General features: G+C 31.7%; 13 protein-coding genes, 1 long non-coding RNA gene and 2 other non-coding genes across 23 annotated transcripts; 12 read left to right on the forward strand and 4 right to left on the reverse strand.

The window, feature by feature from the left end:
* Window positions 1-351: 351 nt before the first annotated feature.
* LOC116402002 lies at window positions 352-3,488 on the reverse strand. Its single transcript, XR_004214352.1, has 2 exons — window positions 813-3,488; window positions 352-614 (listed from the first exon to the last, which is right to left on the reverse strand). It is a non-coding gene; the product is annotated as an uncharacterized LOC116402002 (long non-coding RNA).
* Window positions 3,489-5,879: 2,391 nt separating this feature from the next.
* Window positions 5,880-9,477, forward strand: LOC101206559 (chaperone protein dnaJ 10). 2 transcript variants are annotated; one of them, XM_004150021.3, is made up of 10 exons: window positions 5,880-6,301; window positions 6,494-6,605; window positions 6,959-7,018; window positions 7,147-7,229; window positions 7,640-7,805; window positions 7,891-8,020; window positions 8,170-8,328; window positions 8,400-8,572; window positions 9,025-9,105; window positions 9,197-9,477. In XM_004150021.3, the coding sequence occupies exons 2-10, from the start codon at window positions 6,519-6,521 to the stop codon at window positions 9,275-9,277; spliced, it is 1,020 nt and encodes a 339-aa protein (XP_004150069.1). In that variant the 5' UTR covers window positions 5,880-6,301; window positions 6,494-6,518; the 3' UTR covers window positions 9,278-9,477. The 2 variants fall into 2 exon arrangements, with proteins under 2 accessions (XP_004150069.1, XP_031737359.1); XM_031881499.1 differs by having other exon boundaries at window positions 5,934-6,301; window positions 6,429-6,605.
* Window positions 9,478-18,943: 9,466 nt separating this feature from the next.
* LOC105434604 (protein CASPARIAN STRIP INTEGRITY FACTOR 2) lies at window positions 18,944-20,785 on the forward strand. Its single transcript, XM_011650940.2, has 3 exons — window positions 18,944-19,199; window positions 19,923-19,978; window positions 20,368-20,785. The coding sequence occupies exons 1-3, from the start codon at window positions 19,121-19,123 to the stop codon at window positions 20,503-20,505; spliced, it is 273 nt and encodes a 90-aa protein (XP_011649242.1). The 5' UTR covers window positions 18,944-19,120; the 3' UTR covers window positions 20,506-20,785.
* A 1,017-nt stretch (window positions 20,786-21,802) lies between these two features.
* Window positions 21,803-21,964, forward strand: LOC116402282. The gene has a single exon (XR_004214796.1). It is a non-coding gene; the product is annotated as a U1 spliceosomal RNA (small nuclear RNA).
* A 672-nt stretch (window positions 21,965-22,636) lies between these two features.
* Window positions 22,637-22,799, forward strand: LOC116402283. Its single transcript, XR_004214797.1, has one exon. It is a non-coding gene; the product is annotated as a U1 spliceosomal RNA (small nuclear RNA).
* Window positions 22,800-28,801: 6,002 nt separating this feature from the next.
* Window positions 28,802-33,448, forward strand: LOC101206081. 3 transcript variants are annotated; one of them, XM_011650941.2, is made up of 4 exons: window positions 28,802-29,009; window positions 29,832-30,274; window positions 31,882-31,928; window positions 32,025-33,448. In XM_011650941.2, the coding sequence occupies exons 2-4, from the start codon at window positions 29,959-29,961 to the stop codon at window positions 32,982-32,984; spliced, it is 1,323 nt and encodes a 440-aa protein (XP_011649243.1). In that variant the 5' UTR covers window positions 28,802-29,009; window positions 29,832-29,958; the 3' UTR covers window positions 32,985-33,448. The 3 variants fall into 3 exon arrangements, with proteins under 3 accessions (XP_011649243.1, XP_031736885.1, XP_004150068.1); XM_031881025.1 differs by having other exon boundaries at window positions 29,836-30,274; XM_004150020.3 differs by having other exon boundaries at window positions 28,807-29,009; window positions 32,028-33,448.
* A 1,107-nt stretch (window positions 33,449-34,555) lies between these two features.
* LOC101205849 lies at window positions 34,556-38,722 on the forward strand. The gene is made up of 3 exons (XM_004150019.3): window positions 34,556-34,709; window positions 35,002-35,198; window positions 38,303-38,722. Exons 2-3 carry the CDS (start codon window positions 35,022-35,024, stop codon window positions 38,375-38,377), a joined length of 252 nt encoding a protein of 83 aa, XP_004150067.1. The 5' UTR covers window positions 34,556-34,709; window positions 35,002-35,021; the 3' UTR covers window positions 38,378-38,722.
* A 2,466-nt stretch (window positions 38,723-41,188) lies between these two features.
* LOC101208021 (embryogenic cell protein 40) lies at window positions 41,189-43,230 on the forward strand. Its single transcript, XM_004150027.3, has 2 exons — window positions 41,189-41,573; window positions 42,699-43,230. Exons 1-2 carry the CDS (start codon window positions 41,307-41,309, stop codon window positions 42,918-42,920), a joined length of 489 nt encoding a protein of 162 aa, XP_004150075.1. The 5' UTR covers window positions 41,189-41,306; the 3' UTR covers window positions 42,921-43,230.
* Window positions 43,231-44,527: 1,297 nt separating this feature from the next.
* Window positions 44,528-49,511, forward strand: LOC101205614 (bifunctional phosphatase IMPL2, chloroplastic). Its single transcript, XM_004150018.3, has 9 exons — window positions 44,528-44,989; window positions 45,985-46,063; window positions 46,252-46,346; window positions 46,413-46,462; window positions 46,849-46,973; window positions 47,539-47,605; window positions 48,621-48,710; window positions 48,899-49,010; window positions 49,175-49,511. The coding sequence occupies exons 1-9, from the start codon at window positions 44,635-44,637 to the stop codon at window positions 49,243-49,245; spliced, it is 1,044 nt and encodes a 347-aa protein (XP_004150066.1). The 5' UTR covers window positions 44,528-44,634; the 3' UTR covers window positions 49,246-49,511.
* Window positions 49,512-49,596: 85 nt separating this feature from the next.
* Window positions 49,597-58,834, reverse strand: LOC101205378 (SUMO-activating enzyme subunit 2). The gene is made up of 11 exons (XM_004150017.3): window positions 58,419-58,834; window positions 58,235-58,324; window positions 57,110-57,193; window positions 56,804-57,022; window positions 55,965-56,066; window positions 51,624-52,082; window positions 51,280-51,509; window positions 50,833-50,926; window positions 50,556-50,738; window positions 50,379-50,476; window positions 49,597-50,207 (listed from the first exon to the last, which is right to left on the reverse strand). The coding sequence occupies exons 1-11, from the start codon at window positions 58,449-58,451 to the stop codon at window positions 49,874-49,876; spliced, it is 1,926 nt and encodes a 641-aa protein (XP_004150065.1). The 5' UTR covers window positions 58,452-58,834; the 3' UTR covers window positions 49,597-49,873.
* A 6,572-nt stretch (window positions 58,835-65,406) lies between these two features.
* Window positions 65,407-72,973, forward strand: LOC101207775 (protein CHROMATIN REMODELING 35). 2 transcript variants are annotated; one of them, XM_031881153.1, is made up of 7 exons: window positions 65,407-65,859; window positions 65,976-66,049; window positions 66,971-67,518; window positions 68,413-68,598; window positions 69,964-70,125; window positions 70,812-72,556; window positions 72,638-72,973. In XM_031881153.1, the coding sequence occupies exons 2-7, from the start codon at window positions 66,001-66,003 to the stop codon at window positions 72,639-72,641; spliced, it is 2,694 nt and encodes an 897-aa protein (XP_031737013.1). In that variant the 5' UTR covers window positions 65,407-65,859; window positions 65,976-66,000; the 3' UTR covers window positions 72,642-72,973. The 2 variants fall into 2 exon arrangements, with proteins under 2 accessions (XP_031737013.1, XP_004150074.1); XM_004150026.3 differs by having other exon boundaries at window positions 65,413-65,859; window positions 68,395-68,598.
* A 2,006-nt stretch (window positions 72,974-74,979) lies between these two features.
* LOC101205137 (BEL1-like homeodomain protein 7) lies at window positions 74,980-79,662 on the reverse strand. 2 transcript variants are annotated; one of them, XM_011650946.2, is made up of 5 exons: window positions 78,790-79,662; window positions 77,315-78,282; window positions 76,457-76,836; window positions 76,321-76,381; window positions 74,980-76,068 (listed from the first exon to the last, which is right to left on the reverse strand). In XM_011650946.2, the coding sequence occupies exons 2-5, from the start codon at window positions 78,224-78,226 to the stop codon at window positions 75,376-75,378; spliced, it is 2,046 nt and encodes a 681-aa protein (XP_011649248.1). In that variant the 5' UTR covers window positions 78,227-78,282; window positions 78,790-79,662; the 3' UTR covers window positions 74,980-75,375. The 2 variants fall into 2 exon arrangements, with proteins under 2 accessions (XP_011649248.1, XP_011649247.1); XM_011650945.2 differs by having other exon boundaries at window positions 77,315-78,292; window positions 78,790-79,661.
* Window positions 79,663-96,812: 17,150 nt separating this feature from the next.
* Window positions 96,813-98,642, forward strand: LOC101204888 (zinc finger CCHC domain-containing protein 10). The gene is made up of 2 exons (XM_011650947.2): window positions 96,813-96,905; window positions 97,444-98,642. The coding sequence occupies exon 2, from the start codon at window positions 97,462-97,464 to the stop codon at window positions 98,254-98,256; it is 795 nt and encodes a 264-aa protein (XP_011649249.1). The 5' UTR covers window positions 96,813-96,905; window positions 97,444-97,461; the 3' UTR covers window positions 98,257-98,642.
* Window positions 98,643-101,705: 3,063 nt separating this feature from the next.
* LOC101207533 (beta-galactosidase 5) lies at window positions 101,706-108,157 on the forward strand. The gene is made up of 19 exons (XM_004150025.3): window positions 101,706-101,959; window positions 102,098-102,193; window positions 102,548-102,660; window positions 102,752-102,818; window positions 103,393-103,485; window positions 103,586-103,729; window positions 103,943-104,031; window positions 104,638-104,743; window positions 104,822-104,909; window positions 105,005-105,123; window positions 105,368-105,532; window positions 105,639-105,817; window positions 105,889-105,998; window positions 106,108-106,217; window positions 106,389-106,499; window positions 106,576-106,689; window positions 106,824-107,026; window positions 107,124-107,463; window positions 107,586-108,157. The coding sequence occupies exons 1-19, from the start codon at window positions 101,783-101,785 to the stop codon at window positions 107,706-107,708; spliced, it is 2,547 nt and encodes an 848-aa protein (XP_004150073.1). The 5' UTR covers window positions 101,706-101,782; the 3' UTR covers window positions 107,709-108,157.
* Window positions 108,126-118,653, reverse strand: LOC101204649 (WD repeat-containing protein 13). Of its 3 annotated transcripts, XM_031881163.1 has the most exons (14): window positions 118,586-118,653; window positions 118,288-118,468; window positions 117,880-118,073; window positions 117,369-117,478; window positions 116,779-116,848; window positions 113,492-113,624; window positions 113,249-113,386; window positions 111,973-112,112; window positions 110,269-110,316; window positions 109,624-109,734; window positions 109,353-109,534; window positions 109,150-109,271; window positions 108,641-108,717; window positions 108,126-108,554 (listed from the first exon to the last, which is right to left on the reverse strand). In XM_031881163.1, the coding sequence occupies exons 2-14, from the start codon at window positions 118,322-118,324 to the stop codon at window positions 108,444-108,446; spliced, it is 1,473 nt and encodes a 490-aa protein (XP_031737023.1). In that variant the 5' UTR covers window positions 118,325-118,468; window positions 118,586-118,653; the 3' UTR covers window positions 108,126-108,443. The 3 variants fall into 3 exon arrangements, with proteins under 3 accessions (XP_031737023.1, XP_004150062.1, XP_011649251.1); XM_004150014.3 differs by lacking the exon at window positions 118,586-118,653 and having other exon boundaries at window positions 118,288-118,494; XM_011650949.2 differs by lacking the exon at window positions 118,586-118,653 and having other exon boundaries at window positions 117,880-118,129; window positions 118,288-118,494.
* Window positions 118,654-121,678: 3,025 nt separating this feature from the next.
* LOC101204401 (cysteine protease RD19A) lies at window positions 121,679-124,098 on the forward strand. Its single transcript, XM_004150013.3, has 4 exons — window positions 121,679-122,225; window positions 122,380-122,499; window positions 123,100-123,346; window positions 123,433-124,098. The coding sequence occupies exons 1-4, from the start codon at window positions 121,737-121,739 to the stop codon at window positions 123,708-123,710; spliced, it is 1,134 nt and encodes a 377-aa protein (XP_004150061.1). The 5' UTR covers window positions 121,679-121,736; the 3' UTR covers window positions 123,711-124,098.
* Window positions 124,099-125,168: the final 1,070 nt, after the last annotated feature.

A 125,168-nucleotide genomic window follows, 5' to 3' on the forward strand; every position in this document is an offset into this window, starting at 1 on the left:
CTTTCAAAAAAGCAGGTTTTTTCCCTATCAAATATCAAAACAGTCTGCCCATAACCAAAAAGAGGAAGCAAAGAAGATACCAAATCCAAAACCAAACCTTCTTTTTTTTACACACATTTCTTTATTTTTGTTTGCTTTCCCTTTTTGATCTGATTTCAATTTGGAGGAAGAAAAGCTTGCTTTGCTAATGACTTCACCAGTTTGGGATATTAGAATATTATGCTTCAGTTCAACAATGGTGAGAAGCATGTGCTTGGTCATGTTCTTAATGGCTTCATCATTTGTATTGGGACCAACAATCTTATCATTCTAGTTTATTTTAATGGTAACTTAAAAAGAAAAAACAAAAGGTAAAATCAATTTTTCTTGTAAGCTTTATTTCGACCAATCTCATGTGACAACCTACTTGTTTTTACAACATTTGAGTATCTATGGTATCAAATTATTTCAGGTTCGAGTATCAGATTGGGGAGAGGGAGGAGGAGGGGGTGTTTTAAACAATGGGAATGAGATCTGATTTTAAAGATATTAAAATTTATAGCATGATCTTTTGCCTATTCTACCAACCTAAAAGAAGTGGTTTACCTTTAAAAAATGAAGCTTTAATGCATGACCTACAGGACAGAAGAAAGTGGGTCAGACATTGTAGTGATGTTGATAAACAAGTCTGTACAAGAAAAGTAAATGAAAAAAAATATGCAAAAAGAAAGTATTCTCTGGTGCAATGGTTTTGTCTTAAAAATATTTCATAAAAATCAAAATAATATCAAAGCATTTAGATTCTGGGATATGTAACATTTATTTATTTTTACCTCAAGAAATGGCTATGGTGGGGGAGTGGGAATCTCCAAAATCAAACTGTGGGCTGTAAAGAAACCTTTCTCCATAATCTTAGGTAAAAACATGTGAGCATCTGAGCGCAAGCAGTTCCCTTAATAATTCTTGTTTATACAATATCTGCATCAAAGTAGCTTTGCAGGAACAGAAAAGATTCAATACTTGTACCAGAAGTTAATCTCTCAATAGCAACTACAGATCAGATCAACCGAATTCAAACTAAATTCCTAATATAATAAGACAAGTTGGATTCTAGAAGTATAACTACAAGAGCAAAAGGAATGGATCCACATATCATGGTCAATGCCTTTCAATACAAACCTACTTATTTTGGCTGTGTGAGCGCGTGGTACAAGCTAGACGAATCAGGACGAAGGCACTTTATGGTCTATAGTTACATAAAGTAATCAGTCACTAGATTCAGTAGTGTATTTTGGCTGAGTGAGCACGCGACCTATGAGAAGGATGAATTGGGATGAATGCTTTATGGTTACTAGTTGCAACTTGCATAAAGTAATCAACCACTAGATTCAAGTAGTATACTTTGAATCCTATCCAACATGGAATCAGCAGAGTGTCCTTACAAAAGAATAGTCCCATCCCAACCTAAACTATAAGCTAGACAACCTGAGGAAATGACATTATGAAAATAGTTACTAAAGTAATCAGGTAATCAGTCACAAGTTCAATAGTATTCTGTTAATTCTTAAACGAAGACAAAGGCTTGCGAATAGTTGCATAAAATAATCAATCGCTAGAGTTAGTAGCATTCTTTTAAGCCAGTCTAACAAGGTTTATTGATTAAGTGGAGGGCCCTAGCAATTCTCTTAAAATTACTTTTGTTAGAGAAGACTAGAGATATAAACCCCAAATACTTTGTATTTAAGATAAAACTCAGGAAACATACTTGATCTTTGGTATTTTTATCATTGGGACAAAGTTTTGTGTTGCAGTTGTGTGATTAATAATATTGGATATCCATAGTTTGCAACTTATTACAACTTTTGAGCTTCTCAGTTCTCATCGATATTGCTCAAGGAAAAACATCAACCAAGTAACTATCTCCCTGCTACCATTGGTCTTTGGAAAAGGAAATAACAATCCTTGAAATGGTGGAAACGGATTCTACCCTTCATTTTTATTTCTCTTTGGTATATCTTTGAAACCAGTTTCATAAACTCGTGACAATTCTCACAGGACCAACCAACTTTCAAGAATCTGAATGTCAGAATTTGCATTGGAGCTAATTTTTCAATGTGGTGTTGTAACTTGTAATTCAGGAACTTTGCATTATCCCTACTTAAAGCAAAATCTCCGGAAGTTTTGGTTCAAATCCTTCTTGTTTGGGTTGATTATATATTATTTCCTCCAGCACTTCCTGTTTTAGGATTACCTGATTCTCCTGCTGCAAATTCATGGATATTACCCCATCAATCCTTAACCACTGCATTAATTATCATGCCACTTCCCAATTATTGCTCCCAAAACAACTAACATTCTTGTCAAGAAGCTCAAGATATTCGATCAAATACGTCCCTATATCAAATTTCACCATAGTGGATTGCCAGATTCAACTGGAATAGTTCTTACAAATTCCCCAGCTTCTTTAATGCATTGCCTTGGCAGAAAGGAAAGGTCCACCATACATCCTTAATGTTGAATGGTTGTTTCAACTCTATTCATGATTTGCAGTTGTGTAAAAAGAAACAACCCTTCCTTCACCCAAACTGCATTCAAAATGCTGATAAAATATCGTTGTAGTTATTCTTCTCTCATCATGCTCAATTTTCAACACCCTTAATGCACTCTCCTTCCCATCATTAAATCCCCAATATCAGGGCATGCTCTCATGAGCAACAACCGTTGCATCGTCTAGTCTCATCCTCAGCTTCCGGCGTAGCTCAAACAATCTAATAGCCTCAATAGAATCTAAAAGTTTTAATAGAAAAGACAATATATAAAGCCTTCTGTCTAATGAATAACCCCAGAAAGATGGTAACGACAGAGTTAAATCAGGCCCTCTACTAATCAATATCAAACCAAATAAATGCAATTAACAGACGATGAGCTTCATAGAAAACACTCATTTTCAACGAGCCCGTAAGTAACAAAAGTCAAATTGAACCTAAATCTGTCACGGGCATTTCATCAAGCACTTCGTATCCAAGACCCAAGTTGCCAAACTTCGAGTACATGTGAATCAACGAGTTTTGCACAAAACAAACAAATTAAATGTCAGACCAACTTCTAGAATCAACCCATGAATCTATCTTCCATTTTTTGATGGGTCGAGTCATGCATGGGAAGGAACAAAAGCGGGAGGTCTTTACGAATTCGGCTTCCTGATTTCATAAATTGTGCATGAAGTTGAATGGCTTCGCTGATGCTGCTGATTGCTAAATCTTTTTGACATGGAAGTTCACGATGGAGCAGAATTGGTCTAATCTGTAGGCAATTCTCATTTGCTATCCTTTAAACCTTTCCATTGTGTTCCACCTCAACTAAGGGAGTCTTTAGTGGAATGCAATGAGATGGAGCTGTATTACAACTCAATAAAAACCTTTCCCTGATGCCATACAACTCCATGGAAAAACCTTTTCTTGATAGGCAAAAAAAACTCACATGGGTCTTTGCCTGTGGGCCTTTTTCTTTGGGCAAAATTATCAACTTAAATATATTGTTTGATAGACTATACACGTCAAGAAAACTATACAAATACGACGTCGTAGTTTTACAGTAAACCCAAATGAAGTTGTTTTTTGCCGATGCCAAAACTTAAAATGGACACAAAATTTCTTTTGGTTTGTGTGGGACGAGTACTTGATGGACAATGACCGTCAAGTAATATGATATTCCGAGTATATATTGTTCATCAAGAAACAAAATTTTTGACGTTTTTTTTACTGTCAAGAAAAATAATATTTTGGATGTCTTTTGTCCATCGAGAAGGTTCTTCTTGATGGTTTTTTACCGTCAAGGAAACCACAACCCGAGACTCATACTTTTGATGTTTTTTCATATTTGTTCAACAAAATAAGAGATCTTTTCATTACGTACATGAACATTAAGATAAATATTGCATCAAGAAAATTTGTGTTCGTCAAAAAAGGCCAAATTTGTAGTAGCGTGAGTTCGATTTGTAGTATAAAAATTCATTATATGTTGACAGTTTTTAATTTAGTCATCTTTTCATTGTTTTCATGCTTTGGGATCTCATTTATATTGCATCTTTGATTACTGATCACACTTTCCAACATGATTTGTGATTCTTAATAATTATGATTACATGTTAGCTCTCTAAAGAGCCCTAAGGGGTACCCATGTTTTAGAGCAGGTGATGAGATAGACAAATATGTATTTCTTGATATCTTTACACGAGTGCCAGCTATCATCATTGTTCGTTTTGTTTGGTGGGCAAGGGGCAGTGAGGTGAGGAATAAAAATATCTTTTTTTTTTATTAAAAATATTTTATTTTAAAAAGTTTTTCTTTGAGGCCTTCATAGGAGAGCCACAAAAAGTCGCATTGAGAGATCTTGTAATGCACTAAAGGGCGATGCATTCTAATAGTATTGACTATTGAAGCATTACACTTTGACTTAACCATTGAGACATTACGTTTTGACATAACCTTTGAGGCCTTAATGATCTTCTAACCGTTGAATCGTTACAAAACCTACCATTATATATATTGATATTCCATGTAACACTCCCGGTATTGAATTTGAAATTCAGATCCTCAACATTCTCCTGCATTCCCTGCGGTCTAACAACATCATTTTTATTTGTCTTGAAGGCTTATTAGAGTAAAAGTTGTCCCCACAAACCAGCACAAATCCTTTCAACATGCTTTGTCCTCACTCACATGTCCTCCGAAAATTTCCAGAAGGCCACCCAACATAGAATTATTTCGAGCTAAGCATACTTAACTTTGGAGTTCCTATGATCGAGTCATCGAAAGGAAGGTGTACCTTGTTGGTATAGGTAGTAACTTTTAATTCTTTCTTAACCTTACTTTCATGTCCTCATAATCACTCTAATTCAAATGTGATACTGATTTATTCATGTCCCCCTCCTAAACTCAGAGGTTTATATTTCATCTCTTCGTCTCATTTCCATCATCCTCAGGATCACTCTCATTCAGATGTGATATTGATTCATTCGTGTCCCCCTCCTAAACTTAGAGTGCTACATTCTATCTCTTCGTCTCATTTCCATCATCTGAAATCACATTCTCTTCCTAAACTCCCTAAAAAAAATTTCCTCTCTCATTTTAGTTTCTGAGCAAAGTCATTCAAGAGTGTTTGTTTTTCGATTGGTTCAAATGCAGCTTCGATTGAGTATTTGACTATTTTTTTCTTGGGAACGATGTGACAAGCCAAGAATTGTTTGCACTTCGAGTAGCACTGTGAAATGTACGTCTAGCATGATCTACAACTCAACCTTCATCTAACAAGTTTTTGTTGACAGTTAGGCGTTCTGTCTAGGCTACCACAATCTAGGTGTTCTGTCTAGACGATCACCAACCAGATGCCCTCCAATGTATGCGTCCAGTTTAGGTGACCTTAATTTGACGACTAACTAACCAAACGACCAAGTTCCATGCAATTTCCATTATAGGGTCCAAATTTCAAGTGTCTAATTGTTGCTTCCTCACATCTTTGAGTACCAATTCACCACGAGTGGAATTAAATTTGAAATTAAATTTTGAAGTCTAACTAATTCACCACGAGTGGAAACTTGCAACCAATCGTGGGCTTAGCCAATTGTGTTTTGTGACATAAACAAATGATTGGTTTTCATTGCTTAGCCAATTGAGTTAAACTCTAGTGTTATTTATATCAGGTTAGTTAATGGTATCTTGCTAGAATAATATGGATCAAAAATAATAAGTTGACAAGTGTATCAACTTACCTCTCAACTATATTCTAGTTAGAAAATTCGTATTTATTACACTTCTAAATTTCCCTGGGGGAAATCAATTTTAAATATAATTTGAGAATTGTTGGTTCATTTGGTAAAATTAACATTATCCTTATTTTGAAGTAATGGTAAGAATTTTTTTTTTTAAAAAAATGAGAAGACTTCATGAGACGACGCTTGGCGGAAGGAGGAAGCTCGAAGCTGAACGACACATCGTAAGGCGGAATATACACACATTGAGAAGCAAATTCATGTCGGAAACCAATCAATTTCCACGAACCCAACCAAAACAATCTATCAAATCATCTAAATCAACAAGCTTTTCTTCCAAATTATTGTCCGTTTAAGAATTTCCGACGCGTTTCTGCCCATTTCCCACCGTCTCATTACCACCGTTCCCAACCCATCTTCTCAGATTCTTCCTCTGTCGCTGTAATCCCAATCCTCGCCGTGTTCTTCACCCCTCCTTCAAACCCATTTCTCTTTTTCCTCTTCGCTTCTCAATTTTACGTTGCCGGATCTGATTCCATCATTAAATACCTTGTAAGTCTCCCTTTCCCTTTTTTCCATCGTTTTTTGTTTGTTTCTTTATTTTCTTCCGATTTTATTGGATACCCTTGATGTATTAGCTGGACTTTGGGTTAGATTTGTTCTGTTTTCCCCATTTTAGGTCCTATTTAGTTTGTTTTTTCATCACCCTTGAGACTAATTTGTTCGATTTGAACGTGACTGAAGTTGAAAAGCTTGAGATTCAACAGCTATGGTGAAGGAGACTGGTTATTATGATGTATTGGGTGTCAGCTTTGATGCCTCCTCTGCTGAAATTAAAAAAGCTTACTATGTTAAGGTGAATTTTCAATTTTCCGCTTATGATAATTAATGAATCTCATCAAGTTGTCTCTTAGTCTTACACTCTTAGCTGCATTTCTTATTGTCAATGTTGGGGCTGTCTTAAGATCTGGATAAAGAAATTCTTTTTGTGCCATTGTCTTTCCCCTGTAACGGAGGTCCCCCTTTTGAATTATGCTCGGTCTACCTTGCTAGTCTTCGAGAAGGCTTCGTTTGTTCGAAGACCATCGAATACCTTAGATATTATCTCTAAACATCCCAAGTCTTGGCATAGGGTACCTCAGGGTGTGAGGTGTGTTAATGTTTGGTTGGGAGTGGGACATTTCATGACCTTGATGTTCGACTTTTCAGGCAAGGTTAGTTCATCCAGATAAAAACCAAGGAGATCCAAAAGCTGCGGCAAATTTTCAGGTGACATGAAGTTACTAATCATGTTTAGTCTATACTATTTTGTTAGCACAATCTATTAGTTTTGTTGTTCAACAGCTAATCGGATATGTGATTCATTGTGCAATTGCTTTGAATTTGTCCTTTTGAAGGTACTGGGAGAGGCTTATCAGGTGTTGAGCGATCCTGAGAAGCGTGACGCGTATGACAAATATGGGAAGGCAGGAGTACAACAGTATGTTTCTTAAACTGAGAATGTGATGTGTGTATGGATTATTTTTGTGTTTTCGAGTAATGATTTATTCCAAGTGCTATGTTGTAAACTTGCAAGTTTGGAATCTCTTAAATTACCTGTAAAGTCCAAAAGTGTAAACTAATAGGTTACGATGTCTAATCATCTAGATATTTTAACACAGGGTATTCAATTCTAATACCATATTGAACTACCAAAAGCTTATCCCTTATATATACTATTGATTAAACAAATCTAGTCCTGAGTTTTATTCATCACAATACAATGCTATAAAACTGTAAATTATGTTTCATCCATTTTTTTAAATGGCTTTGTTTTCCATTTATCGATCTGTAAATTCTTTTAGAAACAAGATGGATGGGATAATTGCTGATTCCTTTCCCCATTTTTAGGGATGCCATGGTGGACCCTGCAGCTGTGTTTGGTATGCTTTTTGGAAGCGAGTTCTTTGAAGAGTATGTTGGTCAGCTTGCTTTGGCTGTATTGTCATCTTTGGAAATCGAGGACGATACACCAGACTCAGAGTTGCGCAGGCAAAAAATCCAGGAAAAGATAAGGGTATGCTTTTCCCCCAAATTCAGTAATGCAGTTGTAAGAGCACTCTTTTTTCCTAGCCATTTACCCATAACTTGTAAAAATACAGCTGTTTCAAAAGGAAAGGGAAGATAAACTTGCAAACATTCTGAAAGACCGCCTCCAACCATATGTTATCGGTCAGGTTGACGAGTTTGTAACATGGGCTAGTTCAGAAGCACGACGACTCTCCTCTGCTGGTATGTGTAACAGTTATGTACGTTTCTCTAATAAAACATTCTAGGTTTGCAAGTTCTATAAGGGTAGAAAAAAAAAGAGGAGAGAAAGCAACAATTACAGCATTACATGCCATTTACCTACAAATTACCCACAAGTTATTTGGAATCAGCTTTTGGTGAGACCATGCTGCACACCATTGGATACATATACACAAGGAAAGCAGCAAAGGAACTTGGGAAGGACAGACGTTATATGAATGTACCGTTTTTAGCGGAGTGGGTGCGAGATAAAGGACACCAGATAAAATCACAAGTGATGGCTGCTTCAGGTATTATTCTTTCTTGGTTATAAACCTTTCAAACCTTTAATTGTGATCCTAACTTGTGCACTTTTATGTAGGTGCCGTTTCTTTAATTCAATTACAGGAAGAGTTGAAGAGGCTGAATGAAGGAGATAACAGGGACGAGAACCTGGCAAAAGCCATTGAAGAGAAGAAAGACGCTGTTCTTAACTCTCTTTGGCAGATTAATGTGGTCGACATTGAGTCTACTCTGTCACGTGTCTGCCAAGTGGTGAGTTGCAATATCGTACTCTCTTAGCTTAAACTACCATATTGCTCAACCCCGGATTATGAGATTGATTATATATTTTGCACTTGTATGAGTACCAAAATGTTGTGATTGATTTTACACAAACGAGAACTAGAAAATCATCGTTTGCCAGTCACCAGAGCATCAACATAGTTGGAAAAGCTTCAAATTCTCTTTTTCACATGTACAGAAACTAATTGCTCCCATTTTCATTTTAATCTCTCTTCATCATCCCCACTCCACACCCTTCTAAATCCCAGAAAAAGAAGAGATGTGCTAGATAGCCACGAAAATAAACACGACATAAATGTACTTTGGGTTGATTATATAAGAAAACAAGTCGTTTGTATTTGTTTAAGCCTTAACTGACACATGGGAATTAATAAACTTTGGAGTCAACTTGATTCATATTTGAACTGTCTGTTCTTTATCAGGTTCTTAGAGACCCCAATGTGTCGAAAGACGTATTAAAGCTACGAGCCAGAGGATTAAGGAAGTTTGGAGCGATCTTCCAAGTAAGAGCCATAACAAAAACTTCAATTTGAGACGTTTTGGTTGCATTACATGTATATATGCTGATTGATCCACCTGTTGCTAACTTTTCAGGGTGCAAAATCAGCTTATAGTAGAGAAAACAGCCTGAGGCATGAAAGTGATAAATCAATTGGTGATGCTTCAGCTTCATGATCTCACACTCTGTTAGTCTCTCCTAATTTTCCTGCTCAAAGATGGTGATCTGATGATCTTATTCTATTATTATTTAAATTAAGTGAAGATTCTTGATGTTTTGTATGCTTTGTTGAGAATTCCTTCATTTTTTTAAACACTTTCTTTTCCTACTTTGTAATTTATAGCTTACAATCTGTTTTTTCTTTCTTTCTTGTAAATAAACAATATTGGAGAGTTCAATTTCTTTCTAGAGCATTGCCTTTTTAAAAAGGAACATGTTTTATTTGCATTAAATTTGTTTTGTTAGGGCTGATTGGTTTATATATCAAAAATCTATTTTCTTTTTTATTTACTATATTATAATAAAGGAATATAATTTCTATATTTTACTTTTGCTATCCATAAGAATTTCTCGATTTAATTCTTATTTTCGTTTGGAAACTTTCATCCTTATTTTATTTTATTTTATAATTTTCAAATGTACAATTTAGTTTTTAACATTAATTTAAAAAGTATGTAATGTATTGCCATAATTTTCTAAATGAATTATGGTGAAGTTACAAATTTGGTCTCTATAATTTTAAACTCCAATTCGACCATCTTTTGCATTTAGTTGAGTTGATTTGACCATGGTTTAAATTTGATTCTTATGGTTGGCTATAAATCTCATAAATCATGCTTGAAAATTCATATATGCTCTTCTTCTGTTTTTTTGTTAGGTAGTTTTGAATACTATATAACTTTTTTGAAATCATAGCACATTGGCCACCCTAGGGATATTTGGAATGACTTTGACCTCAAAAAGAGTCCATTTTTTTCAAACAATGCCATTTCATGTGAGTCTTTTTTAGGATGAAAAAAAAAAGTCTCAATGACTTTGACTAAAAGGAGTCTATACAGTGTATATACATATGAAACATTTTAAATATATCATGATGAATCAAAATATATATAAAAACTAATAAGAGATAAATGAAATTTTGTTATATTTTGTTAAGTTTATCATCTTCGTCGATTCTCCTATTATATATATATATATATATATATATATATATATATATATATATTTTGATAAGTTTGAAAATTTGTATATTCTTATAAAATGTTAAAGAACTCACTATAGTTTGCTTAGCTATAGAAAAAACAGGCTGGAAAGCAAAAGATTTGAAATTATTGTTATTAGTTTGGAAAGGAAAAAAAAAGGCAAAATACAATGGACAACTTAAGGTCTTAAAGAGAGAATATTGAAAAAGAAAAAGAAGAAGAAAAAGAAATCTATTGTTGTGGATGAGAGATTATATAAATATAAATCAAAACCAAACCAAAACAAAATTCTCTTTTGAGTTAAAAAGTGGAAACAAATCGTGTCACGTTCATCGAATACAACTTTTCTCTTGATACAATGAGTGTAGACTTTATTATTTTAGTTAAGATGTTAGTATCAATTTTCTTTACTCATTTTTTAGCCATCTATACACTTGTCTTGACGGTGAATTAGAGTGTTAAAATTGGTGACATGTAATCCACCATCAAGACAAGTGCATAGATGACTCGTATGGGTTGTTTTAAGGCTTTGAAATTCAATCAACAACAATTATTTAGTGACATTAATTACCTATCATGGTACCATTTTCCACGACAATGAATTGAAGTCAATAAATGATTTGAAAGTTGACTTTTTCTATCAATTAATCATTTACGTTCTTGGTATTGAAAATCAATCACATAATTAAATACAATAATATGTATAACTTCATAATGTTTACAATCTCTCTTAGCAGACACTCAAAACAATGATTTTAAAAAAGCAACTTAATTAAATAATTCGTATGAAACACTGTTTATCAAAACCAACAAAAAGTATCAAAACATAGTAAAAAGTTCTTAAATATACAACAAGAACTAAATACTCAAACTACGAGACTTTTTTTCTTGAACCTACTCCCTCTATAAAACATTCATTTAAAACATATAAATCGAATCACAGAGATAAAAATGTCAACCATAGAGACAATTAGGACATAATTTGAAACTTTGATTAAATCACGATAGTTAAACTTCAATTTTGAAAGGGTGAGGAAACTAGTTATCATTCTCAATTCAAATTTCATTTTCTCGAACAAAAACGCCAACTTCCTTGAAGTCTACACAATCAAAGACAAAAGTTAAGTTAGATATATGAAAATTTAGTTTGAAAATCTTAAATCAAACTTGAGGGTGTGTTCACACAGTAGGGGTATTATTCTTACCCAAAATCCACCATAAATCTTACCCAAACATTCTAATAATTCAAAAACTACAAACAACAATCTTCCTCATGTCAAAATACCCTTAATTCTACTAAACAAATCAATTCAAATGTACATGTAGTATGACATACCTCTTATGAATAAATCACTCTTTTTCCGCACAAAGAAAGTGCATTTTTGTTTGAATGGCTCGACTCATATTTTAGTCATAAATTTTTTACAAAGAAAACTATCACGAATGTCGAAAAACTAAAAAAAACTTTGGGTTTTTTTTGCAAAAACATGTGAAATTACCTTTTACGACTTTTTTTCTCTCTCCCTTGTAAATTTTCTACTGTTCATGAGCCATGGAATGTCCATTTTTAGTATGATGAATATAAAATAGTAAAAACAGTAGCAAATAATAAATGTTGTACCAAAAGGAAGTTTTGAAAGAGTGTTGATTGTTGCTAATTGAGAACAACAAAATAATATATACTGATAGAGATGATTATTATAGTCTTAGTATAATCGGAGCTCCAAACAACCTCTAGTCTTAACAATAATATTAATCTTTTGTCGACATCTTGATATTTTCATGTTTCCACGAATTCAATATCGACATTAGAGGTGAATTTATATCTTCGTTACATAGTAAGAAAATCCACGAAACATTTTTTAAAAGAAGAATAAAATGTCACAAATGTAAATATAATATAAATAATAGACATATTAAGTGGTTTAAAAATCATTAAAATCTTTATTTACTAATTTAAATTTATTTTTAAATGTGTTAGTTTATATATCTTAATATCCATCAAAATCAACCGTTTATCGATATTTCCTTAAAAAAGAATTTCGTAAAATTAAGATTTCGATATTTATTTCGAGATTGACATTTTAAACTTTATGTTATATTCATGTATGGTTGTCGTATATGAAAATATACAAATGATGTGCAAAGATTATCATGATTTCAAAGGTAGTCAAATTATAAGGCAATGGGATGTCTCTAAATAAGAAGATATAAAGGAAATGGTTGGTAGTGGGGTAGTTTTTCTTACCAAATTTGAACCAAACTTTTATTTGTCAAATCTCATTCATATAAATAAAGCAAAATAAATTATATTTTTATAATTGTTTGGTATTAAAAAGACCCAATTCAATTAGTGAACCATTGGTCCCCGATGAAAGACTTTGCAATCTTCATATTTGCTTTTTCTTTTTTGTCTAATTATATATATATATATATATATATATATATATATATATATAATCTCACTCAATCAAATCTACTTTTTATCGTAGAATATAATTTTGGATATAACTAACATGATTTTACAATAAAAATCTAAAGAATGGATGACAGATCAGATTTCTCCTAAAGTTACGGTTGGATTCAAACTCAAAGAAAAACAAAGGTCTTCAAGGGGTTCACGTATCTCAAATCGAAAAAGTCAAAGCACTCAGGTTCACCAACAGGAGAAATGACTGAGTCAAGTTTGTCAATATCTTGTTCATAATGATACTAATTAATAAAGAGTAAAATAAAAATATAATCTTATAAAGTGTTGCAATCTATATATATAGCATAGATTAAGAGATACAATATTTATTGTGAATGTTTACGGTTATATTTAAAGAGAAGAATAATGTGTCAAGATGAGTATAACTTCGATGTTTCTTAGATTTGAAAATGAAAAATACTCATACTTCTACAACACTATTGTACTTGATAAAAAGAGGGTGAAAGTGAGATCTTGTGAGGTTATTGTTAATGATCACTTGCTTGGTGTTACCAATTATCCTTTAAGAATTATGATGATGGGTTCTCTTTCCAAATAAATGAATTAATATATATATATATATATATTACGATTTGTTTCATTACAAATAAATAAAACAGAACAAAATTATGGGCCTAAACGCCAAAGTCTAGTCTCCAACCACTTAAAGGTATTCTTTAGAAATTGTTTGTTATCCTAAATTTAGAGGGAGACATAAATAAACCGATATTACATTTGAACGAGAGAATTGTGCGAATATGAAAGTAAGATTAAGTGCATCTTACTTTCTGATGGCTCAATTATAAGAACTCGTGTTTGTTTGTGGAAACATACAAATTTCACTTTAATAAGCCTTTAAGACAAGCAAGGATGATGTTGCCAAGCTGCAGGGATGTAGGAGAATGTCGAGGTTAGTTGTCGAATTTAGATTCCAAATTCTAGGCATGGGACATTACAAATAATCAATAATTTGTTGCAATAAATACTATTTTGTAATTTTCAATTTATTGTAGTAAACAAAATTTCAAAACTCTAATTTGTTACAACATTTACTATTTTCTACCGTTTTTACTATTATACATTCATCATTTTTTTTAATTTTTTTTACTTGAGTGTTTACTATTTTTTTCTCAAACTAAAATACTATTATAAATCAAACAAAAATAATTTACCAACACTCCAAACACAAACTATTAGAACTTAAATATAATAATATTTGATTACAATAACTAACTATTTGGTCCAAACATCCCGTCAGTGGTTATAACTATTTTCACTCTACATTACATTCTCATTTTTTTGAAGAGATATATTTTTGTTGATAATCTTTTAACCAGTTTAATCACGTAAACAAAGATGGATAAAGAAAAGATGCATATTGCATCTCCAATAATATTAAATTAAGTTTCAAATTAACAACCACATTATAACCTCATTTCTTATGTCTTTTATCTTGTGATGAAAGATGGAAATTGGGCGATGGGTATGAGCATTGGGATGGGTTGTTTTACGAGGTCGTGACAGGAATCTGTGATGGGGGCAAGTTGCTGAGACGTTCATGAAGAGTTTCATCCCATTGTTGATGGAGGCTTGGGGTATATAGTTGAAGGCTTATGGAGGTGAATTCGTCTTGAGAGATAAGTTTAGATATTATGGAGATCAATTTAACTATTGTAAGATCCCTTGTGGAAGAGGTTATTATTCTTTGAGGTTAGTAAGGGTGTGAAGTAACGTGTGACAATTTCAACATATTAATCCGTAATAAAATCATGTGGGCTAAATTATAAAAAATGTTTCTCGACTTCATACCTTCGTGTTAAAATTGATTTTAAACTTTCGAAAGTTTAAAAAATATCAACATTTTATATTGAAATATTAGTAGATGAATATTAGTGTAACTATAAGATTTCGTTACCATTATAATTTTTTTTTTAACAATTTTACGATTTAAAACAATTTTCTATTAAACATATAATAGACTTACAAAGTATCTAAGAAGTTATATACAAAAAAAGAAAAGTTTTTTTTCTTTTCTTCAATTTGTTCTATATTGTTTGTCTTCATATTTCTCTTCTAAACTTCTTAGCAACTTTTGTTGTGTCAGCCCTCGCTCAAATTCCTGTATCATTTTCTAATTACAAAATGTCAATTATTTATTTATTTATAGACAATATCACATGCTCACGTTTTAGGTATAAAATCAAATTCCTAGAGCGTTGTAGAATTAATCAACACAATCTAGTTACTTTATTCCCACGATCCATCATTTTCTACTATAGATTTTTTCTCGTACTAGAAATTCTTTGATATCTTTTTATTACTAAATTAATTGCTATAATTCTATTTTCTAAATATATGCTAGTATACTATTAAAAGTAAGCTATTTATAATCAGAATTTAAATGGTTGGGGTATAAATATAGACAAATAAATACATATTCTCTAACAAAAAGAATATTTCCTAATTAAACTTAGGAGTAAATTCATATGTCCTACCCATTTGTCACGTATGTATAATATTAAATTCCATTCCCTAAAAACTTAGGGTCATAAATATGAAAGATTCATACATATAGGAAAGTGACAACAATATATACTAATGTTGAAATATTCACTTAGTAACAAATTAATACTAATTTTAGCTTAGTGTTTTGGTAAAGGAAAATTTTAATATGCAAGAGAATATTGCCTAAATTACTAAAAAATAAATAATAAAAAATTTACAATTGACATTTCACATCTAATTATTCACCACTAGATGGAGAAAGGTGAAAAAAATTTCCCACAAAATACCACAATTATTGGACTCAAAAGTGGAGGAATTATATATTTATGAGAAATTACCTTTTAGTCCTTGAGTAGTATTTTCAAAATATCTCGAGTCTACTATGTTTTCCATTAGAATTTTGTTTTAATTTGGTCCCTATATTTTAAAATTCGCATTTTTAACTTTGATTTGTCAATAAATATTAAGATTTCGTTTTTAGTATTAATGTCTATGAATTAATTTAAAATGATTTCTTTCATCACTATTAAAATTAAATTCAACATTTCACTTCATAATTATTTCAAATCAATTAATAAATACGAACGCCAATGCCTAAGAAACTCAACATTTAATCAAAAATCAAAGTTAAAAGTATAAATAACGAAACATAAAACAAAACTCAAATTTCAAGAGTAAATTTATAACTACTTACAAATTTAGTATAGCCCGATCTTCCCCTCAACTTTATATATAAAAACTAAAATAATACTAATATCAGTAGGGGTAGCAATGCTCCCTATAAACTTAGGTTATTTCAAACTCCACTTCTTAAAATTCCCGAGTTTCATAAAAACTAAACTAAATCAAACTCAAATTTTAAAAACTAAAAACATAATATTTCAAAACTTCATCGTAGAATCACGTATGTTTTATATATAATTTTATGTTATAAAATGTCAATTTGTTGGAGAATGATACGATGGATACCTTCATCAACAAGTTTGTCAGTTTTTAGAATATGAATTAATAAAGTGATTAGGGAGCCAATTAAGAGGTAACATATTTACTAATCAAATTTTAATATAATCTACTAAACTAGTTTTCTCACCATACCATTTTCATGAAAATCTCAAGAAATGGAGTGACGTGTTTGTATTTTGATCAATCTTCACTAAAAAGAATTAAAAGTATAAACATCATCCCATATTATTTTTAAATAATAATCTTTGAAACTATAAACTATACCTCTGCACATTATTCAAAGTGTCACAACATATATTATATATTCTTTAACCTAGCTAAGATCAAATTTTAAATAATAACAATAGTGATAGAAGAAGTTACTCTTCTCTCTTTTGTAGTTTTCCAAGATTTCAAGATATATAACAATTTAGCTTTTGAATTTTTATAATAGGCATGCTTATTCCCTAAACTTTTAAAAATTGGATGACTAAAAAATTTACATTTTGAAAACTTAAGAATCAAATACATTTATTAGAAAAACTTCATAAACTAAAATTGAATGTCCTGAAAATCTAAAGACCAAATACGTTTATTCTTTAAAACTCATACTAGAAAAATGGTTTGCTCATAATTAGGGTATTTCATGTATGAGAGTGATCTCATCTCTTTATTCTCCAGGATACAATTTAGTGTGGATGTTTAGTGGTATTTGGTGGGTAGTGGTTTGTCTTTAAGGATAATTAACAATAATAATGGCATTATTATTATAATTTCCACAAAAGAAAAAAAAGTTACTTTATAAACCAACCTAACTCTCTTCTCCTTTTTTAGGCACTTGCTTATTAAACTATGTAATCCACTAATGGCCAATTGGCATAAAATGCCAAAAGATGTTTTGCATTACAGTCCTTACATTCACTTTTTATTACACATCCAATACCTCATCACTCATCTACAAATATTTGTTTCTTTCTTCTTTCAATAATGTCAAACAATATATTCCAAATCCCTATGGGTTTTTACCCCCTTTTTTTACCACATACCAAAATAGTAAAAAAAAATTATTACTTTTTCGTGGGAGTTAAGTAACTCTTTTGCTTGTTATTTTCCTTTTCACGGTGGTAAATTTGAAATTTAGGGTTTGTACATTCGGGTTTAGAGTTTCAACCTAAATCTCTAAGATAACAACGATAGTAAATTAAATTAAGTTATACTTACTTTGACGTCGAATAATCTTTGTTTTGGATATTAGTGTTATGAGATTTTTTATCGTTTTGACATATAATAATCTTACTTTGGTTCCTTTCTCTACGCGTCAAGTGGAAGTTTGTGTAGTCATTATTCGTTATCATTTTTTTTATCGCTTTGACATATAATAATCTTACTTTGGCCCCTTTCTTTACGTGTCAAGTGAAAATTTGTGTAATCATTTGTTATCATTTTCATTTTATGGTTGATTTCCTATTTGCGCTTCACGAACGACATGAGTAAAATTTTGAAAAGGTTAATGGCTTATTATTATTTCTTTGAAAAAAATTACTTTTTGTAATTAAGAATTGGTTTGGATTTTACATTTATTAAATTAAACATAGATGTTAAAATCTAAACAAAATTGTTTTTCTAAGAACTATGTTTTTGTTTTTGAATCTAACATCATTTTTAAACCCAAAAATTTTCAAATAGTTATCTTTGAGAACCTAAAATGAAATCATGTTTAAAACTCTTTTTTATTGTTATTTATTTTTTGTTAATTAAAGAAGTTTGCTTTCTTATGTACCTATTCACATTCTTGAAGAAGAAAAAACTTCTATGACAATGTCATAAAAAAATGTAAGAAAGAAAAAATATCATAAAAAGTGACAGTATCAATTAGGTTTTAGTGACAATGACACAATGTGTTAATATATATGCTATTAGTAATTATTTTTATCACTACTCAAATAATGTCATATTGGTCCTTAGTCGTTTATTAATAATTACATTCTAATTGCATAGCATAATTGATCGTCAAAGATCGTCTCTTGTTATATGATGGTAGTACAAAGTCATTATAAATGATTTTGTGAGGTGTTGTTGATACTATTTTCTTGCATAAAAGAATATTTAGAACTACTATTATAAACAACTTAACTCTTTCACTAAAACATAAACATAATTTACTATATCCTTTTGTTCTTAAAAAAAACCATATTTTTCAAGATATTTAACTTATTTTGGAAGTAATCACCCAACAATATAATTAGTTTAATAATTTTTATTATTAATAAAATGTATTTGTTAATATCAAGATACCCTATTTGAAATATATCAATATTTTATTTATTTTTCTTATATCAAATTCAATCACTGATGAACACATTTGTGATTTTAACCAACGATGCATCAACACATTAATATTTTGTCCAATTCCATAAAATTTTACATTTTTTTTCTTCAAACACTTTGAAGGGTAATGAGATAATTTCAAGTGGGAAGCCTAGCTAATCCCTAATTATATATATTATATATATATCTCTTAAAATCCACTAAGTCTTGGTTTAGACTTAGTGCCCCAACAAAAGAAAAGTGGTCTCTTTCCTCCTTTTTCATTTGAATTTTAAACTCAAAAGCATTAATAAAGCAAAATTAATCAAAGATAATTATTCTTTATAAATAATTAAATAACCTAACTTTTAGCTTATCTCTATAAGACCCCATCACTTTTGTCCAATAATCCAATGTCCCTTAAATCATACATAAGGAAGCTTCATTTGGGTCTATGCTCTTAGGAAGAAGAAGAAGAAAGAAGAAGAAGAAAGAAAAGAAAAGAAAAGAAAGACCCAACTTCAAAAAAACATATAAAAGTGGTCATATCATTTATAAGGTTGTTTCTACTTTCTATCATATTTTTGAGAATCATGTTTCTTAAGTACAAGCTTAGCTTCATCTTCATCCTCCTCCTCTCAACCTCTTTTTTATCCACCATCTGCATTGCAGGTTGGTTTCTTCTTTCTATGTCCTCTCTTAATTTCTTAATTTGTTTATTTTAAATTCACTTTCATACTTTGTCAAAACATTATTCAACGTAATAGCAGTATATCACTATAAAAGTTTTTCGTGAAAATTCTTGATGCATTTTTCTTTTAATTAAAATCACCAATCACAACAAATCATAGAAGATTAATGTACTTCTTATGATATATATTACCTTGCATATTTCCATTCGATTTCATTTGTCGTGTATGAATCAAACCGATCTTAGTCCAATACTAATTAACTTGTATTTTCTGAAAAGTACTTGAAAGTTTTATCAGTCGAATGTAGTAAAAAAAAAAGGAGCCATAATGATTAGAACCATGTTAGTTTTGAACAACTAAACAAAATATTATTATTTGCATGCGTGTATATAGAATGTATAAGTGGTGCAAATTAAGAATACAACTTTTATGGTTAATAAGTTTTGCTTTTTTTTTTCTTCTTTGTTGGTAACTGAGCTGTTAATTTATTTAATGGCTGATTTTTAGTACATAGATGATTTGAAGTTTTAAATTCTTTGAAATCAATCTACCGTTTTAATTCGTACTATATGTTAGACTAGTTAAAATTGTTATTGGTTTTTAAAGTAACAAAAATAATCTTTACGGTTTCAAAATCACTCACAAATATTATAAACGTATCTTCTCGTATAAAAAGTGATATATGATATTTTTTTGTGTGTAGGTCGACCATCAAAGTTGGTTCCTGAGGTTGTTGCTAAGGGTGGAGTTGTGCATGAGGTTTGTATTTCTTAGTTTTCTTTTTAAAATTTTAATTTTCTTTCATTTAGTTTTAGAATCCCATTATTTGTTTTACTATGTTTTGAATATCAAATTAGTTTAATTATTATCCGTTTGGATTCACTTACCGAAAAAAATATCTTTTTAAAAATTCTTTTTTTTTTGTTACCATGACTCATTGTTTCTAACACTCTATTACACTAAATCTTCATTTTATAAGAAGCTTTCTTTATGAACGTTTTTCTTTTTTTTAAGAGAGAAAATTTGACTTTCATTTTTAAAAGCCTTAATTATATATCAAAAGATCGAGAACTAAATGATTATCAAACAACCAAACACGAGCAATAATTGTTAAGTTAAAGTTTCAAACGTAATATATTTATCATCAGGATGGAAAGAGGAAGACAAGAGGTGAAATGGAAGAGATCATCCATGAAAGACTCTTGAGGGTAAACACCAAAGACTATGGAAGATATGATCCATCCCCAGCCTTTGTTAAGCCTCCTTTCAAGCTCATCCCCAACTAATAAGGGCACAAAAACAAATATCATCACCAACGTGGGTAGTAACCTTATAAACATATATAAATAATATGAAAAAGTAATATCATGTGTTTCATATAGTGTAAGTATAATATATATGTATTAATCATATATATAATATATAGTGTATAATATATATGGTCATAGACTCACATATATATGAATATAAAGCCTTTGTGATGTTTTGCTTCAGTTACTAAGTACTATATATATATTGTTATATATTGTGTATTTTGGAATATAGGTTGCTTTATATGATTAATTATGCTCCATTTTTCTAATACTACTTTGCTCCCCATTTCTCTCCTATTTATATTTTTGCCTTTGTTCCAATTAATTTCTAAAAGTTCATAAACTCTTTTTTCTTTGTTTTGTACTTATAAACCCTTACACACCGTCTAACATAAAAGTTATCTAGGACTATAATAACCATTTTTTGATATAGTAAATACTACTTAAAAGTTTTCAATTAGACACAGTAAACATTATTTCAAAACTCTCAATTTGTCTACATTATTTACTATTTGCTACAGTTTTTACTATTAATTGACATTCATCATTTTTTTTTTAAAAAAATACTACAATGTTTACTATTTTTTTTATCAAACTAAAATAGTCTACACACCAAACGCATATATTATTATAACTAAAATTAAAATAATGTTATCTCAAATATAAACTATTCTAATCAAACTATAATAACTAAAACTATAATAACTCACTACTTGTCTAAACAACCCTGTTATAGGATTGTTTGGAGCAAAAATTATGTAAGACTATAATAGTCACCTCTTGCTATAGTAAATATTATTTACAAGTCTCTAATTAATCACTTTCTAGATTTTGTAGTTAGTTGTAATTAAATCACTAATTTTAATTTGGACAACTAATCCATATATTTTTGTTAATCGTTGTAATCAACTCCATATAGTTTGTTAAAATTTTACATTTATCTATTTTTTTATTGAGTATGTAAGTATGTGTTAAACATGCATAGAATACTTTTTGGTTCGAAAATGAAACGTATTCTAAAAATTCGTGTAATTACCATGTCGTGTCCTATATTTTCTCATCATAATTTAAATGGTAAAGTTGGTGTAACTCTGAAAATGAATAGAAGCGAGAGGGGAAGTGAAAAGGAAAGTAGAGTTGATATATTTGGTGAAGGAATACGATAAAAATGGAAGAGAATATGAAGTTTATGTTTGTCCCACATCGGTGAGGTTTAGAAAGGGGACGCGCGGAGAAGGTATAAAAATAGACTAAGATGCCCCGTAGCAACATACTTACCTGGACGGGGTCTTTGGGCGATCAATAAGGTCCATGTCCTAGGGTAGTGACTTCCATTGCACTTAGGAAGGGTGCTACCCTAAGGTCTGTCCAAAGTGGCAGAGCCTACGTCATAATTTGTGGCAGTGGGGGCCTGCGTTCGCGCGGCCCCTTCCCAATTTCAGTACTAATTTTCACTAATGGTAGACCAATGTTCTAAGTAAAAATTTAGAACAAATGATGGCGCATGGATTGTGGATTGCATTTCTTGATTTGATTTCTAGAGACTGTGTATAGCTGAAGTAGTGCCTCGCAAACACCATCAATCGTAATTTTATAATAATCATTAATTTAGTTTATGTATTGAAAATAAAATATTATTTGATATGGTCGAAATTTACACACTTTCACAAATTTAACATTGATTAAGTAGTAGAATTTAATAATAATATTTTATACTAAGAGAAGTTTGAATATTTTCAAAATTTAGAGTAAAAATGATATTAAATAAAATGTTTGAAGTATAATTTAAAGTAGAAATGCTATTGAATAATCAATGTTTAGGAACTAAAATGATGTTTTAAGTAAAAATAAATGCAACAAATTATAAGAAAAATTTCAAAGTAATAAAACATACAAAAATCATAAATCATCGTAAATATTTTTAAACATATTATATTTTTGACCATTTTTCTAATATTTAAAGAAAAAAGGAAAAATTACATGAAAAATGAAAAATCAATTAGAAAGAAGCGTTTAGAAGTTAAGAAAAATCCCACATCGGTGAATTGTGAATAAGAGAGGTGGAAATAGGGTATAAAGAAAAAGGGAGTGGCGACGTTAAAACATACTTACCTGGACGGGGTCTTCTGGGCGATCAGAAAGGTCCATGGCCTAGGATAGTGACTTCCATTGCACTTGGGAGGGGTGCTAACCTAAGGTCTGTCCAACGTGGCAGAGCCTACGTCATAATTTGTGGTAGTGGGGGCTTGCGTTCGCGCAGCCCCTCCCCAATCGCAACTCTCAATTCTTCCAATTATTTTGAATTTAGACATCAGTTTTATTTTATTAATTTGGTGATTTATTAAAGCCATTTGCATCATCAGAAGTAAGTTGTACATAAGTGAAGTGGAGAGCGTGAAAGGTAGCCATTGAAACCAACTATTGCTGTGCTCTACATTTTGTTGTTGGAACTATGATTCTTTCATTCAATTATTTGGGTCTTATCAATGGAATCTTATCTGTCTTACTTCCACCAACTGAAAAATATGACTTTTCAGAGATTGTGCCTCAATTTAAACCTAAAAGGTTTTAATCTGAAGTTTAAATTAATATCACTTTCCACATTTTTCCATTAACAATTATCTAACTATTAACATCTCTTTAAGGCAGACAAAAAAAAGCTTACTTTGTATTTATTTATTTTATTTTTAAAAAAGCTATATACATAATAAATTTTCATTCTCTGATTAAGAGAGACCAATAGAATATGATTGAAAAATTGGGCCTTATAATTGGGACAAATATCTAAATTACTTTAGTATTTGTATCAATTTAAATCCTAAACTAATGGTTTTACCATTTTAAAACTCAAACTCCTACCAATGCATCAAACTTTCATATATGAATTAATTTAAACCAATTTAAACCATAAATTTTCATACATAATGAATGGTTTAAATTAATATATTTATATAAGTTCATGATCAAAATTGATACATTTGTAAAAATTTAAAGTCTAAGTTGATACGATTATTAGTTCCAAATTTAAATTAATAAATTCTATAATACAAACACAAAAGTTCAAATGTATATATTAAAATTTTTGGTAAAATATTTAGGAATTGAACTTTTTATATATATAAATAAATTAAAATAAAGATATATTCCAACTTTTGCTCTTTAAATACATTTTCATTCCTATTTTTTTCTCATTTTCACAATACTTAATGTTGCATTTTAAATAGATTAAGTACAAATACTACAACTTCATTTATATAATTTTTTTAAAAAAATAATGACAAAAATAGTGGAGTTTTTTCTCTTCTTTTTTTTACAAAAATAGGTTTTGAAGTCAACAATTTCCATCCATGTAGTGTCACTTCTTCCCTTCTACCACATGGCATTGATAGATACTTAAAAAAAATGGAAATTAGTAAAAAATAACAAATTTGACAAAATATTTACAACTTATATCAAAATTTAAGATTCTATAACAAACATTTGATAGATATTGATATCATTTTATCAATCATCGATAGAAAGTGATAGAGTTTATCAATTTTTATCAGTGATAGAATTCAAAAATAACTTTGTTATAGTAGTAAATATTTTAGTTTATTTTATTAAATTTGAAATTGCAAAAAAAATATACATATTTTGAATGTTGTATATAAGAAAGAGAAAGTACTCCATAAATCATATTTAAAATTTAAAATAATTAAAAATAAGATTAACTTTCATAAATAGAGTAAATGAGCAAAATATTTACGACATGTGTCACGAATTGGAAAAGGCCATAGAATTTACCATTTTTTTAAAAAAATTCTAGTTTGTTCTTTCTTATCATCATTTTTCTTCTTTTCTCTTTTGCATTTTTTTTTCTTTTGCGATCTTTTTTCTTTCCATCGTTTTTTTTCTTCTTCTGCAACTTTTTTTTTTTAAAATATTTCATTTTCTCATCCTTTTTATATTATTTTTTCTGCAAGTTTTATGTGTTTCCCATCATCTTTTTCTCTTCTTTTGTAATTTTTTTCTTTTCCTTTCCATTGTCTTTTTCTTTCTTCGGCAATTTTTTTTTAATTTTTTTCTTTCAAATTGTTATTTGGTTCATGATCGTGTGTCAAATATAAATGATCGTGAAAAAAATTGTTGGGATATTGAATTGTCAAATATAAACGATCATGTAAAAAAATAACCAAATCTATGTGTCAAATATAAAAATTCTTGAGATTTTGCTAGACTAATTTAAACAATCAAATCTAAACAATTGTGCCAAATGTAAATGATCGTATGTCAAATCTAAACGATCGCACACCAAAATTATTTTGAAAAAAAATTATTTAGATTTGGTAGCCAAATCTAAACGATTGTCATATCTAAATGATCATTTTTCAAATATATTACTTACTGGATGTCAATTAATCACGAGACATTTTTGAAATTTCTCATTATACGCATGTGAGCTTTTTTTCATTTTCTAAATTGTTCTATATGGGGTAAATATTTGGCCGTTGAAAAGACCCCTGAAAATAATATTGTGAAACATTTAAATATATAGAGTTTAAACTTAAAAATCATATATAAGTATTATAAATATTAGATAAGTATGTAGATGCTCGTTATCTATTCAAGTCACGTGTCTTAGTCTTATAAACACTTAGTGTTCAAATAAAGTCGCATCCTCCATTCATGTGTCAAGTATCCGTACATTTTTAGTCACCAAGTAATCTACATCTACTTGCAATTTTTCCTATAAATGGACGGTTTTGGTGGATTTGTAAAGACACACCAACATTTGAGAATTTTCTAAATAACTTCGAGAAAATGGATTTTTTTTTAGATTTTCTTATTTTATTTATTTATGTATTATATTTTATTATTTTAATATTATATTTTCTTTTGGTTGTGTCTCGTTTTTACACCAATAAGTTATATATTAAAATAAAAAAATTAAGTTAAAATTTCCAAAACAACTTTTATAAAAATAAATATGATTTCAATGTTCAACAACCATTTTTTAATAATTTAAAATTTAAAATATTGTTTATATAGTACTTAATCTTTTTTGTTTTTATTTATTGCTCAATTTTAATTCAAATTTATTTAACTTTAAAAAGTCTTTCACAAAACGTCTCAAAACCAATTAAAGTTGTGTTTTGAAAATTAAAATATATATATCTATTATTTAAGGAGGTTTTTGTGTGAATGTTTTCTAATAGCTTATATCATTTTTCTTGAAGAAATCTTACAACCGAATCTAAAAATTTGATAGTATGATTTAAAAAATTCTTAGGTGAAATTACATATATCTTTGAGAGTCCGAGATTTGATAAAAAAAAAAAAAAAAACTCTTTTTAAAATGTTGGTTGCTGCACTTCGTCTCGAACATGTGGCGACAATAATTATTAAGTTACATCAAGTAAACGATGATGAACAAAATTAGTATCAAACACTAGGTATCACTAGTTTGTATAACAATAAAAATCTATAAAAAGTTTTTGACGCATGAAATGTCATTTTGAAACAAAAGTATAAAGGATACCAATAAAAACTTTTCTTTTATATATCGTCCAAATTCAACGTCAAAATCAAAATCTTGTATAGAAAAGCATTCAAACATGCATCGAATCTAACAAATAATTAAATAATTAAAAAAAAAATAGTACAAGCATATGAGGATAAAGAATGGAACAAAACAAAATAACTAAAACATAGAAAAACATAACACATGAATTAGAAAAAGCATAAGAGCTATTCAAACAAAACAAAAAATTGAACAACGACCTTTAATTTCATAATAAAGGACCGTCAAACAACTATTCTAAATACAACGAAGAAGAAAAACGAATGAAAACCAAACCAAACCAATCCTTACTATTGAAATATCAAAACAAAGAAAACCAAGAAATTAATAAGCAACTCTGTATTTGTCTTCATTGATTCATTTTTCCCTTTTGCACTTACTTGAGACCACTTTCAATAGTATACATAGATGCATGTAAGCCTCTATGTACCAATCCTAAGCTAATAAACGTTGACATTATTTACAAGTTGATATTTATATATATGTATATACACACACATACGACATTCCAATAGATTTAAGAAGAAAATTATGAACACATGTTGGTTTATAATAACAATAATAATAAAGGAAAGAGAAAAGAGAAGAGAAGAGAAGATAAAAGAAAGAAAAGATGAGAAGGCTAAAAGTATTGGGATGCTTGCGTGTAAGGTGAAAAGTAATGGTTTTGCTTATTTCCCACTCTCTTATTCTTTACCAACTTTTCATTTTATATATTTATTCCTTTATACAATATTATTTTAAACCATTAGTTCCTTTTAAAAATATATATTTACAAACAAATTATTATTTGTATCTATATTACAATACAAATAAACTATTATATGTGTAGGTTAGATAAAATACTTTCATAATTAGTCTATTTTAATATCACCTTAAATCATCAATTGAATTAAAAGCTATAAGCAAGTAGATAGAGGTGAGTTTTAGTTATATATTATATAAAAAGATTTGACTGTTTGTAGTATTTAAATTTTAACCTTTAGAATAAGTATTTTAATAAAGCAAGCTCTTGAAATATTGTTGTAATTTTTATAAGATAAGAATATCTTATAGTTTTTGAAATATTGTTGTAATTTTTATAAGATAAGAATATCTTATAGTGTTTGTTGAAATAAATTGCACCGTAGAAAATTCAGCTTCTACATTTAAAAGTAATTTTTCAAATTTTTTAAAATTTTGTCCCAATAAATAAGTTTGAAAAAAAAATTAATATGAGTTTTTCGGTAGAGACATATTTTCTCTCTATATACCTATTGTATTCTTCTACCAAAATCATCCTAAATTTATGTATAATAAAAATTAATATTTTATGATTTAGAGTTTACCTTTAAAATATAAATTTTTACAAATATAACAAAATATTATTGATAAATGTTGATAAACTATTATCATCTATCATTGATAGATATGATAGACACCGATAAATATTATAACATTTTGTTATATTTGTAAATTTTTCCATTTAAGACGTTAGAGATTTAAATATCCACCTTACCTATAGGGCTTGAAAAAGAAAATAATGATAAAACTACTAACATGAAATGTTATTAATTTATTTTTATATAAAAATTATATCAACTTGAACATAACTCAACTAACAAATATTTTTTATTAATAGCCTAAATATTGTCATTATGTCGAGAGAATTGAACCATATGGTAAGTAGAAATATGTGGGAGAAGATTAAAAAATGGATAAAATAACAAAATATGAGAAACTATAAAAAGAAAATGGAAATAACGAAATTTCTCGTCGTTCATCTACAAAATTCTCAAATGACCATTGTGTATAGCAATTTTGCATGACAACTAAGATGCGATACATTTGAACACTAAACATGTATTACTTGTACGACACATGACAAATATGCACTAATACACACATGTGTGACAATGCAATAATTACATTTGATATTTGAACAATAATCATCAACATCTATATTACATATACCTTCTTCCTCTTCTTAAAATTGAAATTTTGATTCTTCAACCACACACACATTCATCTTCTTTTTCTTCTATTCTTCGGGTTTGTTCTCTAAACAAAATCTTTAAGATTCTAATCATTTTTTATTCTAATTCTCATTTCTTAAAGGTACGTTAATTTTGAGGAGCAACTAATATAAGACATTTAAATCAACAATTTTATTCCACATAAATTAATTCTAATAATATTGATTCTCAAAATTAGAGATATAAATTAATGGTATTTTCAAATACAACAAAACGAACAAAAAAAATCTAGAAAATATAGCAAAATTTCTTACCTATCAATGATAGATTACCATTTTATTGATAAACACTAAATAAAAATCTATCAATATCTTTCATCCGTACAAAATCTGAAAATTTAATATATTAGATAAATATTTTCAATAATTTTAGCGTATAAATAATTTTTTTTAAAGAAAAACCTCAAATTCATATACTAGATCTACAATTAAATCACCTTTTGTTTATAATTAATATAGATATTTTATATATATATATATGTTAGTGTTGTGTATTGTGTAGCAATAATAGTGGTGAAGTACAGAACTACTTAAAGCATACTTTTAAGTAATTAAAGTGTAATAATAATAATAAATGTACACGTAGACTTCATGGCCTCAAAAAGCCCTCCAAGTAACCACCGTACATCCAACTAAACAGAACTTTAACCCCCCCGTTAACTCCCATTCTCACTCTTTCTCCCAAGATTCCCCTATTGCCCTAACGTCCTTAATTCTACCGTTTAGAACAACCCCTCCCTTCCCTTCCCTCTCCTCTCCTCTCCTCTCCTCTTCACTCCTTTCTGTATTGTGAAGAAAACCCAGCGCTTCACCCTTTCCCCTTCATTTCTCCCTCTAAAACCCTCTCTCTTTCTCTCCCTCTCTCTCCTCTTTTCAGCTTCAGTTCTACCTCTCTGAAAGGTACGCTTTAGATCATTTCCTTGTGTTTTTTTTTTATTGATTGCTTTTGTTTCTGTTAATTGAGTTTCAGAATCTAATCATGCCTTTGTTTGTTTTTGTTTTTTTTTTCTTTTCCTCCCTTTTTGGGTGGCAGTTGATTGAATTTGTTTGCGTATTTTTTGCTAATTGTTCGGATCTTGCTGACTTGTTTTAAGTGATTGAATCTTTGTTTGTTTGTTTGTTTTTGTTTTTGTTTTTGTTTTTTTTTTTAATTTGAAGTTTCTAATTTTAGGGTTTTAGATTTAGACTTACTTACAGTTTCCACAAGTTTTGCAGATTGAACCGAATCTGTGTCCATTTATTCCGTGAAAGAGAAAACAGAGTTTCTTGTGCGGTTTTGTTTGTCTTTGTTTTTAGTGAGTGGGATTAATTAGTTTGGGGATGGTAGAAAGTCGACAACTTTTAATGGAGGATGGTAAGGAACTAGGAAAAGTTCAGGATTTTACCTGTGTGGTGCTGGTGATCGTTGAGTGATTTGGAAATGAGAATTAAAATCCAATAATTCATTTCTCATCGGGTAACTTTTGTGTATACCTTCATTAATGGAGATGCTCTTGTCCGAACTCTGAATCACGTTACTTTTTAATTCTACTTTTAGCTGGAAAAGGATCGTATAGTGATATTGGATTGTGGGGGCTTTTATCCAATGCTGTTACATTCATAAATTAAGTGCCTTTCTATGTTTTGTGGATTTCATTTTTTTGTATAGTCAAGTGTGTACTCCGTTATGTGGCCTTGTAATCCTATTTTAGGATAACTCTCTTCTGTTTATCGTTATTTTAGACAGAATACAGTTAGGTGTTTTCTTGAGAGGCATGGTGCTGGGGTTATTCTCAGAGTTCTAATTTGGACTGCTTCAGCAACTTTTCTGGCGCAGTTATAAAACTCAAGATCTTGGTCTTTCGCCGGCATGGGATCTGCGTGTTGCGTTGCTGCTAGGGACAAGACTATAGTAAGTGGATCTGGAAGTGAAACCTTATGTAGGAATATTAGGTATTCGCCCAGTTGGAGCTTTCGATGGGATAATCGTGGACGGGTAGCTGGTGAAGAGACTTCAATAAATTGGTTTTCTGATAGTGTTGGCCGCAATGATAGAGCGGAACTGAAGTGTGAGTCAGCATATGCATCAGAGGATGGAAGTCCACTTGAACATCTGCGTAGACGCGGATGGCAAAAGTCCCCACCGCCGGAAGGTACAACTAATCATTTGAGAACTCCTAGCTCAGGTAATCATTCAGATGGTAGAACATAAATCATAAAACTTTTTAAGTTCTAATTTGAGAATATAACGAGCTTGATGTATCTGATGAACTTTAATTTTAAATGCCCCCTTACATTCTCCAGTTGATTTTGCATTCTTCATTTCTGTCTTAACAATTATGGATGCTCTGAAGTTTTTGTTAGTTTATTCTCAATCTCATCAGTGAAAGAACCTAGATTTGAGTTATTGTTTGAATCAATAAAGCATGGGCATTATTGTGGATATGACATAAATAACTTGGACACACGGACACTTCAATAATAATAGAATAGATAATGGTGTACTTGAAAGATTATACTCGACTGTCACTCAACTGACAAGCAAAAGAACATGGGAGAACAACTAAGACACTTTCGGCCACCTGCCACCGAGGTCTCTAATTGTGGCAACGTGTGATTACACTACTTGGTTTTGTTCTGTGGCTCACTCGGTCTGTCTCTCTCTGATTTTTGGGTGGATTTTCGCTCTTCCCTTCATGATCTCCTTAACTCAGTCACATGAAAGATGTATGTGGTCAATGATTTTCAGCTTCATAGTTGTTTTAGGATGTAGTTTTGATGAAAGCATTAACTACTAGAACCAAATCATCAACTTCGAGGGACAAGTTGGTATATGGTTATTTTTGTGTTTTGCATCCGACATTTAATGGAAAATTCCTGCTTATTGTGAATACATGGTTATTATTATGTTTTCTAATTGAAAATATGTGGTAGGGATACCATTAATAATTCAAAAAACTGTTGAAATTGAGTGGTACCAACATGACCTACATTAGTGCATTCTAAGTGATGAAATCAGTTGTAGAAAAACTGATCGGTTGGTTGGTGACCCTTTTTATGTCTGAGATACCAACTGGAATCCCTCTCTATTTTTTATCTCACCAATTTCACGTTTTCACTTGCTTTCTCACCTAATGTTTCTTCTCGTGGTTACTATGAGTGCCACCATACCTAATGTGTTATCACCTCTATCAGTGTCTTCACTTTTGTTCTCCTTTTTTTGTTCTTCTTTTTTTCTCTTTTTTTTTTTTCTCTCAACCCCGTTCCCCTTTCTATATCTCTTGCCCTTCCCACCAGCATTGCTCCACCCTGCCTCACCTACCCCCATTATTCCCACTGTCACCTCCATTTGGTCTTTTTGGTTTTAACCCTAATCTAACTAACTCCAACTAAGTGTAACTCTTAATAAGTGCAACTTGCAAGCATGTGAAAATTGAACAGAGAGGATTGAAAATAATGAAGTTATTTTATTGGGAGGGGGACAGTTGAGGTTGTACTGGATAATAATTCATGGTATCAAATTATGGATGTCAATTATCAATTTTTATTGCATTAGTTGTCTTGTTCTTGGTTTTCACTCTTTATGAGATTCTTATTTTGCCTACAAAATAACTGAACAAAATGGTTTAATAACCATACTTTCTATAAAGCCTTATGGATACAAGATGATGGTAACCTTTTTAAGTTCGTTCCCTTTTCCCAACTAAATGATTTCATTGCCAGTTTAAAAGATAGGTAGCCCTTTGTATTGTGTTTCTGTTTATGTCTCACCTCATCTAATTGTTCATGGCAGGTCAATCAAATTCTAGGAATCTATCGACAGATGTGAGTTTAGAACAGGTAACATAAGGTCTATTCCAGTTAAGATTTTTGATTATTTCCGGTTTTCTAAACCCAATAATCCCAGTCCATTGAGATGCAATTGTCTGTTCCAAGCAGGTGAAGGAGGCTATAGAATCTCCCACAGCTTCATATAAGTCTCCTGCAAAATTGTCACTTTCATTGCCTTCAACTTCATCTTTGTCAACATCTCCTTTGTCATCTCAGAGTTATCTGCCTCCAACCAATTCGTCCCTAACAAGATGTTCCCACCGATCTCCTGGGCATCACCTGTTGCGTCAAGTGTCTGACAGCCGAATCCGAGGATTAAAATCACCAAGCAGCTATTTAGCTTCAGAAGATAGACCAAGGCTTCCCTCTTGGAGCAACGAATCGGTCCGGGACTCACATGGAGGGTCTTCAGATTGTTGGTCTGTGCATGCTTTCTCTGAACTCATGGCCACTTCTCATAGAGAAAGGTGGTCTTTTGATAGTGACTCGTTTGGCTTCAACGGTGAGAAAATAGCCAGATCTAATAGTCAGATCTCAACTTCCTCAGTCGATTTGCAAACTTGCGGAGTTTGCTCAAAGCTGCTGACCGAGAAATCCTCATGGAGTAGCCAAAGGATTATTGCGAACAATGAACTTTCTGTTGCTGCTGTCCTAACCTGTGGACATGTTTATCATGCTGATTGCTTGGAGAGTATGACGCCCGAGATTCACAAGTACGATCCTGCTTGTCCTGTTTGTACCTTCGGGGAGAAGCATACTCAAAAGTTGTCTGAAAAGGCGCTCAAAGCCGAAATAGACTGGAAAAGTCTATACAAGAGATCCAAAAAGTGTATTGCAGATAGCGATTTTGATGGCGATTTTGCTGCAAACGACCCTTTCAAAAACAATGCACGTCTGGAAAGGGGATCAAAATTGTCAGCCAGTTCTAGCATGAGAAGCTCCTCAGGAAAGCCGTTCTTGAAACGCCACTTCTCCTTCGGCTCAAAGGGATCTTCCAGAGTGATGTCTGATAATCCCCCAACAAGAAGGAAAGGATTCTTCTGGGCAAAATCCAGCAAAGTATGATAGATTCTAACGGTCCCTCCACGTCATGTCAGGAAGTTGTGTTTCGTGAAACAAGGGAACCATCGACTTCTGTGCCTCGTCAATGGAAACGTGGCCATAAGAAATACAGTTGTGTTCCCACGTCCATTGCAGCCATTGAAATGTGCTGCTCACTCAAAACCCAGGTGCCTTCCACAAAATTGTTTGTAGTCTTGAAAAGTTTCATGAAACAAGGAATTGTCAGTCAACTTCATAACTCCAATTTAAAATGTCTGTATACATATCAAAGATATGATATATAAATGTTATTTGAGTTGAAATTCTTTGTTATGGGTTCTTGTTTGTACACACTCAGCATTTGTGTAAAACAGATTCCAATTCTATTGCTGTCTCTATCATCTGTGAGTGTGGGTAGCAGCATACTCCCATTTTTATTTCTCGTCACAAGCATGTTACTAAAACATAACATATGTTTACAATTTTCATCCTTTAACCTTTCATATTTTAATAATAGCTTATTAGAATTTCCTATCCATTGGTCAAAGTCTGTCATATATGGTTGAAACTTGCCTGTCATCCATAATTGACTACAATAATACCATTTCAAGTTTTTCTTTGTTTTAGTTTCTTATTTTATATCTATCCTCTCCCTTTTTATATATATATATATATTCTCATGTGTAATATTTCTTACTCTGACGATTATAACTCACAATCTACCATAAAATATCTAATTCAATGCTCCAAATGCCCTCTCTTACATATTAAACTTTTGAAGTTGGTAGGAAATGACAGCATTTGTAGGAATCATTTTCGATGTAGAGAATTATTTACGTTTGGTTTTTAAAAATCATTTTTGATATAGAGCATTATTTACGTTTGGTTTTTCTCTTAAAAATAATAATATGTGGGGTGGAAGATGGAAACTTTTAATTTCGAACTTGATAATACAAGTATTATCAACTTTTCAGTCTATGAACAGATGTCGATCGTTTCAAGGGTTATATTTATGGGACAATATTATTCTTACATTTAAAGTTTTGTTTATATATTAACTCATTATATTTTTCATATTATTCATTAAAGTCAATATGAAACTACACATTTAATATCTGTTAGCATACAGAAAACTTAATTAGATCTTCAAGATATACCATGTTTTATATAAAACATTATTACAATTGTTTGTTATATAATATGAGGAACATATATTGAAATAATTAAATATACATGTGCATATATTGAGTAAGCACTTAAGATATATATCTTACTATTACAATTTTACCATATATCATCTCATCTTACATCTTAATTTTACAATATATCATCTCATCTTACATCTTAAATAATATATGAGACGTTTTTCAATATGGTTTACCAACCCAAAAAATAAATCATGGCATATTTTCGAAAAACTATAGAATTTGTAGAATAAAAAATAAAAATGAAAAAAAAAGAAAAAGAAAAAAATATGCAAAAAAAACATATAACAATGACAATAAAAAAAAGAATTTATATTGAAAAGAAAAAATAAAATAAATATGAACCCCAATCAAGTTTGGGCTTTTGATAGGATAGTATTCGATGGAAGCTAAGCCCATAGCCCACAAGCCCAACTTAGAAAGAGAAGAATAAAAATTATAAATTAAAGAAGAAAAAAAAAAAAATCTCTTCTCCACTCTCTCATCAAGTTTGCCATCGCCGATCAGCTTCTTCAATCTTCGAGGCAGCAACTCGCAACAAAGGGTAAATTCTTCACAAATTCTTTTGCCCTCAACCCTCAGTTTGACAATTCCTTTCAAACTTGTCGTTAATTTCATGACTGTTATGTTTCTAATTTCAAATTTCACTTTCAGACGTGTTTGAACCCATTTTTGGTTGCTCTACCTCTAATTTCATTTGAAGTACATTTTTTGGAATTCAGATTTATTCAATTCGGTTCAATAACCCAAACTCATCTCTTCCCGATTCACTTCTCTAAGCTGATTCCTAATTTTTTAGCTATGATTTTGGTTTTGACTGCCATTCTTTTCTCCAGTTTCAAAGAGCATTGGAACCATGGGAGGAGGTGAACATGGACATGGGGAAGCTCATGGAGACTTTAGGGCTAAGGTTTGGAGCATGAGCGGAGGACCTTATTGCCGACCCAAGCATTGGAAACGAAATACAGCCATTGCCATGGCTGGCATCGTTCTCATCTGCATCCCTATTGCTATGAAATCTGCAGAGCTTGAGGTTTCTCTTTGCTCATTTTTGTCTATTTGTTCTTTTTTTTTTCTTGCCCATTCCAAGTATGGATTTTTATATATTTTTTCGTTTTGGGTGGGGTGAAGCAGGGATTCATTCTATTCCCGCTCCCGCCCACAAATAAATAGACGAGATTGAGTGAAATTGAACTAGAATTTACATGGATTCAACCCTAACTAGAAAATGAAGGATCTAACTACAACTCTAGGGCATGGTTTGTTTAAGGTTTTTCTCATATGCCAACTTACTGATTTTGCTAGATAATTGTACATTACGTTTTTACAATAAACGGACTATCGAATGCTTCAGATTTTGGCATACTTGCGGTCTGGTTGGATTTAATCAGTGGCTTGTGGAGTCAAAGAAGATTATTGGTTTTGGGACATGTAAGGTCTTAGCAAAATTTTCGAGATAAAGTACAATTTTGGATATAAAAAAGTGAAGATAAAAACTCGGGGAACCAGTTGTCCAACTCTAATTACGATACAAATTGTTTTGAAGATTTTCAAGATGTTAAGAGGAGGAAATATAAAACTTTCACACTAAAGAGAGAACTACAAGAAATTGTAGATGGTCTAAAAAATATTGTCCGTGCCTTCTTCTCTATTCCCAATGGTTATTCTGTCATCAGTCTCTCCCACTATGACTCATGAAGTAGCCATCATTGAAATAACTCTCTTGATTGCACCAATTTGTTCAAGGGGATGGATGCCTTGGAATCAAGTCTTCTACACGCTCTGTTGACCTTTTGCATTGAGCCCAATATTTGGATATTCTATTTAGATAAGGATATTGCCTCTAAATCTGATCATAAGTTTCATTCATTTCCTTTTATGATAGTCTTTTGAGCTCCTACCACACTAACCATTCTAATTTGCAATTCTTTTTTTTTTTTTTTTTTTTTGAGGTGATAAAAGCTAACCATAAATAGAAATTGAATGAAAAAGATAAAAGGAATTTGCATATGAACTAGCTTGAGTTCTCCATACTTTCTTAACCACATGCAAATTGGCTTGCAAAGAAATTTTTTTTCGTCGTTCTCCTCTCCTCAAACAATTATCTCAGAAGTTCTAACTGTCCGGGAAGACCAAGTTTAAGACCCCTCTATCATCTAGGAAGCATAGAGACAAACTTTTGGGAATTGTTTAACTTGCTTAAAGGAGGAGTCAAGTCCATAAGAGCCTTAATAATTGGAAAAATAACTCTATATTGATTTAACAATGAGGAGATGAAGCACTTGCTTAGAAAAATTGAATGTCTTTTCCCATCACACTCACCGCTTTTGTGAAAAAACCATAACACCAATTTGGTTGGAAGGGATCTTTGATCTTGCCATTGGAGTTGTGAGAGTGAGAACATGATCATCCCCATCCTTGAATAATTATTGTTATCCTTATCTGGATATGGGAGAGAAAAAGAACTGGTTTTCTTTTGAACTGATAGCTCCACTGGCATATAGAGAATAACTTTTTGTTGTGGAAGCACCACCTCCATTTACATCCACTATTTGTATGTATATTTTGGATTTCTTTTGATTTTTTTTTCTTCATATCTTGGTAGTCACTTTTAATTTTTAAATAATAAATCAATTTAACTTAAAGATAGATTTTTCTTCTCATCAGAGCAATATGAGTAATATATATGTAAAATGAAAAAAAATTAGAATATAGGAGGTTAGATATTGCATGATATGTTAAACTATGCAAAGAAACTAATGTGTCTATGTCCTACATTTTTGGAAATTGATGTGTCGATGTGTCTATGTCATGTTGCGTGTTCGTATCCATGCTGCTTATATTTAAACTATGTACAATATTTGGTTGGCAAACACATTTGCTATTACTATTAGAAAATTAATACATGTTGAGAGGCGAGAGGGGGAACTGAAAAGAAAAGGCTAATATTGAGAAAGTTTAATTTTCTTCTTCAAGTTTGTACAAGCGATACAGAGGTCAGCAGTTACAATAAACCTCTCTTGCTTCATGTTTCCTTGCCTTTAACTTTTGTTTTCCTCGGAGGAGTGTTTGATGGCATTGGCCAAATCTTTGTTGGAGATTTGCTTCATTGGATTTTCTTGGTTTTTTGTTGACCTCTGTCGCCTAGGGAGGTTCTGGGCACTGCTTCTTTATTTGTTCTGCCGGATTCGGTTGGTTTGAATCCAGATGGAAGGGATCTTTTAGTCTAGTCCCCATGTTCTTTAAAGAGGATTTTCTTGTAAATCCTTCTTGTCTTTTGTGGAGCTCTAGTTTTTTTGTTTACCTCCTATTGTCCTTGGAGAGGTGTTTGATGGCCTTGACCATATCTTCCTCAAGGGGTTTGTTTTGCTTAATTTTTTGGGTTTTTGTTGACCTTTGTTGTATATTTGCACGAGCACATTTTCGATTTGTATAATTCACCTGCTTCTTAGATTGGTAATTGACAGCAGGTGTGGGGAAGTCTAAGTACCGGCTTACCCATTTGCACACCTTCGATTAGTAATATTACCAACAACAGAAGGTCTTTCTCTTCATTTCTCTTCCCCTTCCTCATTACTCTAAGGGCTCATAGCAATGGCTCGGCTCTAGCGGTTCCATCTTGAGACTAATTCCCCTCTGGTAAAGAGTTATTGTGATCAAATAAGGGGCCTTTCCCTTTCAAATGGAGTGGAGGTGAGAAGGGCAAAAGGCACTTATATAATCCCTTAGAAAGGTGTTACTGAGGGGATCATATTCATTTCATAGATTGCCCAGTGTTCGATGAGTATGGGAGGGATACTTTTTTCTTGGAGGATAGGTTGTTGGGGGAGGCGCTCTTTTCTCTCATTTGTTTCATTTGTAATCAGTTGGGAATCATGAGAAATATATTAAAAAGGAAAGGCTCAAAAGACCTACAAAAGAAGGGTGTTACACTGATAGAATTTGAAATTTCGCTATATTTTGTAAATACTTTTAGCAGTTTTGCTATTTACAATAATTTTCCTCTAATAAATGTGTTCTTACTGTTTCATGTCCTAGACTCTTAGAAAATGTATCGCCATGCTTCTGTGCTTTGTATCAGTATCGGTAATTTTAGATAATGAGCAAGTGATCTTTGTCATCTCTTTTGCAATGCAGCAACGGCCCCACCATCCCGTTCGACCAATTCCATCGCAGCTCTGGTGCAAGAATTTTGGAAACAAGGAGTACTAAATTTCTCCATATGAAGATTGAATGCATAAAATATGATGAGCCAGAAACTGAGTTCTTGATTTTGCAAGTCAACTTCTGGTTCTGGTAATTGGAAGACTAATTTTTCCAGTTCTTGGTGTTATCTTTTCCAATTTACATCGATCTTGTGATGACAATAATAAGCCGATGTTTGTTTTAATCACCCATGTTAAAGGAAGAAATTCTGTCTAGTTTGAATTGTTCAAATTCAATTACTTTTTTAGTGTTTTAATGTATGTTTCTAAACTCTTAAGAATTGAAAAAAGTTTTTTTTTTCCCATGGTATAAAGATGATTATTATGGGTAGTAAAATGGATTTGTTATAAATAATGACATCTTACAAATTTTGTAGATCTATTGCCGATAGTTAATAAACTTATTTTATTGGTCTTTCATTTATAAGAATAATTTTATCTTGCTGTAATGAAATTGAGTTTAGGGTGATATTTATTATTTATGTTTTTATTGAAAATAAAGTATTTGTTTGTTTTTGTTGGACTTAGTGTGTAAATTATTCGAGATGTTTTGTATTGAGGAACTGTTCTATGAGCCTTACATCTTGTTTTGGGGTGGGACAACAAGCAAGCAAGCAATAAACAACGGTAAAACCCGAAACCGAGTCAATGTAGTTCAGTTCAAAAATTGAAATCAAAGAAGCTTTGGTTTTGGTCTGTTCAAAGCTGTTTGGTCAAAATGGAACTAGACTGAACCATGAATATTCCTAATTCAAAAATAGATGCAGATTTGAAAAGTGTTCAAACGTACCCAAATCTTAGATAGCAATTATCTTTTATAATTTAGTCATCAATTTAAGGTATGTTTAAAGTGGAACTTTGTTTAGAATTTTTTATTTGGAGCTTTGTGTTTCTAGTAAGGTTGATAGATGATTGATTGAAGGGCTCAACGTTAGATGATTGATTGAAGGGCTCAACGTTAGAGGTTATAGCTTGAAAGGAAACCTCTTATGGAGATGTGCTAATTGGTCTGTTTTGTGGTGCATTTGGAAAGAAAAGAATAATAGAATTTTTTAAGATAACTATAATTTTTTTAATTCTTTTTGGACTGTGTTGCAATGTATAGCTTCTTGGTGGAGTACGAATTATACCAAATATTTTTGTAATTATGGCGTTTCAATGATATTTAACAATTGGAAGGCTATCATTTTTTAGTTTCTTTTGGAGAGGGCCCTTTTATCCTTTGCCCTTAGGTTGTTCTATTTTATATGGATACATATTTTCTTATAAAAAATATGCCTAATTTAAGGCATGTTTAGTAATTCATTTGGCTTTTACTTTTTTTTTTCAAGAGTAATTTTAAAATACAGTTGCTTTTGGTAACTAATGGCCTGTTTGGTAACATTTTCGTTTTTTATTTCTTGTTCCATGTTTCTTCTTTTTTTTTAGAACAAAAAACATGAATGTGCTTTATAATTGTTTCTGCTTCTTGTTTTTTGAAAAGAAAAAAAAACAGAAACAGAAAATGTGTTTGATAACTGTTTCTTGTTTACTTATTTTCTTTGAGATATTTTATTTTATTTTATTCACATCTAATTCAATTAAACATTACACCACTCACTTTATCAAACCTAGATAGGAAGGTCTCCTAGTAATCTTATGGAGATCGAGATGACAATTGAGATATGAAAGATAGAGTCAACAAGGAGGAAGACAAAAATCCACGACGAAAAAGATGACTGAAATCCACAACGAAGAGGAAGACAAAAACTCACGAAAAAACACACAAATTTGACGAAAACCTACAGGGAAAATCCAGATCCATGTGAAGAGAAAAACTCAGATCCTCGTATCCGGCGAAGAGGAAGACGATGAGAGGCGAGAAGGAAGATGACAAAAACGGAAGACGATGGTTATTTGGGGAAGACGATGAGATAAGAGGAGGAAAAAAAATCACGCAGGAAAATGGAAAAGGAAAATGAAATAGAAAAATAATTGAGAAAAAAGAAAATAAAGTCAATAAAAATAATTGAAAAAAAGAAAATAAAACCGAAAAAAATAATTGAAAAAAATGAAAAGGAAACTCATAGAAGTAATTGATAAAAAGGAAAATAAAAAATGAATCCAATAAAAATAATTGAGAAAAAGGGAAAAAAACCGATAAGAATAATTGAAAAAGGAAAAAGAAGCCGACAAAAATAGTTGAGAAAATAAAAAGGGAAACCAATAAAAATAATCGAGAAAAAAAAGTAATTGAGAAATGAATTAGGATAAACTTTACCAAATACTTCTATTTCTTAAAAAATGAAAGCAAACATTACCGAACATTACCAAATAGGCCTCAAATTACTTCTTGAATCTTTAATTTTATTTTATAATATTTGAGCTTATACAATTTTCAATAGGCATATCTAAATGTTTCTTAAAATTTAAAGTTTCATGTTTACATATCCATGATGTTTTTGGATTACATTTTTAAACGTTTAATTTAAAAAATAAATTATTTTAAAAAAATTAAAGTGTTTGAAAGTGATTTTTAGATGTATTTAAAATAATTATTTAAAAAAGTTAAAATAAAAAAAAAAAATGGTTACATATTTATGTTATCGATCACGAAAACGTAACGAATGTACAAATGGTGGGTGTCGTTTGAATTGAACTCTTGTGTGAGATGAGTTCCATCAAGCTTCACGAATCCACGCGTGTCCCAAATTTCAAACGTGGCAACTGCATTCTCACACGGTATCTGCCCTGTGTACACGTGTGAAATTCTATCCCTTCACATGCAAAGTGCTAAATTAAGAATCCCCTCATTATATATGTTGAATTTAAAATATATTTATATTCCTCCAACACTTATATTTGCTTCTTTGGTTTTGTTTCAAGCTATCGTTTCATCCTTTTCTCTCTCTCTCTCTCTCTCTCTCTCTATACAAAGTACAAACCATATATCTACAATGGCGAATGTACGCGATGAGCATGGGAACCCGGTTCAACTTACCGACGAACGTGGGAACCCTGTTCAACTCACCGACGAATTCGGTAACCCCATGCAGCTCACCGGTGTTGTTGGCACCACACCGTCCAACCTCCATCCCACCCCACCTTCCAACCTCCACCCCACCGCCGTCACCACCACAGGAGAAAACGTTGCTCAAACGCAGCCCCCTCGAGAAATCCATGACGCCTCACCGCGTCGTTCGAGCAGTTCCAGCTCTAGCTCCGTGAGTAATTTAACATTGCGATTCATTCTTGTATCTAAACTTTAGATATTAAAGTTTAAAATATTCTGAATTATATTAGAATAAGATAAAATTATACAATAATAAATATAATATTTCAAGTTATAAACTCAATTATTTTGGTTAAATTAAAATACAGTACGATATCCAAACTCTATAGACAGTTTTGTCTATTGACAGTATCTTATCTTATAAAAAAAAAAAGAACTTTACAGACAGTAGCAGTATTATAAATATAGTAAGATATCAAACTCTGTAAACATTATCTTATTGAGATTGATTTGCTCTATTTTATAAATATTTTAGTTTGTTATATTAAAAAATAATTACAAATGAATAATTGTGATAACATTTTCAACCAAAAACAAATTCACACTTTAATTAGTAATAGTTTATATATATATTCAGCTTTAATATATTAGTGAGGAGCCATAATTTATTTATAGTTAGTATGGGTGATCATTAGTTGGAGTCATTTAAAAAAAAACAACTTCTATAGTCCCTTTTGTAAAGGTTCAAACCAACCTCTCTATTTTCTGACCGACTTCTGGCTCTGTCCTTTGCTCTATTATAAATATATTAGTGAACCCATATGAAAACATATAAGATTGTTTTCATTAGAAAATTTTTCGTTTTGGAGTTTGGTTTGAATTGACTTTCTAACCTTTTATGAACGTCTTCTTTACACTTGTAAACACTAATCAAACTAGATTAGATTTAGAAGCTCTTAATTTGTACATATTAATTTTCAGTACGCTCTAAACCCAGCCCTGTTTTTCTTCTAGATAGAAAAAAAAATGGAACTATCTACCAAAACATATATAAAAAAAATAAAAGAAGAAAAGCTTAAATGGGTGAGGGATCTTGATTTTGTTTTATGTAGTAAATAGTCTGATCTATTTTATTTGAAAATGCTTTCTATTAAAAAATATGGAGTTTTTATTAGAAAATTATTCTAAATAGTGAAGGTGCTGAAAATAATCTATTAGACACTCTAAAATTTTGTAAATATTTGTTGCTTTCATTTTGTAAGGTTTTGTCAGTTTAATGTTTAACTAAGTAACCACAGAATTATCAATTGGGATCTCAAGAATTCTTTTTCTACAGTCGGAGGATGATGGACAAGGCGGGAGGAGAAGGAAGAAGAAAGGGTTGACACAGAAGATAAAGGAGAAGTTAACCGGAAGTGGAAAACACAAGGAGGCGGGCACGACGGGGGAGCATCACGAAAGCACCACCACCACCACGACGTCGGTCGAACATCATGAACCTGGGAAGAAGGGGGTCATGGAGAAGATCAAAGAGAAATTACCTGGCCACCATCATTGAGACGACTCTACTCTCCAATTATATCATGGAGCCTTGTGTAGTATATATATGTTTGTGTTTTGTGTAACTTGTACTGTTTGTGTGTTTTTATGATTTTGGCTGTTGTGCTTTTACAGATTTTATACTTTTGGATATTTTGATTTCCAATTTGTGTATCTTTGCAAGTTTGGGTTCTTTGTAATCTCTTAGGGGTTTCAATAATTGTAGTTTAACTTCTCTTCTACATAAAACTAATAGCTATGGACAGTACTGTATATAAGACATTTTTATTTGGTTATTGATTCGTGCGGGAGTTGCTGGGGCTTGGTCACTTCATCCCCCTTTGTGAGGTTGGTCAAGTCTTTTTATGTCTATATAACAAACTAATATGATTTGAGTTGGTTTCCTTAATTAAGATGTTATCACAGGAGTTCATATACAAGAGTGTAGGTACGAGAAAATCTTGACAATTTTGATAATGGAATAAGATCACGTCACTATAAGTAGAGGACTGTAGGATTTTGCCTTGAGATTGATTAAGGTCATCATCCTACGTAGAGTTGTTTTCTACATGGGTTTCCATTCATTTTCCCATCTCGAAATAGAGCTGTTTTTCCCATTCCATTCATCTTCTCTTTCAAGAGGACTCCACACAAATGTTTTTGTCCTGCTTGGAGTCGTAGACATCGGAGGAATGAGGAGATAGACTTGTCAAACGTTGTAGGGATATTAAATCTCTCAACTTAGTAGTGATAGTTGCAAAATTAAATTTAAAATAATTAACAATTTAAAAAATTATAAATATAGATTTATATAGTCAAATTATAAAAAAATTAGAAATATATATTTGGAAACATTTATTTTTTTAACTAAATATATCTTTCCTTCTGAGAAAAACTATTTCATAACTTTCGGGTTATGCAAAAAAAAAATTATTTCATAACTTCTTAAAAGCTTATTCACATTACTTGGGTAAGTTACAAACAGTACTAACATCAATGAGTTAAATCGAACTTAGTAGTTAAATATTTGAATGAAACTAAAATCGAACTTAGTAGTTAAATATTTCACAATGAGTTAAATCGAACTTAGTAGTTAAATATTTGAATGAAACTAGTATTAAATTAGATGATCACTTAGTAAGTAGTTAATAAGTATATGAATCATCAATAAAAACTTTAAGTTATATCTAAGTAAGTAGTTAATAAGTATATGAATCATCAATAAAAACTTTAACTTATATCTAAGTAAGTAGTTAATAAAGTATATGAATCATCGATAAAAATTTTAACTTATATCTTATATCTATGTCTGTTAATAAGTATCTGAATTGTCAATAAAAACTTTAACTTATATCTAAGTCGATTCACTAAAAACTAACTTATATCTTAGTAAAACTAATATTAACTTAGATCGTCAATAAAAACTTTAACTTATATCTAAGTCAATTTACTAAAAGCTAACTTATATCTTAGTAAAACTAATATTAAGTTAGATGATCATAAACTAAGTAGTAAGCAGTTAGCAAGTTTTTGGATTGTCAATTAAAACTTTACACTTTTATATATACACTTTGGATCCGAAGGTTTAAACAAAAACTTGGTTTAAATGTACGCTCCAATTTGCGAAAAAAAAAGTCACAAAGAATACCAAAAAGCACTTGTTGTCTCCGTCTCTATTCTCGCCCACTTCACGGATTCCTCACCCTCTCCCTCTCCCTCTCCCTCTTCCTACAATGTCTTCACTTTCGCAATCAATTTCCCAATCTCCCACCAATTTTCCCTCTTTTTCTATCCCTTCAATCCCCTTTAAACCCACCTCTCTTGTCTCCCATTTCTCCACCTCCTCCCTACCGTCGTTTCCTTCCCTCTTCGTTTCTCTCCCTTCCCGCCCTTCCCACTTCCTTTCTTCAGTTATGTCCTCCAATTCCCAGTTCTCTAATGATGTCCACACTGCCATTGATATGGGTTCTGATGCTCATGACCTTGATCGCTTTGCCGAGGTTGCCAGCTGGGCTGCGGATGCTGCTGGGGAAGTCATTCGGAAGTACTTTCGCAAGAAGTTTGAGATCATTGATAAGCCGGATTTCAGTATGTGGGTTTTTTTTTTTTTTTTTTTTAGTTGTGATTGGTTATTGTTTATGTTAGAGGGTTCTTTTATGATTTATTTGTGATTTGGGTGTTCAGAAAACTTGCTAAAGGGAAATGGGCTTGTGGTGTTAATGGGTTTGTGTTGTGTATTGTCGTTGTAATGGAAGTGTTTGATGAATTGCCAAGGTCAAATTTTTTAGCAGATGATAAAACTTAGAGAGAAGATTGTTGATTAGGAGGTGAAAACATTGGGAGTTTTCAATAGCCAAGTGAAAAGTGTCTTTGAATGTGTGTTATATTATTTGTCTCTGCTTGCCAATGTTGATGGAAATATGGATATTCTTGTAAAAATTATAAAAACAATAAGTTAAAAATAGTAAATAACTATTCTACACTTTTTCAAACAAATTAAAATGTTTATTATTTATATTATATTCCCATTAGTGTTTCATGGTTTTATTGTATGATATTATATAATGAAAGTGTTCACCCCTCGTGTAAACAACGAATCTATGTAAGTGAAGGAGTACCAATCAAAATCTAATACCATTAATAGACACCATTGAAAATCAGAGAAAAAGGATGGCACTTGATTATTTTTTTTTTTTAATTTTTTAATTTCTTGTTTTCAATTCTTCTAGCTCTAGGCATTGATTCTCTTTTTAGAAGGTATTCATTAGAGAAAAAGGAGAAACAAGAAAAGAGGTAAGACATATTTTCTCACACAATATAAAAAGCCTCCCCAGTTGGCAAAGTTGAGATTACATGGCATAAGTTTTTGCCCGGGAATTTCATATCAAGACATTCGTTGTTAATGTACAACAAAATCGGGCATTTTCTTTTACACCAATGAGTATGGGTGTCTCGTCTGCTACATTTTCATTTGATATAGTTTTTCACTTTTGATGGTGCACAACTGGTTGGAAGCTCATTTCCGGTGCTCTTTGTACCTAATAACAAAGGTCTAATTTTGGGGCTGTTTTCTGCATCAACAGGTCCTGTGACTGTGGCTGATCAAGCAGCAGAGGAGTCTATGGTTTCAGTAATATTGGAGAACTTTCCTTCTCATGCTATGTTAGTTTTTCGTTTAACTCTGGCTTTTCTCCTTGGCCCTCAGAAAAACGTTGCCAAATCTTGCTCCAGGCGTATATGAACTAAAATTTCATTTTTTTTTCAAAACTCTCATGTGTAGCTCTATCGTAAAAACAATAATTTTGATCTATATTCGTTTTTTCTTTAATATACATATGTTGCAATTGCAGTTATGGTGAGGAAAAGGGATGGAGATGCAAAGAGAATTCAGCTGATTACGTTTGGGTTTTAGATCCCATTGATGGCACAAAAAGTTTTATTACTGGTACTTCCCCGGTGTTACTGCTCCCTTATCTGATTTAGTCGTTTATTGATCGTCAGAATGTTTCAGGAAAGCCCCTGTTTGGCACTCTCGTTGCATTGTTATATAGAGGGAAACCAGTAAGGACAATCAACTACCTTCTTCCTCTTTTATTGGGTCGTTGTATTCTCATTACTAAAATGTTTTATTCTTACTATTATTAATTGTTTTACCTCATTTCATAGTTCGACATATGTTTCTACATGTAGTATATTGTTCAGAAAAAATCATGACATTGATCTCAATTCTAAATAGTTTTTGGATCAAATAGGAAGGAAATATAGTGATGCAATTGTGAAGTTAGGAAAAGAGGAGATGAAAATATCAGAATTGTTTCCCTAATTGTGAAGTTAGGAGACTCGCGGATATCAAAATATATATATATATATATATATATATCAGAATTGTTTACCTGATGCTCTACCTTCATCTACCATATTACTGATAAGATGGTGTTGATTTTCAGATTTTGGGCATCATTGATCAGCCTGTTCTGAGAGAAAGATGGATAGGATTGAATGGGAGGAAAACTACATTAAACGGGCAAAATATATCCACCAGAACTTGTTCAGACATATCACAGTCCTATTTGTATGTTTTCCTTTTTTTGGTGTTTTCTTATCTTAGTTTCAGATTTCAAGCTATTGCTATATTGCTCATGGTGATTGGTGAGCAATAGAATTCTCACTTGTAGTCCCAATTGTTGTACTTGCCCTTTTGTTTTGGGACGTGCAGATATTGCGGAAGGGTAGAGAATCCTTTCCTTCCTTTTGTTATTTAATAATTATACCTGGTTTTAGCTCACAAATTTTTTTGACGTGGGACTTCTAGTCCACCCCATTATATCTGTTCTACCCTTTTCATTTCTTTAATTTAGTAATCCATTCCTATTAGAGACGTTTAATTCATCCCTAATACATTTAAGACCTATCGAGGAATAGTTCTGGTGCTGCATATTTGGGACTAAGATTCAATTGTCCACCTCCCAGATCTCTAAACATATTCATCTTTGATTAGCAACTTCTCTTTTATCTAAAAGTTTATGAGTTTACTTTTCACCTTTCCTTTTGGGCATGCCTGTCCTGTGCGTGCTTAAGGCTTTTCACTTTTCTTATTTTGGTTTCTTTTGGTTCTTTCTTATGCTCTGTCTGTGTAGATATACTACAAGCCCTCACCTTTTCAGTGGAGAAGCAGTTGAGGCATTTGCTCGTGTGAGAGACAAGGTATGTACGATGATGAAAATACTTGTATATTCTCAATATTTCTCGCGATTTAATGTCAACATGAAAGATATCTTTTCTCATTTTTTGGTAAAACATCAGAAATTAATTGATGTTTTATGGTCTGCATTGAAAGAGCCATAGATTTTAGAAACAAAATAATTCTTTACCATCTTCATGGGAGTGAAATTCTGTTTATATCTTGAATCTGTTGGATTGTACCAATAGCCATAGGTTCACTAACTTGGATTGATGAGCAGATCATATTACCTCACCCATTTTGCCCTTGTCTTCCAGAAATGGTAATTGTGCCGTAGGCCACTTTCATTAATCATCTGTTAGGTAGAACTTTCAGTAATTACAGTTACAAACTGAACTCAAAGTCAACGGACGAACTCCTATTCCTGCTACGACTACCCAATCAAGTTAACCACTTGGTGTTACATATTATTCATAGGGGAAGTATTCTCCCATCTGCTTTCAATATCTCTCATATAGAGATTTCCCTTTACTATAAAATATCATCCAATAGAAAATAATGAATTTTGAAAAAGCCAATTGGTGATAGGGTACTACATTTGCTAGAAGACGAATCACCAGTCCACCCACCATCAACCAGGTAAGTCTTGGTATCTTGGGGAAAAACGAGAATTTAATTCACACTAGTGGTAGGTAAGTCTTGGTATCTTGTATGCCAGATCAAGAAAGTTTTAAAAAACTTGTGCCGTAGGTAAGATATCAATCTGTCTCAATATTCTACAATTCGGAAGGTTCGTTCACCAACTGTGAATTAGGGTCTAAGATCATGACGAAAGGCATTGTCGATGGACAACAAGTTTCTGCAAGAGTAGACGAGGAAAAATTGAATAGAAAGCAATACTAGAAAAACACCTATGTCACTTTATTCTCAATGGGTATATAATTATATATTCTTGTCTTTCTTTTATCTCATTGATTTGTAAGAGATGTTGAGCTAGTTTGATCTAACTTATATTCACAAATTAACGTTGTTGTACAGGTAAAAGTTCCGCTCTATGGTTGTGACTGCTACGCATATGCCCTTTTAGCATCTGGTTTTGTAGATCTTGTGGTTGAATCTGGTCTCAAGGTATTTGGTTAGGCTGCCATATCCATTTCCTATTCATTCGTGACCATTTTTTCATTCACATGGCCAATAGTGAAACAAAGGACATCTGGAACACTCATTCTATTTGAGCTTATGCACTATTTATGTGAGCTTTCATTGAATTGTTTAGCATATGAAGCTCTAATTATAATGGCTTTTAATTCTTTCAGCCGTATGATTTCCTTTCTCTAATACCCATAATCAAAGGGGCTGGTGGTGAAATAACCGATTGGAAAGGAGATGAGCTTTATTGGGAGGCCTCACCTAATTCCCAAGCAACAAGTAAAGCACCCTTTCTTATATTATCTTGAACTCTAGTTTTTCTTTATACTTTTCCTTCATAGCAATACAACAACCAAAATGGATTGAGCTGAATCTCATTTTATTAACCATATAAAGCCCGCACGTTTTACTTAAAACTTAACTATACTGATCCTTTGTGTCAGGTTTTAATGTTTTAGCAGCTGGGGATAAAGGTATACATAAACAAGCCCTTGAATCATTAAGATGGGTCTGACAATTCTAAATACTCGCAAGAGAGAATAGTTGGCTTTCAAGTTTCAGTTTGACCGCAACTTTTGGCCTCTTGGACCGGACGTAACACAGAATAAAAAAAACAAATGCATAGCATAGTTAGTGCAGATGCATCTTTATCTTCATGTATTACTGGTGACCGTTTAAGTGCAACACTAACAGAACGAGGTCTCCCTTCATTGTTCTTCATGTTGAGAAATAGACGATAATCAATAATTGAAATGGCCCCCTCAATTGGAGATTCTTAGATTTTTTCAATTTTGTTTATTGGGTTTCTTTCATTGTATATCATTTTTTTATCAATGGCTTAATAAAAATTGTTGACAATATATGATTGATTGCTGTCATCGGATAGTATAGGTTTTCAGGTTGATGAGACTTCTGTTTAGTGTTACATGCACTCTAGCTTCTAAATTTGATGCTTGGGAATTATAACATTTTGCTACATATGAACTCACAATATGAGGGAAGGAGGGAACAATTGATGCACCTAACTCCAAAGAGAATTACACAAGAGATCTAATAAAAATTATGAAGCACCTAAAGAATCACCAATTCTCCCTAACAGAACAAAATTAGGTTAGCATTCCTCCGTTAAATCCAAGAAGCAACTATTGCAATCTTTTCTTCTTGTTGATAGCTGGGTCCCCATTATCCCCATCATCGAGCATGACAAGATCGTCGTCGTCATCGTCAAGCACTTCAGGTTTCTTTGAGCTATTAGCTTCACCTGATATATTGACAGCCTCATCCAGTTTTCTTTTCCTTCCTGATGCAACCATGTCTGAATCGTCATACTTATCAGCATCTGGAGCAGAGGGCAACGTCTTAGAGGTGCTTTCTCCGTTGCCCAAAGTTTTGTTGCAGTCATCCTTTTCCAGTGGGGTTTGCTGCCATCCAGATAGAACCATACCATCTGGTTCCTTCTCCTCATCGAATTCATCTCTGCACAGAATATTAATGATTCTTGTAAAAGTAATTCAAACTAACGGAGTATAAAGATAGAAATCCTACAGTTTTTCTTAAGCATGAGGCTGTCAACCCTAATCACGACCAAATTACTTGAAGACCAGGGAGTTTCAAAAGGTATGTGATAAAAGGAGTAAGTTGAAATACCTGTGTTTGATGTTGATACTGCAGCTAAGCTCTTGTTGGAGATCCTCGACCGATAATATCGTACCACTGACAACAGGTGAAGGAAGCTCTGACAGTACCTGAAATACACGTGTAAGGATTAAATTTTCATGGGACAAAAAATCCTAGTGGTCAATGTATTTAGTGAGAAAATCACACCTTCTCAAGGTTAGCAGTATAGTTCGCCACCATGTCCTCATCAAGATCATCGCCAACTTCATAAAGAAGGGCAGCTCCATGCATGATAAGTGGAAAGTTCATCCCAAGCTTGGCCTTAACTATCTTCTCAACAAAATCCCGCAGTTTTGCATGATGCGTATTTATCTCGAGTGAGAGCGGTGTCTGTTTTCATCATAATAAATGCAAGTAAATATCTGCAAAGGACTAATACAAAATAAACCCAACAAAGCACAAGGGTAAAGAACGATGAAAGTACCTCAGAACAGACATAGCAGGATTTGTTAGGTTCAAAAGGTTCCACTGGCATAAGAAGCATCTTCCTTGAAGGATGTTCAAGACAATATGTCATCCTACATGCGCATTCAAAGACAGGATGAGATTCAAGAGAACCAGTGGACAAACAAGCTTGATACAATTTTTCTTGCTTTCTCAAAATTTCACCAGCATTCAAATGTCAGTTCTAATAGAAATTAAAATCCTACATATATGGTGTTGTCACAAATGTAAAAAACACAGTAACACAAACAATGTACCACATAAACAAAACAAGAAGATTAAAAAGTACAAGCAGTCAAGCACATTAATAGTAAACCACATAACAAGATTCCAGAGCATCTACTATAAAACATTAGTAAACCACAATGACTAAGATTAAAAAAGAACGATATGAAATCTAATAGCAACATGCAGGAACTCCACATGCCTGTAATTGTTGGCATCATTTTGCAGCACCTTAATTGCCTCAATCACAATCAAGCCCGCAATAATTGCATTCGTTGTTGCAACAGCATGAACAATGTTTCCAGCAATGCCTTTAGATTCAAAAAGACTATGCATTGGAATACCAAAAGATTCAGCTCTAATGTTTGCAGCAGCAGTGACAAACTCCACAGCTAACTGATCATCTTTATCAAAAGCCAAGTTCCCAACATCCTGCATAGCACACCCCAAATGAAGCTTAAACAGTCCACAGGCCCAAAACTTGCTGCCACAAGGAGATCAAGAAATCTAAAGGTTTTAATCATAAAACAAGAAGTTAAACCAAACCTTTTCCCTTTTTGTGAAAAAAAGTTTAATAGCCTCAATGAAGATTCTGGAATTTTCCATAAGACTCCATATCTCCTGGGGATTTTTTATGCCTAGAGATGTCATAGCAGATATTAAGGATTGGTCATCAGTTGCACAGTTTTTGTCAGTATTTCCATTCTGCTTAGTTGGTTCTTCAGGAAGAATATCCCTACTATAAATAGGCCGAGGTTTATTCCGATTTTTCCAAGTGTCTTCATTAGATAAAGCTACTTCAATATTGTAACCAAATACATGATCAAAAACTCTTCTTCCATAGTGCTCAATAGTTTCATCTTTGTTCAGTTGAAATATATCTTCAGCATGATCTGATGAACTTGCAGGATCACTTGAACGCACATTTAGATCATTTTCTTGATTCTTATCTCCAAATAGCTTTGTGAAAAGTAGATCTTTCGCCCAGACAATGCAGTGAACAAACTGCAAAGTTCACACAACCATACTACAGAATATTAAAAGCAGAAACTTATAATATTAAACTTTGATTAAAAAAATAGTAAATAAGGAAAAGGACTAACTACACAACCTAAGATGAGCCATGACAGCCAGTAAAGTTGTGAACTTATGATCACACACGATATATTCTGTAAATATTGAGCTACCCAATTATTGAGTGTAGTAAATGAGATGGTTTGTGGTTGCATGACATACTAATATATTAGGATTTCTCAATTGTATTTTCTTATATCCATGAGTGTCTGAGACAACTATCGTGCACATCGACTAATCTCATGAGACAACTCGCCAAACCCTTCAGAAACTTGTAGGAAATTAATTTCAAGGTAGATGCCCGCCATGGATTGAACTCTTGCCCTCTTAATTATTCAGTGAGACTATGTCTCCTTTTAACCACTAGACCACCATTAGTTGTCCGGCATGAGCTGTCCTAGTTATAATAATATGCTAATCAGTTACAAAGATGGCTGCTTATAAAGATGCGTGGCCTTGTTAAAATAAATTGGTAATAATTACAGTTTAGTCACTCAGTTATTATATTAGTTTTTTTTTTCAATGAACTCAGACATAGTTATCTCAAGTCTGTAGAATCTATTATCGACAAAGGAAATGAAATTGGTAGCATAATCCTTTAGAAATAACAGAAGAATTGTTATCTTCAAGATGACTTCAAAAGCTCTCTCAGAACTGTTGATTGGAGCCTCATTTCAGTAGAATAAATTAAATCTTGAAACTGCTTTTACACAAGAAGAGATTCACTTTGCTGTCAGTGATTTGGGTACTAGTAAATCGGAAAAACCAGACGTATCTACTGCTGAATTTTTCAAAAAATAGCTTAAAACATCCTCGAGGATGATATCAAAAGGGTGTGCAAGGATTTTGTTCTATAATTAATGCCAATATCAATGAGACTTACATTTGCTTTATTCCTATGGAGACAGATGCCATCAAAGTGGGGAATTTTAGACCTATCAGTCTTACTAATTGCCAGTACAAGTTTATTCCTCGGGTCCTCATGGACTGTCTCAAGAAAGTGCTTCTACACACTATAAATGATTACCAATCAGTTATGGTGATAACAACCATAAAGTCTGAGATTTGTGGTTCAAATTACCCCACCCCCTACACTAAAGAAAACTGATTACCAATCTGCTTTTGATTTAAATCAGCAAACTATTGGTGCTTCTCTCATCACTAATGAACTTTTTTTTTTTTGATAAGAGACAAGTATATTCATATAACAAAACAGAACAGCCTAAGGGCGAGGGACAAGAGGGCCCTCCCCGGAAGAAGCTAGGGAACTAAGAAATGATAGCCTTCCAATTGTTGAAAATCATAGAAAGGCTAAAATTACAAAAGTGTTTGGTGTAATTCGTACTCCACCAAGAAGCTGTGTGTTGAACCACAGTCCAAAAAGAATCAAAAGAATTATATCTATCTTAAAAAATACTGCTATTCCTTTCTTTCCAAATGCACCAAAAAGGGAGCGAGTCGCACATTTCCATAAGATGTTCCTTTGGGGCTATAACCTCTAATGTTGAGACCTTCAATCACAATTCAACTATGGTTAATACCTTGATGTTAGAAAACCTTTGGATTAGTTCGATTGGGATTTTTTTATCTTATTCTTGATGAAGATTTTGGCCCAATTTGGAGAAGGTGGATAAAAGGTTGTATGTCATCCACAGATTTCTCTATTATCATCCATGGTAAGCCATGTGGGAGAATTTTTGCATCTAGAAGACCTCGACAAATTTGTGACCACTATGCCTTCTCCCCTTTTTTATTTTACATTGGCGTGGATGTGTGAGCAATATGATTTTGCTTGCAAAATCTAGAGGCACCATTAAAGGGTTTGAAGTGGGGAAGGCTTGACAACAAATATCCATTACTCTTTTACAATTTTTTGATAGACATAATTTTGTTTTCCTATGCTAATCAGAGCTTGATTTATAATTTGTTTGTTGAGATTAAAGATTTTGAAGCTGCTTCTCAGCTAAAAATTAATGTAAAAAATCAGAGTTCTTTGGATTCACCTTGAATTATCTACCGTTTTGAGACCTTTGAAGCTAAGATAGGTTGTAATGTTGGTAATTGGTTGGCTACGTACTTGCATTTTCTTCTCGGTAAAAAGCCTAAAACTTCCGTCTTTTGGTCCCTATCATTGAAAGTTACAAAAAATACTTGACTCTTTGAAACACTCTCGTATATCCAAAAAAGGTCATTTGACCCTTATCCAAGTTAAGTAGACAGATCTCCCAATAGATTACTTATCTCTTTTTCCTATACCCATCAGTCGTGCTACATCCATTGAAAGACTCTTTCAAAATTTCCTAATGGAAGGGAACCAAAAACAAGGGAGGCACACACAATTTGAGATGGGAGTCTAGGAAAAGTTAAACTTCCCCTTCGGGAGGGTGGGTTGGGGATTGTTGATATTAAGCAGAAAGATAATTCTCTATTCGCTAAATGGATTTGAAGATTTCATGGAGACAAATCCACTTTATGAAGGAAAGTCATCGTTGCTAAATTTGGCTCCACTCACTTTGATAGATCACTTACAGAATGTCAAAGTCTCGTTTTTGCCAATATCTCTTGCAAAATTGGTAATGCAGCACTTATGCTTCTAGATAGCTTCTTGGCTGGGGGAGTTTTCTTTAAAATTCAGCTTCCCTTCAATAATTGTTATATCATAAAAGCTAATTTGATCGGTTGCTGATATGTGGGATCCAACTACTCAATGCTGGAATTTTTTCCAAGAAGAAATATGAAGGATGAAGAAATTGATGAATGGGCTATCCTCTCCCATGTTCCTAAAGCTTTCCATGTAAATGCTTCTTCTGATGTTTGGTGCTGGAAGTTAGACATGGTATTTTCTCTGCCAAATCTCTTCCACTTTCTCTGATCTCTAAAGGTGATTCGAGATTCAAATTTTTCTATCAATCCATGTCCATCTGGAATGGATATCCTAAAAAGAAGAAGTTTTTCATTTGGAAATTGACCCACACTTGCCTCAACACACAGAACAAGCTGCAAAAACGATCTCCATGGATTTTCATCTCTCCAGATTGTTGTATCATGTACATGGCTGCCGGGGAATACCATGCACACTTACTTTTTCTATTCAATTGGGCCAGATTTTTTTAACATTTCATCCTCGATGAATTTGGATGACATACAACCCTTCATCAACACTCTGGAGACATCCTTTCAATGGCCATCCTTTCAAAAGGGAGAAAAACATTCTTCGGCTGAACTTCATTTCCCTATGGTCTACTTGGCATGAATGAAGCTCACACATCTTAACAAATAAGGAACACGACTAGACTACAATACATCCCTCAAATCTGTTACTTTGTAATCTCTAAGTAGGTATAAATTGATCTCTCCGTTTTTGTAATTATAGTTTATCTGATATTGTGACCAACTGGAGAAGTTTTTTGTAATCCACCGGATATGATCCCCTTTAGTAGTTTCATCTCATCAATGGAATTTTTGTTTACTATAAAATAAAAAATAATAATAATTTTTATTAAGAAACACACACACACTCCAATAACAACAAAAATATTGGGTCACTCAACTCACTCCAACCCACTGTATTTTTTAGTTCATGTCACTTCTCATCATGACTTTGCTAAGAAATTTGTATGTTGAAAGTTAACCAAAAAAAAGAAGCCAATCAGACCTATAATTGAGTAAATAAAACTGGTGTATATAACAACTTGTTAAGACATAATAAACTGTTCAATCATAAGAATAAGAAAGAAAACTAATGGATAATCTACAGTATCTGAGAAGATTACTGAAGAAAACAACAATATAAATCATAACCCTTATTTGTACCTTTGACGGAGTACTAGTAATGGTACAGACAGGATATGTTTTTGGGGCTGGTTTTGGCTGGCACTCGTAGCATTCTGTTTTTCCCTTGACATGGACTGTGACCTGGGCCAAAGTTGAAATTAAATAGTTCAAGTTGGGGAATGACTAAGCACACATTAACATTCAGCCGATAGAGAACAAAAAGAAAATATGGTTGTAGTAATATTCAACTCAGACTGGGGATGAGTGCAAACAGGCATTATGAATAAACATGCTCAGGACTCTACTAAAGTTGTGAATGTGAGTGAGCGTGTGTGTTTCTATGTATGTGTGTGAACATTAGCATTTTAGCCATATGCCCAACTCAACCAATCTCATAATCACTGCCTTCAAAGAATCAGCTCAAATCTTCACATAGATCCAATTCCAACTTATTAGTCACCCGAGTGCTCACTTTGGAATATAAAAGGTTGAACTACCACAAATCACTCTTTGAAAATCTGAAATAATTCTCCAGCATAGTTTCCAGAATTTTAACAAATTGTAAAAGCCTCTCTGAACATTAAATAGAATGAGTTTTGATAAGCTGGCCTCTATGCAATATATAGCTCAAGAAATAGCAAGGCAGATGCATTACAAATAATAATAAAGAAAAAAAACTCTTTTGAAGAACAAACACAAAACTAATTACTTTATTAGAAACATGTTCCACTCTTTTCACCTCACAAAACATTGTTGTGCCATTGTTTCTAAGGGTAAACTAGAAGTATACAAAATATATAAGGATGTGATAGGTTTCGTATGCATAACCATTCACGATATAAAACTTCTTGTCATGCATATTTGAAAAAATGGATTACCTGTCCAAGGAATCCAGTGGTTCCACTTTCAACCAAGGGAACATCAGCTGCCAAGCACAAACGATTCACATGACGCCTCGCATCTAGGTTGTCGAGTCCATTCAAAACAACACTAAATTGCTTTAAAAAGTCTACATTAAATTCTTGATTCTTGACATTCGCATGATATGAGGTAATGCTAACTTGAGGTCTGAATCTTAGGACAGCATCCCGAGCAACCTAGCATTAAAAAGTTGAACATATGTCAAAGGTTCAATGACAGAAACTGCATTGCCATCAGGAGATGAAAAACGAAATTTTCCTCACCTTAGCCTTTGATAGCCCTACATGCGATTTTCTGAATAAAAATTGTCTGTTTAAGTTACTCACTTCTATGGTGTCCATGTCAATCTGCAAACAAGCATTTTACATGAGTATGTCTACAGGGAAAAGAATCTCGCATGTCCACATTCAAGATAGTTCTTTTGAACATCTCAAAGTGTCTTCAACAACTTCAGTGTACATTGAAAAATATAAACATATATCAGCCGTTACAATTTAAAGACTTACATTGATACAACCAGCAGAGATTCCAAACTAAATTTTCACTGGTAAAAATATCAAATATTAAAATATAAACCATCCAGCCAACATGCTGAGCAGAGAACAGCTAGGTGCCCCTGCCACCTACCCCTCTCAAAATTTGAAGTATTTACATATTATTCTGAAATGCATCAATCACAGAGAGAACAATATCTCAAGAATATCCTTGAATAAAGGTTACTACCCACCAAGAAGAGGATAAATATCTTTAAAATCTTAGTAGTCACAACTTAGTTTTTTGTCCCAAAATAGGTGGCTCTCAAATATTAAATTAAAAAGAACTTTTCGGTGAAATCCCATAACGCCAAACTGTTTAAACATAATGCTTCTGAGGGTAGAAGAATTTCTTTAGGAAGGGTGTTTTTGTGAGTTTTTCTCCTTTTTTTGCATGTCCTTGTATTCTTTCATTTTTTTCTCAACAAGAGTTATTGATATATATATATAAGAGTAGAAGAATTTCTTCTTTCCACTTCCACCCCTTTATCTTTTGGAGGAGGTGAAGATGAAATACTCCACCATCCAAACGAAATTACTAAAATGCTAACAATTCCTATCTTCCATAAGATAGTTTCATGAAAACCGAAGGGGGGGAACACAAAAGAAACGTCTTTCTACGAGCAAAACAAAAGACAAGAATGACAAAGACAAACAGTCCACTCCACCCACAAACTTCACACGCGCAATCATATTAACCCATTTAAACCCTAACCCACCAGAGTCTCAATACATTAGTCACCAAAGTAGAAAGTTCTAAGTAAAATTGGGAGTAAAACAAAACCCAAAAGCAGTGATCCTCGACAAACAACTTCAAAACAAAAAATAAGGGAAGAAAATGAAAAAACCAATTACAATATGAATGTCCTGAAACCCCGAGAGAGCCAAAGTCTTGAGAAGCTCGCAGCCGATTCCCCCCGCACCAACCATCAACACTTTGGCGCCCTACAAGCACAACAACCCACTTGAGATATACCCAAAAACAGTCGAATTAATTGACGAAAGACTAAATAAAAGAGAAATGGTTGAAGGGTATTACCTTAATGACGGATAACTGCTGCTGGGAAGCCATTGGAGGTCGTAATTGAGAGTCCAATGGAGAATTGACTTAGAGAAGACGCAAACAAGTGAGAAAGACCATAAAATTACAAGGGGTTTTGGGGGATTTGGGGTGTAGATTCTGGGATTGAGAAGAATCGAACGAGTAAACAGTGGGAAAATATATATAAAGAAATTGCCCAAATGGGGTTCTCGCAGGAAAGGGCGGCTGAAGGAAGCGCCAAATACTAAATGGAAAAGACATATAAAAAGGAAGTCAGCATTGAACTCTCTCGATTCTGAAGCTTTCGCTAAATATTTTTTTCCCCATTTTTTTCTTTTAAATTTTAATTCTTTGCTGGGTGTTTGGATTTTGGATTTTGGATTCGTAGTTAGGTTGAGCTCAGCAAATTTCAACTGACTACTTGTCGGTTTCGTCTTCTTCTTTCGTAATTCATGTCTCTTAAAAATATTTGATTTTTAAATGTAATTTGGTTTCTGTACCTTTTTCCAATTTTGGTTATGCTCACTCTATCTTTCAAATTAGTCTCTAGTTTTTCATGTTTGATGTGTGTGATGACTCTAAACCTAATTTAATATATTTATAAACTTTTAGTTCTATAGGAGGTAGATCTTTCGATTTTTTATTTATGTTCAATGAATGCATCACGTATTGAATATTCGTTAATAAACGTTCTCGAGTTTCCAAAAAATGTCAAGCTATTTAAAAACAAAAAAGATACTAATACACAACAATAAACTTTTATCAATTACAAGACTTATCACTAATAATATCAATTATAGACTTTTATCCATTTCTGCACCATTAATCAATAATAAACTTTTATATGTTTCTCTCGTTGATAGACACGGTTAAGACTTCTATCGATAAAAGATTTGTATTAGTCTTTAGCATTGATAAACTTTTATCAATGTCTACCTAAAAGGTAAAAAATGTATAAAATAAATTGTTTAATTTTTAAATAGTCTCACTAATTTAAAAATTTTCCTACATAGAATCTATATATATTGAATTAATTAATTATCATTGGTCGATATCGATAATATAAAAAGTCTTAAATGTTGGAATGTAAAAAGTTATTATCTTCTCTCTTTTTTTTCATTGAACTCTTAAATCAATAAGATAACCATGGAGAAAAGTCAACATTAATAGCATCCATAACCTAATAAGAGAAAAAATGTTTCTAACCGTTACAAAATCTTTGTAAGTTGAATGGAAGAAACAAAAAACTTAAAAGTACGTGAAAATACTGCAACATAACCGACTACACAATGAAAGTCATAATTAAGAGCACATTAATATAAAAGAGGAAAATAGGGTTGTAGACATATCAACAAAATGATCTTATTAACTACATTATTCACCTCGATTATCATGATAGAACAATTGTTAATTAAGTCCATCTCCTTCTAGCAATTATATTCAATCAAGATGTTTTAGAGAAGGAAAAGGATAGAGAAATTAACATGTTAAGACCCTCAATTCATAAGTTTCAATCTTTAAACAAAATCAAAATGTTTGTGTATGTTTAAGTTGCAAGAGATGAATGTGTCAAATGAAGATGTCAAATTTTTTAGCATTTGTTACTTTACTTTACAAAAGTAAATTTCACTTTGACGAGTGTATATCATTTTATTTAAAACGTTTGTTTAAAAAACAATTGATTGATTATAAACTTATCTTCTAAACTTAAATGGGCACAATTTTAATTAGAACACTGATTAATTGAAGTAATTATTAATGATAAACTTGAAGCTAAAATAATGTTGCAATCAATAACTAAGAGCTTGAAAAGAAGCAAAATATAAGAAAAATAAAACTTAAATATGCTACTTATTTTCCTATTTTTTTATTTTTCATTTTAATGAAGGAACTTTAATTATAATATGAAATCTAATCTAGTTTTATTTTTATCAAGTTTAAAAAGTTTATTATACAATGACAGTGTTGGTTTTATTTTATTAAATTTGTAATAAAGGAAGTAATAAAAAAAATAGTTAGTTTGCCTTCACACTTTTGTTTGGTTATCTCAATAATAACAAGTGTTTGTATATGTTAGATTTTTTGTACCATATATTTGGTTTATTTTTAAATCTCTTTAGAAATATTAAAAAAATTATATTGTAATACTTATGGTCAAAAAAATTATATTATCCCAGATTACCAGAGATTTGATGTTCTTGTAGTTGATGAACTAATATATCGCAAAATTATATTAATATTGCAATCTCTGTCGTTAAGTCATTCTCATATTATTTGCCTAGTTTCTTTCGGGATAATCACTGCATCACATCTGGATTGTTGCAAACATTTCTTATAAACAACTGCTCGACTACCTTGAGAAATTTATTGAGAAAATTCAAGAGGAAAAATTATGTAGTTGTATACCTCATTCAAGATATTCAATTGCAAGGTAAATCTTTACCTTCAATTGAAGAATATTTCATATGTAGTGTGGAATACTTCAATCCATAAAAAATCTAATTCATGAATATGAAGAAAGACAATAGATTTAGATAGACTTAGTCAATCTGAACACTCAATTACTAATGTCAGGGGAGCCTGATATCTAATAATATAAATGTTACTAGGAGTATCAATCTAAAGGAGCATCGTGTGAAGACCTAGATTAATTTATAATATTATGCTACGTATCTTGTTGATTTTAGCATTCTTAGGACCTTGTTCTAATTTGAATCTTAATAAACCAATCTCTTCATCTGAGCATAAAAGTGTTGGGTTTTACTCGTAGATAGTAAAATGTAATTTGTTGACCGTAATTAATAAAGTGTTATTATTATAATTTCAATAAAATGTTGTTGATTGTATTATTAGTTTTGTCTTAATAATTTAAATCCAATAAACTTCATCGTAAGTTGTCTTATGAGTCTTGAACAATATGTAAAGACATACAATGATCAATGTTCGATATATAACTCAAAAGGTCTATAGTACATGGATAAAGTTGGGTAACTTATCTTGGTAACACAATGGACACGGCTCGCTTTGTATTTGATATAAACACAGTGATCCAATGTGTTCATATAGGTGACATGCGAGTGAGAGTATCTTGCAATGAGTTTGCATAAGATCGGACTATGAAAGAGTAACCACTAGATGCAAATATGTTAACTAGTTAGGTTTCTATTTCACTAGGAAGACTTAGGTAACTTAGTTTTAATCCTGAGTGTATTATGAACTTTTGTTCGCAATGAATTATCCTTTGATTTGTACGGGTGAGAGTACCCAGATTGCCAACTCAATATACTTCTCATTTTAGGATAAGACTGAGTGGGGAGCTGAGAACACGTCATAAGATAGAATTCACTCATTTTCGACTTTGAGGTAAGTAGATGAGTGTTTCCTTAAATGATGTTTTTGTGACTTGTACAAAGGGTCTTACCCTCTTTATAGCACGAGAGAGGTTTATGTTTAGTGGTTGGACATAAACAAGTTGTTCATTAGAGAAGCACTAGTATTTAATAACTATAAGTAACTCACGGGTAAAACGGTAATTTAACCTAACCAATGTTACAAACACTTGTAAAAGACTAACTTACTGATATTGATTTATAATCGTGGACACATAAACATATTTATTGTGAGAAGAGTTCAGTCGTGAGTCTTTAATGGAGTGTACATACAATTAACGAATATTGATTAAGGGTCTTACATTCCATTGGTTGCTAAGATGATGTTGTAGATTCAATTAAAAAAAACCATGATAGAAGAAAAATACAGAGAAAGTGAAGAAAATGATGATGATGAAATTCGTGGGAAAATATTTATGAATAAAAAATAGTTTATTTAATGATATTCTTTCTAATGTGTTAATTGTTGTTCATTTTTTAAGAAAAAAAAAAAGAAGAAAAACTTAAAAAAAGAAAACGAAAAAATTGCAATGCATATTATTTAGGCCTCGTATTAGACCCTTGGAACTAACATCGAGTACTAAGAAATTAGTCGTGGCTTGGGGCCATAAGGGGTATAAACTAAAAAATGACAAACAATAGACTGCTTGAGGACTTGGTCAATGGAGACCAAGTCATTGCATGGAGGACCCTCACCTATTGGTAGAGGTGGGCGAGATGGACATGCAAGTGCCTCAACTTTGAGGGAGGTCGAACAGAACATAGCGCCTATAAAGAAGGTTGTGGAACGCAACACAAATCCAGAGACACCAATATGCCCCTAACTAATCTCCCTGTACGCAATGGACAAAAGGGCATCAAGTGAGATAGACACACGCCTGTTATAGAGGGCACGTGCGAGACATGCGTAGTGGTGGTGCGCATAAGGGGCGTTCGCCACATGGAGCAGGCAACCAGCACGCGCGATGCAAGCCAATGAAGGCACGCACACACGATAGTAGTGCCATGAGTGGCGCTGCCACGGGCTTGGGCGGACATGCCACCAAGCCCTCAGACATTAAACTTCCAATGCCCTGCCATTCAAGCAATCCTCCGGATGAGCTTTCGTTAGACATGTGGCATCACAAGACACGGTCATTAGAGATGCACATGGCATCCATACATGGAGGCTAGAAGGAAGTTAAGAATGGACATTAGTGAGAGGGAGCTATTTTTTGAGGTTAAAGTCCACTTCGCCATCTGTTAATCTAAAAAATAGGATGATAAAGAGTGGCCGAACATGTAAAATGGGAGAAATAACTATCCACTAAGGTCATTTCCCTAAACTTTAACGCCAAATAACTCCTATATAAATGTGCTTGGAGTTTGTCCAATACACACATCCACATTCTAGTTTTCACATATTGAGTGAAAGAGTGTGGCTCTCTCCTCTCGGTTACCTATAGATGTTTTTATATTAATAAAGAAGATATGTTCACTAATTACTTCCCTCTATATCTCTTTTAAACGCGAACCAAGCAAGGATCCACTTTAGAGAGTGTGCTCCTTGTTGTGAACATATTAATGAGTATTAGTCTCTTTAGAGGAGTAAAGGAAACCGAAGGGCTGGTCAAGGTAGCCCTTTGACGTTGCACGAACTCAAGTGACACTGCATGTTGTTGAACAACATGCTTTTGCTAACCTCATTTGGCACCTGCCCGTGCCCCCTTGGTCGCCTGTTTTCATGCATACCTTGCTAATCGACTTAAGTCCTATAACACCTAGTTAGGTAACCGTTTTGTTTTTTTGGAAATTAAGCCTATAGGTACTACTTCCACCTCTAACTTTCTTCTTTTGCTATTTACATTCTACTATTGACTTAAAAAAATCAAGACAAAGTTTGCAGCAAAAAAAGCTATCAAAAGGTTGTTTTTGTTTTTTAAATTTGACTGATATTTCAATCATTGTGGCTGAAAGATGAAAATCATTCTAAGACATAAATAAGAAATATGCTTAGTTTTTTTAAAAAAATGAAATGGTAACTAATCAGAGCCTAGAAGTTTAAAACACTGCATAAAATACTTTTAACATATGAACTTAACTATATACACCTAAAAACACAAACAAATGAATTTTTGAACTTTGTATCTCAATAGGCTTTTCCTTTTTCCTTTTTTGGTTAGGGATGGACCCATCACAAACATATGAATTCTAACCTCACATAAGAGCATATGAACTTCAGTCTTACATCTCAAGTGATTTTTTCCTTTTTTTTTTTTTGGGTTAGGTATGGGCCCATCACAAACATATGAATTCTAACATTACGTAAGAGCATACAAACTTCGGACGTTATATCTCAATAAGTTTTTTCCATTTTTGGTTAGGGACAAGCACATCACAAACATATGAATTTTAACCTTCATACAAACATATGAATTCTTACGTAAGACCATATTATCGCATTTTATAACATATCGAATCAAGGAAAAAGTTGTTAGAACTAATACATTCAAGTTTTTGTCTTATAAAATTAATACTATTTTTTTGAAAATGTTCAAACAGTTTTTCTCCATGTATCTTGGCGAAATCTGCCACCAAGATTTTGTCGTTTTTCTCAGTGTATCTCGACGAGATATCATTCAAAACTTAACTTTTTCAACCTTATCTATTATTTTGGATCCTCTCCATGCATCTTAGTAAGAATTACAATAGATTATAATATTTTATTCAAATATTTTCCAATATTAGATATTATCATTTTTTTTTCCAAATTAAGTTGTTTTGTCTGATATTTTTCAACTTTGGCCTAGTTTTTCAATATTTTAGGTCAATTTCCATTATTTCCACAACGACATGTATTTTTAAATTTTCGAATGAATTTACCAATTTTTTTTGGATGGATGGTTACATTTCATTTTTAAATTATGGAAAAAGCTTAAATTTTGAGAGAAAAAAAACATTAGGTAAGATGTGGAAAATATATAAAATACCAATATTAATTTTCGTTAGCGACATTTTGTAGATTACATATTAATATTAATTTTTTTTTAAAAATTAATCTTTTCCAAAATTTAAAAAGGAAAATTGTTAGGAACATAAAAAAGAAAAAAATCAAAATGGTTTGATCCATCTAAAAAATCCACTTAAAGACTATTTGAAAGATTCTCCAAAATTTTGATATAATATTTGGTAAAAGTAATTGAATTTGGAAAAATTGAAAATATAAATATTTGGTATGAGATTTATTATAAGAACGGAAGTATTTGAAAAATTGCTAGTATCTCGGTGGAGGGAGAAAAATTGTTTGAAGCATTTAAAAAAAAATCAATTTTGTAAGAGACTGTCATTTCTAATCAATTTCCAAAATCATTTCTATCGTTAATAGATGACTAGTGCATTAGAGTTACACATAGACATTCAAACATGACCATCACAGTGCTATCTCTTGTAAAATGATTATTGGTATAGGGTAATACATAGAAATCTAAACATGACCATCATAATACCATGTGTTATAAAATGTGATGGTAACCTCTACCGTAAATTCATACATTTCTAGGAAGAACCACTGACCTATGTACGAGTCTTCCATAAAAAAAAGGACGCACTTGCCCTAATTTAAGATTAACCCCAAGGCCCAACCGGTGGCTGTCTTGAGTCGGAAAGGTGACGTGATATGGACTGAAATCGGCAACGTAGGCGTACTAAAACCATCGCTATTTTTCATGAATTTTTTATTGGTCCACGAAATCAAAACCCCACCTCCGTCAACGCTCGGGCGAGCCCCACCCGCCTAAAAAACGCCGCCGTTTTGATCAGCGTCCCTTCAACTTCAGTCCTAGAAGCAGAGTAGAGCCCTTTCTTTTCCTTCGTCTCACTCAATTCACTTCTTCTTTTTCTTCTTCTTCTTCTTCTTCTCGAGCCTCAGCAGTTTGAATGAGAAAATGTGAGTAAAATTTCCTTTTTCAATTCGGCCCTCAATTGCTGAAATTGGGGTTTTCTAATTCTGTTTTCAGTTTCTTTCCTCGCTCTGATTCATCCAAATTTCACCACCCTCCCTGTTCCTCAAGGTCAGTTGTTGTTTTATTCACCAACTCCGCGAAAACCCATTTCTTCTTTTACATTTATTTCACTTTTATATAATGCAATCTTCACTTTCTGTTATGTGTTTGTTGAAATGCCTCAGTGTTTTCTCAACTTTGGAACATACCATGGACGCCACCATTGACTTCTCTCACAATAGCTACGCTACTACTAATGGTACACTTTCTCTTCTCTAAATGAGGTTTTCCCCCACTTTGTGAACTGATCTTGTATTGTTCTGGTCACTTGGGTATGGTTAATGGAATGTTGCATGCTGTGGACTGATCATGCTGTTGCGTGCGTGAACATGACTTTGGTTTTCTTGTGAATATAAGATGGTATTGGTAGAAGGAATATCTGTTTGAGGAATTATTGTGGTTAAATTATCGGATACTGTTGATCATTTAGCTGTTTCAGGACTCAGAATAGACGGTAGGGTTCTTCAAACAAACAAAATACTTAGGCATACCAAGCTGGTTTCAAGTGTTATTGTTTTGCAGCTTATATCATTCATGGTTTTACAGTCACGTGGAGGATTATGTCAGGCATTTGTTCTTTAAACTAGTTTCTATGTGGAGAAATAGTCGTTTATTTTTGTTTATCTAGTATCAAATATGCTTTGTAATCGATAGGGGATATCATATATTGTTTAGGAATATTTTCAGTTTTAACTAAAGTTAAAGGGGAAAAAACTCAGTTTTCTTCTATGATGTTCTATACTTTCTCCATCTCAAGTTCAGTCTAGCTTTATTTTATTTGATACCGGTCTTATTTTCTTTCAGCATATTTGCTACGTCTAATCTCTTCCTTTTCTTTTCTTCTGGTGCAATATTGTTGAATTTAGTTTCTTTTTCACGAGAAACACTTGAATTCAGTCTTTCTTTGCTGTGCCCAAAATTGTGACAATTGAAGGTTGCTTTCTTGTTACAACTTGGAAACATCTTTTGTATGCCCTATAATACGGGCTCTTCTTGTATATCTTTGGACAGTTGATACTTCATTTGATCAATGAAATTGTTTCTTGTAAAAAAAAAGATTCTACAAATTTTATCGAAGTCATAAGTTAGATACTGATAATGTACCATCTATCTTTCGCAGGACTGTATTATGGGAAACATAAGAGACTAAAATTATCTAGTGATGGGAAAGATCTTTCTAGCACTGCCACATTTTCTGCTAAAAAAAGCAACACACTGAGACAAAACAAAATGAATAACTCAGCAAAAGTAATTGATTACTCAGATCCATTTGCCACTAATAATTTGATCGATGGTTTGGATTGTGGTCATTTTGGAAGTGTCACTAAAGAGATAGGAGCCCTTGTTTCCCGTAAGATGCAAGTTCTAAGTCCTTACATTGCCAAGTATCCTGCATTGTCAAGTATGTTATTTGATCTGGGGAGAAGTAGAGAGTGTAAAGAAGCAATGAACAATCAAGCTTCGCAGTTGGTTCACAACCTCATTGATTTGGAGGATGATTCTGCTATTGATGTTCGTTCCAACAATGTTGAGAAATCACGATTACCTATTTTAATTATTGATTCTGATGAGGAAGATAGCAAAGAACAGAGGGTTATACATCCTTTTCAAGAGGTTGTGCTGCCTAGACCACCAGGACAAAGTTTGTTCAAGGACATAGCAATTGTGGTGAGCTTGTTAGACGTCTATGTTATTGTAGCTGCATTTATTAAATTCAAACATCTATATGAAATTAAATATTGTGATACATCCATCATCGATGTCTATACTGTTCAAAAAAATGATCAACATCATATGTAGTTGCTTACCTTTTTTTCTCTCCCAATCAAACAAGAATACGAACAAGTAGTCAAGAACTGATATGCAATTAAGAGGAGGAATTCTATTTACGATGCAGATTTGCAAAAGATGAAAAGTAGGCTATGCCTCACTACTTCAAAAGAAGTTTGGAGAATATGCATTGAGACATCAGCTTACCCTTATTCCATGTTCTTGTTTGTTGGTGTCTTTTTATTTTTTATTGTCTTTTCTCTTTTTTCTTTTTAACGAAACAAGAAGCACTACTTAATTCCATATTGACAGAAGTGAAAGAGGCAATTGAGAGCACTTCGATTCAAATAAGTAATTTATTCATTTATTCTAATTAAATAATCTCAAAAGATGAAAGCCCAATCCATACATCTGGTTCCTTTGGGGACATCCGATAAAATTGGAACGATACATCTTGCACAAGAAATGTGATTTCATGTTTTTAGTAAGTATTCTAGATCTTATTCTGAAAGTGGGAAGAGAACTGATAAGTGATAACATGATGAAACTTTCTATACATTTATAATCTCAAATCTTACAATGATTTGCCCTATTGATCAATGTCTAAAGTATTGCTTTATGCAATTATATTATTGAAGTTTAGAGTCAAGGGTAATTGTATATGTTCTAAGAATGCCTCTATTGTGAAGGGTCAGTACTATACTACCTCTCTTCTCATCTTGTCCTTGGCCATTTTTGTTACCATAGCTGTCTAATTTATCAACTGATTGTTAGGATCACCGAACTTCCCAGGATCGCCGAGCTTCAAATGGGGAGGAAGCAACTCCTATTGGTGAAAGTGGAACTATAAATAAGGACAAAGGTGTTTACATTGGTGTAGAAGAGGATGAGGATGAAGTCAGCGGACAAGCTAACAGTGAGGATGATGGCCTCGGAGATATTTGGAACGATATGCAAATGGCATTAGAATGTTCTAAGGTATTGTTATTATAAATTTGGTCTCGTTGGCTGCAGTTTTCTTCAGCTCTTGTTTACAATCTGCAACATAGCAAATTCTAAATTTCTAATTATATACCCTCAGTTGATTAGGGATCGGGGTTAATATGCTATTCTAAGTATTGTTTTTTGATGAAAACATCTTTCATTGAGAAAAAATGAAAGAATACAAGGACATACTAAACAAGAAATCAGCCCAACAAAGCAACCCCATTAAAAAGATGCTAGTCTGAGTCTTGTTAAATAATGACTTAAAAGACAGCAAAAAAATGATAAATGATTTTGTTAGTTTCATTTCCATTTGTATCTAAGATACTCTGATAGTGAAGATCAAGATCATCTGCTTCTTAGACTGAAGATGTATATGTATATATGTTTTGGGGCCGCTTGACTCAATGCTCCCTCATGGAGTTCTTTGTAGATTTTTTCTATTCAAGGCTTATTTTTAAATTGGAACTCCTGTTTAGTTCTTTTATTAGTTGTAATTGCTTTATTTTGCTTTATTTTTGTTTCATTGTATTTTAGCATTAGTCTCCTTTCATTACATCAATGAAAAACATTACTTATTTGTTTTTCTAAATATATGTTGATAGGCATCGTTACAGACAGACTTGAGAGTGATCTTGAAAATGATAAAACACTCTGAAACATACTTCTAAATTCTAATTATAACCATTTTTAATATGAAATTACATTTGAAAGTGTACAATTAAATATTAAATTAGTGTTAGAGTGATTAAATGTATGTTTTGGAGTGATTTTAAAAATGACGAAAGGGAACACTTTCATAATTACTCTCAAACATGCATACAAACATTTCATTGATGGTTTGAAATCAGTACAGAGAAAAGGTCTTCTTGGAGTGAAATCAAAAGCAAAGTTAAGTTAATCCAGATGAATATTGTGAAAACAATTATTTTAAAATTTTGGATAGTAAGAGATCAGAGGGACTTGTCATGACAAAAACTTAGTGGATCGAGAAGTTGGGTGTAAGTTATGTAACTAAATACAAAGCTATTAGTCATCTTTGTTTAGCGATTATTTCCAATAATTCCTTAAATAATGCTGGTCATAAATGATGGCTTTTTGTAAGATTTTTTTTCTTCTGCTGTGTAATTATCAGTTTCAGGGGATCTCTGTATATTCTTGTATAGTGAATATTGTTGTGGCTTACCGATGGTAGGGAATAGTTTGTTACTTGTTTAAAGAAAAAAATCTATTTATATGTATGGGTTGACGTAGAATTTTGCACCTTTCTTTCCTTTATTGTCACGGTCCTTTTACTAATAAGTAACAATTTAACTTCTTCCTATTAAAGTCAATTCTTGTAATTTTAACATCTCCTAGGACTTGGATGCCGCTGTAGATTCATCATCTAACCAGCCAACTACAGAGGATGTGGACTGTGAGCATTCGTTTCTCTTGAAGGATGATCTTGGTTATGTCTGTCGTATTTGTGGAGTTATTGACAGAGGAATCGAGACCATTTTTGAGTTTCAGTACAACAAGGTTTGTCTCTATCGTCATTTTATGTAACTTCTAGCTTTGCATATTTCTTTGCTTAAAGAGAGCGGAGGTTAAACAGCTAAGTGTGTTTAGCTCACTCCTCATATACTTGAGATAGGAAAAGTAATACAAGGATCTCAGTTAATTTCTTATCAAAATTAGCTGGTTTGCAACATGGCATCTCAATTGTGTGAATCCAAGTTTTCCTGCTTTGTTCTATGAAACCCTCGACAAAAATGAGCAGAATAATTTAAAATTGTGGCCCATAAGCCCATGGGTGGTAGTTGTTGTATGTGCCCTATGGATAGCGTTTTTATTTGTTAATTTGATTCTCAACTGTGACATCTGAAGATATATACGTGAACAAAGCTTTTTCTGAGTTTATACTTGCAAATAGAAGCATGAATGACTCATATGTTCCAAGAAAAATGACATATTCCACCCCCTTTGTGTGATTTACGATAAAAAAAACTAGTCCCCTGTTATTATTATTATTCAAGATTAAATCTTAAATTCTTCTAATTGTTATAGAGCATCCTTATTAAATCCCACTGTTCAAGAATTTGGACCGACATAACTAGTTATTTCAAGTAATATAATTTTAAAAATTGTTTGTGATTTTCAATTGTTATCATCTCTATCATCTTTTGTGACCTTAATTTTTGAAATGGTTTGTGTTTTATTCCCAGGGTAAGAAAAGCACAAGAACATACATATCTGAATCTCGCAACAAAGATTCAGGCAATATTGTTGGAGTTAAAATTTCAGAAGATGATTTGACCGTAACTGAAATTTCTGCACACCCTAGGCATATGAAGCAAATGAAACCTCATCAAATTGAGGGTTTCAATTTTCTAATAAGCAACTTGGTTAGTGACAATCCAGGAGGCTGCATTTTGGCCCACGCTCCCGGATCTGGAAAAACATTTATGATAATCAGTTTCATGCAAAGTTTTTTAGCTAAGTATCCACAGGCTAGACCCTTGGTTGTACTTCCCAAAGGAATCTTGGCTACATGGAAAAAGGAGTTTCAGATTTGGCAAGTGGAAGACATTCCACTTTATGATTTCTATTCGGTTAAAGCAGATAATAGGGCTCAACAGCTGACAGTACTGAATCAGTGGGTCGAGCATAAGAGCATTCTGTTCTTAGGATACAAACAATTTTCCACAATTGTCTGTGACGTTGAGACCAGTGCTGCATCAACTGCATGTCAAAATATATTGCTCCAGGTTCCAACAATTCTTATCCTAGATGAGGGGCATACACCAAGAAATGAGAACACTGATACTTTGCAAACTCTTGCTAAAGTTAGAACTCCACGAAAAGTGGTTCTTTCAGGAACTCTATATCAAAATCATGTTAAAGAGGTATTCAATATAGTGAATCTTGTTCGACCAAAGTTTATGAGATCAGAAACTTCTCGACCTATTATCAAACGTATCATGTCAAGAGTAGATATACCTGGTGCGAGGAAGCAGTTCAAAGCTGGGGTGGATGCTGCCTTTTATGACCTGGTGGAACATACGCTTCAGAAGGATACAGATTTTAGGAGGAAAGTGAGTGTCATCCATGATTTACGTGAGATGACCAGCAAGATTCTACATTATTATAAAGGAGATTTTCTCGATGAGCTCCCTGGACTGGTTGACTTCACTGTGGTATTAAATCTCACCTCTAAACAAAAGCATGAAGGTGAAAAAGTAAAAAAGTTTAACAGGAAGTTCAAAATAAGCTCTGCTGGTAGTGCTGTTTATTTGCATCCAAAGTTGAATGTTTTTTCTGTTAATGCTGCTGTTACGGATGATAAAATAGATGAAGTCATTGATAAGATGGATGTTAAAGATGGAGTGAAGACAAAATTCTTTCTTAATCTGCTGAATCTGTGCGCTACTACTGGGGAGAAGCTACTGGTTTTCAGCCAATACCTTCTTCCTTTGAAATTCATGGAGAGATTGGTTGTGCAGAAGAAGGGTTGGAGTCCAGGAAGAGAGACCTTTATGATATCTGGTGAAACAACTCCTGAGCAACGGGAATGGTCGATGGAACGTTTCAACAACTCGCCCGATGCCCGAGTCTTCTTTGGCTCCATTAAGGCTTGTGGGGAGGGCATATCTTTGGTAGGGGCATCACGTATCATCATCTTGGATGTTCATCTTAATCCCTCAGTGACTCGCCAGGCAATTGGCCGTGCATTCCGTCCTGGTCAAACAAAGAAAGTTTTTGCATATAGATTGGTGGCTGGCGATTCACCTGAAGAGGGAGATCACAGTACTTGTTTCAAGAAGGAACTGATTGCAAAGATGTGGTTTGAATGGAACGAGTATTGTGGCTATCATGACTTTGAAGTAGAAACTGTCGATGTGAAACAATGTGGCGATAATTTTCTAGAAACCCCACTTCTTGGACAAGACGTCAAAGTTCTGTACAGAAGGTCAGTTCGCACTGTATTCTCATCAGTTGAGCTCTATCATTCTAGAATCATTTTTCCTGACATTGTCTTTACTGTTCTCAGGTAGAAGACCCTGCAATGTAATTGTACAGATGAGGCAAAGGGAACTATTATCCATCTCTGTCTCATCCACTCTTCATTGGACCATTTTGCTCCTATAACCTGTTCATGGAATTCTTTACCTTTTTCTCTTTTTTTCTTGTCAAGAGCATAGGCAGATAGCCAAATGTGTTAGTTGACTTTCTTTCTTGACTTGTATAGCATGACTACTGCCTTTTGCCTGAATATTGTTCCACAGTAAATGGAGTTTGTGACACTCAGCTCCTACAGACCACTGATCAAAGTTTTTGGGTAACGAAGTTTTTGGTACAGTTATTTTGAGTACAACTTCCCTTTTAATGCCTTCCATCTCAATAATTTTGCATCAGGGAGATACAGGTTGCACTTGGATAAGAAATCCATATTTAGTTGTGGAATTATGAAGCTAATATTGAAGTGCTTATGAGCTGAATCCCGGACTTCCAATTCTGAAGGAGGCAAAGGTAAACTCTATATCATTATGCAATAATCTGTGTTTTACACATATAACTATGGTAGAATTGAACCTCTGACTTTTAAAAGACAAAGGTCATGCTAATACTACTGTTATTGATGTTAATCTCCAACCTTTAGGGACAAAGCTGATGTTATCTAATTATGTTGTGAATTTCCTTCGTTGGATGGAAGTTAAATCTGAAAAACTAGATTGAACTGACAAATAGTGTGTTTGGAATAGCATGGAACAAAAAGAGAATTATGAATAGTTTTATTAAAAAAAATTATCTAGCGTTTAGTATAGCTTCCCAAATAATTTTAGATCAAAATTTGTAATCTTAATCAATTATGAGGACTTTTTTCGTAATTGTCATGGAATGGTTTTAGGTTTATTTTACGGGGAAATGGTGAAATATTATTCTGGTTATTGAAGTTTGTTTGATTTTGGTCTTTATAATTTGTTCAAATATTCAATTTTAGTCCTACTATCAACACATCTGAAATCTAGTTTCTACCATTATGGTTTTATTTATTTATTTATTGTTAGTATTATGACTCTAAATTTTGAAAACATATTCATATGTAATGTTTTTATTGCACTAAGATTATCATTGATTTAAAAAAATTGAATATATCCTAAAGTATAGGGATGAAAATGTTGTTTTTATTTAATTTTTGGTCCATTTTGTTCTAGGAAGCCTTTTATAGAAAGCAAAGCTAAATTTTGAAATCATTTTTATTAAATTTTTTTTGTCGCACCTTGACTTTTCTCCACTCTATGGAAGAAAAAAATATAAAAATTTTCCATGTGGGCTATCGATGAAAATGTGGGCTTCTTATATGGCTGCTAAATTAAATTCACTCATCTTGATTTAATTCTAGCTATAACTAAAACACTTCAACTATTCATGTAGTCTATTAGTGATAGGTTTTTATCACCGAATAAATCAGCAGACAAACTTCTATCAATTAATTTATCACTAATAGATTCCTACTAATAATATATTTTTTTAATTGTAATGCTAAATAATTGTTGATTCTGGATATTGACACAAGTTGTGAGACTTCATAAAATACTTTTGTTACTAATGGACTTCAATCAAACTCTATCAGGGACAAACTTCTGTCATTTATTAAGTCCTATGTTATTTAATGCCATACAAAATATTAAGAACTAATAAAAAACAATAGACAAGTTATTTAAATAGATCAAGATGAAATTATTATATATAAATTAATTAAAATTGACAAATTATTTATAATTAGTAGAACACCTAGAACAAAATTGTGTAAATATTATGTCCAAAAAAGAAGTTGGTTTGGACTAAACTTATGTACTAATGATTTGGATTGAAATGATCCGTCAGTGATGTTGAGTTTGATAGACAGACTATTTTAGTGATGTTGAGTTTGATATACAGACTATTTTAGAAAATTATACTATGTACGTTTAGTTTAATGCATACTACTAAATTTACTATAAAAAAAAAACTTCCAACTAACAATAATGACTAACAAAAATTTATTGAAAGCCTTTAGAAAAGACGTTTGTTGGAGAAACTAAAAATGAAATGGATTCAAGTACAAAGGACAAGATGGTGATTCAACCATATATTAATAATGCTGTTATTTTCATGTTAAGTGGCTATAGTCGATATGGTTAAGACATACTAAAAGATAAGAGGTTCAAATCCTCCGCTCCGATTCAATTATTAATGGTTATTTAACTTAATCATTATCTTTGAAGACTCGATAAGGGTACTAGTAGAAGTTGAAGACTAAAATAGAATAGATTAAAAAAGAAAAAGAAAAAACATAGATCAAGGGCATTCAAACTAAGAAAGCATGGAAAGAGAAAATAGAAGGCAAAATTAAACTTTGATGCAATCAAATCCCCTCCTTGGAGTATGTTTATTCATCTGAAAAAGCTTCACATGTATTCAAAGACCTAATATTTCCTGTGGAAACCGATGTTTTCATACTAATTGAATCATATGAAGACAACCACCCCAGACAAGAAAATTATAACTAACCTTCCAATCAACTACATGATATATTACAAATATGTTTTCTTGCTGTTTCCATATATATATCACATATGGAGGACAAAAAATCATTCTTATATCATCTGCAAGCATGGAAATGCTATAAGGAACAACCTATGTTCTAATGCAGAAAACCCCCCACATGTTCCTTTGCTCCTCCCAATGGTGTACATATATCATCTAGTATATGATGCAGATCAGCAATCTTGTACAGTGGTAGTTTTACACAACAAAATCATGATAAAGATGGGAAGGGCCAAACCTTGGTTGTGGATTCCCACTATTTACGCATTCAAAATGCACCGTTTCCCCGAGGGAAGACGCTGCGGCATTGTACATATCGTCTCCTCTCATGGCTGCAAAACCATGATGTGTCCCAGCAGGCAATGGTAGGCCACCACCCTCACAATGCTGCAAACCCAGCGTAAGCGACACCCCGCCAACCGTCCCGAATCTTCCCAATTCAGACATGTGATAGGCAGCGGCAGCAGCCATAAATCTGTCACTCTCACCCTGAGAGTGGACAATTGCATCAGGAAAGAAACTAGAGTTATTTACATTAGGCCTTAACTCATCGTTTGGCTTTGCCAGCTCGTTTCGAGCTTCAATGTGAGCTCCATTTTGGAAACTGGCTACTCTGTTGGAACATGAATTTCCGAGATTAGAGACTTGATCAGATTTTAAGTCGATAATATCTCCAGCGCTACATCTTTCGGTGGCTGTTGAACTTGCACTTTGTTGTAGATCCTCCTCTTTATCATCGTCAAAGGTCTTGTTATCTCCTTTTGTTGCCTTCCCAGCATTTTCAGATGATGATATAGAGTCCATGTCTACACTGCCTATTTCTTCCTTGTACATCTCCTCTACCATAGGTTTCCAAAGACGTACGCGTGCATTGATAAACCAATTAGAAACCTGCCCAAGCCCATAGATGACGCCAAGTATAATATAAGAACACATGTCTGTACGACAAATGCAGAAATCTAAAAGAAACCAAGTTTGGCCTTTTCCAAAATATCACACAAATTGATAATCCATGATCAACAATGTTTCTAAAGCCATTGTTTCTTTTCTCTCTTTATATTCCATATTCAACAATCAATTCACCAACTGGCCAATTCAAACAGTACGAAAAGGGGAAACAGAAAAAGTTATTCTGACTTTTACCTGACTTCTAGTCAAGCCTGTCTGCCTTGCCAGCATGATCTTATCAGAATCCTTCGGATACCTGGAAATTTAGAACTTGGTTTAATTTTGATGCAACCGAGAGAACATAAACGGAAGTACTAGTGTAAGGATTTACGGATGAAGGAAATGCTCGAACAGCCAAGCACGGAGAATTGAAACAGAGTTCTCAGGCAACCCTCTTTGAGGCCTCCATGCATGCTGCTGTATCATACCAAGCTGCTGAAGTGCCCTCTGTTGCCTTAACTGTTGGTCCACATATCGGAGACGAGTGATTCCAACTCCCTTGTCACTTCCAGAATTCTCATGCTCTCCCAGACTTTTACGGGTAGCTCTGACTTGACCAGCTATTGCATCCCGCAAGCATCGAAAATGTCGGGATATGGTCTGGAGTGCAAGTGCAGTATATGGCTTAGATGCCCCACATCCAGCTATCACATCGAAGGATGACACCACAATCTGCATCTGATGATAGTACTGATTGTACCTTCTATCAACCTACAAGACAAGATGACCATTTGACCTTAAGCTAGTAATTCGGAAAGGACAAGTAATTGATTTTAACTATTGGAATTAGAAAACCAAGTCCACTGTCCCAAATCCTTAACAAGCTCAGTACAGTGTCAACAAACGTCAAAGATATTCAATGTTACAATTCCTAAAACAGGCACCATTATTGCTGATAGGAAATTGCAGTTTAACACTCCATTGCAGACTCATATCTCTTCAAAATTAGGACGATAACATAAATTCATTTTCATTTTCCAAGGTTGGCAAGTTCCTTTGCACATTATCAGGGAATGAATGAAAACCGATTCAAAAGTTGATTTCCATCTAATTCCACAGCCACATAGTATTGATTCAGATTTGTATCAGTGCTGTTGATCCAATTATGAAATGTTGAGGCTTGGATCATTTATAAATTATAATGGTCCAGTTCATACAAAAATAAATATCAACATAAATAGTATGTTACCTCATCCAGCATGTATAAGAGCTTAGTCAACTTGTTCTGCAAATCTTGCTTTTCGGCATGAGAGAGCTCACACGTTGAATTGCTCCCAGTTTCTTGAGGGTTTGAAGATGTTCCACTTGCAGTGAGCATCGAACTGTCATTTTTGGTTCCTGTGTCACCGTTCTTTGCACTTCTAGTTTCATGCTCATGTGAACTCTGGTTTCTATCATTATTAGGCCGCTTCAAAGCTTTCCTGACATTAACAACTTCATCAAGCAGTTGTTGAGCTGCCTTGAGGTACTTTGAATTGGGCATAGTTCTTGCAATAGTAGACATGCTGTATTGAGATATTTCACCCTTAGCCAATTCTTGAAAATTAGGTGGCAAGTTTTCTCCATTTCTCAACTGTTCGTCTCTAGAAGCACCATTTCTGCAGCCATCCTCACCTGAATTAGTCGGATTAGGACTCAGGAATGAAGTTAAACCCATATCTGAATTTCTATAGGGGATTGAAGGGATTTGGATTGCAGATGGGATTTGTGTACTGAGCGTAAGGGATAACCCCTGGCCCTGCAAATTCTGCCCACCATGAAGAACATTGGTAGGGCCACGCATCGAGTTTGCGCCAAGCATTTCACTCCGGTCCTCTCTCCATGTATTGAAATCATGCTCAGCAATCTGTGAGCCACCAAGATTTGATAAAAACTCTTGCTGCTGTTGGGTAGTTCCTGCTGCTCCAACCGACGTGATCTGACCACAACCATTTTGTGCCTGCGATGGCAACGAATCCATGTATGTCCCAGAATTTACATGCATCATCATATTTCGTGGAAGAATTGTTGTTTCTTCATACGAACCGAGCAAAGATCCCCTTGAATAGAGGATGGGAGTAGTGTCCCTTTCGTTATTCGAACTAGAGAAGTAAGTTGCCATAGATTTATCCTCTCAATTCAGAGCTTTTTCGGATTCCACCGTGACGAACTCAAGTACTGTTGTCACCTAACACAATTTTCAGTCACCAATTAATCAAAGTCCAACTGAATGTCCAAAACAAAAACAAAAACAAAAAACTCAACCCAAGATGGCCTATTCTTAGGGTTCTCAATTCCATACTTCTTCACAAGCTTTCCACCAATGACAGTGAAACGTTAAAATTAAAACAAAAGTCAAAACCATAGATTCTCAGTTACTTAATGTACAGCTAAATTTTTACAAAGCCATATTAAGAAAAACCAATTCACAACAAAAAACCATCAATCAGAAGTTTTTACCAAACCACATAAAAAGAAGAAGAAGAAGAAGAAGAAGAAGAAATATAAGAAACAATCAACATAAAGCTACTCATAACCTGCATGCAGAACTAATCAGCAGAAGAAATCAAGCAGAGCGTACTTTCTTAGCATATGCAGAGACAAGAATTGAATATTTTAAGTTCATAGTTGAATAAACAAATTAAAAAGTGACTGAGAGTAAACATAGTTTAAGATTAAAATTACCCTGAAATCCGCGACGGTTGTGGTTGTCGGAGGGAACAAAAAAGCTCGAAAACAGCACCCGATCGGCGGAGCCCAAAAATTCCAAAATGAAAAATCCCAAATCCCAAATACCAACACAACATCAAATCTAACTTTTCATGGAAATTTCTCCAAACCCCAGAAAGATAAAACAAAAGAACAACAAAGAACTATACATAATAAAAACACAAAACAAACCAATGGATCTCAAAGAAACAAAAAAAAAAAAAAAAAAAAAACCGGGGAGTAAGCGAAAACCCAGAAGAATCAAAAACAGAATACAGAGAAAGAACGAGAGAAAGTTGTATGGAGTTTGGGATTTTGAAGACAATCTAAAAATTTAAAACCATACAATTCTTATCTATAATTTGCATCAATTCCCACGTGAGAGTAACACCCATTTCTTTTTTTTTCTTCTTTGGTTTTTCTTTTCTCTCTCTCTAAATGATGACTTTAATTCCTCTTTATTTCTCCTTCTCTTCTTTTTCTTCCACCCCCAAAAAGAAAAGAAAGCTCTCTTTTTGTGGCTATGGCTGCTTTTCTTTGCTCATTTAGAAGAAACCCAGTTCAAAGAAAATCAAATAATCCCTCACTGTTCCTTGTTCTTCTTCTTCTTCTTCTTCTGCTTCTTGTTCTTGGTGTGTTTGGTTAAGAAGCTTAATCCCTAACAACCAGTTGGTGAACCTTCTTCTTCTTATTGTTCTTGTTCTTGTTCTTAAACCCTAAAAAACCCCTTTTTTCTCTCTCTAAACCCTATATTTCTCTCTCATCCCACGAGCATGGAAGGTCTCTGGTTCTTTGCTGCAACACATCCTCTTCCTCCATACCCATTAAATTAATTCATTTGATTTTCTTTTCCTTTATGATTATGATTATTATTTTATTATTGTTATATTTTGTTTGTTTCTTTCTTTCAAAAAAAAAAAAATTGAATTTGTTGAAACCCAATAGTTGGTTTGGTGCTCATATCACTGTATTTGTCATTTTGTTCCAACTATTCTCTTCTCTGTTTTTCTTTGCATTTGTGGTCCTACTTCTTTTATCTTTTTTTTATTTCTAACCCTCAACTTCCATAATATTTCTCTTCTTTTTTTCCCCTTCCCCTTTTACAATAAGAAAAATTCTAATTCTAATAACTCAAAACTTATCTTTCTATTATATTGTCTTTTTTAAAAAAAAAAGTTTGCCTAAATAATTTTGTTCATATCATTTAATTTTTTATGTGTAACAATTTAAGGTTGGGTAAAATTTCTTACCCATCTAAATCCATAAACTATTCAAGAATCAATTTTGTTTTATAAAATATGAGGATTGATGTCACATCATAACACTTGATTTTAAGCAGATATTTTTATATATTTAATACATACTAAATTGTCATAATTTCAACGTATAGAAATTTAATAGTTATTAATTTGAGATTAGCTTTTTTTTCTTTCTCAATTTCATTTTGAGGATGGTTGTTTATTGGGATAATGTCAAGAATAACAAAAAAAAAATATATATTTTCATATCTAACAAAAAAAACTTAAATAAGTTATAAAGTAGTGTATAGATTTTATAAAAAAATTATTTATTTTTGTTACATTTGAAAAATGCCCCTTCATTTACCCAAACTTGAACTTATTTCAATGATTAAAATCCATGTGACGAATTAATTTTGAGGTTAATGTTTTAATTTCACACTTTTAATTATCTTATAAAATTAAAAAAACATTTTTAAATATGACAAAATATTATATTCTATCCGTGATATACATATATTGATAATCTTCTATTAGTGCATAGATAGACATCGATAGAATCTAAAATTTGTTATATTTTGTAAATATTTTCAACCATTTTGTTTTTACTATTTTTTTTAATAGTTTGCTAATAATAGTTTGCTATTTTTTTTATCATTTAATAATATGATGAGAGCAATTTAATTTAAATAAGTCTTACGTTAAATTATTATTATTAAAAGATTTTATTATATTGTCATTTATATTTAACTATATAACTATTTACTTTTTTTCTTTGAAGAACTATTCACTATATTGTTAAATGTTTATTGAATGGATGTTGTACTATTTTGAATGTTGTTGACATGACTAAATATTATTGATGGTTTGTTATTCAATATATTTGGTATTATACTCATCTTTGAAACTCTTTCATTTTTAATTGAGTTTTAAAAAGTCTATTAATTTTATTAAAATTTTAAAAATCGTATTGAATTAGATTTTTTAGAAATGGAGAAATTTATATATTTTATTTTAATTATATGAAAATTTTCAATTTCGATTCACGTGTTTTGGAAGTTTTAAGTTAATTCTCTACTTTTTTTAATTAGTATAAACAAGTATGGTAAGAAAAATTAAGATTGTGTTTAATTACAGATTGAAATTAGACATTTAGAAGTATATAGACTAAAATAGAACCGTCATTGGTGTAAAATGACCCAAATGGTATTTTAATAAGTCAATGTTAAAAAAAAAAAAAGCATAAACAACAAAGAAGATCAAAACATAGAATTAAGTGATTGATTCACTAACTATACGTTAACTACGTCCACTAGCAAAGAGTAAAATGTGCAGTTTATAATTATTGGAGAGAAGATATTAAATAAGAGATTAATTTAACGATGACAATAATGTTAGAAAGTTTATACTAAGTATTCCTCTAAACCCTATACTTAGTCATTCCAAATACCCGATAATTGATTAAAAGCATTTCAAAATGGATTATTAATAGCATCTCAAAATAGGTATTATGTTTGTATTGATATGAATCCAACTCAAAAATTAGAAAAACGAAAAAGTGTGCAAAAGTACAAACTAACCAAAACATCTCACATGTATCATATTTAAGAAACTAAGCTTTTATCTTAGAAATAGTCAAATTTTATTACTATATATTATTTTCATCCATATATGATGGATTCAATTACACTTTTTCATTTTTCAATTTTACTTTATTTACTTTCAATAAATATTGAATTTAATGATTAAACTTTTTTAAACACTCTCAAAATATATATATATATATATATATATATATATATATATATATATATATATATATATATATATATGATCCAAATTTGGTAAAATACTAATAATAGTTTAATAGACACAAATGTATTAGGTAAATATATTTTCACATTTTATACAATTAAGGATGCTAATTAATTTTAAAAAGACTTTATAGAAAAAAACAAACAATGCTAATTTTAAGTTTTATTAAAAGTAAGAAGTTTCACTAAAAGTATCAGGGGAAAATCGTTTATTTATTATTATAACTATAATTAATAGGGATGTTAGCAAATTTCTAGTTTGTCATGTCAATATTCTAGTCTGTCACACATTATAAGTTGGTATTTATCACATACACTTCAATACTTAAGTTAGATACTAAAAAACCGTGGAAACTAGAGAGTTAAAGGGTACGATTTAAGTCACAAGCTATAATGATGTATTTGTAGAAGTAATTGATTTTGTTAGAGTTCCAAAGTCGTGTAAGATAATTATATAACATAATGAGTATAAGACATGTCCTCTTTCATGTTTAGCTAGGGTTTGTCTCAACCTTGATTAAGATCAAGCACCTTTCTTAAGCCATATTTTAGATGTAAAATCATCTTATTTTAGATATATTTGGTAAGACTCAACCTGGGTATACATGATACATAATAATGTTTATTCTGTAAGGTACGTATTTGGTTAGACTTAATCTTGGTCTTGCTCAAGATCAAGCAAACTAGGCTTGAGCCAAGGTCCAAGCCAACCCTTCTTTTATAGGTCTATTTAATCGTGTCTTGCAATCCAAAATCACACATAACGATATATATTACTGATATATTTTTCTTAAACTAATATTTTGAAAACTAAAAGATGCCTTTTTTTTTCTAGTAATCATAGGGTACTAAGAGGTCGAACCAATAAATATTGTGACAAGTAAGATGTCTAAAGTAAAATTGTAGCGTGATTAAATTGAAGAGTAAATATATTTATACACTTGATTACAAGGAATGTATAGATAATTTTTTTTGTTTAGAAAAAAAGGGAAATGTTTTTTAAAATATTGAAAAAAAGGTCTCCTAATGTGAAAGAGAAGTAGTGGGACTTGAAAAAGGCTTTTCTTCAAGTAAGAAGAAGAGAGGAGGATATTCCAAATAAAAGAAAGAGAGAAGGAAAAGAAAGAAAGAAAGGAAGAAAAGTATGATGCCAAGCATTACAACAACAACAATATCACTATTTTTATTCATATTCCCACTAAATGTGGTATAAGTGCTTCCCAAATATTTTGTTTTTCACCTTTTGGATTGTAGTATTGAAAATGAAATCCCCATTTTCTCTAGAATATAAACTATCCTTTACACCTTATCCTCCCATTTAAATATATACTCTATTTTTTTAATTAAAAAAAATCAATATTTCGTGATTCATCGACTCATCCATCTTTCAATAACTATAAAAATATTTACAAATATAGAAAATTTTAATTTTTAAAAACATTAAAAAAGAAATGTAAAAATATTTGATATATTTAATTAATTGATTAATTAATTATATGCTCTTTTTTTTTTTCCCCACCTTTTAATAAAATGAAAGCCATTCTTTTTCTTTTGGGTAATGGAACAAAGTTGCATGGCAAGAAAGAATGTGTTCCATCATAACATCCAATGCCAAACTTGGACCCACCTTTGTTAAAAAAAAAAAAAATTGTTCTATTTATTGTATTTACTATTTTGCTTTTAAAGACTTTCATTTAAGTTAATAAAGTTCTTATTTTCTTTTTCTTTTCTTTTCTCTTTTATGGAAATTAAGGTTGCCTTTATATTAATGACAAATTGGTTTCTCATTTTCTACTTGTACTATACAAAGTTTGTTGGCAAATTACTTATTTTGATTTTCACTTCAAAATATTAAGGAAACCTTAGTAGTATATATATATAGCTTTATCTATTGCCTTTATTAGAGGAAAAATGTATAATTTAATGAAAATAGGAATGCTCACGATTAATTATATTAGGCACTAATATTTGCTCAAACTTAATATATCGTTTGAACCTAATGTAATATTTGTAAGAGTTGCTCCTCCAAATTCTATGAGTGGATCTAAGCTCAAGAAAGTTGGAATTTCAAAACAGATTAATTAATGAGCTTAGCTCAAATGGAATTCACATACCGTTTCGTTTTAAAATGTTGGAGAGGTTCAATCTTCCACTGGAAGTTGTTGTACTAAAAAAAATAGAAAATTAGTGAGATCTTTAAGTTCTGAACCCATGATCAGTTTAATCAAAGAACTATATTGATACAAAAAATAAGATAGTTGTACTCAATACTAAGGATGATCATCGGTCGGTAGGAGTTGATTTTTTTTTTTTTTTTTTTTGCAAAACTGACCATGACCAAGCATAGTCAACTAGTAAAGTGTCAAACTGACCTCGCGACATCAATCAATAAAGGTCGGTAGGTCACCAAGGTTTAACACTTGCTTTTTGGAAATAATTTTCATTTTGAAACTTTTCGAAACCAACCAACTTCGATTTTATCAGTCTGTTCGGTTTTTCAGTCTATTGTTCACCCTACTCAATCCTTCCCTGTGCTCTACAATCTTGAGAAAAGTTGATAATTTATATATATGTATATATAAATATTGTCACACCTCAATCTTTATTTGAAAATAGACTTTGTAAGAAACTAAATAAAAATATAAGAGAAACACGCAAGCAATGCGTTATATATTAGAAAAGTAAAAGTAGATATAAACTATACTATTATTTGTTAAGATAATATATACTCAATTATCCAATAATTAATTGAGTAACAAATAAAAATATGACAACAAGACAATTAAATTAACAACTTTTTATTAGTAAAAATCATCCTCCATTCAAGAGAGATGGTTTTATGGAAGTATTATACTAAAATATAATTAACCTTTTGATGATCTACTATTAAATATACTCTTAGAAATTGTATTAATAGATTATTTAGGGGAAGATCGACTAGATAACAAAAGAGGAATTGATTAATTTAAAGGCTAGTTTTGTTTTTGCTGAAAATTAATGTTAATTTCAAAGACATAATAATGATTTATTGAAGAAGTTCTTTTGGAAAGGGTGAACTAAGAAAATTGGATAAGATTCACCCACCATCATTTCAAATAATAATTATTGATTAGTATCAATAATTAAGAAAAGCAAAAGGTAAAGTTTCATTAAATTGAAAAGAAAAAAGAAAAAAGAAAAGGTGTGTTTTCAAATTTAAGTGTTCAAACAAACAATTTGGTGTTGATTAGGCCATTTTGCCCAAACACACACTAAACAACACATTCCTTTGATTATGTTCTAAGACAAATCTACATAATGATTAGACATTAAACTAACTAAAAAAAAACAACTTTATAGCGTCATTAACAACTAATTAATACAACGATAGATGTATCTTCTAAACCTAAGATTTGTACTAGAATTCAAAACCTAGAATTTGATACCTAATGACTCTAACATATCTCCTGTCATATCTCATAGTTTATTAAATGTGAATCATTCTTAGGTGTGTTAAATCTCACACGCCTCCTACAACAAATTACTAAAGAGAAAAGTGCATGTTAGTTAGCACATACATATAACTAGTGCTTACCGTCGATTCTTTACATGTTTTTTTAACCTTTTGTTGCATATAGTTGCACGATATCTCTTCTAACAACTCTCATTTTGATATCGCTAGTTCCTTCATGTATTTCTTCATTCTACCGTTAATTACGAAGAAAAAAATCACGTCATTCTAATGCTATGTTGGTTTAACGTGTTCATCCTTAATGTCAAATTTTTGGAACGCTTTTACTATGCTTTGTGTGTTTGATTTTATGAAACTTAATTTAGATTGGAAATTATCTTAAATTTGTATACCCTATATTTTGGGGGCTATTTATTAAGTTGATCCTAGGTTCTTATAATTCTCCCGATCAACGAGTGAAATAGTCCAAATATGATTGTTAAATTTGTTACTAGTATATGAATTAACTATTGAATGAGATTACGCCCACATGATCATTATCATCTTAGCAACATTTTGGCTAAATTTAGTGATTGTTGTGACATTTTCTTTGAGAGAAAAATTGTCCTAATTAAAGTTATTGTTTTCTTTTCCTCTCTCTTTTATCTCTTTTCATAAAAGTAAACTATGTCCTCTCAATCTTATAGTGTTTGTAGTTACAAATTCCTTATCAACTTAAGAGAGAAAGAGAAAGCAACTTTGGGAAAAGAAAGGTCTTTATAACAATCCTTATTTTTTTTCTTCTTTGAGAGACCCATGCATGGTTATTATAAGGTCCCTTTCCTCTCAAAGCAATGCAACTTTGTTTGAAGAGGGTCTTTCAAATCTTTTGTTGACATCTCTTTCAAAGGGGGAGAGGGTCCCTTCATGGGAGAGGGTAGCCTTTTGCAATTAGGGGGGGTGGTGGGTTTGACTTCAATTATAGGGATGGGACTTGGGAGAGGGGAAAAATAGAGGAGGTGATTGCATATTTTACATAATGGTGGCACTTTCTTTTCTATATAAAAAAAAATTGGATGAAAAAACTTCCCTCCACACAAATATGACTTGGTTTGGAATGGAATTGTTGTAGGTCTTAATATTTGCTGACATTTGTACTTTTAAAAGAATTCATAGTAAAATGAAATAAAATGGTATTTGAGATTAATTTAGTTGTATGAACTAACTTTTATCTCGATTGATTAATTTACAACTTATTATGATATATTTATTTGAATTTTATATAGCTTAATTTTAAATAAACTTATTTAATCAATAAAAGTTTAAGAAAAAGAATATTAAATTAATTTAGAAAAGGATAAATTCAAGATTGATAAATAGTTAGTAAAGGCAAAATAATTTTAGGAAAACTAAATATAAAACAAAACATCTATGATTTGCATGTTAATTTAAGTTAAGAGTTCCCATAATCTCTTTTTACCATTTTTAAAAGGATTGTTTTCGAATTTGAAATGGGTCATCTAAATTTAATTTCTATTTATTTTTCAGTGTGACGAAAAATCAAAATATTCATTGATGTTCGTTAATATATTCATAAATTAAATGTTTGATATTGATATTAGATATCTACACAATATCTTTATACATACTTGTAAAATATTGCTTCTAAAAATTTATCACCTATTTTATCCAATATGAATAGAAATATTGATGATGATATATATAACTTAGTTCGAGATTAGTAAAAACGACTTAATTAATAATCTAAACAAGTTTTCGAAATTTTTATGACTTACGTATATATATATTGATATTAAAGTTTATCTATGTGTATTTATCAATATATGTATAATTGAAATCTCAATTTCGATATCGACATTGATATTTTAACCTTGGAATGTGGTTGGTTTATATATGTATATATATGTAGTAAATCTCACTTGTTATTTCCGATCAAACTCTCTTTAATTTTATTGTTTCATATTGTTTAACAATCTCATTTTTGTTCCGTCTTCAATTTCTTATGTTGTCCAACACTTCTCTAATTTTCTCAGTAATCATGATTACATTTCAACTATATTTTTTCCTCTTTAGATTTAATGTTAATTATTATTCGATAAAATTGGAGATAATTTCAAATAATTACTTGTAAAATGAATATAAATTTGCCATCACTATACTCACATGAAAAAGAAAAGAAAAGAAAAAAGGAAACAAAGAAAAAGAAAGAATCTATCTTACAAATCTAAAAAAGATTAGATAATATACTTTCAAAGATTATAGATGCTTTAACAATAAAATAATACTTCATGCCAATTTTCCATTAGAGAAGGAATAATTTAATAAAATGAGATTGACAATATATAAAATGTGTTCACATGATAAAGAAAAAAAAATTCATAAAGTTGATTGCCAACTTGATAGTTATATTATAGTTTAGTTAATAGTCTTCAAGTTATTCCTAAATCATATTGTACTCATATTTTCTTTTCTTTTTATTTTGTAGCCAACCTTAAATTCTAATAAAGCATGCTTTAAACACACATTATATAGTCACATCCTTTCAAAAAAAAAAAATCCATATAAGAAAACATTTCATTCCTTGAATTGTGGTAGAATTGTGAAAATGTAAAATAATATTACTCTCTATACTTTTAATTTTATTCCAATTTTAATTAATTATTTTTTATACTTTCCTAAAGGTATGATTTATTTATTGAATGATAATTTTTGTAAGCGGACAAAACAACAACAATAATGATATAATAATAATTTTCACGTAGGTAAAAACATGTATTGTTTGATAATCATTTGGTTTTTTAAAATTATTAAGTTTATTTTTCACAATCATTTTCATGTTTTTCTTCAAGTAAAAGGGTTGATAGATTTCAAAAAAATATAAAACAAGATATTTAGATGATGAATGAATGTTTGTAGACTTAATTTTCAAAACTAAAACCCAAATAGTTACAAAAAAAAAAAAAAAAACTTCGGTGTTGTCAAGTTTATCTTTGTTAGAAGTGAAAGTTGACCTCATAAACCAACATAGGTTATTTTAGAAAATTTCTCGAGAGGTCATACAATATAAGATTATTTCAAGCTAAGTGTACTTATATGCATTTTTTAACCATACTTTCATATTCTCAAGATCTCTCTCATTTGAATGTGATACAGTCATTTTAGTTCATTCACATCACCTTCTAAACTCACCTCATCGTTAAATGGACTATAGTGAGTTTGATACATGTTCAAATCAATCTCAACTGTTGATAAGTAAAAGAACAATTTTGGTGTATGGATTAAATTTTGAATTTGAATTTTTGGAAACTAAGATGGATGGATTGAGTTTGGATTTAAGATGGATGGTGTGAGAGCAGTAAAAGAAGGGTAAAAAGGGAAAGGGTTAGAAATGCAAAATGTCAGAAAGGGAGTTAATCAAAGAGCCAATGGACACGCAAAGACAGTGATAAATAATGAAGGTAAGAAAATAGGAGGGCAAACAGGGAATATAAAGAAAGTTGAATCTGGGCAGCGAACAGCCGCTGCCGTTTTCAGAAAACAGAAAAACCTTTAAAAACACACCCCATAGTAACTTAGGGATTCGTAAAGTAAAATAAAAACAAAAAGTCTTGGATTTGAAAAAAGAGGGATGTGATTGGAAGGTGAGAGTTAGTCGCGGAGACAAGCGCGTGGATTCAAACATAAATAAATAAAAATAAGATTCGGTTTCGTTTCTAAAATTTTATTTGCCTGACAGAAAAAAAAAAACAGCGAATCGTTTCTGATCGGACACTTTGGTTTGATTGTGTACTTTGATGATCTCTTGCTTTTATCGTCCTTCTTCATTTTCATTTTCATTTCCATTTCCCTTTCCCTTTCACCCACCTTTCTCTTTTTCAATTAAATACTTTATATATATATATATATATATATATATATGTTTATATATTTTTCTAAAATAGTTTTTCACATTTATTTTATATAAAAAATATCTCTATTTTAAATTTTGCCTTTGATTTTAAAACAGTCTCTTCAGTTTTTTAATTTGATTCTTATATTTTAATATAATTTCCACTATAGCCTTGTTTTTAGTTAATAAATTTTAAATAATTAAATGAATATAATTCTATCCTCGACCAGTGGCTATAAATGTTTATTATTCATAAAATTTAAAATTTTTTAATGTATTGTAAATATTTTGTCAATTTTACTATTTTAACAATTTCCTTTACAATTAATTGAATTTCACTATATTTCATTACTTTCAAAAATTAAAATTAAATTTTAGTTGGCAAAAAGAAAATGAATACCTACACGTTTGGTTTTAGTTTTTTAGAATTAAATCTATAAACACTTATTTCAATTATAACTTTTTATTTTATTATTTACATTTTTTTTGTTAATATTATTTACATTTTCTTTTTGTTAATATTTTCAAAAAAATAAAGTAAGATGAATATCATTATAAATATTTGAGAAGCAACCAATTTAATTTTCAAACATTAAAGATAAAAAATCAAGTAGTTACTAAAGTTACAGGATTGTTTTATTTTTGTTTTTAATCGTAGTTTTACCAACAAAATTTATTTTGAATGATTTAAAACAAATTTTCATATAATTTAACTGAGTTTGAATTCTATTTTGGTCCCTAAACTTTTAAAAATATTTGTTAGTTCCTGAACTTAAAAGAAAGCTTACCTACTTGGATTATGTTAATTCTATAGTGGAATGATTAAACAACTTCTATATTTGGATGACTAGACCCTATAATCTTCGTTGTATTAGTTTAAATCAAAGAACTTTAAGTAGACAAGTAAAATAGGATTGGCATATCTATGTGTTCACATCCACAAGAAGGTAAAATAAACTACAAAGAATAAAATAAGTACAACACTTTTATAAAATACACTATGAAACTACGAACAAAAATTCATTTAATGAATCACAAAACATTAAAGAAAAAAAACACCCAATGAATAAAAAAATATCTTCAACTTGAGGCACTATCCGATAAAATATCAACCTACCTTTAGTCTTTAAATAAAAATTAAAATCTTAGACTTTGAAAGATGGTTATCTTATTTGACGACTTAATCATCTAAAAATAAAAGCTTTCTCATAATTCTGATAAGATTAGTTTGGTGCAAAGTTTTATAAATATCTGCAAAAGTTTTATTTTGATTTTGGTTATAGGATTTAGATTTCAAATTTAGAATTCCAAATTTTAATATATTCCATTTAATGCAATTTATGATCATAAGTCTTCCTACGTTTTGATTTTGTATATGAAAACTTTGGTAATTGTTTATTTGTTTTTTACTATTTGTTTAAACATTAGAGTTTAAATTGTAAATGTTGTTGGATGGATTTGTATGGAAATCTCTAAAAACTGTTGACACCAATGATCTTGCAGAGAATTAGGTGATTACGTCACTGAGGACACGTGGGCGGTTGAGACTAAAGACTGAGGATACAGCAAATTTAATATATATATATATATATATTATACTATGAAAGAAAGAAAGAAAAAAGGAATTGTAATATTTGATTATATAGTGGAGAGTAGGGTCCACGCGCCAATTGATTAGATGTGATGGAGGCATCAATGACCCACTCCCCAATTATATATAATTTCCCTTTTTTTCTTCTCAAAAATAATTTTAAGAAAATTAAAAAAAATTAAACAACGAGGCTATTGGAAGAGAAGAGAGTTTCGATTATATATGGTGTCATGCTGACGTTATGAGGTTTAGTCAATAACATGATCTGCCACGTCGCATGTTTCAAACTTAAACCCAACTTTTAACCATCTAATCACTAAACTTCATCACACACACATATACACATATATATATCTATTATGAGATGAGAATATCAACTTCTTCCATTCTAATTATTTTAATATTCTATAGATTATTTTAATTTAAATAACGATAGTCTATTTGAAATGTAAACAAAATAGTAAACGTAAGTTTATTTTTATGGTTTTTTTTCTTTTTTTTTTTGCCATTTTATATGGATATACATATTTGTCTCTATGCACTACAATACACATGAGTATACAAAACAAAATTTTACATAAATTTAAGTGGAAGTTTATAAAGGTATTTAATTTTACATAAATTTAACATTAATTAGACAAAACAAAATAATTTTTTAAAGATTTCTAAAAGGGTTGAGAGGCAAGAATAAAGGTTGACGGGAAGTTGGTAGGATGTTTGATTATATATGAATATGTTGGTGAGATGCTCTATATAGAAAGAAAAAAAAAAGGTTGTGACTTGCATAATAATTAATTTAGTACTTTCTTATCATATCATGTCATTTTCGTTATGGATTTTCTTTATTTTGATATACTTCAGTGTTACCATTGCACACCATTGAACGTATCTACCTTTCAATTTTAAATTATTAAATTAGTTGAGTAAGCTTCGAAATAGCTTAACAATTAGTATTGATAAAATGTTACTGAGTATTATTGAAAGAACTACTTATATCTTAGTTTGACCGTATTTGTTGAATTTTGAAATTTAACAATATCCTATAGTAGTTTTAATCAAATGGATATTTGATAATTTTGCTTTTGTTTGTAGTAGTTTTACTTTACATTTTTTTTTCTAACCCATGAAGGATAATGGTTCAAGTAGTACTGTTTAACATATTCTACGCTCTAATGTGTTTGATATTCATTTCAACTATGTTTTATTTTTATACAAAAAATCAAATATCGGTTTTGTTAAATAGTTGGTAAGTGAAAATAAAAATTGTGTTAAAGAACGTTGGTGATGAGTGAGAAGCTCCTAACATGATAATTGGTGGTGAAGTGCTCTATATTGACGTAAATATAAGTTTAATTTTTTATATTGATTATTTAGAATTTGGATATTCCTTACAATCTTATAAAGAATGGTAGTTTATGGCAGAATTGCAAACCCTTGTTTATGAGATAGACATGATCAACATCCATCGGTGCAACTTATTTTAAAAATATTTCGATTCATTTTGCTCTGTTTGAAATCAACGTACTATTAAATAAATTATAACATTTATAATTAGGATAATTTAGTCCTAATTAAAATAATTTCAGACGAAAAACGAAGCTAAATAAATAGTTTCTAGGAAAAGAAATAAATTTGTTGAGGAGATTGACCCTAACCTTTTCTAGAATATTTATATTTGTATTCATGTGGGCATGAGAGCTAAAGAAGCTATCTAATGTCTTTAAAGTATAGACTAAACAACTATATACCTCAAACATATACACTTTAACTTCAATATATTAATTTCATACTTCAAAACTCAATAGAGTAGTGCCTTGAACAATCTCTAAACTTGTTAACATTGTTAGAACTCAGAAAACATTATTCAAATAATATACAGTAACTAAAACACTAAAGATTTGTCTAGGTAACAGTCTAAATACTTGATGTCAGTTAGATTTATTTTTGGTTTATGACGATTTAGATTATGTTTTATGTTTGTTAGATTCATTGAATTCAACAAATATGTGTTTGACAAACAATTTAAAATATGTTTATAGAATGGAACTGTTTTTTTGTTTATGCAATCTAAACTATTTGGTCCACTTGACGATCTAGAAATGTACTAGATCATATTTTAGAAACTTAATTAACCTTTTAAAATTATAAAATAAATAGTATTACAAAATAACTAAGTATACATTCTTCTAAAAGCATATAACATGTCCATAAGTAAATTTATAAATACGATTTTAAACTATTGTTTGAACTAACTAGAATTCAATTTCTAAACATACTACCAAAATCATATACAAAAACGTCACATAATACAACCTAATTTTCAAATTAGAGTTTTTAGATTTTAAGTTCGGATACAAATTGTTTAAATTGTTGATTGAAAAAAAAACAAAGTTAGTACGTAGTACAAAGATTGTAAAAGTTAAGAGAATTTTGGAAATGAAACATAGTTCAAAGCTAGCCATGTTAATTAGAAAAATAGTAAAAAGGACATGGAAGTGCATAGGGAATCAAATACTTTGGTATATAAAACATATAATATATATATATACTTTTGCAGAAGAAAAGGGGGATTGTATAGAGTTTCCTTTGTTGATCAAATTCCCAACAGTTTGACAAAGTTGTGTCATTTTTTTGTTGGCAAGGGTTACATATTGTGGGAACAGTATCCAATTTCTATCTGTACCCTTTGTGTAGGCAGATGCTACTGCATAATCTACATCTTTCTTCCCAAAGTTTCACAAATGAAAGTACACACAACAAATATGAAAGTTATGTTTGTTTTTTAATCACTTTTTTCACTCTACCACATGATCAGTCATCAATAATGAATATATGTTCATTCCCATGGATTTCAATTGATTTTTGTTATTTTGAGAAAGAAAGTCATTTGAAGTCTCTAATGGAAAGTTTGGAGCAAAAAGCAAACTATTATAGTTGGATTACAATAGTTTTTGTGTTTGAGAGAGTATATTATATTAGTTTAGGTTATCATACAATGTCTTTGCAAATATTAAATAGTGTAACAAAGAATAACAAAATGATGAAAATGAAATAGTAAAAACCGTAACAAATGAAGGATTTTGAAATAGTTAATCCCACGAACCATGGTTTTATATTTTATTTTCTTTGTCAAGAAGTTTCTTCAAAATCTTTGACCAAAATTCTAAAGGCCATCTTCAATTCTCTTTTGAACCAAAAATCTGTCAAGATTGCGTTTCCAATTCTCGTTTGAAGATCATCAAACTCTACCTATAAATAGAAGTTTTCTCTCTCTTTCTTGAACGCAACTAAGAAGAAACCAAAAAAAAAAAAAAAAAGCATGAAGGTATGTTTCTGCCTTCAACTATGTATAACATTCTTACAATATCGCGACTCATTTAAATCTTGACTAATAAATAAATATTTTTATCTGCTCTCTAGGAGTAGGTGTTGTTCACCGATTATTAATAAATCTCTTCATTTTTCTCGTGGTTCCCTTAGTTAACAATCTAGCTTTTAAGTAACAAAACCAAGTAATCTGTTTTACGTTTTCATGATGTTTCTAACTTCCTTAATGTATTTTTTTTTATAAAAAAGTTTCTATTTTGGTCCCTAAAATTTGCATTGTATTCTATTTTAATCCATAAACTTTTAAAGTTTGGTCCATGTCATTAGGACTCGGTTAACTATGAAATCATCATATTTCTGTTACTTAAATTCATAAATAAAAAAAGTCTTGCTAATTTATGAACCTTCATGTAACACATAAATATATAAATGAACACAAATATCAAATAAACCCAAAAACTAATTTTCAAAAACTCAAATCCATTGCAACCCTTCTATCACTATTTTCAAATTAGAATTTTGAAGCATGATCATATAAACATTGAGTAGTAAAAAAAAACTAACATGTTGGTGTTAACAACTATGACAAACTAAAATAAACCAAAACAACGAGATAAATACAATACATTTATAAAATAAACTCTATGAAATTATAGATAAATATTTTCGAGAATGAATTGCATCACCCCTTCCTAAAAATAAAAAAAAAGGAAGAAGAAGAATTAGGAATCTAAACTTTGAGGTACTAAATATGATGTTCGTTATGAAGGGTTATTTTTTCTAGAACACTACTTTCTAAAAAGATATTTATTATAAAAGTTTGAATTTTAGTTGTTATTGGGACAATCTTACCAGTGGAATATGTTTCAATCATAGCTTTAAACATCTCAAAACTATATTCGATAACTTAAGCTAGGGTTATTTAAAAAATAAAAAGATATGAAAAATCGATCTAACATAATTCCATTTGCGTGGTTTAGGTTGAAATAAATGAAAATTTTATGGATTGAGTTGATTGATGAGTTCACAGTTCAACTCAACTATAAACTAATTTAAAAGGTATATTATTTAGTTATTGTATAATTATAATTATATTTTAGTTTGATTTGTAGTGGGTTGGGTTGGGTTGTACAATTGTTGGGTAATTTAGGAGAAAAAGAAGAGACCTGCCCTCATCTTCTTCCACTCAGCTGCAAATGTTTTCTTTTTTAATGAAAAACCCTTTAACTGATCTTTATTTTTCAAAGGGTAAATTTGCTACAATGAACTTAATATTCCTGTGATAGGGCCTTCCCATATATACCCAAGCCCAACCTCAAGCCCAATCAAAATAAGTCCTAATCTATCTTTTCTTTTTTAATATTTAGTTGAGTGGCTCCTAGATTAAACCTCTCACCCCACCGGATGAAGTGCACATTAAGAAAAGAAAAAAAAGTAATAACGAGAAAGAAAATAAGAAAAAATCCAGCAAATACACAAAATATAGTCCACGAATTTCAAGAAAAATAAATTCAAGAGAATGGAAAGATAAATAGAAAAGTCAAAGAAATTATATAGCAAGTAAAATAGTGTTGAATATTTTGCACAAAACTAACAAAATGTATCTCATAATATAATTAAACCAAATAAAATAATAACACATAAAAGTAAGAACACACGAAATAAAGAGATGGTTACAAATATAGTAATTAGACTCAAAATAATTAAGTATATAACAATATTTTAATTTTTTTTATAAAATATAGCAAAATCTGTCAAAATCTATTAAGGATAGAAATCTACCACAAATTATAATTACTCCAAAATAAACCTAGAAGAATAAGAAATTTCTAACCAGACAAGATGAAGTGAAATATTTTAAACCATACAACAAAATTATAATGGGATATGTAGATGACATATAAATGAAATAATAATGTAGCAATTAAATTTTAGTGGGAACAATTTGTGCTTTTTTTTTAATGTATTAAGGTTAAGATTTGAAATTTTAAAAAATAAAAATCAATCTGAGCTATAAAATTTAATTTTTTGGTGAAATGTTATATTTTTTACAATTTGTCTAAATTTTTTTATGATCTACTAATATACCGAAACCTTTTTATATACTTATAATTTTTCAAAAAAATATTATTATATTAATAATGCCATAGTTATATTTGCGATGTCTCTTTCTTTAACTAAATAAATTAACTTAATTATCCAATATTTAAAATATTGTATTTTTATATTAATAGCCAATAAATTAACTTAATTATCCAATATTTAAAATATTGTATTTTTATATTAATAGCCATGTTGTGTTATTGATTACTATTTAAAAAAAAAACAATACGAGTCTAATTTACGTTTTTTGTTGTACTTAGTAACTATTTTAAATTTATAAAAAATAAAAATAGTAAAAAAACAAATTTGATAAAATATTTAACAATATAACGACATTTTCAGATTCTATCGATGATAAATATTAATATACTTATTTGTCATTATTTAAAATACTTTTTACAAATTTGTCAGTTTTTGCTAATTTGTTAATTTAAAAATAAAATTTTCATCTATCAACTTTCTATTTTCGATTTTTTCAATTTAAAAATAAATTAATGTAAAGTGAACTATCTATTTTCTTTTTTTATATATAATTTTTTAAAGAAAAATCATAGTGACCCGACCCGACCGAATTCGGGTTCTTATAAAAGCCCCGTCTACTGTCCGTCCTCCATATTTCTCATTCCATTCGAGATTTTGTACGAACTGGATTTTGCTAAATCTTCAAACCCTAAGGAAGGTATGTACCCACTACGATTTCTCTACTTTCGATGGATTTTCAAGCTTTGATAGCTCCAAACATTGCCTAATTACACTCGATCTTTCGGATTTTACCTTTTTCCTTACGAACCAGATCGGTGTTCTACTCCAGTTACGATTTGTTAATAAGAAACATTAGATTTTTGTTGTGATTATGTTGTTTTAAGCTATACTTTTCTCTGATTTTATTCTAATTCCCTCCCTCCTACTGTAACTATTGGAAACCCTAAATTAATTGTTCTTTGCTCTTTTCTTGGTTTTTTTTGTGTTCTTTACTTTTTGTACGATTTATCTGCTCGTAATCTAGGGATTTTTTCTTATGGTCTTATTCTTCCAATTTATCTTCCACCCGGGTATTTATTTATATTTAGATTTGGAAGTCTTAGAATGATTTGTAAGAAGGAAACCTGATACTTCTTGTTTCGTTTTTCTCGTTATGTCTGTTTGCTCTTAATTTTGGTAATTCATCGCGATCCTATTCTAAAGTTTCTGATTGCTCGTCGTGTGTTTGGATTCAGATATTGAAAAAACAAACCATGTCTAGTAAGAAGGAAGAGAAGTCGCAAGCTGCTGCTGAAAGGATTAAGGCTGCCGCTCTTAGTGCTGCAAAAGGTCTTAGTCGTGCCCAGGCCGAACGTGCTGCTGCGGCTGCTGCTCGGAATGTTAATGCTTATGGGCAGAAGGAAGAAGGGCCTAGCAGATGGCAGGAGAAAAGGGAAGCAAAGAGGCAGATGTATTTGATGAGTACTGAAAAGGCAGTAAGATTAGGTGAAAGAAAAGACATTAAGGGCTCTATGTCTGGTGCTGGTGGAGCTGCTGCACAATGCCAGAAATGTTATCAGATGGGACACTGGACCTACGAATGCAAAAACGAACGAGTTTACATATCTCGTCCATCTCGAACTCAACAACTAAAAAATCCAAAGCTGAGGATGAAGATGGAAGTCTCATTGGAGTTGGACAACCCAGATCCTGGTGAGGAGAAGAAGCCCAAGAAGCATTCGAAGAAGAAAAGTAAAAGAAAGCATCGGTCCAATGCAAAATCCAATAGCGACAGTGAGGCCTCTGTGTTTGAGACTGATAGTGGGTCCTCCTCAGTTACTGAATCTGACGATTCTTCTGAAGAAAGCAGTTCAGATTACAGTTCTTCATCCGAATCAGAGAGTGAAAGGAGTCGAAGAAGGAGAAAGAAGCAGAAGAGGGGGAGAAGAAAGAGGAGGTACAGTTCATCTTCTGATTCTTCTGATTCAGACTCAAGGTCCGAATCAGAATCTGATTCTGATAATGAACGTAGTAGGAGGAAGAGCCGACGACACAGCAGAAAACGCTAGTTAAGGGGGATCGAGTGAAGCGGATTAGAATTGTCGATAAATCATGGCAATTGTAGTCAGTTTAGAGATTTGAGTTTCATTCAGTTTCTTGTTTGGGAAGATCTGAAGTTTGGGGTTTCATTTTTGATTTTAGCAACTACTTCCCTTCCTTTGTTCTCTTCTTAGCTCTTATGAATGTATAAATTGTTGTTTATGCTTTACTTTCTATAACTGTTATGTTTACATATGTTGGTTCTTGAATAAATTTTGGTTAATGTTTATTTGTCGATGTCGCACCCAATTTCAGGAGTGCAGTTCTAAAGATTGGTGTTGAAATGTGATTGTAATACATGAGAAAGATAGTTAGATTACAAACTGTTGGAAGAAAATGGAATAGGGATTTCAAATTGGACTTAGCCCTCAATTCAAATGTGGATTTATATGGGTATGGATTGAATTCATTTCCTCTATCTTCTATATGCAATGATGTTGTTCACTCAAATTGACCTGAGCATAGAGTTTAGCAGATTAAGTTCAGTGTGGTTTTTCTCTCCCCTCCAAGACTTTCTGGGATTAGAGGAACTCTTACTCTTGTATGAAAAAGCTAAATACCTATTACCTAGAAACATATCTACAAAAGCTTCCTATCGCAATCTAATTTGCACTTACAAATTTTTCTCTCTTCTCATTTACCAGCATTATTATATATAGGAACAATTGCAATTTTAAAATAGAGACAAACGTAGAGATGACAATAGATGATCGAGTGTTTGAGAACAATTTTCTTAAATTGTTTAACTTTCTAGGAGAATGTTTAATTATTCTTAAAAAAATAAGATTAGCTATTCTATGATTTTAGAACTAAAACCTTAATTATAGTTGTGCAATACACCTCAAGGAATTAGAGATTCCTTGTTTAGCTTCTTTCCCTAAAACACGGTTTTGTGACAATCTTTGTTGATTATATTGTGGAAGGTGCAATGTTGGAACCACAATAATAATAATCTTATCTAGTTTGATGATATGTTTCTTGCATATTCATCAATAAATTGGACAATTAATTCTTGGGTCAAGAAGACATGTCTGCAATTGAAATTGGACAATTAATTCTTGGGTCAAGAAGACATGTCTGCAATTGAAAAAGGTGGTAGCTTCAGACTTTATCATTTCTATTCTTGAGTAAAAAAACTTGTTTACACGTTGATTCTTGAAGTTGGAATTAGTATAAATTTTCTTTGCAAATTATTCTCTTGTTACATGCTTTTGATTCATAATAGCTTATCAAAACTTTTTGAGTCCCATCCTACTTCCTTTTATTGCTTATAGTTTTTACAATTTCTTTTTGTAGGTTTATTGCATGTGTTCTTTTTCTCCAATTCTTGCATATTCTTGTGACCCATTTTGTACTAAGGACCTTTCAAATATCTTCTTGAGCTCAAACCCAAGAAAACATTCAAAAACCAAGAAAACATTCAATCATCTATAGGTTGTCCCATTTCAAAAAGGGTAATATATATATATATATGACACGAAGGAACAAATTTAAAAGGTATTTTGTATCTTGTTATATGTATTATCTCTTTAGCATGTAGGGGACGATATAGGCTTTTTCTATTCTGTCCTATCCTCTTATTCGAAGTATATATTTTAATTAGTTGAATTAAGACAACGAGGAGGATCAAATCATTTTTACTTCAAAATTAAAAAATAAAATTAAAACAAACTTTGATAATAACATTTGATTAATTAATAAACAAATTATTATTTTTCTATTTTTGAATGTGAAAATGAGACAGAATTCAAAGAAGTCTGGCCATTGTCCCATATATTTACGTACCTATATTTGTCATACTACAAAATTGTAGAATTATTCCTCCCTAAAAAACCAAGGATTGAAAATGAGAACCTGACTTTAATTTTTTCCTATTTTAGAAATTGATGGATGGTGATCCATGCTTTCAAAAAAAATAAAAAAAATTACATTTTTTATATTTTCTTTAAAAATCAAGAAATTGAAACTAAAATAACATGTCAATATTGTTCAAATTACACCAATAATTTTAATATTATAATATTAACCACAAACAAAATTATATTGAGAGATTTTATGAATAGCAAAAATTAATTGAAATTTAATATAGCAAAATCTATCCCTAGTTTTAATTTTTTTAAATTATATTTTGTAAACGGTTTTAAATTTTGGTTATATTTAAAATTCATCCAAATATAACCTTTTTTATAATATATAAATCTTAATAATCATAGTAATTATTTATTATGTATACAAATTATTATTATTAGTTTGTTTGAAGTATGACTAAAAAGCATTTCATATAACTTTGAACTGGCTTACCATGTTATGTAAAGTTTAAAAGTTATATTAAAGTAATAAATTCAATAATAATCAACATTTTAAATAAAAATAACTTTAATCTTATAATTAAAATAAAGTTATTTTGTATTCCCATTTACAATTAAAGGGTTTATTTTATTAAAAATTTCATTATTAATTATAATACTTCCTGTCTAATTATGCAACAAAAAATTTAAAATAATAATTTTTTAAATTGATAAATTTCTTTATTCATAGTATAAATTCAAATTACAGAGTTTTATAATAAAATCATTATCATTTTATAAATACAAATGTTTTACTATTAAACTTAACTAAGAAATCTTTAAGAATTAGAGGGAAATTTTGTAAAAACAAATGTTAATGATTCACAAGTAATAAATTATAATGAAAAAAAAAGATAAAATTATTATATTATATATTTGAAATCACATGATTTTTCTGTCACCATAAATTCTCTCCTTATTCTATAATTTACCTAAAAGGCAATTTATCTAATACATTATTTTTTAAAAAGATCACACCATAAATTAATCAAATAATCACAATATAAAAATAACTTCAAAATCTAATGTTTGTTATAATACCCAATTAAATATATTTTAAAAAAGGATTAAACTCAATTAAAATTAAAATCTTCTCAAAACAAATTTTTAATCTAAACAACTTTTCAATATATCTTAACTAACTTTGATTTATTAACTCTTAACTAACCATCTATCCATTTTAATTATCTTCAAATAAATTTTACTTAATAAAAGTAATTCACAAATATTTAAATTTTACTCCAAATTTCCTAAACTAAACACAATCTTTTAATATTCAATATTAATAAAATATTTTAATATAAATATATTTTCAATAAAACCAACCAATCTTTAAATATTTCATCCTTTATTATATTTTCAATAAAACAAACAAACATTCAAAATTCTCCAATACTAACAAAATCATTTAATATCTCAACAGTTTTTTTTAAAAAAATATATTTTCAATAAAACAAAAAAATATTAAAAAAATCTCAAATACTAACAAAAAAAACTTTTAATATATCTCATCACTTCAAAAATTTTAAAAAGAAAATCTATATATATATTTCCAATAAAACAAAACAAATATTTCCTAACTGATCTTCAGTTCAGTCTTCAACACAAAGACTCTTTCCATTTCCCCATTTTTTCTCTCTAAAAGAAAATGAGAAATTTGAGAAATTCGGTGTGCTTCGTCGTCTTCTTCTTCCTCTGTTGGTCTCTGCATTTTCAGTTAACAAACTGTGAAAATGTAACTTACGATGGGAAAGCTCTCATCATCAATGGCCAACGCAAAATCCTTTTTTCTGGCTCCATTCATTACCCCAGAAGTGTCCCTGATGTTCGTCTTTCATTCTTAAATTTCTTAACCTTTTTTTTTTCTTTTGTTCATAATCCGATTTTTTAAAAGCTGCTCTGTTTTGTTTGATGTTCATGTTGGATTGATTGTCCTTTTTATTTTTAATTTGATAAAATGCAGATGTGGGAAAGTTTGATTGAGAAGGCGAAAATGGGAGGATTAGATGTTGTTGATACTTATGTCTTTTGGAATCTTCATGAACCTTCGCCCGGAATCGTAATTCTCCACTCTCTTATCATCACATTTTGTTTGTTTGATATCTATTTCGTTTTCTTTAGCCTTTGAATTTTAAAATTTGAAAACAAAAATTTATAACAAACAAACCAAATTATTTACTCGTGACAAGAAAAAATTCATTAAAAGGAAAAAAAAGTTTACTGCACATTGTGTATATAAACATTTGGTTTCTCGGTCAGTTTTAAGAAAACAAATAAGTTGATGTTTTTATATTTGATAATGGAAGATGATGATTCTTTGTTAGTTTTAAGAAAACAAATAAGTTTTTGAAAATTAAAAAACCAAATGGTAAAATTTGGATGATATAATGAATTTTAACGTTATTTGATTCAGTATGATTTTGAGGGGAGGAATGATTTGGTGAAATTCATCAAATTAGTGGAGAAGGCAGGACTTTATGTTCATCTTCGTATTGGACCTTATATTTGTGGAGAATGGAATTTTGGGTAATCCTTTTTTTATTTTTTATTTTATTTATTAGTTCATTAATTTAATTTTATGTGTAATTAATAAAAATATTTGGTTGATTTATTTTAGGGGATTTCCAGCTTGGCTGAAGTTTGTGCCTGGGATTAGCTTTAGAACTGACAATGAGCCCTTCAAGGTTTTAATTTCTTCTTCCAACTCTTTTTAGAATATTTTTAAATTTCTACTTTTCTTATAATATTTCTTCATTTTTATTTGCATTTTCTGGTGAATAAATGCTCCTATTGGTTTTTGGAGTATCATATTTATGTGAACAATTTTTTTTTAAAAAAACCAATTAAAAAAATGAAACAAGAGAATCATTTTTTTTTAGTAATTCCACTTCTGACTTAGATAAGGATTAATAATTGAAAAAATATATCAATCTTTACTCAAATTGAATTGAGATTAAATGTTCACCACCACAAATTTATATGTAAAATTTATTGTATTTTGAATAATAATAAGCATGTTTTTTTTTTTTTTCTTTTTGCTGTTTAACTTTAGTAGCTATTATTTTTAAAATACTTTTACCTTTTAAATATATAAACACATTTTTAACTTTGCCAAAAAAAAAAAAAAGAATACTTTTTTGGGGGAAAAAATACAAATTCAAAAGTAGAAAATGAAGAAAATATAATAGAATAATGGGGTTTGTTTATTATGTTCTGAATAACATAAGATGACAAATGATGGTATACTTATGGGTGCAGTTAGCAATGGCAAAATTCACCAAAAAAATTGTACAAATGATGAAGGATGAACGACTTTTCCAATCTCAAGGCGGCCCTATAATTCTTTCTCAGGTACATCACATAATTTATTTACAAGTTTTTCTTATATATATATGTATATATATATTTCCAAACAGTTTTGGTGTTTAAAGAGGAACAAATGATTTTACAGATTGAGAATGAATATGAGACAGAAGACAAGGTATTTGGAGAAGCTGGATTTGCTTACATGAATTGGGCTGCAAAAATGGCTGTTCAAATGGATACGGGTGTGCCTTGGGTAATGTGCAAGCAAGACGATGCTCCCGATCCTATGGTTAGTACTACAAAATTATTTAGATGTATTATCTATTATATAATTGGCAAATTATTTTCACTTCTTTTTTTATAGAATATTCTAACTTTTTTAGAAATAAGTGTTAGCTTTAGATGTAGCACTCTTGATTCATTGTGCCAATATTTTTTAGAAAATATTTATAATTTTTTTTATCATTATTTTGATATGTTTCTTTCTAAAACTTTTGTTTAGATCAACACATGCAATGGATTTTATTGTGACTATTTCTCACCAAACAAGCCTTACAAACCCAATTTTTGGACTGAGGCTTGGACTGCATGGTAAGTTATTTAGAAATTGTTGTTTTTATTAGGTTTAAATGCTATTTTAGGGTTTGGATCATATATTTTTTAGGTTAAATTATAAAAAAACTCTGTTTGAACTTTTTCAATTGTTTCAAAAATATCTAATTAACATCTCAAAAATATCCTTAGACATGGGACGACAATTTGAATCACCACATGGGTTAGGTCACACTAATTTTTGTTTGATATATTAAAGAATTTAGGTTAAAGATAACTAGAGTTTAGAGGCAATACTTCAACATTTGAAAATATAGAGGTTTTTTTTAAACAAAGAAATGTTCATAGGATATTTGTTATACTTTAATCTAATTATTTTTATTTTAGTCCTTCAAAAATGAAAAGGAAGAAATTAAAATAGTTTCATTCTTAAAAGGAACCTTGTGAAAGTATAAAGAACAAAATCAATCAAATGAAGAACATACTACCAAAGTAGTATTTAATATATTATTATTTTCTGTAAGCAAGCATTTGAAAGAATGAACACTAATTAATGACATCTACAAACATAAACGCACACATATATTCTTTTATACTTCAGGCATAATTAACAAAGCTTATTTGTTAATATACTTTTACAATTAGGTTTAATAATTTTGGTGGCCCAAATCACAAAAGGCCAGTTGAAGATTTGGCATTTGGAGTTGCAAGGTTCATACAAAAAGGAGGCTCCTTAGTCAATTATTATATGGTCAGCCACTAACAATTTGAGATTTCAATGTAAACTTTAGTGATAAAATTCTCATTTGTTCTATATGTTTCCTTCTAGTATCATGGTGGAACTAACTTTGGAAGAACTGCTGGGGGTCCTTTCATTACCACTAGCTATGATTACGATGCTCCAATTGATGAATATGGTGAGAGCAATATGGAGATGTAATAGTCTTTTCAAATTTTCTATCATCCAATTATGTAGAGATGTAACTCAATTGTTACCTTGATTACATTCTAGGTTTGATCAGGCAACCGAAGTTTGGTCACTTGAAACGACTCCATGATGCCGTTAAGTTATGTGAAAAAGCTTTGCTTACTGGTGAACCTCATGACTATACCTTGGCAACTTACCAAAAGGTTCGTTATCAATAAGTAAACCTCATTTTATACCCAAGTTTATAGGTGATTGCAATGGATATCACTTTTAGGGCTAATAATTAAATGTATAGCAATATTTTTAAAGAATTGAAAACATAGCAAAATTTATTAACGATGAACTTTGTCTTAGATCTAAATTTTGCTATATTTACAAATTCTTTTGTGTTGTGCTATATTTGTTGATATTGTGATGTTATATTAACTAGATCTTAAAATGATTCAGGCTAAGGTATTCTCTTCTAGCTCAGGAGATTGTGCTGCTTTTCTATCAAACTATCATTCGAATAACACCGCCAGGGTGACTTTCAATGGCAGACATTACACACTTCCTCCTTGGTCCATCAGCATTCTTCCTGATTGCAAAAGTGTCATATATAATACTGCCCAAGTAAGTAAAATAGAGTCATGGTTTGAAGCAAGAGAATCCAAGTTGTTTCATTGTAGAATCTTATGAAGTAATCTGCGTACGACAAATTCTGAATTTCGTGTTCTAGGTTCAAGTTCAAACAAATCAGCTGTCGTTTTTGCCAACAAAAGTTGAATCGTTTTCATGGGAGACTTATAATGAAAACATATCTTCAATTGAAGAAGATTCATCCATGTCATATGATGGTCTTTTGGAGCAACTAACTATCACTAAAGACAACAGCGATTATCTTTGGTACACGACCAGGTAATACAGTGCCTTAATACTAAGATTAACGTGGAATTAAGAACTCGCATTTATTCCATGGAATTTTCCAGTGTTAATGTAGATCCAAACGAATCCTATCTCCGTGGAGGGAAGTTTCCTACCCTCACTGCAACATCAAAAGGTCATGGTATGCATGTATTCATTAATGGAAAGCTAGCAGGTAAGTAATCATTGAATTCCTTTGTCCCTAGCAGCTATGCATTTGTGTATGGCTTTTTCGAGATTAGTCGACCTGCTTCCAAGTAGGTAATATGTTTACTTAATGGTAGGGTCGAGCTTTGGAACTCATGACAACAGTAAATTTACGTTCACTGGAAGAATCAACTTGCAAGCTGGAGTGAACAAAGTTTCTCTGCTAAGCATTGCTGGAGGATTGCCAGTTAGTTTCCAGCCCTTATTTACCATTTCCATACTCTGATAAAAAGTTTGTCTTATTAATGTAACTCTAAACCCACGAAAGCTAAGAATAAGAAAATCTTAATCTGAACCAATTCTTCACAACTCAAGTTGGTCTTAGTTTGATTTTTCTTTTCCTTTTTGGTGGATGAAGAACAATGGCCCCCATTATGAGGAGAGAGAAATGGGAGTGCTTGGACCAGTGGCTATTCATGGATTGGACAAAGGAAAAATGGACTTATCTAGACAGAAATGGTCATATAAGGTCTGAAAATACAACCAAAATTCTTAGCCTTTTTCTTGCACTCCACTAGTTTCCTAATATTTTCCCCCTTCAACAGGTTGGTCTGAAAGGAGAAAATATGAACCTGGGTTCTCCGAGCTCAGTTCAAGCAGTTGATTGGGCGAAGGATTCATTGAAGCAAGAAAATGCGCAACCACTTACTTGGTATAAGGTACATTCCTGCTTGACTAAGATGGTTCTCAAGAACCAGAATACTCCATTCTTGTAAAAAGTCTAAAAGTCTCGACATAGTTCAGATTGGAGAACATTGAGGATCATTGTTGAAACTACATTTTCAACTTGCAGGCTTATTTTGATGCACCAGAAGGAGATGAACCTTTGGCTCTAGACATGGGTAGTATGCAGAAGGGTCAAGTGTGGATAAACGGGCAGAATGTCGGAAGATACTGGACTATCACTGCCAATGGAAACTGCACTGATTGTAGTTACTCGGGTACATACCGCCCAAGGAAATGCCAATTTGGCTGTGGTCAACCGACTCAACAATGGCAAGTTCTTTACATCTACCCTCTGACAATGGACATTGGATTATCACTAAACTCTGCATTTAATTTTTTGATTTCATTTGATATTTTGGCGTTTTAGGTACCATGTTCCTCGATCTTGGTTGATGCCAACAAAAAATCTGATTGTGGTTTTTGAGGAGGTTGGTGGGAATCCTTCAAGAATTAGTCTTGTAAAGAGATCAGTTACAAGTATTTGTACGGAGGCATCTCAGTATCGACCCGTTATCAAGAATGTGCACATGCATCAAAACAATGGAGAATTGAATGAGCAAAATGTGCTTAAGATTAACCTGCATTGTGCAGCTGGGCAGTTCATTTCAGCTATCAAATTTGCAAGCTTTGGAACTCCAAGTGGAGCTTGTGGAAGTCATAAGCAGGGGACCTGTCATTCTCCAAAATCAGATTATGTGTTGCAGAAGGTATGTGAATTTACACCACATTTAACTAACATTTGCAAAAAAATTATTTGATGTGTAAAGGGAAAAATAAAAAGTTCAAAATGCAATACCATGTTCCTAACTTTTTACTCTGTCCTTTCCAGCTATGCGTTGGTCGACAGAGATGCTTGGCGACCATACCAACCAGCATTTTTGGAGAAGATCCATGTCCAAATTTAAGGAAAAAACTATCTGCTGAAGTTGTCTGCCAACCGGTAGCTACATAGAACTGATAAATTAGATAGATCCATGGCTATTAGTACATATCAAACAAGGTAGAGATTTATTTTACTTAGTTTCTAGGAGATGTAGGTTGATAGACTACCAGTGGGCAGAGATATCAACACAATAGCGCAAGCTCTTTTATTTGGTGGCTGAAGATGCTAGAAGAAGGTTTAGAGTTTCTAGGAGTTCTCATTTTTTTTCTCTTTCTAGCGATAAACTTTATCGCATGGTATATATGAATAAAAACTCTGCCTCTATTTTCTTAATTACCAAGAGTCTGTCCAGTTGATTTCATGAAGCAGTGACAGTTCATAGTTAAACTCATCTGAAACTTTCCATTTCAATCAATTGCTTCTTGAAATTGATATTAGTAGCAAATACACTACTACATTGGAAAGTCTATTTCAGACTTCCACTGGTTTTTTTATTCAATTAATTTTCATTTCTGTTCTATCTCATTCACAATTCCATCAAGAGTTGAGCATTTGTATAAGCACCAGTCACTCCAAAACTTCAACTAGATGACATTTTGTTACACTTTAATTACAGAGGTATAATCATAATATGATCACTCCTTTCTTTTCTAGAATTAATTAGGCTAAAAAGGAACAAAACACTTTTGCTGAGATATGGTGAAAATCTGTAGTTGATTAAAGAGTAGCAAAATTATGGAGCACAAAAGGGAAGAATGATGTACAACAGAGCCATTTAGAAAATCTATTCACGCATGTATCATTCTAACTCGTCTTTGATCTCTTCCATACAATTACCGTCCCATAAAAATCTGATGAAGCCAAAAGGTTCTCCCCATGGTTCCAGGCAACCCCGATAACTGGAAACCGGTGGCCCTGCAAAATCACATGTGTGCTGGTTAATCGATAACTGTCAGTGAAGTAGTTTTATTTTGGAGAGAACATATGAAGAAAATGTGAACCTGTAGCTTGTTGACACAAGTATGTTTAGGTCGTGTTAAATCATAGAAGTAGACATTTGAATCCTCACTTCCTGCAACTTCAATTCATAACAAAATCCAAACATGTAATCAATGACATTGTTGAACGAACAAAGAACATTAGAATTCTATCCAAAGCCTACAATTCTAAAGGCCCAATTGGTAACCATTTAGTTTTTTGTTTTAGTTTTTGTAAATGAAAATTATGCTTGTTTCCTCACAATTTCTTAGTTATGGTTTTCATATTTCCTAAGTCTTTGAATTTGTAACCAATTTCTAGAAACAATAACAGGTTTTTTAAAGCTACTTTTTTTTCTTCCTGATATTTGAATTGATTTTAAAAACACTCCTAAAATGCAGACTCTAGACAAAAAAAGAAAAGAAAAGATGAAAGTGGTGTTTATAAACTTGAATTTTCAAAAATGGAAAAGTAAAAACGAAATAGTTAGCAAATATAGCCTAAATATTCATGATTAATAAACAGTCCTTACCAATGTACTCTCCTTTTTCAAGCGAAAGTAGGGGGCAGAATGAAGCACGGATGCTATGTATCCTTGGAGCTAATTTGAGTGAGCAGCGGAGGGTCAAATATCCTTGAACTTCCAAAGCAATACTAGAGCATCAACAGAAAACCTTATAAGTAGTCAATGAGAAACAAAAGAATAAAATGAGAGCCAATTTATATCGAAAGAACCTGAAGAAAGACAAGTTTCCATCTTGAGTGCAAGTTAGCAATACAGGGCTCCTGGCCAGCAGAGAGAAGCTTCGATATTGTACAGTGGATACGGGAGATTTTCGCCGACTACTACACCACTGGCGGTGAGTACGGGTTAATGCTCCTGTATGAGAGTTCATGCTCACAGAGTAAACATACCCCTATACATGCAATCTCAATGGTCAATCTTAGAAAATGAAAGTTCGGTTTTCAGAGAAGAAAGTTCAGTGTAATTGCGCCGAAGACATACATTTGCGTCCCCACAGAAAAGGAGCTGACCAGTGTGATCATGATCCATGGAGGTAACCTCACTATCAAGAACTAATTTTGTCACAATCCTCCCCGTGCTGAAATTAAACACCTAAAATATTCATGGAAATCAGCAGGACATATCTTGGAAAAGATACAACTATCAGAAATGAGCACATTCTGGTGAAGAGAAACTCTGTAGCACGTTTTCGTAAGTCAGGTCCAAGATAGAAAGAATAGACAATTTCAAGAATAAAGAATTAGGTGTCAAAAGAAATTTAAATGGATGAAACATGTCATAAAATTTAAATTACAATTATATTTCACTCCCAGGGCAATCACAACAACAAAATAGAGAATGATCCTCTTTGCATTCACGCCCATGAATCTCATTGATTATGTCTAATCTATGTGCATTTGTTAGAGAGTTCAATTTCCAACAAAATTATAATCTGAAACTAAAAGGAGAGAGAGAGAGAGAGAGAGAGAGAGAAATCTTAATTTTCAATTTAATTACATTTTTTAACAGTCATTGCTGAGAGCTACAGCTTTCAATTAATTTATATTTTCAGGACAATGCGTTCATAAAAAATACCGTCAATTTTCCTTTCAAAAGTGGCTGTAAAAGTATTTACATCATGCTTACCGTGATTTCCTTATTTGCATTGCCAACTGAGAGGAAGTTATTATTTACCTACACCATGAGAATGAAAAAAAAAAAAGGAAAAAAATTGTTCAATTATATTTTCACAATATTATAATATATGGCTATGCATGGATACATACTCATATCTATGTATATATAGTTGGGTGCTAGACATAATGAAACATAAACATCCAGAAAAGAAATATCATAAGAAAGATGAGAGATCATCCTACTTGCTCAAGTTATGAATACCTCAAAAAGGTCTCTCAATTTATATCAACAACAAAGAGAATATCTACAAATCTCATTCCCAATGAACTCAATTTAGGAGCTAAAGATAACTTGAATAAACAATCTCAAGAGACTATCTATTGCTTCCAACAAAAAAATCTTGGATTCCGCCTGAATGGCATTTACCTGCTTTGATTGGATCAGCAAAAATACCACAAAGGGTGAATATATAGAAGTTGCAACATTGCATGTACATGATGTCTGTGACGTAGGTAAGCTGGGGTATTTCTTGTAAATTCCTTTGTATTTGTTATTCAATTTTTTTAATTAGTTTAGTAGTAACTTCATCTTTTACTTCAAGTTAAAATTTGGGCACAATTGTAATTTTCAACTTTAATAGAGTTGGAAATTAATTAAACCTAATAACTTACGTTAGCTTAATTAAAATTAAACCTATCGACTTTGGTTTTAAAGGCCTTGTATGAAAAAGCTTCTTTCTAAGGTTGCTAATAACTTACCCACTCAACAAACAATTTTCTCCCCCCACAAAAGTGAGAACCAAAGCAGGTTTTGAAGGAACCTCAAATAGAGATGGGCAAACGTAAAAATACTAATAGCCAGCTTGAGCATTTATTTTCCAATATTTTCATCTATAGTGAAAAGTTCTTTCTTGTTTCTTTTCTCTTTTTTTCTTTTAAGGAAACAAAAACCCACATGACCGTAACTTAGTGGTTAAGGCATCTCTATGTCTTCCAATGATATCGTACGTTTAACTTGTGGTCAATCAATTAATTGTGTTAGAGTTTGTGGGGTTATCCATAGGGAGATTTGCCCTAAATTTCTTTAATTTTTATCTCACTGTATTATTCTATTTATTCCACCTCTTGTACCTTTTGTAATTATCAGAAAATAATAACAAAAGTAAAATCGTGGTTTTTCTCCTAGTACTCAGGTTTCCACGTAATTCGGTGTTTTCGTTGGTTTATCGCTTTCAATAGATTGATATAATTAAATTAAACATAACTCATCAATTTAAACTTTTGGGTTAATTAGTGATTTAACAATGGTATCAAAGCTGGAAATCATATGTTTAAATTATTGTAATGTCATTTCCTCCCCAACTAAAATGATTTCCTCTTGTTGTGGGTCTTTTACATTGTTTCCAAGCAAACAAGCATGAGAAAGTGTTAAACTATAGGCTTCAACTTATGTTTTTGGGTAGGAATGTAGGATGCCTTTTCTAAAAACTGTAACCAAGTATCTGGACATAAAAATTAAATGTACCTAGGATTTTACCAGATTGGATTTTAAGTTAGTACCAATTCACCCTAAGTTTTAATTAGCCTCTTAACATATCACAAAAAGATCTGAAGACTAGTTGGTCTCACCTAATTGTAATGAATGGAAAAGAAAAGACTTCAAAGGTTAACCATCTTATTCTCAGAAGAAAGAAAGACTTATCGTTTCACTTACCGGATGAAAACGTATACACAACTGCGAAGATACTCCATAGATTACTCTAATGCAAAGTCCTTTTGATATCTCCCATACTCTAACGGTTTTGTCCATGGATGATGATGCAATGTACTGATTATTCGACGAAAAATCGAAGTCTGAAGAAAAACCAGTATGTTAGTATTTTACTTTTGGAACTGGACAAGAATAAAATGCTACCTTTTCTTAATCCACTGTTATAGTGAAACATATCAGATCTGATGCTTGTATTGAAAAACTCTTAAAGCTATTTCTGATAACTAGGAATTTAGATTTTTTGTTTGTAAGAAACTAAGCTTTTATTGGTTCTCAGCAAAAAACTGTACAAGGCACTAAAAAAAGGAAGAGAAAGAAACTTGCAAAAGGGATCCCATAACTAACCACAGGAAAGAATTTTCCAATCCAAAAGAAGCAACGACAATATGCAATATCCAAGGGAATGTATTTGAATAAGTTTTCATTAATTATTTAATCCACTGCTAGACTCGACTGGTTTTCAAACTTTTTTATATTAACTACAAATGCTTTTCTGCCAAACACGCTGATCAGCAATCTATAGGCACTTAAAACATGTATGCACAAACAACTAGATAGTTCAGTTAAAGATAATTACAAGTGAAGGTGTTTGGCATATCTTTTATGGCTGGCTTTTGCAAATTTCAACCTCCAGCCCCCTTTAACTGATGCAAACAGAGTAGGGTACTTGTTTGGAAGATCATTATTCTAGTGTTTTGGCTTATAATGTAGATTGACTTCTTTACTCTTTTTCCTCAAAAGTCAAAGAAAAGTCACCTCCTTACAAATTGATAAAACTCGTTTCCAACGCATCACTATGTGCATATCTGCTGCACACGCATGAGATAAAGCATTTATCTCTACAATATGCAAGTTTATAAAAAAATTCGTGAAGAATGAGATTCATCAACATCATTAAGGGACTGATGCATGAACATTCACAACTAAAACAGTGGCAGAATTCATGAATAACAAGAAAACATAAACATCCTCTTGCGCTTGCATCTAAGCATTAGTTTATAAGAAACCAGCTTTAACTAAACGAATGAAGTAAAAGAAGGGGCCTATAAATAATAATGAACCACGTAGAGGAACAAACCAAAATAAATGAACCCTGGGGAAAGATTTTGGAGAGAACCTACAGAAGTTTCCACTCATCCTAGCTTTTAACAATCCTTGAAGTTGTGATTAGGAGAAGAGACAGTGTAAAAGACAAAAAAACAGTACCAGCCAATCCAACCTGTGACGTCTTTTGAATGGCCCAGCAACTGCTTGACAGATGAAGATGGTTCAGAGACATTGCATACAGTCAAGGTCCCATCCGATGCCCCATATGCTAATAGATCAGAGCTCATGTGTCCAAACTTCACAACCATGACTGCAGAATTGACAATTAGTCTTCTTATGTAAGCAACTTCGTGTTGATAAGAAATTTGAAACAATCAGATGATAGGTTCAGATTTTTTCTTTAGTGAAAGTTTACCAGCGGCTTTGCATTGATCAAATATACAATGCATTCCTACAAAAGAATATGCAAATTCAACTCTACGAGTCTGCAGCTGACTATTATCACTTGCACTTGAGCTAAAACTTGATCTTCGGTGACTTTGCAAGTCCTGAGTCATAGAAAACAATAGATCATAGTTATGATGAAACAAAAGCAAGATGCACAATTTTTTTTTACTTTTCCTTTTTATTTTATAGGAAACAACCTAATATATTCCAACAAGCAAGATGCATAGAATTGCACTCAGTTTTAAACTTACCGTGGTTCTTGCTCAACATTCAAAGAAGTTAATTTAATTTAATTGTTTAAATTATTGAAGTTCTGCATGAGCTTGAAACATGGAAAAATAACAACTGCATCCTATATAACAAAACCTGAGGACCGAAAATTTTCTTTTTGAAATAACCATTCATCTAACTGCAGCCTAACTAGAAGATTTTGAAGTAACAACTCTCACTGCCTTGCATGTGCCCTCATATGCATATTTAATTCAGAATTTTCTTCTCTTTTAATTTTATAAATTTATTCTGTATCTCTCTCTTTTTTTTAAGTAAAAATTGGGAGTAGGAGGATTTCAATCACATACCTCATAATTACTAAGACTCTTGTATGCCAATTGAGCGATATGCTCGCTTTGGCATCTCTCTTTCTTATAAGAACCCAACTTTCATTAAAATAAATAAAAGTAGAAAAGAAATGGCCAACAAAAGGCATGAGGAGACAAAGTCTACCAAAATACAATGAGAAAACACCAATTACAGAAAAGCTCATTCCTCCATCTCCAAATCATAGAGATTTCTCCTGAGAGATCCCAAGAAAATTAGAATTGTTCCACACCTCCATCACCACATAATAGTTGGCTCATTTGCTTTCATGTTTCTCTATGGACATTGATTCGATACCCTTTTCATTCTATCGGTGTGATCTTACTTAGTCGGAGGACCTTTTCGTAAAGGGAGTTCCCCTTTTTTTTGTGGGCTGTATTTTTGTGTGCCCCTGTATCCTTTCATTTTTTTCTTAATGAAAATTGTTGATTCCATTAAGAAAAATCCAAGTTTAGAACACAAGTTTTTCTTAAAGAAAGATTAGGTCCTAATGATGCTCAAGTTGCTGATGGTCCTAAATGGATAAATACAAAAGAATCAGTCAAAAACAGATAAAAGGGAAGCAATGAAATAAACTGTGTTCCTCCCAAGACCCCCTCTAAAGTATACATTCTTAAATATTCTCCAATTCGACTCACAAGTAGAATGGTCTTGGAAGAAATCGAGCCCAATCCAAAAGAATGAGACCAAGATGGTAATTATCTTCTCTGTGCATTCTTTTAGACAGATGCAATCACCGTCTTTTCAAGGACCTTTTCTCCTCTTTTGATTGCACCCTTTCAGTCCTTTCATTTTATCCTTTTTAGTCTCCTATTGGAGATTCTTCTTGTAATCGCCTATGGGTGTTGGATACTTTTCCCCCATTTCATTTATTCGATGTGTTAAATTTGATAGTATGGGGTTCCATCTCAAAACCAATTGGACTTGCAATATTTGAAAGGTCCAACAAGTGGAAATCAATCAATTTTACTTCACTTGAACTTGTTAGGACAACAACCCCCACAACGGTATGACAACCCCCTCGAACAAGTTCCACATTACAATCCTCCTCCCCTCGATAAATTACCACCTCCCCTCAAATAGTCATCCCACTCGCCAAGCTCTATATGACTTTGATACCATGTTAAATTTGATAGTATGGGGTTCCATCTCAAAACCAATTGGCAATGAGAGGAGTAACCTAGCTATCTTATATGGAGTATGAGTCTCCTTGGATTTTTCAATGTGGGACTTCAACTTCTTCAACACAATGTAATTTTTAAAAGATGGTACCTACAAAATATTTGATAAACAGAAACCAACGGAGAAGAATTAAACTTAACCAATTCTCAAAGCTCCTTTCAAGATCTCTCAGCCCTTCTAAACATCTTATTTTCTGAAGCCAAATACCTCAAAAAATAACAAAAAAGACAAGTCTGCCACAACTCTTCCTTGAACGCAAAAAGAGAGTCCAAGAGCACCTCCTCGAAAATCATAGAACAACAGCCTTCGTTGCAAGCCAAAATTTTCCCTAAAGTCCTAAAAATACTAATTCCAAAGGAGGAGCAAACCTGAAATTCCACAGCAAATAGTCAAGGCCTTCTTTTATTGCCTGAAAAGAAGCCATTGTGACCCAACACAAGAATATCTCTGAGGATGGTCTTGAGTGTTCACCGCAAACCTTATTAGGCAAAAAAGTCTCACTTTCTTAGAAATTTCATCATTCCAAGGAGAGGAGAAATCCTTGAACGAATTTGGGACCAAAAACTACGAGTCCCCTATCTCATGCTTGATCACCAATAATAGAAAACGGCCATCTACCTACATAAGATGTTGAAATCTTATGGGTTTTTCTAATAACCAAATATTGCTGCATTAGACAATTATCTCATAAAATCAATTGAGATTAAATTGATCTGAATATGCATGGATATTGATTTTTTTTTTTTAAATTGTCCTCAAATGCAAAAAAAAAAAAAAAAAGTGGAAAACCAATTTCTACTAGGACCAAACTAACCTGATAATTTTTACAAAATCTACCCCAAATTTTTGCAGTAAATGACATATCCATAAAATATGATCCAAGTTAACATAGTTTTACACAAAACGTGCAACATTAAAGGTATAGAGCAAAAAATCAAGATCTCTAGATAAAATTTATAGTATTAAGACCTCTCCTATGCAGCAAACCAGGACATCAATCTAATCTTCTAAAAAGAAATTCCCTTCCAAAGCTTGGCAAAAAGGATGGAAGAATCAGGCTGAACAAGCAAACAGACAAAGATAGATTTACAAGACAAGATACTCAACAGATCCAGAATAGTCCAAAGATGGAGGCCTAAATTTAGGGAAAACAAACTCCAACTGGAAAAGGAAGTGTTGTAAACGCATAAGAAGATCCAAAATCATGGAAGGATCCCCTTGAGTTAAAATTATAGAAAGGGTAGTCCCGTCTTCTATGAGAGATAAAATGCTCTCTACTAAGCTATGCATACAACTTCAAATAAACAAGACATTTCAGCTTTTAGATAGTTTTCATCTCGTGCAAGGTTAGTATTCCTAAAAATAAAAAAATAATAAAAAAAAGTGTGATTTCTTACCCTCAAAAAGATAAGAACACACACAGACACAGTGTGTTTGTGTCTAAATATATACATATATAAAAGAATTTATATATACCTTGCTAGAAGTCCAACTCTCCACCTCATGCAAGAGAGAGAGTGGACTTTGAGGAGGAACCCATCTTCCACTGATGCATGAACCAACAAACTTGATGTCAGAGTCATGTGGAATTTAACATTAAAAGTAACCTTAAATAGGAGGTTTCATCATTACAATTCAAAATCATATCTTGCAACTGAGATAAAAGAGCAAATTGTAACTGGTAAAGGGGAGACATGAGAAGACGAATCAAATTATGAAATAGATACCTTAAGTCTTTGAATTAAATTTTAGGTCCGCTGCATAACCATTTGGGCTATTTTTTTAATTTATGAAAATGCAGCTTACAAAGCCTACATTTACCTATGAGTTTCATTGTTCTGCCATCTATTTTTTTACCCACGTTTTGAAAAATCAAGCAAATATTTGAAAATTGCAAAAAGAAGTTTTTATGAGCTTGTTTATATTTTGGAATTTGACTACTAATTCAAATTCAAATGTTTCTTTAAGAAAGGTGAAAACTATAGTAATGAAATTAGGAGAACCAAGCATACATGTCAAACACAGAAAACTATGAACAAAATTGTTATCTATTCGGCCTTACCAACCTGTTTCCAGGGGTGCTTTGAAGACTTGGTAAACGTGAGCTTTCCCAATTCCTTGGCCGGCGTATGAAATTGCGGAATGCCACATAACCTTTTCCATTGCACCTCCAGTCCTATGGATAACAACAATAGAAAGAGCCTGAGGTTATTCTTACTGGCATGAACTGATGCATAAACGAAATGAACCATCAGAAATTAATGAAGTGAATAAACTATGTGCATCTGAAAAGAATGGAGGCAACGATTTAACAAAATTTCTTTCCAAATAGAAATCCTAAACTGATTCATAATGTTATGAAATTGAACCTTTATGATTTGTCTTCCTCTTGATTGACATAAGTAAGATCCTTAGAACTTAGATCCCAGGTGAATAAGTAAAAAATCAAGAAACCCCAAATATAACTCATATTACATATTCCTCCCAAATCTACTTAATTTGTGCTCCCTAACATCCGAATTTCACAATCTAACTCAAAACCCAATCAAATAGAAACAAATGCACAGGAAAGCATACTTTACGACGGAAAATCGCGGCTTCAGCCTTCCGATAAAGCAAGAGACGACGAATCCCAATATAATCCGGATCAACACCAATACTCATAGGTTGAAGCAAGCAGCTGAGAAGTTCTGGATCTACATTCTTCTTCGATTTCTCCTTCTCCACCTCTTCTCCTTCCTTCATTGAGCTACCATCCTCAGTCCGTTGCTCTGCCATTGTCACAAAATTCATCTAAAATCAATCAACTAGCGTTTAGTCGATTCCCCTGTTGACGGATAATAAACATGAATAAATAATTAAAGAAATTTTCACGTGAAATTTTGAAAGAAATGTTAAAACCAGTGATTAAAAAGAAAGTAGAACAAGGAATTGAATACATTGGCACATGAAATGGCAAAAATTAATATCCCCAAGACCGATCACCTTGACAACGAATCTCGGTGGTAACTCCAGAGACCATTTGAACAAAAATGGAAGCACAATCCTCAGATTCGAACAGAAATGTGAATCAGTTAAAGAAATCGAATTGGAGCATCGGGACCTCTTTAGCCGATGAACTTGTTCAAGCCATTTGCAGTTACAGCGTTGTCTGTCTCCCAAGCACCTGACAATAACACCCAAAATTTCCAATTTCTAATTCATAATCTGAAAAAATGAAAAAATAAAAAATACAATACAATCCAATAAAAATCCACCTCAAAAGAAATCAATGTTAAATTACCGTTTTCACGATAAAAAATGGTGTAATAGTAATGGGTTCCGACCCAAAAATTCACTCCAACTAAGTCTAAATGAGAAGGAGTTCCATTGCTATCAATTTAGATTTAATTTGAAAAAACCAAACCCATAACTTTTTCTTTTGAAAGGTTCCCACTAGCCAATACAAAAAAATATTAATTTTAAACATTAACTAGACGGTTGGTTAGGTATTATTTTGGTCGGTTTTCAACTTCGACCTATCGATACTCACCCATCCAATTACATTACCCAAAATGATTGTCATTATGTAATGAAAAGTAGTAATTTGATTCTTACCTTTATAGTGTTAGATATAGGTAGCAATAGTTATGACAATTTTTATAATTTTTTTTTATTGATTATCGTAGTTAGTAATGTTATCTATAACAGTTACAATAATGACAAGTTATTTTGAATCTCAATCAACTTCAGTATTCTTTGCCGCTCAATCAAATTAGGAGTTTTGATGGTAAACTTATAAGAGATCTCATATCTCATTACGATTACGAAACATCGATAAATAACATAGTGTGTAAACAAATAAGACTTAATTTTTATATAACACTCGATTATTGCATTTTCAATAGGATAAGCGTAGCATTAGGTTATCATTGGTAAGTTGATTTTAATTTATTTGCTTTCAATAGTTTAGTTTAGTCTATATACTCTCCATCCACTTTAATTCTTTACAATTTTGATGCACTATGTTTTCAAAATTTATAGTAAAAGTAATAATTAATAACAAGATATTTTTTAAAAAAACAACAAGAAAATAGTATTGAAGACTAAATTTAAGATATATGGTGATTTTATATATGTTTTAGCGAATTTTGTAGGTAGTGTTATTTCTTTAGAAATTATTTCCCAACTATCCTCTAACCTCTAAAATTGAAATTTCACTTCAAATTATTTTTATAATTTTTTTTATGTGGTTTTGATGGGTATAGGCATATGTATAACTTTAATTTTTAGGTATTGCTTTTTTTATCTCACAACTATCTTGTAACTATTGACATTTCATGGCGTGGAATTTAGACGATCGTTGGAAGATGGTGGAGAGGTAAAAAAAAATACATAGTATTTTAAAAGATGAAACATGTTTAAAACCACCTTACATAAATCATCTAAAACGAGTATAAAAATGATTTGAGGTTAGACATTTTAAGTTTAGACATTAAAAGATCGTTGTCGGATGATTGCAATACAAACAATACAAAACAAGAAAATTTGTAGTGGATGACAATTTAAGAATAGAATATATCAAATATATATATGTATAAAAAATCATTTTCCGGACATGACGCTTTTTAATATATCAAGGACGTCAAAGTGTATCAAGTGTATATCAATAGTGTATAAAATGTATCAAGAATATCATGTGTAATAATTGTATCCGTAATTATTTTATATTTCATTAGTTGAGCTTGTTATTTTTTTAAAAAAGTGGTAAGTTTGAGGTATGAACCTAATTCTTAAAACTTATTTTGCCAAATATGTAGGAAGCCTACAAAGCAATAGTACCTTAAAAAACGGGCTAAAACATGTGTATATTTATCATAAATCACTTAAAACAGGTATAAAATGACTTAGGATTGGACATTTCAAGTTTGGATATTGGAGGATGGTTGAGATGAAAAAAAATAGTACCTAAAAACTTGTTTAAACACGAGTAAAATCACTTTAAATTACCTAACACAACTACATGAATGAATTGAAGTTAGACATTTCAAAATTGAAAGTTAAAAGATATTTGTGTTGTGGTTGAGAGATGAAAAGAATACCTAAAAACTTGCTAAAACATGTGAAAACGACCGTGAATCACTTAACACACAATGACACAAATATAAAAATGACTTGGTGTTAGACCTTTCAAGTTCGTGAGTTGGAAGATATATGTAAGGTGGTTGTTAGATTAAATGTGATGCATTATATTTTTCAATTTAATCATCTTGGATTGACTTGGTGGTAAAAAATGAGACGGTCTTAATAAACGATTAAGAAACAATAGATTCAATTTATGGTGAGCATCTACCTAAGAATTATACTAAGGCTAAAACCAGCAAACTAGAGTTTGTCCTCTCATGTTCATTTGAGTCATAAAGCGTTGGTGTATTGTGTTGCATGTAAAACCTATACCTTCATCTTTTTATTCTCATTATCTCATGTGGTTTAATTTGTGTTTGTCAACAGATTTTATTGTAAAGTTGTTTCATTATTGTGTTGTATCATTTCTCTTACAAAAATTAAAACCAAAGATAAAAACGTGAATGTGTGATATTTTGAAATTTAAGAAATAAAGCAAATTAAACACAAAACTTTTTCACAAATATATAATTTTTCAATATAAATTAGGATATTTATTCTTAGGAAAATTACAATTGATGATATTTTTAGAAATAATAATTAAGGATGTAACAATATTTGAAAAAATAACAAATATAGTAAAACTATTATAGACTTGTATCACCGATAGACTTCGTATATTCTATCGACCAATATTTGCAACATGATCTATCAGTAATAGACTTATATCATAGAATCTGACAAATTTTGCTATATTTACAAAAATTTTATAAGGTTGCTGTATACTTAATTATTTTAAATCTAATCGCAGAAAATTTACAATTATCCCTTCTTCTTATTCCCAACATTAACTGATCATGGGCCTGACTCGAAGAAAAGGCCCATCAAGAAATTTATGGACATTGGGCCTTGTCAACGATAGGCCCAAAAGTAACCCAACCCAACCCCTGCCAACCAAAATCAAATTATCCAATAAAAAGCATGAATACTAACTTTTTAAGAGAACGAATCAAAACACAACACGTGTTCTGACGTCATTGGTCTTATCGTTTCCCTTTCTTCAAGCAAAACACAGATAAGGGGTGGGTGTCATCTCCTACAACAATAGAAACAAACATCCAAATCTGTACCGTTTATTTCTCCGTGGGGCCCGCAAGTATTAAAAGATAACGGTGAAAACCGAAACCCTAGAATAGATTACAATGTAAACGATTACAGCACAGCATAACTCTCTTCATGAAGAATAAGCATAAAAGGGTATTCTTTTGATACTTTCATTCATAGTTCTTCTTCTTCTCCATTTTTCTCACCATCGATTCTTAGCGGTGAAAATGGTGAAGTGTTTCTCTCTCATCGTCGTTCTCTCTCTCCTCGCAGCATCGGCGATCGGCAGCGAGGTCATTTCCGGAGAATCGGATGGAGATTTCATAATCCGTCAGGTTGTGGATGACGGAGGAGTCAACGAAGGAAGTAACGGCGACGATCTCCTACTCGGAGCCGACCATCACTTTTCGGTCTTTAAGCAAAAGTTTGGGAAGTCGTATGCTTCCAAGGAGGAGCATGATCACCGATTCAGGGTATTCAAAGCCAATCTGAAGCGAGCTCAACGCCACCAGGCTCTTGATCCCTCTGCTACTCATGGCGTCACTCAGTTCTCTGATTTGACTCCTTCGGAGTTCCGAAGATCGTTTCTAGGGCTTAGAAGTCGTCGTCTTGGACTCCCTGCAGATGCTAATAAGGCCCCTATTCTTCCTACTGATGGTCTTCCGACTGATTTCGATTGGAGAGATAAAGGTGCTGTCTCGGAAGTCAAGAATCAGGTTTATGTCTGCTACTTTGAACTCGGGTCTCCGTATATTTTGTTTCTTATGTTAGTGATGGCATCATATTAATTCTTTTAGGAACAAGTAACTTTTATTTATTGAACCGAGGTTTTGATCGTTGTGATTGTTTCTGTTTTTGTTTTCTTATAAGGGTTCGTGCGGATCCTGCTGGAGTTTCAGTGCAACAGGTGCTCTTGAAGGCGCGAACTTCCTTGCTACCGGAAAGCTTGTTAGCCTTAGCGAACAACAGCTTGTAGATTGTGATCACGAGGTTTGAATTTTTTTACTTGTCTTCGATTTGCTCTTCTGTAGTGAATTTGCAGTTTTTTCGTGTAGATAATAATGATCATTTATAGTTTTCTATTGGGTGGGACATGTTCTTCGCACATGATTCCAGTGTTCTAGAAAGCAAAAAGCCTATGTACGACTCTTGCTTATGTTGATGGTTTTCCACTATGAGATGCTGTGAATATGTTTACCACTACTGTTGCAAAATATGTGACAATTCATAAATCTTTGCGTGTGTTTAGTATATCGTATGTAAATAGAAGATCTGTACTAGCAAATTTGGCAGACTCGATAAGGATTAAAGTGCACGTTTTGGCCTTGCAGGTTGCTTGAACTACTTGATAAAGAACTTTTCAGTACCCTATGAATGATTTGGTTCATTTGAACTTGTGGGAATTAGGACTATGTACTTTTGATGTTGCTTATTGTTTATGATCATTTGTGGAGTTATAAGTTTCTGTTTGTCAATTATATGTCAGTTTAGTGATTCTTGCATATGTAGCATTCATGTCTATCTGAGCACTTAGGAGGGTGTATTCTCTTACTTTCATGCAAAATTAAAGCACATCTATACTTTTTCCAGTGTGATCCAGAAGAAAAAGGTTCCTGTGATTCTGGCTGTAATGGAGGGCTAATGAATAGTGCATTCGAGTACACATTGAAATCCGGTGGACTTATGAAAGAGCAAGACTATCCATACACTGGTACAGATCGAGGAACCTGCAAATTTGACAAGAGCAAAATTGCTGCATCAGTGGCCAACTTTAGTGTTGTCTCCCTTGATGAAGAACAAATTGCTGCCAACCTCGTGAAGAATGGCCCTCTTGCAGGTATTACACTCAGCCATCCTTTCTTAAATCCCATTATTTTCTTTAGCCTAGCATAGTCTGACTGCTTACTTTCTTCTTAAATGCAGTTGCTATCAACGCTGTGTTCATGCAAACATACATAAAAGGGGTTTCTTGCCCTTACATTTGCTCAAAGCATTTGGATCATGGAGTTCTGTTGGTTGGTTATGGATCTGATGGATATGCTCCCATCCGGTTGAAAGATAAACCATACTGGATCATTAAGAACTCTTGGGGAGCCAACTGGGGGGAGAATGGATACTACAAGATCTGTAGGGGTCGCAATATTTGTGGAGTGGATTCCATGGTGTCGACAGTCGCTGCAGTTCATACCGCTGCAAACTAAAATCATTCTCACATCCATAATTCCTGTATATATTGCATGTGCTGTGGCAGGAAGTTGTCAAGTGCCATTTCAAGCATAGGATGTATCTCTTAAAAATGGAATTTAAACTCTGCTTTGTGTTGGTTCGGAAACTTGATCATAAGTAGCTTTATATATGCATACTTCATATATTTAGTTTAAGTTATTGTGGCGACGAAATGCTTGTAAGCAAAAAGCAAGAATCTGTTTATGGATTATGGATTGGTTCACCTACTCATTTTTGATATGGTGATGCCAATGAAAAAAATATCCCAATGTAAATGTCAAACTTTGATAGAGAATACTTGCTTTTCTGATGTTTTATCTCAATCTTTTCTAATGCTAAATGTCAACAATGAGATAATGATAATTAGAATCTTTGTTGTTTAAGCTTACTTAAAGTAAAACCATTTGGAAACATTCATTGTTTTCTGTTTGTAAACGTTGGTTGGTGTGAGCTAATACACTTTTTGTATGCATATCTCAATATTAATTGACATGACAATTATAAATTTAAAGTATTTGATTCTACTCTACAGTTTGTAGTTAGCCAACTCTTGAATATTGCATGTGGAGACGTGAAATGGCCAAGCTTTACCATTGCCAAGGGAGCTTGCTTGTGGGGAACCTAGCTGACCAATGCCAAGGTTTCTTAGGGGAATGTTGTGATCATTTTGTTAGAAAATAATGTTTGCTTATTTGAATGGAATTCTTGTAGGTTACGTGATCAATTCTTAAAATATCATTTGATCATATGCATACTTTATGAGCATCTAAACAAAACATTATTGTCCTTCCTTTGAACTCAATGGTAAAATGAAAGAAGAAACTAAAATTTTTATTTTTGTTTTTAAAAATTAATTCTATTTACTACATGTAACTTACAATAATTTGCATTTTTCTTAAATATAATAATTAAATTCTTAGTCAAATTTTAAAACCAAAATTTTTTGAAATCCCAAAAGCAAAATCAAGTTTTGGTGAAAGCTTTTTTTTTTTCCTTCAAAATTTGGTTAAATTTCTAAACTATTGATGAAATATAGATATCAAAACTAGTGATGAAATATAGATACCAAGGAAATAAAATTCGAGATGAAAATATAGCTTAAAACTCTAAAACCAAACAGCTTACCAAACGAACCTAAACATTAGATAATTGAACAAGTCAACTATATAAATATGATTACAAAATTTTACCAACAAAACGGAAAAAAGTAACAAACAATTCTTCATTCTAACATACTCACAACCTCATTCTTCGAAACTTGTAGAGAGTAACATAAAGTTGCAAGCATGTGTCCATTTGATTACTGGAGTTTAAAGTGTTAATATCCAACTTTCAATTTAATGTCCACTAAGTTCTTACCTTGTGTCTCTCACGTCTATTGCTTCTTCATTAGCACATCTTAAATTGTGTTAAAAACATACCACCACATGAAC

This window comes from Cucumis sativus, chromosome 2 (assembly GCF_000004075.3).
Source record: "Cucumis sativus cultivar 9930 chromosome 2, Cucumber_9930_V3, whole genome shotgun sequence".
In the NCBI taxonomy this organism is placed as follows: Eukaryota; Viridiplantae; Streptophyta; class Magnoliopsida; order Cucurbitales; family Cucurbitaceae; genus Cucumis; species Cucumis sativus.

Excerpts from the sequence above, each read along its gene's own strand:
- LOC101206559 (XM_004150021.3), top strand. The coding sequence starts at position 6,519 with ATGGTGAAGGAGACTGGTTATTATGATGTATTGGGTGTCAGCTTTGAT. Across the intron at positions 7,806-7,890 it reads AAATCCAGGAAAAGATAAGG|CTGTTTCAAAAGGAAAGGGA; the intron begins GTATGCTTTTCC and ends GTAAAAATACAG. Across the intron at positions 8,329-8,399 it reads ACAAGTGATGGCTGCTTCAG|GTGCCGTTTCTTTAATTCAA; the intron begins GTATTATTCTTT and ends ACTTTTATGTAG.
- LOC105434604 (XM_011650940.2), top strand. The coding sequence starts at position 19,121 with ATGTTTCTTAAGTACAAGCTTAGCTTCATCTTCATCCTCCTCCTCTCA. Across the intron at positions 19,200-19,922 it reads ATCCACCATCTGCATTGCAG|GTCGACCATCAAAGTTGGTT; the intron begins GTTGGTTTCTTC and ends TTTTGTGTGTAG. Across the intron at positions 19,979-20,367 it reads AGGGTGGAGTTGTGCATGAG|GATGGAAAGAGGAAGACAAG; the intron begins GTTTGTATTTCT and ends ATTTATCATCAG.
- LOC101206081 (XM_011650941.2), top strand. The coding sequence starts at position 29,959 with ATGGGATCTGCGTGTTGCGTTGCTGCTAGGGACAAGACTATAGTAAGT. Across the intron at positions 30,275-31,881 it reads TTTGAGAACTCCTAGCTCAG|GTCAATCAAATTCTAGGAAT; the intron begins GTAATCATTCAG and ends TGTTCATGGCAG. Across the intron at positions 31,929-32,024 it reads CAGATGTGAGTTTAGAACAG|CAGGTGAAGGAGGCTATAGA; the intron begins GTAACATAAGGT and ends GTCTGTTCCAAG.
- LOC101205849 (XM_004150019.3), top strand. The coding sequence starts at position 35,022 with ATGGGAGGAGGTGAACATGGACATGGGGAAGCTCATGGAGACTTTAGG. Across the intron at positions 35,199-38,302 it reads TGAAATCTGCAGAGCTTGAG|CAACGGCCCCACCATCCCGT; the intron begins GTTTCTCTTTGC and ends TTTGCAATGCAG.
- LOC101208021 (XM_004150027.3), top strand. The coding sequence starts at position 41,307 with ATGGCGAATGTACGCGATGAGCATGGGAACCCGGTTCAACTTACCGAC. Across the intron at positions 41,574-42,698 it reads GCAGTTCCAGCTCTAGCTCC|TCGGAGGATGATGGACAAGG; the intron begins GTGAGTAATTTA and ends CTTTTTCTACAG.
- LOC101205614 (XM_004150018.3), top strand. The coding sequence starts at position 44,635 with ATGTCTTCACTTTCGCAATCAATTTCCCAATCTCCCACCAATTTTCCC. Across the intron at positions 46,064-46,251 it reads AACTTTCCTTCTCATGCTAT|TTATGGTGAGGAAAAGGGAT; the intron begins GTTAGTTTTTCG and ends TTGCAATTGCAG. Across the intron at positions 49,011-49,174 it reads ACCTAATTCCCAAGCAACAA|GTTTTAATGTTTTAGCAGCT; the intron begins GTAAAGCACCCT and ends CCTTTGTGTCAG.
- LOC101205378 (XM_004150017.3), bottom strand. The coding sequence starts at position 58,451 with ATGGCTTCCCAGCAGCAGTTATCCGTCATTAAG. Across the intron at positions 58,325-58,418 it reads AGCAGTTATCCGTCATTAAG|GGCGCCAAAGTGTTGATGGT; the intron begins GTAATACCCTTC and ends TTGTGCTTGTAG. Across the intron at positions 50,208-50,378 it reads AGTATCAACATCAAACACAG|AGATGAATTCGATGAGGAGA; the intron begins GTATTTCAACTT and ends TATTCTGTGCAG.
- LOC101207775 (XM_004150026.3), top strand. The coding sequence starts at position 66,001 with ATGGACGCCACCATTGACTTCTCTCACAATAGCTACGCTACTACTAAT. Across the intron at positions 67,519-68,394 it reads TCAAGGACATAGCAATTGTG|GATCACCGAACTTCCCAGGA; the intron begins GTGAGCTTGTTA and ends ACTGATTGTTAG. Across the intron at positions 70,126-70,811 it reads TTGAGTTTCAGTACAACAAG|GGTAAGAAAAGCACAAGAAC; the intron begins GTTTGTCTCTAT and ends TTTTATTCCCAG.
- LOC101205137 (XM_011650946.2), bottom strand. The coding sequence starts at position 78,226 with ATGGCAACTTACTTCTCTAGTTCGAATAACGAAAGGGACACTACTCCC. Across the intron at positions 76,382-76,456 it reads TTCGAGCATTTCCTTCATCC|GTATCCGAAGGATTCTGATA; the intron begins GTAAATCCTTAC and ends CTAAATTTCCAG. Across the intron at positions 76,069-76,320 it reads CAGGCTTGACTAGAAGTCAG|GTTTCTAATTGGTTTATCAA; the intron begins GTAAAAGTCAGA and ends GGGCTTGGGCAG.
- LOC101204888 (XM_011650947.2), top strand. The coding sequence starts at position 97,462 with ATGTCTAGTAAGAAGGAAGAGAAGTCGCAAGCTGCTGCTGAAAGGATT.
- LOC101207533 (XM_004150025.3), top strand. The coding sequence starts at position 101,783 with ATGAGAAATTTGAGAAATTCGGTGTGCTTCGTCGTCTTCTTCTTCCTC. Across the intron at positions 103,730-103,942 it reads ACGATGCTCCCGATCCTATG|ATCAACACATGCAATGGATT; the intron begins GTTAGTACTACA and ends ACTTTTGTTTAG. Across the intron at positions 104,744-104,821 it reads CCTTAGTCAATTATTATATG|TATCATGGTGGAACTAACTT; the intron begins GTCAGCCACTAA and ends GTTTCCTTCTAG.
- LOC101204649 (XM_031881163.1), bottom strand. The coding sequence starts at position 118,324 with ATGGTCTCTGGAGTTACCACCGAGATTCGTTGTCAAG. Across the intron at positions 117,479-117,879 it reads CCGCGATTTTCCGTCGTAAA|GACTGGAGGTGCAATGGAAA; the intron begins GTATGCTTTCCT and ends TGTTATCCATAG. Across the intron at positions 116,849-117,368 it reads CAAAGCACCCCTGGAAACAG|TGGAAGATGGGTTCCTCCTC; the intron begins GTTGGTAAGGCC and ends TTCATGCATCAG.
- LOC101204401 (XM_004150013.3), top strand. The coding sequence starts at position 121,737 with ATGGTGAAGTGTTTCTCTCTCATCGTCGTTCTCTCTCTCCTCGCAGCA. Across the intron at positions 122,500-123,099 it reads TTGTAGATTGTGATCACGAG|TGTGATCCAGAAGAAAAAGG; the intron begins GTTTGAATTTTT and ends TACTTTTTCCAG. Across the intron at positions 123,347-123,432 it reads GAAGAATGGCCCTCTTGCAG|TTGCTATCAACGCTGTGTTC; the intron begins GTATTACACTCA and ends TCTTAAATGCAG.